Genomic DNA, 111,720 nt, shown 5'->3' with positions numbered 1-111,720 from the left:
ACATTTAATTATTTTGATTTATTTTTTAGCGAACTTTTTTAATATTTTAAAATAAACTGAGTTTATCAGAATTATCTGATCAATTTAATGAATATTTAATCAAATAAAAGCCAAAGATAGACAATTTATTATTAATCTGATTTTTTTAATCTTAAAATATTTTAGAATTTTTAATATTAAGAAATTGAGTTAAATACAAATAAATTACAAACAAAAAAATTTTTTAATTTACATTTTTTTATTTAGTTTTATTTTTAATATAAATATTTTAATTTTAGATATTTAAGTATACTCATTTGTATTAATTAACAATACAATTTTAATAATAATATTAGTACTTGAGATACCATAAAAAGATTCTACCTCCTTAAAATTAAACTTTTTAAATGAAGTAAATAATTACGTTAAATTTTTGGTTTTATGGTTATTAATATGGGTTGACCGGCAATAATTCCCCTTATCTATTATATGACGAGCAAATGTTAAACAATTTTTTGCTATAAAAATTACTAAAATTGCATAATAAAATATATTGCAAATGTTCCTTGTATCAATTTTAGTTATCATACTCTTCTTTTTTTATATTATTTTATATAATTTAAGCTATATTTAATTACTATGGTTATTAAGTATATAATTCCTTTTCTTAAACCAATTTATTTAACTTTTATTCTAACATCGCCACCTCTGCCTTTTTTTATGCTATATCTCTTTTTGTTAATATTTACTAAAGTTCATTATTTTGCATGTATAATAAATAAAGCGCTTATTGAACTTAGTTTTTTTCGTCTATATTTAATTTTATTTCACTTTTTAAACTTAATTAGCTATCTAAATTATATTCAAAATTAATATTGCCTTATTACTAAAGTTATTGCTATTTTAACTCTGGTTTTAGTTATTATTTAGGCATATTTGCTATTACGTCTACTTACAAGTTTTGTAAAGAAAGCTATTTAAAGCGGTCTGACTCATCTTTGTTTATTTTATTGTCTTTTATTTTTTAAGGTTGTTCAATGTATTCAAATTCTTCTTAATTTTAATTTTCTTTTAATGATTTTTATAATACTTATTGGTTTAGTTTTTATTATATTTAAGAGGGTGGCATATATGGTTCTGATTCATATATATCTGATTGATCTTCATCTATCATGCTATTTGAATCTTCATTATTCTAATAATTTTATTTTGATTTGCTATAAACTTCATCTATGGTTTTTTATTTGTAGTTTCCATTTTCTAGATCTCTATTATATATGTGTACTAAAATGATATCTATAAATTTTTAGACTTCTTAGTTAAGTTGCTTTTAGCTTTTACTAAAAACTCTGACCACTCTAATTCCAAGCTTTTTATCAAATTTAAAAAATCCATCAAGATAAACCAGAGAACCTATGTTATAAACTTTTCCTTTATCGCACCTATAATATCTAGACCCACTCATATTAATAATAATTCTATCTAATGATGAATTAACTTGTCTTTTTACCGCATAACAAACTCCTGATTGATATATCACTTATTTTGGAAAATCATCATACATCTTTAGTTTTTTACTCTATATCAAATCATAAATGCGGCTATAAACATCCAAATAATATTTTTCTTTATTTTCTAGACTATTAAAATATTTTTCACTAAATTCTAAATGAAAATAGTCTTATTATTCTTCTATTGGATCTACTTATTCTTTCTTAATTATGATATTGTTATTCATTTTAGAATATAGCTAGCTAATTAAGATTCTTTATTATTTTTTTCTACTTTTAACTAATTAATTAATTTAAAAAATCAAAAAATTATAAATTATTTTGAAATTTAATATTTTGTATTAAAAATATAACAAGCAAGATATTCATTCGCAACATCAAAATATAAAGACACTTTTTACATGAAAATTAATAATATTTTCTTTAATTAAATGCATAGAAAATTTAGAAGATTAAGCAGATTAATAACAAAATTAAATTTCATAATAGCCTTTGATAGAATTAAAATTAAAAGAAGTAATCTTAAAATTTTTTAATAAATAAAATTTGCATCTCTTAAATATTTATAGAAAAAATAAAATTCATTATAACTCATATTTAAGAAAGATAAAATGATATCATAAAATAATTTATTAAATACTTTTAAAATAATATGCAAAATATTTAATTTTGCTAGATTGAATGAAGCAAATAAAAAAATAAGATTTAGTTTTATTAAATAATTAAAACAGTTTAAAAAAATATAGTTTAATAATTAAAAGATATTCTTTTTAATTTATTTGATTTGGATGTTTCGTTAAGTTTTCAATTCCTTATCTTAATTGCATTAATTTTTATTCTTAATCTAGTAATTATTTCTTCGTTTACTCAATTTATTTTTACAATAATTATTACTTGATTTCATTATTCTAGATAATCAATTGATATGTAATGATTTAATCATTATTTACTTTGTTTGGCTTCTTTTCAATTTTTATATTTAAATTAGAGCTGTTAGTCTTAAATTAATTATGTTTAGTCATATTCTCTTATTTTTACTTTAATATTATTTATAATTAGTAGGATTAATTTTGCTATTGCTTTTCTTAAATTGATTCTCCAATAAAATTTTACTAATTTTTTTATTTTAAAAATGAATTTAGAAGCTTTTCATAGACACTTTTTTCATTTTTATAAATTGCTTTTGCTGACTTGTAATCCTCTTAAAATTTAAATTATTCTGCTGATTGAAAACATTTATTTTGACAGGTTGCTCATTTTAAATAATGTATTCTTACTAAGGTATAATGTATACAGAGTCCTCTTTATCTTCATATTCCATCATTTAGTATACCTTTTTATTTAATTAGTTTTTTATGTAATATCTCTCTTATATGTGAGTTAGCATATATTTAAAATATTGTGAACATTCATTTTCCTAGTAATACTTTTAATTTTTAAATTTTACAACTCTGATTCCTAATTTCTTATCAGACTTTAAACGGTCATCGAGATACACTAATTCGCCTATTTGACAAACTTTCCTTTGTACGCTGTCGCTCCATTCATACCATATATAATATTACTTAGGATAGAGATTGATGGTCTTTTAAAATTAAGCGCATATCCTCTTCATTATAATCTTTATTAGGATACTTATACACTAAGAATCCGATCTTAAATTTATAGTTAATTCAACTAACTTCCTGTTCTACATTATATTACTTTATTTATTTTAATGAAGGATGATGTAAACAAAAATTTTTATCTGAATCATATAACTAAACTTATATGTAGTTTACTCTTTAAAATCATAAATTTAAGATTTATCACTAAAACATGCTTCAAAAACTTGTGCTTATGATAACAATCGATTAAAGTAATATCTAAACACTTAAGAAATGTTAACTTCCTTTAGTCTGTTTCTTACATACTAAGTTCTATACTCTAATCCCTAAACAATATACAGATTCAAAATAGCGATCTAGATATGCTAATAGACCTTTGTAAGAAACTTATTTCTTATTAATTATTCTTTTATTAATATGATATAAACCTTACAAGCTTTATGATTATCGATAACTCAACACAGGGTTCACTTTTAATTACGAAGCATATCACTGCTTCATATTTATCTTTTTTAGAAATCCATCATACATGGTAAATACCCGATTAATTAGTAGTTGATAAATCTTATGAAATATCATCATGTTGTAAGCTTCTATATCTTTGTTTATATAAAAAATTGTTTTTGTAAATTATAAATATAAATATTCTTATTATGATTTTCTTTGCTGTGCTCTTATTCTACACTAAATTTTATTTTCATTTCTACTTTTTTGTTTAATTTCTAGCTAATCAATTTTTTTTTGTTTTAATTACTTTTTGATATGTTTAAGAATTCTTATAAAATAAAATCCTTGCTATAATAATAGGGATAACATTTTAGCTTAGTTATGAAAGTATCTTTATACTATCAGGCATATTAAGTTAAATTTTATCAAAAATCAAATTAGTTAGTTAGCTTTACATCAGAAATTAGCTAAATAATAATATTTTAAATTACAATTAATTACAATATTTTAAGATAATATTTTCAAAAATAAACAACATGATTAAATATTATAATTCCATTTAAAAAATATTGTTTTTTATATAAATTGAAGAATAAAAATTAATTATTCATTTAAAAATAAACAACAGACATAAATTTAATATATTAACAACAAAAAAGATTAATAATATCTCAAATATTTAGTTTTAACTAGCAATAAAGATGTAAAACATCAGCTAAATTAAATTTTTTGTTCACTAGATAACATTTAATATAAGTTAAGCAACTTTGGAGACCTGATATATTCTTCTTTTTCCTCTACTAGCTTTTATAATTTTGCTTCTAGCTCGATCAATTCTCCCTTTTTTTGTGAGATTTCTTTTTCTATTAATTTTTATTAAAGATCATTGTTTTATATGAATAGTTAAAATAACATCTATTAAATTTAGTTATTTTCTCCCAAATATTAATTATATTCCCTATTCATGCATAAACTATTTTCTTGTTTTTGTTAAATATTTGTAATTATCCTCTCATTTTATTATTTAACGATGATCTTCTATGAAGGAAATTCAAAATTCTATTTCTATTATTCTATTGTTGACTATTTTTTTACTATCTTGATCTAATTACTTTTTAAAATAATTTTTCGTCTTTATTCTTATCCATATTTACTCTGTATTTATGTTTCATCATTTAATTTTAATTAAATATCTCTCCCATCAAAGTACATTTAGCTCTATGATTTAACTAATTATCTCGCATTATTGTTTAATTTTTCATATTTTATCAAACGTGGATTAAACGTTTTCTCTTCAGAATCAGAAGACTCTTTTTCCATATATCCATTATAATCATAGTTTTATAGTGATTAAACCTTCCTTGAACAATTATTTGCATCTTTAAATGCACTTTATTTTAATTGATTTTCATCAGATATATCTCTAACAAATATATGAATTAGAACAAAGTCTATGTATTTGAGTATATCCTCGTTTAGTTATAATTGATTTTTGCTAGCAAATCTGACTACTCTAATCCCTAAGGTCTTATTGTATCTGAAATAACCATCAAGATAAGCTAATTGGCCTATATAGCATACTAAACCTTTCTAGCAATTATAATATTTAGAGGCATTCATACCGTTAATTATTCTTCCTAAACTAGAGTTAGATGGCCTTTTGAGTACAAAACACATACCAGATTAGTATTCATTTACTTTAGGTAAATTAAAATGAATTTTAAGTTTATAATTAATAATTTATTAATAGATTTATTAGTATAGCTCCATATAAAATTGTTCTTTATCCTTTACATCATTAAACTATTTTTCATTGAAGTTAAATAGAAAATAATTTTATTATGTTTGTATATGCTCATCATATTCTTACTTAACTTAAATATCCATTTTATATTAAAAATATTTTGCTTTTTTAGTGAAATATTTAAGAGAAAATTTATCAAATTTATTAATTATAAAAAAATAATAAAAAATATTTAGAAATAGGAAAATTAACTTTCTAAAAACTTAAGGAAAAATAAAAAGAATATTTTTCAATTAATTAGAATTTAAAAAATCTTTTGAATTAATTTTTTAGATAAAAATCAATTTTAAAAATTCAAAAAAATACAAAAAATATTGCTCATCATTTTTCTTTCAAAATAATTTTATTTTCATTTATTCACTCTCACTAAATCCTAATCACTTTTTAAGAATCATTTAGCTCATTGTAAATTTTTTCTTTTTTCGCTATTTAAACTTTATTCCTAATTATAATTTCTTTTGATTTTTATTAGAAATCATCGTAAAATCCTTCTTATAATTTATCTCTCACTAAAAATTTTTAAAAAATATAAATTATTTTGTAATTAACACACATATATATATATATTCATTTATTAAGTACTTTTATATTTGATATTTTACTAAATATATATACTTGCTAAATCAAATGTATTTAAATGAAATGGACAGTTGTTATAATTAAAAGTGCCTAGAACTTAAAACCAATTATTTTAATTAGTTTTTATTTATTTAAAAATGATTTCTTTCTATATTTTCAGTCTTTTTTTAGTAAATAAAAAATGCCTGCGGAGGGGATCGAACCCTCGGCCTCGAGATTATGAGACTCGCGCTCTAACCAACTGAGCTACACGGGCTAATTATGAGAATCTAAATTGCAATATGCTAGGTTAACTAATACAATATGTTTATTTTTAAAAGTAAAACTTTTTTTGTTTATTATCAATCTAATGATATTTTAAATAAATTGCAATTATATTTCATATATTCGATTCTCAATTTTAGTAAAATAAAAAATGCCTGCGGAGGGGATCGAACCCTCGGCCTCGAGATTATGAGACTCGCGCTCTAACCAACTGAGCTACACGGGCTAATTATGAGAATCTAAAGCAGAATTCTCTAGGATAACTTTTAAAATTTGAGTAAAAAAGTCATTTTTTGAAATAGTATTTAATATTATAAGTTAAAAATATGTTTTTCAATTTTCTATCTTCGTTTATAATAAAATAAAAAAATGCCTGCGGAGGGGATCGAACCCTCGGCCTCGAGATTATGAGACTCGCGCTCTAACCAACTGAGCTACACGGGCTAATTATGATATTCTAAAATGGAATACACTAGGTCAACTAATAGAATTTGTTTATTGAAAAAAATAAAACTTTTCTTTTGTTCACAAGCAATCTTACGAAATTAAATAAATTTTGAAATATTTTTCGCTATGTTTGATTTTCACCTTGGAATAAAATAAAAAATGCCTGCGGAGGGGATCGAACCCTCGGCCTCGAGATTATGAGACTCGCGCTCTAACCAACTGAGCTACACGGGCTAATTATGAGAATCTAAAACAGAATTCTCTAGGTCAACAAATAGAATTTTTATAGATTGGATAGCAAAAGGAATAAATATTAAAGTAAATATTTTTTAAAGTAAAATATAAAAATAAAAGCAAACAGTAAACAAAATAAACAAAAAGCTCATTTTTAAAAGCCTCAAAAAAAATGTATTTAATTTAAGAAATAACTTCTTAAAAATAATAAATATTCTTTTGAATAAAAAGGAAATATATAAATGTTATATATAATAATTTTAAAGCTTTTAAATATTTTTTAAGATGCAAAGAAGTGTTTTGATTTGAAGTTGAAAAGGAAAATGAATGAATATATTTAAAAATGAAAAGATATCTCATATGAAAATATAATTCAATATTAAAAAATTTATTTATTTATTTATTATTATTTTATGGTATTGATAAAATCTTGTAAAACTGTCCTTTTAGTTGTTTATTTCTTATAAATAATTCAAAAAATTAATGTAAATTAGTATGTGCTCTATACTTTTCTATATAAATGATCAATTGTTCATTATTTATTATTGATAGAAACTTTAAAAAATATTTAATTATTAAATTAACAAAAATTCAAAGAAAAACAAGAGGGAAATCTTTCATAGAAGCTTTTATTGATAATTTAAATATAAAAGTCCCTTTAAACAACGCCTTAGAGTAAAAAAGATTATAAAGCCCCATCTTATTCATAAGTTCATTCTTTTTAAAGTAAAATAATATTTTTTAGCTAATAATCCATCATTTTTTAGTTGTTTTTGGCAAAATATTTAAAAGTGATATTAGCGTAAAATAAATAATAAATAGCATAAAAATAAATTATGTTAAAGAACAATAACAAATAATCCATTTTTTAAAATATTTAGTTTTTCCAAGTTATTTGAATAAAATTTGAATGAGTGATAACGAAAATAATCATCAACAAGATGATAATAATTAAGAATAAGTGGACTAAAATTAGTCTTAAAATGGTATGGAAACCAATACAAATGGTAATTAGGTAAATGGCAACCATGCAAACGGAGAAGAAAATGAAGGCAATAAAGAATAATACGAAGATGTAGAAGAAGAAGTAGAAGAAAATATTCCTGCAGAAGAGCTTGAAGAGTTGAGAAAAGAAGCTGAAAAGAATGGAAAAGACCCTTCTGAAGTTCCTTCTGTAAGAGTAGTTACAAAAATGGTAAAGAGATAAGTAGTTAAATAATAATCTCAAGATAGCAGCCAGCAAGACCAACAAAACAAAAGAGGAGTTTAATAAATTTCTTAAGAAACAAGTAAGATTTTTATATTTTTATATTATAGGTTTATTTTCATTCAAGTTAAGAAGGTTGTACTATGTTTCTTTTAGTACATTTTTCTTATTTGCGATACATAAAAGTAATGAAACTAATCAACCGAATATCTTTTAGTCTTATTAGTTGAGCATTATTTAAATTTTTATGCAAGCTGGCCAAATATTTGCTTGTTTTAATACAACACATAACCCATACAAATTGAATGAAAGATAATTGTATTTAATGGTCTTTTAATTGTATTGCTTTATAAATAAAATTAATACAAAGTATCAGTAAAAGTACAACTTATATTTGAAAAAATTATAAAACCACTTAATTTTTAATTTACTTTTTAATATCAATGAAAATAATTATTTCTTAATTCACAATCTTAAATATTATCAAATAATTAAAGAAATTCAATCAGTTTAACTTTCAAATAAAAAATTATTAAAAATAATTTTAGAATCCATTTAAAAATTTAACTTTCATTATTTTTTTGATCATTTAAATAGTAAAATATTAAAATATATTTTTTAAATAGGGGAGAAAATAACCTGGGTAATGGAGTAATTGGAAAAAGGTTTAAATGCATTTGATGAGAAGCTATGGAATGAAGAACTTGACTACCAAATCAGCTAATTTTTTGGAGATTAATAACACAAGTAATTAATAAATTAATAAAATTTAATAAAAATAAAAAATAAATTTGTAAATTAGGAATATTTATTTCTGGGTAGAAAAAGATGGACTCAAGTATAACTTTGTAGATCCTCCTATTTTAACTGAAGAATCTTATGATCCTGATTTTTATTTCTTCACTAAATACCAAAATGAACATATTGTCAATTTTGAAGTTGGTAATATTGATGATTTTATCACTCATGGGTCAGTTTAATAAAATCACATCTAGAGTCTTCTTAAATTGATGGATGATGTCTACAATCCTTAAATCTACACTGACACTGCTTGGCCAGAAAATGTCAAGAAGGAGTTCATTGCCTAACTTCACAAAGTAATTAAATTTACTTTTTTTACAACAATTTATTTATTTTATTTATATTTTTCTATTAGTTTATGGCTACTCTCACCGAGGCTTCCTAATAAAATGAAGGCTACACAAAACTTTATATTCCTAAAGAAGATCTCAGTGATACTTAGGCTACCTCTTTAGATAAAGATTTAATTTAAAGATTAGAAACTACTTTGATTTATTGGTACAGATAAATTAAAGAAATTGTTAACAATTAAGACTCCTAACAAGATAATGAAAATGCAGGACCTCAAGATGAAATTATTTACTGGAGAAGAAGAAAAAATAATTTATAAAATATTTAAAGACAATTGGTTAATCCTGATTTACAACGCATCATACAAATATTAAAAATAGTTGATAGTTCTTATGTACCTTCCTTTGAAGAATTAACTAAAAACATAAACTCAGGATCAGTTGAAGCAGAAAACAACTTAGATTTCTTGAATTCTCTTTTTGATTCATGCCGTTAACTTGAAAAGGCTACTCCTCGTGAAATTCCATCTATTCTACCCTCTCTATTGAACAGAGTTCGTATGATTTGGGAACATTCTGATTATTACAATTCATAGGAGCGTATTTCAGGTTTATTGCACAAAATTTCTAACGAAATCATTAAACGTTGCAAGTCTTAGATCAACATATCTGATATGCTAGACGGAGATGTAGAGAAGTGCATTTAAGATCTAAAAGACTCTATTGAGTGTGGTAAAAAATGGAAAAAAATTTATGAACGCACATCTGCCTTGATAAACAAGAAAAGAAAGGAAAATGCTTCTAAGAGAGCTTGGGATTTCAATCACAATTCAATTTTCGCTCAAATGGAAGCCTTTGTTTAAAGATGCTCTGAACTTACTGAAATTTGTGAAGGTTAATTATAATTCGCTGCAAAAGGATCTAACAGCTAAATTCCTTAATTTGGTGGTATCAAATAAATTAACTTATTATATAAATAATATTTTAAAATTTATTATAATTTTCTAAAGGTTCAATTGGTCCAGAAATTGAAAATATTTTAGAAGAAATCAAAGAAAGCTTTAAGAAGCACATAGATAAAATTAGAGCAACAGACAAAGACAAAATTTTAGATGTTAAAGCATCTAACTGGCATGACTTATTCAATATGTTCAAGAATGGCATGAAAGATCTTGATATTATGTATTAAAATATTATCAATACTGGTTTTGAACAAGTCTCCACTGTTTAGCAAGGTGTTGAAATGCTTGAAGCATTTGATTACTTAGCTAAAAGAGAAAGTATTAAAATGGCTGTCAAAAAGAAAGCCACTGAAGTCATCAACATGTTCCTATCCGAACTTGATAAAGCTAAATTAGAATATGATAATATGAAGAAAAATATGCCTCTTTTAAACTTCCCCTTTCACCATGGTAAGTACTCTGGCTAAGCAATTTGGGTCAGAGCTTAAATTCACAGAATCCAAAAGATGAAAGACTCTATTGACAGACTCTTTTTCATTGATGAAGGAACAAAGAGAATTGCATAAGAAAAATATGAAGCCATTCATCTTACTTTTAAATAATTTATCATTAATGTTAAGTTCAAAGAGTGGAAAGAAGAAAACAAAGTAATTTCTTTTTTAAAAATCATTTTTCTTTTGATAATTACTAACAATAATATTTATACTTTTAATTTAATTTTTTAGGAACTTGAAGAAAAGTCTTTGGGACATGAATTCTTGGATAAGCCAGTCCTTTACATGCCTGAACCTGACTATCCAGAACTTAAATATAAGGAGAATTTGAGAAGTAAAGAAGGTCACCTTGAGTCTAAATTTAACAGATAGCTCGAGAAGTTAATGAGCGAAGTAGTGGCTTGGAAGAAATTGATTAACTTTGGTATTGTTGTTCCTTCCTACGCAGATGAATTCACTACTTTACATAGAGAAAACCTCAGAATTCTAAAAGAATACGTCATGCTTGTTGTTAGAGATTAAAATAAAATTATTGATTACATGGATCCTATGGAAAAGAATCTCTTTAAAGATCACTACTCTTAAACTGAGAAGGTTATCAAGCCAGGTACCAGCAAGTTGAAATGGAGTTCTAAGGGTATTTTAGAAAATTTTGTGCGTGATTGTAGAAAGAGCTGTAACGAAATTTACAATAAGTTAAAAATGTTCAAGAGCAACACTGAGAAGATTGAGTAAAAATGTGTAGAAATCGCCACAAGAATTCTAATTAAAATTGATAAAAAGCGTACAGTTGAAATTAAATAATTTGAAGAAGATCAAGAAAAGCACAGAAGAGATATGCAAATTAAAATCAAGGTAAATTAATTAACTCCTTATATTATCTTAATATTTATTTTTCTTTTAATTAGATTGCTTTAGATGAAATAAAAAGAATTTTAAGTGAAACATATGAGTTCTTCTTGAAAGATGGACCTGAAATTTAAAAAGTCTGGTTCAATTATGTAGCTATGATTGATAAAAAGATAGAAGAAGCATTGAAGAAAGCAAATAAGAGCAGTTTATTAGAATTGTACAGAGTTATTGGTGATGATAAAAACCCAGCTACTGCTATTTTCAGATTATCTCAAGAAATAGAAAACGGTTCTCCTGAAAATGGAAAGACTCAACCTGTTTTAGTTTTTAAACCCTCATAAAATTACTTAAGATAGATGATATAGATAACTATAACCTTAATGACTCAAATAATTCAAGACTTTAAGAGAATGACTGTCATTATGAACTAGGAAAGAAAAGATAAGCTAGAAGAACAACGTATATTAAAAGAAAAGGAAATGAAAAACAATCCTATGATGGCTCAGCGCAAAGGACCTGAATAGGGAATCACCTTTGAAGAATAAAATCAGAGAGAAGACTATTTCTCTGCAATTGCCAGTGATTTAGAAATTAAAAAATATACTGAAAGTATTCTCAGCAATTTGGATAAAACCATCCAAAAATTGACATCAGGTGAATTGTATGATCCTTGGAAACAAAAAGAATTCTTCTGGTAAGGAGATGCTAGCATGAAACACAAATACTCCAAATCCATTTTAGACCATGATGATGAAATTTCAAATATCAGAGATCACATTGAAAAATTCGAAATATCTGCCAGTGATATTCAAGCTCAAAAAACAACTGATAAATTAGATTGCATAGTTATTGATAACACAAATATTAAGAGCACAATAGGTAATTTCTTTTAACATACTTTAAATTTAAAAAATACTTGAAAAAATAAAATAATATTTTATGAATAAAAATAAATTAAAATTTACTATTTTTAAAACAGTTGAAGTTCTAATTCAATGGTAGAGTGCTTTGTTGAATGCAGTCTAAGAAAAGGCTATTAGTGATTTAAATTCTTTGCATGCTTTGTTCCAAAATAGTGAGGCTCACTTAGAACCCACTCCTTTAGATATTCACTAACTTAAGAAGAATATGGAATCACTTGCAAAATTAAAGAAAGACAAACCTGATATTGGTGATAAATTATAGCCTCTTGAAGAAAAATTCAAGTTGCTTGAAGATTACCAAATCAACTTAAAGGAAGATGAAATTTACAGAAAGAACACTCTTCGTGATGCTTGGATCAAGTTCGGAGATATGCTTGAAAGAATGGAAATTCGTAACTAAAAGGTTTATAATGATCTTTATCAAGACACCATGAAAAACCTTGATGATTTCATGAAGGAAGTTTCAGATAATAAAGTATATTTTTTTTTGGTGTAATTGTTTGAAATTTTAAAGTGTATTTTTAAACTTAATAGATTACATTTATGGCAAATGCTCCCTTCTAAGTAGGTAATTTAACAAATGAAAAGGCATTCCAAATGCTTAACGAGTATAAAGAAAACGTAAGAGCCTTGAGAGAAAGAGAAAAAGAAATGAGATTCGGTTTTGAACTCTTTAATATCAATTATGCTCCTAGCTCTGAGCTAGAAAGCGTTGAAAAAGAAATAGCTAACTTGCAAGATGTCTGGAAAACTAAAGATGACTGGGATAAAGAATGGGAAAAGAACAAACATATTAAGTTCCGCGAATTTAATAACGAAGAACTTGATGATTTGGCTGATGATTACTAAACCAAAATCAATTCATATCCTAAGGAAATGAAAAAGTGGGAAGTTGTTAACTCTTTACGTAACAACGTAGAATAATTCAGATAAACTCTTCCTTTAATCAAGATGTTAGGCGAAAAGTTCATGCGTTAAAGACATTGGGATAAGCTTTAAAAATATTTACAAACTATATTAGATTATGAAAGTGATTCCTTCACTTTATAAGAAATCTTTAAAATTAATTTATTAACATATGCTGATTCAGTTCGTGAAGGTAATAAAAAATTTATTTTTAAAAATGTTATAAAATATTCAAATTTATTAATTATTTAATAGTTTGCGAAGTTGCAAGAGAAGAATATAAAATTGAGTCTGCTTTAGAAAATATCAAAAACAGATGGTCTCGTCTTGAATTAGTCATGGATGAACACAAGAAAGGATACTATAAAGTCAAGAAGGCTGATGATATATTCTCAGCTTTAGAAGATGATATGGGTGTGCTTTCAGCATAAAAAACAACCCTGTTCTATGAATCATTCAAAACTGATATTGAACAATGGGAAACTTGTCTTTAAAATATTTTAGAAACCCTCGAAGCTTTACTACAAGTACAACGTCAATGGATTTATCTTGAGAGTATTTTTGCTTCTCAACAAAATGAACAAGATAAATAATTGGTTGGTGATATTGCTAAATTCGGTAAAATTGAAAAGCAACTTTAAAAATATATGGCAGATATTTATGCAACCAAGAATGCAAAACAAGCGTAATATTCAAATCTATTTATCTATTTAATTCATCTAATTTAAAATTTTTTTTATTCAAATAGCTTGAGTTAAGAAGGTTTCTTAAACGAATTGTTAGAAATGAGCAAAAAGCTTGATGAGAGTCAAAAGATTCTTTTCTAATTGCTTGAAAGAAACAGAAAGGAATTCCCTAGATTCTATTTCTTGTCTAACGATGATTTGTTTGAAATTTTAGGTAACTCTAAAGATCCTAGCAAGGTCAACAAACATATCAAAAAGTGCTTTGAAGGTATTAAAAAGTTGTAAATCAATACTGTTATGGGTTAAAATGTTAAGGTAAAATTATCATCTAAAATACTTTATTAAGATAAATTAATTTAATATTTTATGAAAATATCAGGGAAGACCTTAAGAGAATCATGAAGTCATAACCATGGTATCTCCAGATGGTGAAAAGGTTAATTTAAGTAGCAAGGTAACATGTGAATTTGGTGTTGAGAAATGGTTAAAAACAGTTGAGTAGCGCATGTTTGAAACATTAAAGAAAGAATTAACCAAAACTCATGCTGGTATTAAAAAGAAAGAAGGTTATAGATGGGTTGAAAAATGGATTCCAAGCTGGCCTGGTTAGTTGCTGATTGTTGCGTCTTAACTCCATTGGACTCAGGAATGTGGTGCAGTTTTGCATAATATCAGTAACTCAGAAAAATCTGATAAGCACAAGGCTTGGAAGCCAGTTAAGGATGATAAAAATCATTTCCTTGCTGAATTAACTAAGTTAGTTAGAAAGCCCTCGACCGAAACAGATAGATTAAAACTTATTGGTAAAAATTACATATTTAAATTTTTAATAATAATACTCAATAAAAAATTAATTAAATAAAGCTTTGATTACAATTGAAGTTCACGCTAAAGATATTATTGAATCTTTATAAAAAACTTGTTTCAGTGACACAGCTTTCGATTGGTTAAAACAATTAAGATTCTACTAAAACATTTAAGGTGACTGTATGGAAGTTGAAATCAAATAAACTAATACGAAATTCCCTTACGGTTATGAATACCAAGGCAATAATGGTAGATTAGTCATTACTGCTTTGACAGATAGATGTTACATGACTTTAACTACTGCTATGAAACTTAATAAGGGTGGTGCTCCATAAGGACCAGCTGGTACTGGTAAAACTGAAACCGTTAAAGATCTTGGTAAAGGTATGGGTAAATTCGTACTTGTCTTTAACTGTTCAGAAGGTCTTGATTACAAGTCAATAGGCAGAATGTTTTCAGGTCTTATTCAAACAGGTAAAAATTATTAAACTTATTTTTTATTCTCATTTGTATTTACTGAACAATTGAGGCTGGTTTAACATAAAAATATATTTTTTGTTTGTCTTTTAACTTCTTAAAATTAACTAATATTCATTATATAATTTTAGGTGGTTGGGGTTGCTTTGATGAGTTTAATAGAATTGAAGTAGAAGTACTTTCTGTCGTTGCTCAATAAATGCACTCTATCATGAATGCCTTAAGAAAATTAGGAGAAGACCGCGAACAAAATACTTTTGAATTCGAAGAAGAAGTTATTTCAATTAATGATTAATGCGCTATTTTTATTACTATGAATCCTGGTTATGCTGGTAGATCTGAACTTCCTGATAACTTGAAATCATTGTTCCGTCCTATTTCTATGATGGTTCCAGAAACAACCATTATTTGTGAAATTATGCTTCAATCAGAAGGTTTTAAGAATGGTAGACCTTTGTCAATTAAGATGGTTACATTATATAATTTGATGACTCAACAATTATCTAAATAAGATCACTACGACTTTGGTCTCAGAGCTATTAAGTCAGTCTTGAACTGCGCTGGTGCAATTCGTAGAAATGATAGCAACTCTGATTAAGCAGGAAACAGAGACAGAGAACGTGAAAAGGAAGCTGAAAGTGAAGAAAACATGAAAGAATAAAAGATTCTTATGAGAGCTATTTATGACATGAACATGCCAAAATTCGTTCAAGAAGATATTTTCCTCTTTAACGCTCTTTTTAATGATCTTTTCCCCAATACTGATCTCCCTGAATCAGAGAACACTAAGCTTTATGAGGCTATTGAGGCTGAAATGAGAAACGAAAAACTTATACCTAAAGTCGAAATGATCAATAAGTGCATTTAACTTTATGATTCCAAAAACACTCGTCATGGTAATATGCTTGTCGGTAAATCTTTATCTGGTAAGACTACAACCTGGAAGATGTTACAAAAAGCAATGAAGTAAATAATAAACAATTTTCTCTAACAATTTATATTTTTTTATCAATCAAGTTAAAATTTAAAAATATTGACAAAAGTATGAAACTATTTTTAAAATTTTCTTTTATTTTTTAGTATTGTTTAAATTTAAGCAAAAATTTTATAAAATAGTTCTTTAAACAAATAAATGACTTAAGGAGATAAATAAGGCTAAGTTCCTTTCCCTGCTGTAAGAACTGAAGTTTTGAATCCTAAGACTGTTACTCTTAATGAACTTTTTGGTTTTGTTGACCACTCAACTTTGGAATGGAATGAAGGTGTTTTATCAAGCATGATGGCTCGTTTGTGTAAAGATGAATCTCTTGATTAGAGATGGATGATCTTGGATGGACCTGTAGATACTCTTTGGATTGAATCTATGAATACTGTCTTGGATGATAATAAAGTTTTAACTTTATTGAATGGTGATCGTATCAGTTTACCTTAATAAGTAGGTTTAGTTTTCGAAGTAGAAGATCTCTCTGTTGCTTCTCCTGCTACTGTTTCTCGTGCTGGTATGATTTATATTGATCCTAATGATTTAGGTTGGAGACCATACATAGAAGCATGGATTGGCAGAATGAAAGATCCAGATGTTTAAGATTTCTTCTATGATCTTGTTGATAAGGTAATTTCTTCACTTACATTATTTGCAATATTCAAAACAAAATATTTAATATTATTAAGTGGATTATGAGATTATTCAAAACTCGTTCGATGTGCAAGGAATTGGTACCTTGTTCTGATATAAATATCGTTATTGCACTTTGCAGGCTTATGGATTCTTTCATCAAGATGGAAAGTCAAACTATTGGTCTTGAAATCCCTACCAAAAACGAAATCTATTACGCCCTACTTGAAAAGTGGTTTACTTTCGCTTTGATTTGGTCATTTGGTGCTTCAGTAGATGAAGATGGTCGCAAGCTAATTGACTATCATATGAGAGATATCGAAAGTATCTTCCCTCACTCTAACACTGTATATGATTATTACATTAATGTTGACAAAAATGAATGGGCTTCATGGTAATTATTTTTCATAACTTGTTTTAATTTAATATTGATAAAATTTAATTCAAATTTTAAAATTAATTAATTTAGGGAAGATAAGATCAATGCCAGTGTATGGAAACCAGGCCCTAATATGCCATATCATAAAATGTTAGTCCCAACAGTTGACAGTGCAAGAAATAGATTTGTAATTTAGACATTGTTAAAAAATAAAATAAATATTCTTGTTGTTGGTAATACTGGTACTGGTAAGACTGCTGTTATTAATGGAATTCTTTCAGAATTGGACGATTCTTACACTTCCATGAATATTGTTTTCTCTTCCTAGACAAATTCTTTGAAAACTCAAGATATGATTGAGTCCAAGCTTGTTAGAAGAACTAAATATAAAATGATTCCTGATGGTAAGAAGATGGTTATATTTGTTGATGATCTCAACATGCCCAGAAAAGACACTTTTGGTAGTCAACCTCCTCTTGAACTCTTTAGATAATGGATGGACTACGAAGGCTGGTTCGACAGACAATCTAGAGATCTCTTTAAATAGATTCTTGATATCTAATTCATAGCAGCTATGGGTCCTCCAGGTGGTGGTAGAGCTCAAATTTCAAAAAGAACTCAAGGAAAATTCAATCTAATTAACTTCACATTCCCTACTGATAACTAAGTGAGAAGAATCTTCTAGTCTATTCTTAACCACAAGTTCCATGAATTTGAAGAAGAAATTAAACCTTTAGCAGGTAATTTTCATTTTATTCAGCAATATTTTAGTTAAAGAAAATAATAATTTTAACTAAAATTTATTTTTGGTGATACTATTATCTCAATAATTTTTTAAATTCTCATATACAAATTTATTTTTAAATAATAAATCAGAACCTGTTGCTTAGGCAACTTTGAACTTGTTTAGAACTGTTTCTGAAAACTTCCTTCCTACTCCTAAGAAATCTCACTATGTCTTTAACTTAAGAGATATTTCCAAGGTTATCTAAGGTGTCTATATGCTTGATAGATTCTATTGTGATTCTAAAATGACAATTTTCAGACTTTGGGTGCACGAATGCTTAAGAGTTTTCCATGATAGACTTATTTCATTCGAAGACAGATTCTAATTAAAGAAATTGATTTCTGATTAACTTGAATAAACCCTTGGATCTAATATGAGAGAATGCACTAATGAAGAAGAGTTGGACACTATCTTTGTTGATTTTATGGAAGAATCTGGTGGTAAACCTATTTATATTGAAATAGGCTACAAAGATCGTGCTTAATTAAAGCAAACTGTTGAATAAAAGTTAGATGATTTCAATAAGAATTAAAGATCTCCTATGCCTATTGTTCTTTTCGAAGAAGCTATTTCTTATGTTTGCAAAATCCACAGAATTGTAAAATTAGGAAAAGGTCATGGTATGCTTGTTGGTGAAGGTGGTTCAGGTAGACACTCTCTCACTCGTTTAGCTGCTTTCATCGCTGGCTACTCTCTTTGGTAAATTGAAATATCTAGAAATTACAGAGTTAAAGAATTTAGAGATGATATTAAGCGTTGGGCTGAAGAAGCAGGTTACAAAGGAAAAGTATGAATTTTATTCATTTATTTATTTTCTTATTTTAATTTTTTTTAAAAAATATAGAGCGGTGTTTTCTTGTTTAGTGATAACTAGATTATTAATGAAGGTTTCATTGAAGATATCAACAACATTCTAACTGTAGGAGAAATTCCTAATTTGTTCAGTCAAAAGGATGACTATCCCCAAATTAAAGAAAAAATGAGAAAAGAATATATTAAGCATCACAATTTAGAAAAAGACGCTCGTATTTTTGATGAAGATTTGATTGATTTCTTCTTCACTCGTGTCCAAAATAACTTCCATCTTATGTTATGTATGAGTAAAACAGGTGATTCACTCCGTAACTACACAAGAATGTATCCTGGTTTAGTAAACAATACTACTATCATTTGGTACATGCCTTGGCCTGAAGAGGCTCTTCTTGAAGTCGCTAATAAATATCTTAAGACTTTAACACTTCAAGACAAAATCAAGGAAGTTCCTCTTAAGCAAGAGCCTGTAATATTTCTTTCAATTAATTTACATTATTTTTTTTTAAATTAATATTTTGTATTTAAAATTGATAATTTAAAAATTTTTTTCTGTTTAAATCTAATTTATTTAAAAATATATTTGTAATGAAATAGACTCCTGTTCCAGTACCTGAAAAGAAAGATGCTAAACCTGATCCAAAGAAGATTGCAGAAGAAGAAGCCAAATTAGCTGAAGAGAAAATAGAAGAAGAACGTAGAGAAGTTCTTAGAAAGGCAATTGCTACATTCTTTAGTTAAGCCCATACTAAAGTTTTATAAATGGCTGATGATATGTATGCTACCTTAAAGAGAATGTATTATGTAACTCCTACAAATTATATCGAGTTAGTCAAGGGTTATGTAGAATTGCTTGAATAGAAGTAGAAGGAATATGGTAATGAAATTACTAAGCTTAGACTTGGTCTCCATAAGCTTGATGAAGCTGGTGAGAGCTCAGAACTGTTGAAACAATAATTACAAATATCATAAATATAATTATAAAAGAGTTAAAAGGAAGTAGAAGATCTTATGATTAAGATTGAAGGTGAATCACGTGATGTTAATGAAAAGCAAAAGTATGTTGAACAAAAAACTGTTCTTGTCGAAAAGGAAAAGGCTGAAATTCTTCGTATTTCCGCTGATGCTGAATAAGATCTTCAAGCTGCTATGCCAGCTCTTCGTATGGCCGAAGAAGGTCTTGCAAATCTCAATAAAAATAAATTGGCAGAAGTAAAATCATTCACTTCACCTCCTGCAGGTATTGATGTTGTCATGCAAGCTATTATGATTTTGTTATGTAAGCGATTATTATTTTTAACTTCAAATCATTAAATTGAATAAATATTAAAAAAAATTAGTGAAGGATCCCTCTTGGGCTAGTGCAAAGAAAGAACTTGCTGCTCCTGATTTCTTATCTAAGTTATAAAATATAGAAAAAGATAAAATCTCTTAAAAAACTTTACTTAAGATTGAAAAGTTGACTCATGACCCTAAGATGAGTATTGAAAAGATTCAATAAATTTCCGAAGCCGGTGCGTCTATGTGGCGTTGGGTTTTGGCTATGGAAATGTATGCAAAAGCATTCAAGGATATTGAACCAAAGAGAATTAAAGTCAACTAATTGAAAGAAAGATTAGCTAAATCAGAAGAAGAATTACAAAATTTGTAAGATAACTTATCGAAATTACAAGAAAAGATTATGATTTTGTAGAAATAACTTGAATAAGCTAAGACTGATAAACAAAATTTGGAAGAATAAAATAAGATTCTTTAAGACAAGTAAGAAAGAGCTGAAAAGCTTATCTCAGGTTTAGAGGGCACCAAGGAAGGTTGGAAAGATAGAAAGATTATCTTTGAATAAAAGTTTGAATATCTAATTGGTGATTCTCTTATGTCAGCAGCATTTATGTCTTATGCTGGTCCTTTCCCCTCTGAGTATAGAAGAATCTTCATGAAGGATGCTTTATTAGCTTAAGTTAGAAACCTTAAAATTTAGCACAGCAGAGATTATAATTTCCCAGACTTCTTAGTCAAACCCATTACATTCTTAAATTGGACATTTAAGGGTCTTCCTGATGATTAGTTCTCTAAAGAAAACGCAGTACTTGTTACAAAAAGTGAAGATTTAATTTTATAAATGTGTTTATTTATTAAAATTTATTTGAATGATATTTTTAGGTAGTAGATTCCCACTTATGATTGACCCACAATAATAAGCTAACACTTGGATTAAAAACACAGAAAGAGATTAAGATAGAGAAAAATTGTAGATTATTGATCCTTAAACAGAAAACTACATAACCTTGTTGGAGAGAGCTATTTCATGGGGTCAAGTAGTTATTCTTTAAAACCTTGATGAAGAAATAGATCCTGCTCTTGAACCCATCTTGAATAAATCTTTGAAGAAAGTTACTGGTGGTATTTTACTTTGTATAGGTGCAGATAAGGAAATTAAGTATAATCCAGACTTCAGATTCTATATGACAACTAAATTGGCTAATCCTAAATACAAAGCTGAAGTAAGTACAAGAGTTACTTTAGTCAACTTTGCTGTCAAAGAAGAAGGTCTCCAAGATCAATTAATTTCAGTTGTTATCTAAAAAATGGAAGCAAACCTTGAAAAGTAAAAGAATGACCTAGTTCGTAAGAAAGCAGACAATGAATCAAAGCTAAAGGATCTTGATGATAAGATTCTTCGTATGCTCTAAGAAACTAAAGGTTAACTTATTGATGATTTAGATCTTATCAAGGCACTCTAAGTCGCCAAAGAAACAGAAGAAGGTAAATATTACTTAAAAGTGGTTTCTTTTTTTGTATAAGAAATTTTTTTTTTCTGCTTGAAATTAAAAAATAATTAATAAAAAACTCTTGTGTTTTAATAAATTTTATATTTTAATTAATATATCATTTGATTTTTTAAAAATTAGATGTTAGACATTAAATTGAAACTGGTGCTGCTTAAATGACTAAGACCATGAATTTAAGAAAGAACTACGTAAGTTTGGCAACAACAGCATCAAAGCTCTTCTTCGTTATAAATGAGTTTGGTCTTATTAATAATATGTATTAGTTCTCTCTTGAGTCATACATTCAATTGTTCTAGAGAACTATTGATAATTACATTAACAAAGGTGCAGCTGTTAACGATTCCTTAAATGATAAACTTAACAGTATATCAGAAAAGCACAAAGAAGAAATTTATAAATATGCTTGCAGAGGTTTGTTTGAAAGTGACAAGCTTCTTCTTTCAATCTAAATGGCTGTAAGATTATCAACTGATGTTAATCTTGAAGAATTCAATTTCTTCTTGAGAGGTAGTGACACAGGATAAGATAGAAAGACTCAACCTCCTAATCCCAATCCAGACTGGATTACTCAATAATCTTGGGATACCATTTGCGATCTCGATAAGATGGCTAACTTTACAGGTAGATAGAAAATATTTTTGATTTAATTTAATAAATTTCCTCTTTTAATAAAGGTATTATTGGTGCTTTCACTCATAACTCTAAGGAATGGAAACGTTGGTACATGTCATCCACTCCTGAAAGTGATGCCTTACCTGGTGAATGGGACACCAAGTGTGATCACTTGCGTAAGCTAATTATTGTAAAGACTATTCGTCCTGATAGAGTTATTTTCAGTGCTTCTCAATTTGTTGAAAATAAAATTGGTCCCTAATATATCACTGCTCCCTCTTTCACATTTGAAACTGTTTATGCTGATTCAACTAAGACCTCACCTGTTATCTTCATTCTTTCTCCTGGTGTTGATCCTTATAACTAATTGTAACAATTCGCTGATCAAAAGAACATTTAGCTTGTTCCTGTATCTCTCGGTTAAGGTCAAGCTCGTAAAGCTCGTGAAAAAGTTGCTGAAGGTTGCAAGAATGGTTACTGGCTCTATCTTGCTAACTGTCACTTATCACTTAGTTTCCTTAAAGATCTTGAAAAGATTATTGAAAATCTTGAATAGAATAGAAGCGATATTCATGATAATTTCAGACTTTGGTTATCATCTTCTCCTCATCCTAAGTTCCCTATTTCCATTCTTCAAAAATGTGTAAAAGTAACTACTGAGCCATCTAAAGGTGTTAAATCTAACATGCTTCGTCTTTTTAATAACATGCCCTCTGACAAATATTAAGCTGTTAGACTTAACAATAAATCATACTACAAAAAATTAGTCTTCTCTCTCTGCTGGTTCCACAGTGTAATTATTAATATTTCATTTTTTTTTTTTTTTTCATAAAAACAAAACTCTACAATATTAATTATTGTTTTAGGAAACAATTTTATCATCTATAAAATAACCTTTATTGAAAATTACATTTAAAATATTAAATAGATTATTGTTGAGAGAAAACGTTTCAAATAACTTGGTTGGAATGTTATTTATGACTTTAATGACTCAGATTGGGAAACATCTGATAATATTTTGTAGATGTACATTGATTAGTAAGTTCACACTGATAAGTCTGCTCAATAACAAAGCACTTAACCTGGCTCTGGTGAACAGTAAGTTTAGAACAAATCTCCTCCTTGGGATGCCATTAAGTAAATAACAAATTTTTAATTTAATTCATAAATTTGAAAAATTGTATTCTTAATCAAATAGATTCTTAATTTCTGATGTAACCTATGGTGGTAGAGTTACCGATGATTGGGATAGAAGACTGTTGAACGTCTACGCTAATCAATTCTTTAATGATAAAGTTATTTTCGATGAAAAATATAAACTCGGTGACCCTTCTTAACAATTCTATTTTGTCCCTGAAGAATTAAACATTAAGGACTTAAAGAACTTAGAAAAGACTGGCTCAGAACTTACTTATTATCGTGGTAAGATTGATGAATTCCCACCAATTGAGCGTCCAGAAACTTTCGGTTAGCATATTAATGCAGAAATTTCTTCATAAATTATATAATCTAATTCTTTGATTGAATCTATTATCTCACTCTCACCACAAATAGCTTCTTCTGCTGGTGTTTCTAAAGAAAGCAAAGTTGCTAATATTATCAAAGAACTCATGGAAAAATTACCTGAACTTATAGATGTTGATGAAGTTAAAAGACAAACTAGTGCATATGATGAAGGAAATCCTTTGAGAGTTGTCCTAAATCAAGAAATAGATCGTTACAATAAATTGCTAGTTTTCGTCAAACAGTCTCTTATCAATTTGGATAAAGGTATTCAAGGTATTTAACTCATTTCAGAAGATCTTGAAATCGTTCTTGATAGTCTATTTGATGGCAGAGTTCCATCCAGCTGGAAATACTGCTATTATTCTCTCAAACCTCTTCAGTCATGGATTGAAGATCTTATCAAACGTATTGACCAACTAAGAGTTTGGGGAGAAAAGAATTAACAACCAAATGTATTTTGGATTTCTGGTTTATCATTCCCTACAGGTTTCACTACAGCTCTTCTCTAACAATCAGCAAGAAAGTTAAGAGTTCCTATTGATCAATTTGGCTGGGACTTTAGGTAAAATTAAAAATAATTTATTAATTCATTTAAAAATTGCTTAAAATTAACTGATTTTTTAATAAAATATAGTTTCCTTCCTTATGATACTCATGTTAGCACTCCTGCTAAAGAAGGTGCATATATTTCTGGTTTATACCTTGAAGGTGCCAAATGGGATGGAGACAAAAATTACATTGTTGATGCAGAACCTATGAAACTTCACTATTAAATGCCTGTAATTCTCTTTAAGCCAGTCTACTTTGAAGGAAAGTAAAAGCAAAAGAAGGGTGAATCTAAATATGCATGCCCTACTTATATTTATCCTAACAGAACAGGTGTCAGAGAAAAACCTTCTTATATGTTTACTGTTATGCTTCCAATTAAACCTAACCCATCTGCTCAAGGTAGCTCAGATTAAGATTTCTGGGTTAAGAGAGGTACAGCTCTTCTTATGTCCTTAGCAGACTGATTTTACTTAAATAAATACCAAAAATCAATAAATAAAAATAAATATTTTTGCAAATTCACAATACATATTTTATTTTGGAATTAATTCCATAAGATTACTTTTATTAGATATATTTAGAGTTTTTATGAAAACCTTTATAATTAATAAAATTATTTATTTTTATGAGGAATTACTTTGATTTATTTTTAATTTAAGAACATCCAAATTTTGAAAAAAATATTCTAATATTATGCAAAACCTTTTTCTAAATGTTTTTTCATTTCTTATAAATTTTATTTTACTAAAAAATATTTTATTAATATTACTAATCATATATTTACTACTCACAAAATAATATTTTGAGAATAGCAATACTACTTGTATATGTGTTTTGTAAAAATTTTTATAAAAACTAGAGTTTGAAATTTACAACCTATAAATTATAAAATAAAATTAAAAGAATTTGATTTTTGAGATAATTTTAAAATATTCATTCCTTTTCTATTTTTCTCTAAATTTATTTTATTTGAATACTTTACTGATTCGATAGCATGTTGAAGATAATTTTTTAAATTAATATATTAAACAAAGTTAGGAATTTAAGAATAATATTACAAATTTTTAGTTAAGATATTGAATAATTTAAAAATACATTTAAAGAAGATTTAATAAAAAAAATAAAATGATATCTAAAGCTATAACATTTAAACAATTATAAGAAGTATGTAAATTTTTATATATAATATAAAATATTTTTATTTTTAAATAAAAGTTTGTAGACTCAAACGATTAAATTGATACCTAGCTAGAACTAAAATTAGAGTAATTACTATTTCAAAAAATACTTTAGATTAAAAAAAAAATATAGCAAATTTTAGCTGACTTATAAGATTTTAAAAAAGAAATTAGAAACTAGATGATGCATGTATATAAACGCTATGTAATAAATTGTATTACCTTACAAATTTAACTAGATTAAGTCTAAATTTAAGGTATAGTTATTATTTTAATAGATTTTTTTAATTAAATTTATACAATCAATTAATAAAATCAAAATTTGATAGTCAATACAAAACAAATTATAAAAATATTCCTTCTATAAATTTCATTTATTTACTTTCTATTTAAATAATTGTTAACCTTAATAATTTTAATTACAAAAGAATGCAATAAATTTCTTGTTTATTTTATTTATAATAAATATTTAAATATTCATTAAATTAAAAAGGGATAATAAGATTGGTAAAAAAGGATCATCTGTTTTGGGTGTAACATTAAAAAATTTGAAAAATCTTGAATTTCTTTCTCTAATACTCTAGTAAATAAAATAAAATTCAATTTTAATTATAAATATAAATTTTTTAATATAAGATAAAATGAAATAAATGATTAAGGAATATCAGATATAGCTACTGGAATAAAAAACTGCAAAAAACTTTCAGTTTTAGACTTAGATCTAAAGTATTTAATAAATTTAAATTATTTGGAAAAAATAATATGTGAGTATTAAAATTGAAATTAAAATTTGCTATAAAAATTAAAAAATATATCTTTTTTTCACAATTTTAATAAATGCTGAGCATAAAATCTATTAGCAGTTATTAGAGCTTTATTTTTTAATATTTTTTGATAAATAATTAGAGCAAACTATGTAAATCAAAAAGGCGCTACTGCTTTAGGTACTAAAATAGGTAGTTGCCCAAATCTCTAGAGTTTGAAATTAAATCTTTCGTACTTCTTTTAATTATTCTATTCTATTTTTAGACTATTAATATTGATCACCTTATTTTTTAATTAATTTTTTATTTAAAACAGATGGAATAATATCTCACTTAAAGGCGGAAAGGATTTGCTAGCTGGGCTTGGAAAAAATGCTTCACTTAAAAAGTTAATATTTGATTATTCTTAAAAGTAATATGTTTTTTAATATAAAAAATTTAATAAATGAATTTTTAGCAAGTTTTTATTAATATTTATTTTTTAAATATTAATTACAATAAAAATTAAAAAATAGATCATTAAAATGTTGATCTTATTAAAATTGATTATTTATTTATTTTTGTTTGTTTAAAAATTTTATTTTCTATTTCTTTAAAAAAAATAATCCTTTTATTAATTACAAAGTAAAATACAATATATATATAAATATATTTTATTTTATTAACTTATTTAGATTGAATTAATTTGAAGATTAAAATTATGTCATAAAATAATTATTTATATTTTCTTTTATTTAAAAGGGGAATTTAATAATATGGTTCTGATGTAACTGGAATAGGTTAAGGATTAAGTTCATGTATTAATCTTATAACCTTCTAACTTAATCTTCCGTAAAATTATATAGATCAATTATATGATTTTATCTTTTTTAAAAACACCTTTCAACAGTTAAAAAAATTTTAAATAACAGACTTAATAACATTTCTGATTATCATGCAATAAACTTAGGTCTAGGATTGAGTTAATGTATAAATTTAGAAAAATTGATCATTAAATTATAGTAATTAATATAAAAAATTATTGATATTAATCAGATATTTTTGTTTAGTTTAGAAATCTTTTAAAGATTTTTTTACTACAATTTAATTAAAATATTTTTTAATTTTAAAGCTAAAATCAAATAAAGGGGTAAGGAATGAATGATCTAGTTAAAGGAATAGCAAAGTGTACATAACTCAAAGATCTTTAACTATATATGAGGTATTAAAGTTGTTTTTTAATTCAACCTAGAACTTTAGTTTTAATTAAAATTTTTTTTTTCTTATTTTTAATAGTAAAATATTTTATTAATAGTTTTAATAGTATTGGTGAATTAGGAGTAGATGGTTTAGTTAATGAATTGAGTGCTTTTAAATTTTTATTAAATTTGAAGCTTGATTTTATGTAAAAAAATAAAATTTTATTTCATTTAGATTTTCAAATTAAACTATTTTCTACATCAAATAAAAAAAATAAGTTACTTTTAAAACTTCAATAACAAAATAAATCCAAAAGTGAAAAAATTTAAAAAAATTAATTATCTTCAACTAATAAAGTAATATTAATTAAATCTTTAAGAATTAATTAACTTTCAACTTTTATGGATTCTGTTAATTTTTATTAATCATATAAACAGTATATTTTTTTTAAATAAAAGAATGAATGGCATTAATCATGTAAGTAAAGCTAAATTAAAAAGTAAAATCTATAAAATGTAAAGATTGGTCTCATCATAGATATGTTGTTGATTCATCTATTATTGAGTATATACCTGAATATAAAAAATTTAAATAATCTAAATAATTTAATAATGTTATTTACATTTAGTTTTATTCTTTTACAAATGAAACAACATAATTAAACAATCTGTTGTTACATCTATATTATTTATTTTGATCAATCCTTTTGAATAAATACAAAACATGCTTACAATTAAAATAATTTATATACTTGAAAGAACATCATTATTTTCTTAATAATTAGAAAAGATATATTCAAAATCATTTAATAATTAAAATTAAAATTTTGAAATATCATTTATAAATATAACCAAATTAATGTATTATTAAATTCCATTATTTATAATAAGTCTATATATAAATTATTTAAATTCTTTTATTAGTTAAAAAGAGTTTATTTTAAATTTAATTTACTATTTTACTAATCAAGCAAGATGGTAAAACCATCAATTTTTATTTCTTTTTAAAAATTCTTAAAAATTAAAAAAAAAATCTATTTCTAAAGAATACACTAATATATACTAAATTATTTAATGATTTAAATAATAGTAGTATACTATCAATTATAGCCTTAATGTTAATTTAATGGGAAAGTCAAAAAAAATAGTAAAATTAAATATTTTTCTGAAAGAATATTAACAAGTATGTATTAACATAAATTATATGAACTATATTATTTATCTATTTATTATTATAAAATATTATTTATTACTTACAATTAATTCAATTTATTGATTTTTCGTTAATCATATTAACGATTCCTGAAAAAAGGGAATGCTTGTCTTAAAGTAGAATTTAAGGGTTGTTAAATTCTTGCACTTTTCCGTGATCTAGTACTAAGATTTTATCGCAATCCATAATAGTTTTTATTTTATGAGCAATTGTAATCATCATGCATTCTTTGAAATATTCATTTAAAATTTTGGTTATATGATCTTCCATATGCAAATCTATATGACTAGTAGGCTCATCTACAATGATAATTTTCGATTTTTTGAGGATAATTCTTCCAATGCTGATTAATTGTTTTTCTCCTTCAGATAGATTATCACCAAGTAAAGTTATCTAAATTAATTAAAAAATTTGATAAAAATATATATAATTTTATATTTATACCTATGTGTCTAGTCCTTTTTAAAAAGAATAGCAATTAGAAAAACCACAGCTTTCATATACCCTATTTATTTCTTCTATAGAGTATGTTCCATAAGGATCAAGATTCTGTTTAAGACTTCCTTCAAAAATATAAGGTTCTTAGCTAACAACACTTATAGTATCCCTAAGTTCTTTTAGTGAGTAATTCTAAATAGGTTTTCCATTTATTAAAAGATTTCCTTAAACTAAGTCTATAATTTTTGTTAGAGCAAGAGTTATTGATGTTTTTCCTGCACCAGTTCTTCCAACAACTCCTATTTTTTAACTACCTTAAAAAGTAAGATCAATATTGACTAAACAGTTTGGAAGATTTTCTCTATATTAAAATGATGCATTTTCAAAAACAATTGATTGTTAATAATTCAGCTACTACCTAGAAGCATAGCTTGCTTATTCAATATCATCATTTAATTGATAAATACTTGAATTGTTTAATTAAATATTTTTTTTATCATGATTTTCTTCTTCAGTCTCATAGTTTTCCAAAAGAACATTCCTATGAAATATAATCAATAATTTACTAAAAATTAAAAGAAAATATAAATTTACTATTTTAGTCTAAAGCATCTTTCAAAGTTTACTAAATGGGTTTCGTAAGAAATGTAGAAATTGGAAAATTAAATAAAAGTACTGCATAACGTTGATATTTATGATACAACTATAAAGCAAGAGTTGGCATCCATGTTCATGTCAAAATACTGTATTTACAAATATGATAATTATATTAAAATCAGAAAATTATAATTTATTTATTACAACTAAAAATGAGGCAGATAACAAAGGTATGACACACAGTACTGCAGTAATTTACTCATACCAGTTTTAAATACCATTTAAAGCCACTTGATTTCTTAAATCAACATCAACATAATCTTTATAATTATCTTTTATATTAGCATACTTCACACAATTACGTAGATAGAAAATACCTCTAATTATTTCAGAAAAGTACTATAAAATTGGACTTTTTGATGTGGCCTCTATTTTTAAAATTTATTTTTAAGAAATTTGATTTTGGTATTGGTAAAATCTATTCAAAAATTTGTTTCTTAAATCAATTTATTTTTAGTTATCAATATTTGAAATCCATAAATACAATTTTATTGAAATAAAACTAAAAGTTAAAATTTACCTATTCTAGTGACTTATCTTTTAGCTGTTACAAAGTAGTAAGTAAGGAGAGCAGAAATAAAAAGATATACTATACAAATCGAAATGGTTTTTATATTGCACAAGGTCATTGTGGTTATTGTACAAACAACAATTGTTCCAACTAAGCTAATAAATGTTTAAATATCTTTAGAAATCAGCATGTCTATTTCATAAATATCTTTAGAAAGTCTATTCATTAGACGTCCAGTTGTGATTAAGTTATAAAATTTAGTGAATGAAGCTCTAAGGAGTGAAAAAACTATTGAGTTGTGCAAGTATCTAGAAAGAGAAACCATCCTAAAAACTATGAATATTTCGTAAATAAAGATAGAAGTAATTTTGACTGCATTATAAAGACAATAGAGCATCATAATTTTAAATTGTTATTCCTATGTAGAATCACTTTTAACTTCTTGCACAATAATTTAAGAATAATAGCTAATTAATATATAACCGGCTATCACTATAATTAATAAAAAACATATTTATTTTATAATTTAATTAATTTATTTTACATATTAAAATTCCAAAAATAAAAAAGAATCCTCCAAGATTTTTAATAAATTCAACAAAAACTTCTAATTTAAAATAGCCTTAAGAAATATCCTCAGTTTAAATAAGTTTTTTTGTGTGATTTTAGCTTTATATTTAGAAATTTTTTAGCTTTTTGGAACTTTGTAGAATATTGACTGACTACCTCCTTTCTTACTCAATCTCTTTTTTTTCTTCTTCCCCATCATAAATTTTATTTTATTCTTAAGCAATAATTTTCCTTATTTGATTATACGTTCCTTCTTGAGTGATCTCTCCCTCTTTAACTAAAAAAATTCTATCTGCTTATTCCATTCCAACCAAATTATTTGTAAAGACTAGTCTTGTTTTATCTTTTAGTATTCCTCTTATGCATTCTTTTGAAATAAAACTTGCCACTCCAATATCAAGAGCACACAGAGGGTCATCCAAAATATAAATATCAGCTTCTCTATAAATTGATCTGGCTAAATTTACCCTTTTCCTTTGACCACCAGATAAAGTTTCTCTTTAAAATCATATAAACATTTTTTAATTTTATTCTTATAATTTTAAGTAAATAAAAAAGGAAAAATGAAATTAAAAAAAGAAAAATGAAATTGAAAAAGGAAAAATTCAGTAAGTATTACCCCTTTTCTCCAATATTTGTTGAATCTCCATCGACAAAGTAAGAAATATCTTCATCTAGACAGCTGACTTTTAGAACTTATTCATATCTACTTTAATCGTATTGTTATCCAAATAAAATGTTTTCTTTAACAGTGTCTTAAATTACCCAGGGTTCTTATGTGCAGAGACTGATAGAGCCATTTATTTTTACCATTTTCTAAAATGATTCTTATCCTCCATAAACTTCCATCTCTCCAAGCATTGCTTACAAAACAGAGCTCTTACCACTGCCCAAGCTAAAAAATTAATAATACAATAAATTTAATTTACATAAAGTTTAGAATAAATTACTCTCCATAAAATACAAAAAACACTCCTTTCTTAATTTTCAAATTTAAATTTCTAATTTAAAAGGTATTTTCTTCAACAGATGATAAAGATAATCTCTCTCTTTTAGAAAGCTTTACAGAACTTTAAATTTTGTCAACATCAATTTAATTTTTCCAAGTAAACTATCCATTATTTATTTCTATAGAGAAATCATCGCTTGAGATATTCTCATTATTATCAGAGTCTGAAATTTAATACTAATACACAAAAGATTCACTCAAATAATTATCAACTCTCTTCATGGAGTTGAAACCAACTACAATACCTTGTATCTAAGAAGGAACAAACACTAAATATGCCAAGAGAATCTAGTAAGTATTATTAATCATAATTAGTTACCCAAGAGAGTTTATACCAAATAAAAATGTGATGAGCAAAATTGTTATGACAGAGGATATGTTTGAAGTAAAAGAATTTATGCTTACAAGAAAATTTTAAATTCTGATTTGTTTTAATTCTTTTTCTCTTTTTTATTGAATCTTAAAAATTATTAAAATAATAAATAACTTTTTTTTAACAAAAAAAATAAAATAATTTTAAATAATTACTCTCTAATCAAAAAAGGTTTCTAAGCTATTGTATTTGATAGTTTTTATTCCCCTCATCATCTCTTCAAGAGATCTCATTCTAAGATCTTTTAAGTGCATGAATTTCTTTTGAACGGAACCATAAAACTTGCCTAATATCAGACACAACACAAATGTTACAAAACAACAAAGAGACATCACTAAAACTACAATAAACTCTTTTATTTAATCATAGCACAAATAGATTGAAAATCCAATAAAAGGAAAGACTAGTGCAAATTAAAATAAACTCTGAATGTATTACACAATCTATAATTAAAAAAAACTAAGTTTTAAAGTAAAAAATATATTTATTACCTGCAATATATCAACTTGGACCATATTCAATATATCTCCTATCTTATAAAATTAATTTCTTTGCATAGGAAAGCAATATGTTTTTTAGAATATCTTCATGCTTATTGCCCCAGTGATTCTGACAGAAAGTAAACTCTAAGATTAAAAATAGTAATTAATACAATATAACTAAGTTTAAAATGTACATAGTAAAAGTTAAAGTTTGATTTAGAGATAGATTAGAGAACACTAACTCCAATAAAGTACAAAACAGGATATAATATTAAAAGGAAAGACTCTCCACGTTATGGACTGATAAAACTTTCAAGTAATTTTTAAAAAACTAGATTTAAAAGTATATAACTTGACTAGTTGATGAAGTAAAGGATAATACAAATAGCAATTTCCTCTTTTTTATTTAAAAAAATGATTATTTTTACTTTGAATTTTAATAAAATTAATTTTTACTTTTATAAATTCTGAAAAAAGTAGCTCTCATTTTATTTTTAATTTTTTCATCTTTCAAAATATCTTCATAAGCCTTGTCAAATTTTTCAAAGTTATACTGGCTTTTATCTTTTGTTTATAATTAGTAGATATCATCTTGATTTAATGCTTTTTTATGCGATTTCTTTTGAGATAAAAAGTTTATTTAATCCAGCTTTAAAAAAATATATTTTACAATTAGCAGTCGATTAACCCATAGGAAAAACACTCTTGAAAATATATTTATATTTTCTAGAGGGCTATTCAGCATTTCCTTAGGATTTTCATCTTTTTAGCTGATAAGTTTCTCATTTATTTCTTTAAATTGATTTTCGATGTCGTTTATTCTATTACTCATAAAGTAATTGTTTTTTTTATTTTTATTGATATAATTAATTTTTATTACAAAATTAATCATATCTACTTATATTCAGGATAATTATTTATTTTTCTGATATTTGCATTATATAATTAGATTATCAAGCATCAAAAAAAATTTGTTTTATTGATCAGGTATATATTGTTTTCTGACTAATTTCAAACACTTTTGAATGGAGATCTCCTTTTGTTATTTTTTGTAAATATTAATAATTCTGATAAATTCTTAATTAAAGTGATACTTTTGTATATTAAAGATAAAGATAATGCAAAATAGATTAATTGCTGAATTTATTTTTTCCCATAAAGTTTCTAAATAATTATTAATCGATCTTTATTTCAAACTATTATCATAAATAGGGTTAAGAATTTTATTAAATGTGATATGAGTAATCCCTAATTTAATTTTTAAATATTTTTAGCATATAACCCAAAAAAAATAGTTTATTATTGCCCTCTACAATTAAAAAGTAGTAAAATTTGAGATTTTAAAATTTAAAAACAATAAAATAATTAATTTAATAAGTTTAGTAAAATAATTTACAATATTGTTATGCAAATAAAATAAATAAATAAAAATAAAACTATAAAATGAAATTAAAAAAATTAAGAGAAGATGAAATTTAATAAAAGTGATTTTACGAATATGAAATTTCAATAATATAGAAATATAATAAAAATAAAGAGATATGATTATTTAACTCCTTTTTTTAATAAATAAATCAATTAATTGTATTATTCTTTATCATATTTAATATTCCAGAAAAATGTGAATTTTTATTTTATAAAAGAGTGTTTGGGTTATCAAATTCCTGTACTTCACCATGATCTAACACAAGTATCTTGTCACTGCCCATTATAGTTTTTATTTTGTGTGCAATAGTGATCATCAAACAATTTTTGAAGTTCTCATTCAAAATTCTTGTTACATGTTCTTCCATTTATACATCTATATGGCTAGTTGGTTCATCAACTATAATTATTTCTGACTTTTTGAGTATAATTCTACCTATGCTGATTAATTATTTCTCACCTTCTGATAAATTATCACCTAACTAACTTATCTTTATTTTTAAAATTATAATTTAGAAACATTCTTTTAAAAATAATTTACTTCTGTATCTAATCCTTTTTGAAAAGAATAGCAGTTACTGAATCCACACTAGTTGTATGTTTAAAGAATTTCATTGTCTGAGTACTGCCTATATGGATCTAAATTTAGCTTGAGACTACCTTCAAAAATATATGGCTCTTAGCTAACAACACTAATAGTTTCTCTGAGTTGTTTAAGACTATAAGTCTAAATGCTCTTTCCATTAATTAAAACATCGCCTTAAACTAAGTCTATTATTTTTGTTAAAGCTAAAGTAATAGATGTTTTTCCTGCTCCTGTTCTTCCAACAATCCCTATTTTCTCATTTCTCATAAACTTAATATTAATGTTTTTCAAGCATGCAGGAATATCTTTTCTATATTAGAATGAGGCATTCTTAAAAATAATAGATTGTCGATAATCTACATTTGCACTTTGAGGTTTACAATCAGATATCGAATCAAAGTTTTGGTCAAGGAGAGGTGGAGCTTCTTCTTCTACTTCAAAAATAATTTAAGAAGAAGATTTTATTTATTAATTTGTATCTAGAGCAGCTTAGTCTTCATAGTTTTCAGAAATGATATTCCTTTTATTTAATTAAATTTTAAAACTTATATCAAATCAAAAAATGTTACTATTTTAATTTTAGACACCTCTCAAAGTTAACAAAATGAGTCTCAAATGAAATCCATCCTTAAGAGAAGATAATAAATCCAACTGACAAGTTAGTAACTTAAACTGCAATCATGATAGCTGTATTTGGAGAAACATCAGTTTCATAGTACTTTTGTTTGAATAAAAATTTTTAAGCTGATGAATAACTTTTAAAAAAGAATTGATTACAACAATTATTAAAGTTACTAGAATTGGAAACATAAATAAAAAGTTAGAAATGCATTCAAACCAATACTAAACACCATTAAGAGCAATTTGGTTCCTTAAATCAATATCAACATATTCCTAAAATTTGTTTTTTATATTTTGGTATTCAACACAGTTACGGACATACTATAACCCCCTTATTATTTCTGAAAAGTATTGCAGAATTGGACTTTTAGATGTAGCCTCTTTTAATTAAAGGTAAAATATTTTTTAATGATTAAGAAGTAGGTGACATTTTCAAATATATAGCAATATGCTAAAGAAAAATTTAGTGGTTTAAATTACACTAAAAGCTTAATTGGTATATTTTAAATAATAATTTAGGAATTATAAAAAAAAAATATTTATTGATTTAAAATTAATAATATTATTAATTTTAATTTGAAATTGAAAATAATTTACCTAATAATATGTAAATTTATTTAGCTTTTTTTTATTAATTTTTGAAGTGAAAATTTCAAAATTGGGGGCTAAATTATTTATTTATAATTAATTTATTATATTTTCTCATGAATTTGAAAAATTATTTAATAAATAATTTAAAAAATAACTTTTTAAATCAATCCTGGTAATTATCCTTAAATAATTTGAGATATTTTTAATATCAATTTAAAATAAAAAAAAATAAATTACCTATTCTAACTATCTATCTTTTGGCTGTTATAAAATAATATGCTATAAAAATGGCTAAAAATATATAAAATATTGCAATAGCCATGGTTTTTATATTACATAACATTATAACAGTTACTCCAGAAACAATTATAGTAGCAAAATTATTTAATACAGTAGCAAAATCTTTAGGGATTTACATATCGATTTCATATATATCTTTTGAAAGACGATTTATAAGACGGCCAGTTGTAATTAAATTATAAAATTTAGTAAAAGAGGCTCTTAGTAACTTATACACAATAGATTTATGTAAGAGTCTTGAAAGAGATACCATTCGAAAAATAATAAATTATTCATAGAATAGTATTGAAACTAATCTAAGAGAGTCATATAAGCAATACAACATCATTATGTTATATTAAGTGTTTGAGTCTTCATCGTTTTTAACATCTAATATGACTAGTCTAGAATACATATTACTTAATATGAAACCTGCTAAAACTTTATAAATAAATATTAATTAATAACTATCTAACTAGCATAGAAACATAAAATTAAAAAAATGAATTTACGTATTAATAAAGTAGATATAAAGAAGAATCCTCCAAGATCTTGAACAAATTCTTTAAATACTTCAAATTTGATGTATCCTTACTAAATATCTTCAATTTAAATAAGCTATTTAGTATAATTGTTATTAAATATTTCTTAGTTAAGCTTTTTATGGTTTTAAAGAATAGCGTTTGACTACTCTCTTTCTTTTTCTTCCTCAATTTTATCTTACTCTTCATTGAAATCCTTATTCAAATTAGATTGTATTATTCTTTTGACATAGGCGTAATTTCCCTCATCAACTATCTCTCCATTTTTTACAACAAAAATTCTATCTGAATTGCTCATTCCAACTAGATTGTTTGTAAAAATAACTCTTGTTTTATTTTTAAGCATTCCTTCAAAGCATTCTTTAGATATCTAAGAAGCAACACCTATATCTAGGGCTGCTAAAGGATCATCCATCACGTAGATATCAGCTTATTTGTAAATAGATCTTGCTAAATTCACTCTTTTTCTCTAACCACCAGATAAAGTATCCCTTTTTAAAATGAATAATTTATAAATATTAGTAAAAAAATCGAGATCATAAATGGTAATAAATATCATAAATTATTTTAACTATTTCAATTAAAAAAAAAATCATGAAACTATAAAAAAAAATAGATATGGTATTTAACAATATTTTAAAATTAAATAATTTTATTTAATTTATTTAAGATAGTTAATTGAATTAAATTAAAAAAAATAATATACCCTTTCTCTCCTATATTAGTTTGATCTCCATCTACAAAGTAAGCAATATCTTCTTCTAAGCAGCAAACTTTTAATACTGTTTTGTATCTTAGTTGATCCTTTGATTATCCAAATAAAATATTTTCTTAGACAGTGTCTTATATTATCCAAGGTTCTTGAGTGCATAAGCTGATACTTCCATTAACTTTAACTTTGTTTTAAAAAGCTTTCTCACCTCCTTGTACTTCCATCTCACCTAAAATAGCTTATAGAATTGAACTTTTACCACTACCTAAGCTATATTTAAAAAAAATTTTTAATTTTTTATAATAATATAAATAAACTTTTTACTCTCCATAGAATACTACATATTCTCCTTTCTTAATCTTCAAGTTTAAGTTTTTAATCTTAAATGCATTTATTTGATTGTTTTAAGAGAAAGATAGTCTTTCTCTTTTATTGAGTTTCACTGAGCTTTAGATATTAGAAATGTCAATTTAGTTTTCCCAAGAAAAGTTACCATCTTTGATTTCAATAACTAATTCAGATTATTCTATATCTTCTTTTTAATAATCTATACTTTGCTGATAAATAAAAGACTCAGTAAGATAATTGTCTATTCTTTTCATAGAATTTGAACCTACCACAATACCTTGTATGGCATTAGGAATAACAGATAAATATCCCAAAACACTTCCATATGTACTATTTATCGTTAGAAACTCATTTAAAGAGGTAATTCCAAATATAATAGTTATCAAAAGAACATTCACATCAGTTGATATGTTTGATATAAAATTAGTAAAACTAACGAGTAAATTTTATAGTCTCAATTATTTGATTTCTTTTTCTCTTTTCTATTTAATCTAATTAATAAAAGAATAATTAATTATAAAGCTGAATTTTAATAAGTAAATTATTTACTCTATTATCAAAAAAGTCTTCAAGATTGTTGTATTTGATTGTTTTTATTCCTCTCATCATTTCTTCAAGAGATCTCATACGCAAATCCTTCTCATGCATAAATTTTTTTTAGATAGATCCATACCATCTACCAAAAACTAAATTAATAATAAAAGTTACAATACAAACAGCAATCATGATCAAAAGTATTAGAAAGTTCTATATCTAATCATAGCAGAGATAAAATTAGAAGATAACAAAAGGAAATACAAAAAGGAAAGTAAAGAGGTTCTATATGTAAGTTACAATCTATTAAATTTAAATTTATTATAATAAATAATATTAATAAATTTTGAAACAAGCAAGCAAAAAAATTAAATATTACTTATAAGATATCTACTTAGACCATATTTAGAATATCTCCAATCTTATAAAATTGATTTCTTTACATAGGAAATTAATAAGTTTTTTGAAATATCTTTAGACTTAGAGCTCCTGTCATTCTAACTGTAAGTTAGCTCTAATACAATATAAAATTAAATTAAAATAAAAATTTTTCATATAATTAGTTAATTTACATAGTAGAAGTTATAGTTAGATTTTATGATCGATTAAAAGATGTATACACCAGACTATAAAAAAATGCCTGGCAATAAGGGAGCAAGTGAACTTCCACGGTCTGGACTAGCGTAACTAAGAAGAATCATCTTAACAGATAAAGTGTTCAAAATCTAGCTCATTAAACTAAAAAAGTATAGTATTACTACTATAAATATTTCCTCTTTATTTTAAAAATATAAATTGTAATTTCAGGCATTAAATTAGAGGATATTAATTACTCTTAAAAATTCGGAAGAAAATTGTCTTGATTTTATTCTTCACTTTAGGATCATTCTTTACTTCTTCATAAACATGTTCAAATTTTTCAAAATTATATTGACTTTGGTCTTTTTTATACAATTAGAAGATGTCTTCCTGCGATAAAGATTATTTGTGCGATTTCTATTTTAAAATTTTTTTTAATTTAGCAATAAGCCTAATAATATTTAATATTTTACTTTAAGAAGTGGGTTTATCCAAAAGAATAATAATCTTGAGAAGATATTTATTTTTTTGAAAGGATTATTAGTATCTTCTAAATCTGTTTTCTTTTATTTTTAAATGAAAGACTGATTTAAGTTGTTTTCTTCGTCTTTAGATTTTTGATTTTGATGTGACATTTAAAACAAATTTATTTATTATTGGTTTTTTTGTTTTATATTTTGTTTTAAATTCTTATTTTTTTGTAAATTTATATTTATTATAATTATTATATTTTAAACAACCAATTTTCCTGTAATTTCAAAGCAAATAATTATTCGTTGGATATTCTTTTTTATTATTGAAAAAAAACAACCATCGCTTTTTAATTATTAACTCAAGTATGTAATCAATTTAATATAAAATATAATTTTAATTTTAAAATAATCTAAAAGTTAAAAGTCTTATTCTTATCACATATATACCATCTTTATAATTTAGTTTCTAAATTCTTTCTTTGTCCTGAATTTGAGATTATCGCCCTTCTTGACATCTTTCTTGATTTTTTTCTGATCAAAATTAATTTTGATTTAGATATTAATTAATTCTGACTAGATAGCTCATTTTTGGTTATGTTTTAAAGATATGTTTAGTAAAAATCATTCTAAAGCCTGATAAATTCTTAATTAAAATTGAAATCTTTTAATTAAAATAAATGATATCTATATAAATTACAAATAATATCTCAACTTACCTTACGTTTCCACTTTAATAAAAGATTATTATTTTTTTTTTGTGTTTTCAGCTTTTAATTATTGCTTCAAAAAAAATCATACAATAAGTAAAGAGTTTTATTGATTAGATTTGAATTTTACAATTTTCCAGAAATTTAAACTATTCAAAAATAACTGAATTACAGTTTTTAAAAATGTTGGATTTTAAACTAAAATAATGTTAAACGTCTTTTAAAATTAAGTAAATTTTAAACTTAATAAATTTAATAATAATTATTGATTCTATAATAACAAATTCTTAATTTTAATAGATATGACAATAAAGTTTATTGGTTATTTTTATTTATTATTTTAATGGAAATATCAAAACAATAGTAATTAAAATATTCAACTGCTATCATAAATATAATGTGAAGAAACTTCCAAATTATTAATCTATGTTTTTGTTATGTTTAACATTTTTTACAATCAACAATCTAATTTTTTATTACTTAAACATTTTAAATTAATTAAGTTATTGAGTCTAAATTTCTTCTATTATTTAATTCCTAATTCTGTTTATTATAATTTTATTTCAGAGTCAAATGGTTGAATTTTTTTTATCAAGAACCTTATTGTTATTTTAAAACTAAAACTTTTCATTCAATTATCAATTTAATCTTTAAATTTACCTTCTATTAAAGTATTATTTATTTCAAAATAAATAATTAATTTGAAAAATTTAATCCATTTTAATTTTTATAAATAATTCAATTTTTCATGAATTATGAACAGACTAATAAGGTAAAGTTATTAAATTTTAAAAAAGTGATTTTATTTGATGATTTTTTTAGTTTAAAAATTCTGAAAATTAAATCAAATTATGAAAATATGGTGCAATTTTTTATTATTTTAATCAAAATTTGTAAATATTTTGATGGCTCGCTATTTTTTATTTAATGTCAGAAAATGAATTATTATTTTATTCATATCTTTTATTTAATTATGTTCAGTTCTTAGTATTATTTAAATAATCGCTAATAAATTAGTGGTGATTATTTTTTGCAGAATGCTAAAGTAGTTTTATCTAGAATATAAATCAAAGCAATTTTTTTATAATATTAATTGAAAATCTATTGAAAAAACATTCATTTAATAGTTTAGTATTTAAATTATTAAAGAATGACTTTAAGATCTAAATAATATTTAGCTAAAATTAATTTTGCATAAATAAATTTATTTTTATAGTTAAACATAATTAAAATAGAATTACTTATAGAAAGAAATATGAAATAACAATTCAATTAATTTTGTGCTTTGTGATAATTTTGATTATTTCTGAAAACTAAGAGTTTTTATTTTTTAATAAATTTTAAGGAGAATCATATTCTTATATTTTTCCATGATTTAATACCAAAATTTTATCACTGCTCATAATAGTTTTAATTTTATGAGCAATAGTAATCACCAAGCAGTTTGTGAAATTTTCATAAAGAATATTAGTAATAAACTCTTCCATATTAGCATCAATATGACTAGTAGGCTCATCAACAATTAAGATTTTAGATTTTTTTAAAATGACACGAGCTATACTGATAAGCTATTTTTCACCTTCGGAAAGGTTATCACCTAATTAGCTTATCTAAAATTAAAAAGAATAAATTAAATATTCTAAACTATTAATAAATGGAAAAACAAACTGACAAATAAAAAATAAATTTACTTCAGTATTAAGACCTTTTTAAAATGAACTAAAGCTATTAAATCTACATTATTAGAAGACATTATTGATTTATTTATCTGTGTACTGATTGTAAGGATCTAAATTGAGCTTTAAAGTTCCTTCATAAATATAAGGTTCTTAGCTAACAACACTGATTATATTTCTTAATTCTTATAGTGAATAATCTTTAATAGACTTTCCATTTATTATTACATCTCCAGAAATCAAATCAATTACTTTTGTTAGAGCTAAAGTTACAGATGTTTTTCCTGCTCCAGTTCTACCAACTACGCCAATCTTTTAATTTCCTGTGAAACTTAAGTTCAAATTAGATAAACAATTTGGTAGATCTGCTCTATATTAAAAAGAAGCATTCTAAAAAATAATTGATTGCTCTTAGTTAAAGCTATGAGATAATTAAGAATTCTAATTTCCAACTTAAGAAATTTTATTTTCATTTTCTGAATTATCATTATTTTAAATAGAAATTTAGAGAGAATTTTCAATATTTCCGTTCTCATTTGAGTAATCTTCTAAGACAATGTTTCTGTTAATATTTTTATGTCATTTTTAAATAAAATAAGCAAAATCTTAATTCAATTTACTATTTCAATTTGAGGCATCTTTCATAATTAACAAGACGCGTTTCACACTCAAGCCATGTCTAAGATAATTTAATCATACTGATAGATAAATTTGATACTTATAGTGCCATTAACATAGCAGTTTAGGATGAAATTGAATTATCAAAATACTATTTTTAATTAAAAAATAAATTTAATTTATTTTAAATTAATTAATCTTACTCCTAATGCTGATGAAATTAATATAGGAAACATACTCAAAAAAGAAGCTATTGATTCAAACCAGTATTAAATTCCATTCAGAGCTATTTAATTTCTTAAGTCTACATTAACATATTATTAGAATGTATCTCTGATCAATTCTTCTTTTACACAACTACGTAAGTATGTAAGACCTCTAAGAATTTCTGAGAAATATTACAGGATAGGACTTTTTGAAGTAGCCTCTATTATGATAAATTTATTTTAATTATCTTATTGGTAAAATAATGAATTAATTAATTAATTACCTATTCTGACTATTTATCTTTTAGCAGTAAGAAAGAAGTAAGAAATTAATAGAGCAATAAAGAAATAGACAATAGCAATTGAAGCTATTTTGAATTAACATATTATAATAGTAGAAGCTCCTGAAACGACAACCATCCCAACTTAATTTATAAGTTAGTTAAAATCATAAGGTATAATTGTGTCTACTTCATAAATATCTTTAGAAAGACGATTCATTAAGCGTCCAGTTGTGATCAAATTATAAAATTTTGTAAAAGAAGCTCTCAATAAGTTAAAAACTATAGACTTATGTAAAAATCTAGATAGTGAAAGCATTCTTAAGACTACAAAAGTTTCATATATGAAGATAGATATTACTCTCAAAGTGTCAAAAAGACAATAAAGCATCATAACTTTAAATTATTTATCCTTAGGAGCATCATCATCTACATCTTGCATAATCAATTTAGTTAGTAAAAAAAAAGTTACGAGTCCTATAAACACTTTTGTAATAAAAATATCAAAATATTATTAATTATAATCTTTATAAAATCTATTATTACTTAAGAATAAAACCAAACTAAATAATAATCCTCCTAAATCTTTAGCAAATTGTTTAAAGACAAGCAATTTTATGTACCCGTGCTAGATATCTTCTGTTTGAATCATCTTTTTAGTATAGTTTTACTCTTCAAATTTTGGTTTTTAGTTGCTTTTTAAAAGAACTTTGGATTAACTTCTCTCTAACTCTTCCAGATCTTCATCATTTTCAGCTTCCTTGTTTCCCTCTTTAGCGATTATTTTTTTAATTTAGTTATAATTTCCTTCACTAACAATTTCACCATTTTTAATAAGAATAATCTTATCAGCTTTATTCATACCGACTAGATTACTAGTAAAAATAACCCTTGTTTTCCCTTTAAGCATTCCCAAAAAGCATTCTTAAGCAATAGAAGTTGCGACTCCAACATCAAGCGCACTTAAAGGGTCATCCAAAAGATAAATATCTGAATCTTTATAAATTGATCTTGCCAGATTAACCCTCTTTCTTTAACCACCTGATAGTGTATCTCTAAAAAATTATTCAAAATTAAAATACAAAATCTTGTTAAATGTAAATTAATTTAAATTTTTTACCCTTTTTCTCCAATGTTAGTTTGGTCTCCATCAACGAAGTAGGCAATGTCTTCTTCTAAGCTGCAAACTTAAAGAACTTATTTGTATCTAATAGAGTCATAGGATTATCCAAAGATTATGTTTTCTTTTACAGTGTCTTAAAGTATCCATGGATCTTGTGTGCATAAACTTATACTCCCATTTATTTAGACCATTTTTTAAAAAGAGTTTTCACCTCCCTATACTTCCATTTCTCCTAAGAGAGCCTAAAGGATAGAGCTTTTACCACTTCCCAATCTAATGATTGATTAAACAAATAAATTTAATTTAATTGTAAAAATAAATTTTACTCTCCATAGATAACTACAAATTCTCCCTACTTTACATTAAGATTTAAATTTTTTAATTAAAATACACTGCTCGATTATTTTTAAGATATAGACTCTCTTTCTCTTTTTGTTAGTTTTACAGAATTCTATATTTAGTTGATATTCAGTTAATTATTCCATGAAAAATTACCATTTTAAATAAAAATAGAGGAACCACTCTATTTAACCTAATTATTTTCCTCTGTAGTGTCAGAATTTAATTTATAGATGAAGGATTCAGTTAAATAATTATCTAATCTTTTCATAGAATTAGATCCGATGACTATTCCTTAAACTGACAAAGGAACATTTTAGACAAACTATTAGATAAGCTAAAACGAAGAAAAAATAGCTAAGAATTCACTAAATGAACTTATGCCAAAAGCAAAGGTTATTGTAAAAATTGTAAAAGTGCATGAAAAATTCTATAAAAATTCATTGCAGTTGGCTAAAATCCTTTATTTCTTTAACTGTTTTAACTCTTTTTCTCTAAGCTTTTTAATCTTTAATTTAAAATTAAAATTAAATTAATTTAATTTTGAAGAATAAATTTACTCTTTCATCAAAAAATGTTTCAAGACCATTATATTTTATAGTCTTAATACCCCTGATCATTTCTTCTAAAGATCTCATACGAAGATCCTTCTCATGCATAAATTTCTTTTGCATAGAGCCATACCATTTACCAAAGATTAATGAAAAACTAAAAGAAACCAAAACACAAGCAAAAAGTGTTAATGCAATACCAAAGTCATTTAAGGTAGCATAGCATAAGTAAAATGATAAGATAAGAAATATAAAAGAAAATATTAGTGTGAAGAGACTCTATATGTAAGAAACTATCTATAAAAGTAATTAAAAAAAAAAAAATTTTGATATTTAGTTGCTTAAAATTTGATTATTTTTTAATGCATTTTTAAATTTCTAATTGAGATGTTAATTTTACTTGAAGAATATCAACTTAGATCATGTTCAATATATCTCCAATTTTGTAGAATTAATTTCTTTGCATAGGAAATAATAATGTTTTTTAGAATATTTTCATGCTCAAAGCTCCAGTCATTCTTACTGTAAGAACGCTCTTTTCAATAAATTTTATTAATTTATGATTTATTTTTATAAAAAAGTTTATTTACATAATAAAAATTATAGTTTGACTGAATAATAGACTATGTAAAATAAACTAAAGCCATAACTGATAATCCAATAGCGAGAGGCCCAACTTTTCCTCTATCATCTGATTTAAATGCTTATAGCAATATTTAAATTGCTAGCATATTAACAACACTAGAGAGTAAATACAAAAAGTAAAGTCCTACAGAGATGAAGATCTCCTCTTTTAAGAAAGTATAATTTATAATAGTTTTATAATATAATATTTAAATTACTTTTATAAGTTCTAAAAAAAGCAGTTCTTAGCTTATTAACAACTTTTGGATCAACTTTAACATTTTCATAAATAGTGTTGAATTTATTAAAGTTAAACTCACTAGTATCTTTATCTTTTAATTTGAAGACATCTTCTTATTGTAAACTTCTTTTTTATGATATCTTTTTTGAAATATGATAAAAAATTAATTGTAATCTAATACTAAAGATATGTTTACCTTAAGCAAAGGATAAACCCAGAAAAAGAATGCTCTTGAAAATATATTCGCTTTTTCAAATGGATTTTCAGGTATGTTCACTTTCACATTATTTAAAAGCTACTATGTGAATTATTTTTCAATATCATTTTATTATTAATTATTTTTCATATCAATCGGATATCTTTTTAAGTCTGTCTTTTATTTTTTAAGTTAGAACTTTATTTTTAATTAATTATATTTATTTCTTCAATAGAAATTTCATTTTTATATGAAGCAACTAATTTAATAATTTATCATATTTGAACAGAAGTTAAAAAGATGCTTTCTGTATATTCATGTAAAATTTAAATTATTTATTTTTTAATTATCTAAAGTCTATTGTATTTGTTAATCTGAGAAATTAAGTCTTATTTTAAAATAAATTTTAAATAATAATATTCAATTTAAAACAATTTTATGAAAACTTAAATTACTTAGCATCTTATTTTATTGTGAAAATAACAAAGAAAATTCAAGTTACATTCGTATATTTAAACGAATAATAATTTAAATATAATTTTTTGGTCAGGTTTTATCAATTGCTGATCTTTAATTTTTAATTGGATATTGATTTATAAGTAAAAAAAGATATATTTTCTGATCATTTCTTAATTAAATTTAATTTCTTTATTAACAATATAAATATTCTTATATATAAATAAATATATTAACATATTCACAGAATATATCGCAGATAGCATTATCATTACAGCAATTTAAAATTGAAAATTAAATACTCATTACTCTGAATTTTTTGTAAGCAGAGAAATAAATATCGATATTTGGTACTTGTCTTCATATTTTTTGTTGATATTAATGAGAACTTTCTCTAAATTTTAGTGAGTATCTTTTGCTTTTAGAATATGTTTGACTCTTAGTCATGTTAATAATAATACTAAAAGGATAAAACTACATTAAGTAAATTTAATTAAAAAAGTAGTTGAGTAATTAAATTTTATAAAATTACTGATCAGGTGCTTTTAAAAAAATTTAAGCTTTTATATAAAATATGTATTTAAAGTTGTATTTTATAGTGGGTTGTCTTAATCTAAATTATTTTTTAAGTGCTAATTTTTAGAATATAATCTAAAAATTTTAGTTATTATATTGATCTTTGGTTATTAAATTAAGATAAAAAAAATATTTTATTAGTTTAATATAAGCTATTTATAGCATAAATTTCATGTTATATGAAAGAAAAAAGTATTGTCTAACCTAAATAAAAACTTTAGTTTGAACTTATCATATAATTTTTTACAATCAAATTTAGTAAGGAAGGATTAATGAATTAAATATAAGATAATTTATTACAAATATAAAAAAAATATTTTTAAACAAATGAAATTAATATATACTTTAGATTCTCAAAAATTAGCACCTTTATATATTAACAACCATTTTTTGAAAATATTTAGTTGAACAGCTATATTTTAAAGTAAAAGAATTTGTTTAAAAAAGAAGGAAGATTAGATAAAATACAATGTACAAAAATTATATTATAAATAAATTTTATTATTTTAGAGTGTACTCAATATGTATTTATTTACTTTATATTAAATACAAAAAATAAAATATTATGTTAGACAGATTGATTTCTACTTTTCTCCTAAATTTTTAAAAATTAAGTTCCAAAATATCAATCAATTGATTCCATTTTAATTAATCTTATTCAGTATTCCAGAAAATAAAGATTATTTATTTTAAAGCAGAGTTTAAGGACTATCAAATTCTTTTACTTAACCATGGTCTAAAACAAGTATTTTGTCGCTATTCATAATGGTTTTTATTTTGTGGGCTATCGTAATCATTAAGCAATCTTAAAAACAGTCATTTAGAACTTTTGTGACATGATCTTCCATAGATGCGTCGATATGACTAGTTGGTTCGTCGACAATTATTATCTTAGATTTTTTCAAGATTATGCGGCATATGCTGATTAACTGCTTTTCACCTTCTGATAAGTTATCACCCAGTTAACTAATCTGTTTTTGAAAAAGTTATACTAAATAATAAATATGATAAATATTTACTTAGGTTTTAAGTCCATCTTTAAAAGAACGAAAAGTACTAAATCCACATTTCTTAAATGCATCTATAATCTAGTTTTCTGTGTATTAATTATACGGATCAAGGTTTTATTTAAGACTTCCTTCATAAATATAAGGTTCTTAACTTACAACACTTATTATACTTTTTCTTAGATTTTTTAGAGGATACTCAGAAATGCTTTTTCCATTAATTAGTACATCTCCTTCAACAAGATCTAGTACTTTAGTTAGAGCTAGAGTTATTGATGTTTTTCCTGCTCCTGTTCTTCCTACTACACCAATTTTTTCATTACCCGAAAATTTTATACTGAGATTCTATAAACAATTAGGGAGGTCTTCCCTATATTAAAAAGAAGCATTTTTGAAAACTATTTATTGCTAATAAAAGCAGTCATATTCAGATTCAAACTAGCTATTGTAACTTCTTTAGTTTGATTCTATATCAGGTTGTTTATAGTTAGAATTATTAGATTAATTATTTTATTAAATTTAAGAATTTATTGTTTAAATTTATAACTCGTAATCTTCAGGAATAATACTCCTTTTTAAATACCAAAAATAAATATTTTTTATATAATTCAACATTTTTAAAAATATTTACTCTTTTAATTTAAGGCATCTTTCATAATTTACTAAATGAGTTTCATAAGATATCCATGATTTAGTAAAATAAACTAAGCTGATAGCTATTCCTGATACTTACACAGCCATTAACACAGCGTTATTTGCTGAAACAGACATGTCATAATACTAATAAAATAATACTTTAAAAATGAAATTGACAAAAATTAATTTCTTACCACAATTGCTACACTTATTAAAACTGGGAACATGTTTAAAAAATTTGAAATACATTCAAACCAAAATTCAACTCCATTAAGAGCTATTTGATTTCTCAAATCTATATCAACATATTCTTGGAAAGTATTTTTCATTTTTTAGTAGCAAACGCAATAGCGAACATAAAATATACCTCTTATTATTTCTGAAAAGTATTGCAAAATTGGACTTTTAGAAGTAGCCTCTGAATAAATAAATAAATAAATTTTAGTTATGAATTTCTGAATGTAAAATGAACATTACCTATTCTAGCTAACTATCTTTTTGCTTTTAAGAATATAAATGCAATAAAAACAGCTAGGAAGATGTAGCAAATACCAATGGGAATGGTAGATATATTACAAATGATAAATGTTGTAATTATAGAAAAAAATAAACCTCCAATATTGTAATAATTACTAGACATATCCTAAGTAACCTACATATCTACTTGATAAATATCCTTAGAAAGGCGATTCATAATTCTTCCTGATGTAATCAAGTTATAAAATTTTGTAAAGGAAGCTCTGAGCAATTCAAAAACGATGGATTTATGTAATTACTTTGAGAGATTTGCCATTTTAATTACAATATAAAGCTCAAAAGCCATTACCAATAAAAGGCATAAAGCGTTCAAAGCACAGTACCCCATCATGACTTTAAATTATTAATCTTTAGGAGCATCTTTAGACACATCTAATTATATTAATTTAGAAAACACACCTGCAACTGTGTAAGCAGCTATTACTGATAAAATTATTGAAAGTAAGTAAAAATATTATTTCTGAAAAATTATACATATGATGCTAATTATTATAAATGGAGTTCCTCCAACACTTTTAAAAAACTCTTTAAGGATTTCTAATTTAAAATTTCCCTGTTATATATCTTCTGATTAAATTAATTTTTTTGTGTAATTATTCTCATTATTTTATTCTTTTCTTTGGCTTTTAAGAATTTTTATAGATTATGCTCTCTCCTTTTCCTCATCATGCATGTCTTACTCAAGATCATACTAACTATTATTATTTGCTTAGGCAATTATTTTTTTAATTTAATTGTAATTTCCTTCGTTCACAATCTAGCCATTTTTTACTACAAATATCCTATCTGCTTTATTCATTCCAGTTAAGCTGTTTGTAAAAATTACTCTTGTCTTATCTTTTAACATTCCCTCAAAGCACTCTTTAGCTATCTAAGTAGATACTCCAATATCAAGAGCACTAAGAGGATCATCTAAAAAGTAAATATCTGCTTCCTTATAGATTGATCTTGCTAAATTTACTCTTTTCCTTTATCCTCCAGAAAGTGTATCTCTAAAAAATAAATAAATAAATAAATAAATAAAATAAAAACAAAATTTCACTTCAATTTTAATATTTTTTTTTATTTTGTATTTGAGTAGTAGATTTTTAAAAATTGTATCCTCAAAACATATGATATAAAAAATTTATAAAATATACAAAAAGCTATTACCCTTTTTCTCCTATGTTTGTTTGATCTCCATCAATAAAATAAGAAATATCTTCCTCTAAACTGCATACTTTTAAAACTTGTTTATATCTGTCTTTGTCAAAAATTTAACCAAAGACAATGTTTTCTTTTACAGTATCTTAAATTATCCAAGGTTCTTATGAACAGATACTGATTTATCCATTAATTTAAACCATTTATTCATACATAATTTATCCTCCATTTACTTCCATTTCTCCTAATATGCCTTGAAGGATAGAAGTCTTTCCACTTCCTAAACTAAAGTAAAAAAAATTAGTTTAAAAGATAAAATAAAAAAATAAATAGATTACTCCCCATAAAAAACAACATATTCTCCTTTCTTTATGGTTAAACTTAAATTTTTTATTTCAAATAAATTAGATTAGGATTACTAACTAAATGATTATCTTTCTCTTTTGGATAATTAAACAGACTCTTCAATTTAATTGATATCAAGAGAGTTCTTCCAAGAAAAATTTGAATTAATTAAAGAAATTGCATTTTGTTAATCATTGCTATTTATACATTATTAATAAACAAAACTCTCTGTTAAGAAAATATCAATTCTCTTCATAGAATTAGAGCCTACAACAATACCCTGTATAGAACTAGGAACAGAGATAAGAAAATTTAATATGATGTTATATGAGCTATTGATCATTAAAAATTATGACAAAGAACTTATACCAAATATAAGTGTAACAATAAATATTGCAACTGTACATGAAAAATTAGAGATAAATTCATTTAAACTACTTAGAACATTTTACAGCTTTAGTTCTTTGATTTCTTTTTCTCTTTTATGCATGATCTAAAAAAGATTTAGTTAAACTATTAAATCTAATTTGAAAATAATTTACTCTTTCATCAAAAAAGGATTCTAGACAGTTATACTTAATGGTTTTAATTCCTCTCATCATTTCTTCAAGAGATCTCATACGAAGATCTTTTTAGTGCATGAATTTTTTTTAGATATTTCCATACCATTTACCGAAAACTAAAGAAATAGTAGAGGCAATTAAAACACATACAGCCATCACAAGTATGATTTTAACATTATTTAATTATTTATAGCATAAATAGAAAGACACTAATATGAGCAAAAAAGAGAAGGCTAAAGTAAAAACGCTTTAAACATAAGAAACTATCTTTAAAAAAAATATATAAATTTTATATTTTTGAAAATAATATTTTATTTTAAATATTTAAAATTACTTGTAAAATATCAACTTAAATCATATTTAAGATATCTCCAACTTTATACAATTAGTTTCTTTACATAGCAAAACAAAAAGTTTTTTTAAAGATCTTTATACTAAGAGCACCTGTCATTCTTACAGTCAACTAACTCTTTGTTGAATATTGAATAAAATTTAAATATTATTGAAAGAATTAAATATTTTATGTTACATAATAGAATTTATAGTTAGAATAAATTATAGATTATAAAATAAATGAACTAGCAAGCAAGACCATTCCAAAAATCATTGGAGAAAAACTTTTACCACGTAAAGGATCATCAAATGCATCTAAGATCAATTAAAAGGACATCATTTTAAACACATTACTCATCAGATACAAGAAATACAAGATAGCTGAAATAATAATTTCCTCTTTTTAATTCAATATAAATATTTTAAATTTTACTTTGCTTGATTTAATAAAAGTAGAAGTATTTAATAATAATAAAAATTACTTTTATAAATTCGGTAAAAAGTAGTCTTTATTTTGTTTTTAACTTTAGGATTGTTAATAAGCTCTTCATAAATTTTATCAAATTTCTCAAAATTATATTAGCTTTAATCTTTTTTATTCAGCTAGAATATATCTTCTTGTTCTAAGCTCCTTTTTTGAGCATTCTTTTTGAATAAATATAATTAAATATCCTATTAATAAATTATACAATTTACTTTTATCAATGAAAACACCCAAAAGAACAATATTCTTGAAAAGAAATTTATTTTTGAGAAAGGGTCTTTTGGATTTTACTTAGCTTCCTTGCTCTCTAAAAGCGTCTTTGAAGACAAATTTTGAGATTAATCCATTTTATAGGTCAATTCTTTATTTAAGATAATTTGCTAGCTTTCTATTTTTTTTTAAGTGTTTTTTATTTATTAAAACTTAATCAATATTATTAGCAGGCAATATATTTAACATATATAAATCAAAATATTTCAGCAAGCTTCTTCTAATTATTTTAACACTCTTCAATATTTTTGTATTTCTTCTCAAATTTTGCATACATTTAAATGTAAGTTATCTTTATTGGTAGTCTTAGAACATTTGTATTACATTGAATAAGTTAATAAATATATATGAAAATACAAAATATTATTTAATTATTCCTCAAATTAATGAATTTAGCTAGAAAATTAAGGTATTTTAATTTCAATAGTATACGATGATAAATAAAATATTTAAATTTTAAAATGTAAAATTTGTATTTGTTTAAAAAAGTAAATAAAAGAAATATTGTTAAATTTTTATTTTTCTTCCTTTTCATTTTTCATTAAACTATGATGAATTCTGAAAATCAAAGAAAAGATAGATCAAAATCACTTTGCAGATACAAAGAAAATACTAAAACCTGCTTTAAATTCTGTTCATTTCTTAATTAAACTCTTAAATAATAAGCACTAATGCTTTTCAGGCGATTTTTAAATTTTATAATTTATTATTACTTAAATTTTGACTATATAAAAATTAATTAGTACTAAAAATATATCTCTTTTATTTACTCCATATAAAATTATTTAATTTTTGCTTTTAAATTATTTTCAAAATAATCATTGTTCTATTTAATAAATAAATTTAATATTGTGTAATAAATAATATATAATTCAAATATTTTTTATCATTACCTTTCTAGTAGAAAAAATTCATTCTATTTTTAGACTAAAATATAGCGAACATCAATTAAAAAATTTGAGGATATAAAAATGATGTAAATTTGAAAATATAATTTTTATTTTAATAGTTTTTTTTTTTGTAAATAAAAATATTTTTTAAATAAATCAAAATAAGTAGTTACTTGTAATTTAAAAAAAATAAAACAACTATTAATTGAGGGTAAAAAATTGAAATCTATTGATAGTAAATGTTATTTTCACTTTTTTTAAAAAAATTTTCATGAAAAAATGAATGAATTTTTACTACGAAACACACCCAGCTCATCCCTCTTTTTGATTACACTGTTTATTTATATTTATTTAAAACCTTTTTTATTAAACATACAATTAATTTACAAGTAAACCTAAACAAATATGCTTTATTAATTTTCGATTTATCAATTAAATTATTATACTCTTGATTAATCAATACTAAAATAAAAAAATATTTGGTTTATAGACTATTTCTTCATTTTTAAAACAATTAATTGATTATTTTTTAATAATAATGAGAATATCTAACTAAAATCCAAATTAAAACACATTTTTGTCATTTATTATAAATAAAACTTTAAAAAATCAATTTTTTTGAGGTTGTTCACATTTATCCGCATTTGTTAAAATGAATTTTTTATTTCGCCCAAAAATTTTGTTCGCATACCTAATGTGCTCAATTCCTGCTTTTGGCCTATTCAAATATATCGTTATTAGAGGTGTTATTAATTCTTTTAGTATTTATTAAAATCGTTTAAATAAATTATTTAATTTTTAAGAGCTCTTTGAATTTTATACTATACGATAAGGATTACTATTTTTTCTTCTTGAGTGATTATATCCTTTCTTTTAATATAATCAGTTTTTTTAATCAAAGTTTTATTGTTATCAGCTTATATATTTTAAAATAAATTTATTGATTTGCAGTAATGATTTTGGTGAACTTATAAATTAGATTTAAGTTATTTAAATACAAAATTATTAATATAAATATTATTCTTTAAAATAGCTATTACTTTTTAAAAATGAAACCTTTTATCTTATTTTACCTTGATATCTATTTTATAAATTTATGAAAGATCTGACTCAATTATACTTCTAATATGAAGAATATTTTTTTTAAATGATATATGCACTTATTAATAGTTTTTATTATTTTCTTGCCACTTAGTTTTATTATTTAATGAATTCATATTAATGTTTAAATAACAAATTATAAATTATAAATAATTATAATTTAAAAAAAACCATTTTTAAACAAATTTATATTAGTAATTATTGGTATTATTCAAATAAAATAAAGTGATAAAGCATTTCATAATATTGATTTTTAAAACAATTAATTACCAACTTCGTAAGGTCTAAGTATAACTAGATACTTTAAATATTTAAATCATGAATATTGCATTCAACAAGTCTACCTTTTGTTTTAATTTCAACATATGAAAAGCACGAATAATTCGAATCTTTTAACAGAACAAAAAATTACTTTTAAAATTTAATTATCTTTCAGCAGCATAGAAATAGCAATTAATGTAGATTTATCAAAAAATTATCCTAATTCACAAAAACAAAACTTATTTTTATAATAAAATAAAAAATTACTTATTTAAGTAACTATTGATCATAACTTTTACTTTCCCTTTTTTATTTATTACTATTTATTGTTCATAAAGTTGGTAAAGATAGGTTATAAAAAAGTATGTAAATTTTATGGTAAATAGGATTATAATATTTTATTTTGAAATATAATTCTAGCTATTTCTGATATATAATTTAAAGAACGATTTAAGAGAGTGATACATATTGGTAAAAGGTAGAAATAAATGAAAATTCATATTGATTAAATTAATTTAATTCATAAAAATAATAATTTCTTTTAGAATCTTCAAACAAAATTAAATAACTAAAAAAAATAATACAAAATATATATGGCGAGATAATGAAATTAAAAAACCTAAAAAGGTAAAATATTTGATTATAAAGAAAAGGGTTGATGGGGGGGGGGGGAGAGATTACTATACGGGATTTGATAATAAATAAAAGAAATGTTTTATTTTAGTCATATTAATTAAATTGTATTAAAAATAAAAATATTTTGATACTCCCTTTATAATCTTATTCTTTTTACTCAGTATTATTTAAATAATTAGTTATCAAATTGACTAATATTTAAAAATTACCTTTTCTTAATTTTTGATTGTTTCAATTAAACAAAAATTTATTTTTGATTAGTTTCATTTAAAAAATAATGAAAACTTTTTAAATAATTATTAACCTGAATTTTTTTCTATTTATTTTTTCAATATAAATTATATTTATCAATGATCAATGCGTTTTTACTTTAAATTTATTTGATAAAACTGAAAATAGTCAAATAAATATGATAATAAAATTTTTAAAAATATTTTCTAGTTTTACACAACTGTATATAATTTGTTAAGCTTATATGTTAAAATTGCATAATATACAACTAAACTCAAAATATTAATACTCATTTATATTCATTCGGATTTCATTGAAATCTAGTATCATAAAAAAATTTTTAAAGTTTGTTTTAAAAAAACATATTTTCTTAACTGATTTTGCTTTCATATATTTTTATTTAATTAATATTTACCTTTTTCAATTTACGAAGAACCTTTGAAGTTAGTAAATATTAATTTATTTAATCCTTTTTCTATAATTAAGAGATAAATATAAATTAGATGTCTAACATATAAATACATTTTAAACTAAATATTTAGTCTGTAATATGCGTTAATTAGGGTATTAGATTTTGATATGATAAACAACATTCAATTGAAGACTAAGAAAAAAAGTGATCTAATTAAATTTTGTAAATCTGATAAATTATATTAATTAAAAGCAAATTTAAAATTTATGATAATTCAAGCTTAAAATGTAAAATAACTGAAATTAAATACTCTTTTGATAAATAACTCATTTTATTTGATTTCTATCAATTTACTTTATTTAAAATTATAAATCTAAAAAATGCAATATTTATTCCTTTTGACAAACAAAACCCATTTATTTTTAGTTAATTATATTACAAACATATGAAGTTTTATATATCAAAACTATACTTCATCCTCTATTCATAACATGTTATTTCTCAAAATATTAAATTCAGGTAATTTTTTAATTAGTTTATATGAAAGATAAAAATAATAGTTTTTAATTTTTTTTCTTGTTTCATAATACTTTAAAGTTAAAAAATAATTTTTAGAGTATTTTAGTAATTTCTATTTATTCTAAATTTTTAATTTACATTTTTAGATAATATTTTAAAGATCTTAAATTTATTTAATACTCAATAAACTTACTCATTACCTTTTTATGGATTATACAATTATTGATTAAGCTAGTAATAAATATTCGTTTTTTTATCAATATTGATTTTTATTTGATTTCTTTACTTTCAAAAGTTTTATTCTAAACAAACGATAATTCAAATAAAAGAAAGTTCCTCAGTTTTAAATAAATTTCAAATATATTTATTCCAACTTTAATCAATAACTTTAATAATTAAATAATCAGTAAAAAATTACTAATACTTCAAAAAATGAATTATAAAATAGCCACATTAATCTTTATTTTGCTATAATTAGCTTTTACATAGTAATGTCGTAACAGCTGTGCAACTTGTAATGGAAATGTTTGCCTCTCTTGCAGCGCCTAAAATTCTTAAGTTGATCCTAATCAAAGAACATGCGTTTGTTAAGATGGATATTATGCTTCTTCTTTGAACCCATTAACTTGTAATAAATTAATCTCAGGTAGTTCAGAAAGTTAGTGCAATATTGATCTAGCTTTAAATATGGCTAATTTTATTGTTAACACAGATTGTTATTACTACACTGAAAATGCTGGCTAAAACGGTTAAGAAGCAAATTATGTAAGATCTGATGTTACAATTGATACAATTCATTCATAATTCAGTAATGCAAGTTGCAGAGGCAGTCTTGTTACTCATATATAGTATTAACCTTCAACAAACAATTTCCCTAAAGAAGATTAAAATTACATTGACTTACCAACTCCATCTTCAGGAGGTTCATATGTAAATAACTTACCTGGTGGAGATGTTGGAGACTAAAGAATCTAAATTCCTCTTATTGATGTTTATAATTTAGCTCATAGTTCAAATGTAAGCTAAGATGGTAGCCAAATTGTGTAGATTTTGAATTTTAGAATTTTACTTGGTTTCTCTGGAACTTGGCTTAGATCACATAGATGGTAATCAACTGTTTTTACAAATAGAAACTAAGTTTAAATCTTTACTGTTAATGTGGATATTTAAAGAACTTAGGGTTGTTAATCAGGTTAGGAATGTATTATTATTGCTGATTTAGATATAACTGGTGGATAATATAAATCAGATTGGAAAACTCTATATACCTCTTCTAGTTCTAATAAAAATTCTGTATCTAAAGACTCCCTTAATACAGGTGCTCCTCCATCATACACTGTTGGTGATACTATGTATTTGAGAGTTTGGTTTTAGGATCCTACTTATACCTAAACACTTTCATTAACAAATGTTCAATATATGACCGGAAGTGGACAAGTTTATGATTAAACTAATCTTATAGCTCCTTCTGCTACAGGATGGAGTTCAACAGATAATTCTTTACATGTTTAATTACCTTTGGTTTTACCCTCCTAAAGCGCAACAGTTTAATTAACTATGTAAATTTAACTACCTCCTTCAAAAAGAAATTTGTAAGGCTTATCATCACCTACAAAAAAGGTCTCTTAGTAATTTACTTTTACAGTTGCCAGTGCTTCATCGACTAATTAAGGAAACAGTACAACATATTCACTTACATTATTACTTGGAGTTATTAATTTATTGAGTATTTTTATATTAATATGAATAATAAAATTTATATAAGTATTAAAGCATTTATAAAAGCAAATAGTTTTCATTTAAAATTTAGATATTAATATACTTTTACATTTTAAATTAATTTTTTTCAGAGTTGAGATAAATTGTAATCTGTTTAAAAAATATTATTAAATACTATTCAAAACAAATAATTCTTTAAATAACTGAATTTTTTTTTAATTTAAAAAGAAAAAGCTACCAATCATTAACTTCATTTTTTATTTTTATCTTCAAAAAATAAATAAATTTATTTTTTTTTTAATTTTGAAAACTAATTAAATTCTAAATGAAAAATAATTTTAAAAGTGTAATATATGAAACATAACACGAAAATAAAATATAAATTATCATCATATTAACTTAGGCGATAAAAGTAAATTAAAATTTTCAATTTATCTGCTTGAAGTCATAATCCTCTCATTATCTACACTCGAATCCTTAGTAAGCTATGGAGCTAATTAGAATTTATCAATATGTGCATAATTTTTAGAACCTTTTTTATTAAAAATTAATTAATTAAATATTATATTTTATTAAGAATTATGATACTGAGTTCATTTTGTTTAGATTTTCTTGTGTAGTAATTCCATTTATCTTTGAGATTTGATAAATACTTTATACTTTTTGCTTTTTTCTTAAAAAGCCTACTTTAATTTGAATCAATACCTTAAAATTTGTTAAGTTAAGTTAGAGGAGAACCTTAAGAGATAATTTGAGATTTTTATAAATAAAAGACAGATTAGAATGATTCTTATTAGTAAAATTAATTATTCTTTAAATAAATAGCAAGCTTTTAAATTTTGTTTCTTACTTTTTTCAACTTAATTATAGACTATAACCTTTATTTTCTTACAATTTGTATATTTTCAAACATTTCTGGGTATTTTTATTTAAAATAATAGAGACATTTTTAGATGATATTTCTTTTTTCTTCTTCACTAGATATTTTTACTTAAACTATGTTTAAAAAAAGTTGTATGATAAACAAGAGATTTGGTAATATAAGTATTAAAGCTATGAGACTGTTTAGTTGATTTAATTATATTGAAGATACATTTAAAGACAAAGCACTTAAAAATACTGATTTCTATTAGTAGTAATTAAAATTTGTTCTCGTAAATGGTTAGAACTTTAAAAGCAAGTAGTATTTTACTAAAATCGTAATATTTATTAGACTAAGCTAATATTTAAAAAAAATTATAAAATAAATTAGTTAGGTGTTATATTAATAATTAAATAAATATACCTTTAATATCAAATCTTGCTAAAATACTATTGAAGTTAAAATAAATATTGTTTTATAAATAAGTTTTCCAAACTCCCAGTAGAAGAAACCTTACTTATAACCGGCAAAAATAAATGAATATTTAATTTCTAAAAATATAGACCACTTTCTCTTTTTACCATTTTTTATTTTTAAAAATAAAAGTAGAGGAATAAATAGTGCCCACAAAATTAATAATGGTAAGCTAAAATAGAAGATATACGGCTTATGCTTAGTTGAATCATAGCAATCAATAGAAACATCAATGTCTAAGTAATTTTTGTTTCCAATCTTTAAGCAATTTATTGATCTGATTAAGGTTGTTATCACCATAGGGAAAAAATAAAAATACATAAAGATAGTAGCTGTATTTAAATATTTTAGAGCAGATTTATTTTTTTTAAATACTTACATTAAAACTCCAAATATTAAGTAAGTTATGAATAAAGTAGCTGGTAAAGAAAAAGACCATATTGTTTGATAAAACCATAAGGGCTGTAAATTTGGAAACTATGAAAATATGCAATCAAAAGATTTACTTGTAACTCTAAGAGGGTTTCCAGATAATCCAATAGATGCTTTAAAAAATGAAGGGATACTAATTTAAATGGTATTAAGTAAAGATAACATTTAGAGATGATCTGTTAGAATCTTAGAAACTATTTATGATTTATCTTTATCAGTTACTTTTTAAATTTATTAAATTATTAAAAAGTTAAATATTTAAAAGTACTTACATGTCGTGCCCAAGTAAATTATATCTGCTTTATTGATAAAATATCCTGCAAGTTTTGCTTATAATGAAGAGATAATTTTTTTTAAAATTCCAAATATGTAGCAAGAGGCAAATAAAAATATGGCAAGATTTTAAAGTACTATATATAAAACATTTTAACTGCATCTGTAGCAATTTCCTTCATCAAATAATTAAGAATATCTATATTCCCAAACATCTCCATAAATGTCACAAGATTTGCAAATAGGACCTTTATAACCTTAAATGCAGTTCATCTTTTTTTTAATTTTTTATCAAATAAATTATGAAATTGTAGTATAAATTTTAAAAGATAATAAATATAACATAAGATATTTAAGAGTTTGAAAAAGATTTATATAGATTTTATGATTTGTGATTCAAGGGGGGGGTATTTTATCAATTTATGATAAATTATTATTAAAATTTTTAATTTCAAATAAAAATATTTATTTTAATTTTTCATTATGTTTTTAAAAAATAATAACCTGTACATTTACTACTGATTATTAAATTAAATATCATATAAGATTAATTATTTACTTTTGATAGATTTGATTCAGCTTAACATGAATTTGGATTAAAATCACAATAAACAATATTGTCTGTGTATTCATTTTCTCTCCAATACCCATTTCTTAAGTAAATATTAGAACCAATACATTTAACAGCCGAATCTGGGCATTGTTGGCAAGTTGTATCATTAAGATTTAATGAATATTTACCGTCAGGGCATTATTCACAGATAAGTGACTTCTCTTAATGTGTTAATATATCTCCAACAGAACATCCTAAAAATTATATTTTGATTTCTAATTCAAGTTTTCCTTATTTAAAATAAACCTACTACTTAGAATCTTAAAGCTCTGAAATTGTATTAGAAACTAGTTTTAAAACTGTACTACCTAATGGTTTATACATTACTTAAAAACTCAATTAGAAATGATCATTTATAAATTAATTTGTTTAAAGCTGACCGATACATTAAATTTAATCATTACTTTAATCCCATTCAACTGAAATACCAACTTCTTAAATTAATGCTTAAACGCTGCTACAATATTTAGTTAAATATGGCTCATTTGAATTTGGAATAATAACAGGGTTATTTTCTTCATCAAGGATTTAAATTCTTTAAAATGATATTTAATTACCACTTTTCAATTATATTACTTCTTCTAAGCTATTATTTTTTATAATTAAGCTTTGATTGTTTACTTTTATGTCATCTAAACTTATCTTTATTTTTCTTAATGCCGATCCAAAATTTTTTCCAAAAATGGTAGCTTTATTATTTATAATTTTATTATTATAAACTATTCCTTTTTAGAAGTCTAAAATAAAATCTGGAATAATCTATTAATAAAAAACTCCTCCTCCAATAGCAGCTTCATTAGAAAAAATAGAAGTATTATACATTTTCAAATTTGAGTTTTCCAAATGAATAGCTCCACCAGTTGAATAAATGGCCGTATTAAAGTTAAATAAACTATTTTTTATAATAACTTATGCTTAAAACACACTATTACTAATAAACAATGCTCCTCCATTTAAAGACAAGCATTTATTTTAACTAAATTGAGAATTTTCTATTTCAATAAACTAATTATCTATAGCTTGGATTGAACCTCCTTTTCCTTTTTAATTACTATTACTAATAAATGAGCTCTTAGAAATATTTATTTAATTGCAAGAATCTATTACTAAGATAGAGGAATATGTGTTTTATTGTATTGTAATATTTCTAAAAGTAAGTTAATTTAATTAAACTGCTAAAATTTTTTCTAGACTTATGAATGGAATGTCATTTTATATGTTGATATCCATAAATATAGAAGAATCTAAAAGAACCTATCCTGCAGAAACTTATTAACTCATATAAAGTAAGGGAATCTGATTATTAATACAATTAGCATTTTTAATTATAGAATTTTAAAAATTCACTATCTCTATCAATTTAGGAATATTTTAAGATGTCCCTACTCTAGATTTAGTTATAAAAATTGTATCTATGGTAGATTGTGTTGAAAAAATAGTCATAAAGCTTTAAGATAAAGTAAGCTAATTAATTTTCATATTAAATATTGTTGTATTGTTTGCTTATAAATAGATTTGTACATCTATTGAATCTTAAATGTTAATATATTTAGCATCATATTAATTGCATAAAAGCTGTAAATTATTCTTTAATAATGGTTAGACTTTCGCAAAATAAATAGTTTAACTTTGACTAATGTTAAATTTTTCAATACTAGAGATGAAAGTCCCCTATATATTAAGTATAATTGAAGATTAAATATTGTTAATGTAAAAATTTGTAGCATTCAAAACATTAGATATCTAAATTTCAAAAAGTGATACATTATTTGATTATTAAAAGAATATGTCTGATATCAATACTTCATTATTATTAACAAGTGAGAATAAGTTTGTTTAAGTTATATTTATTATTTAAATTTATTTAATGAAAACTCTTGTATTATTAGATATATTAAACATAACATTTTGAAAATTAAAATTGCTTATAAAAATATTTTCTATCACAACTAGTTTACAGTTTGAGATAACTATCTAGTTTTATTATTCACTTAATATTGTATTATTAATTGTTATGTTTTGGATTAAAACCTATTCAAAATTAGACAAAATCAAAGAATTATTTAAATACAAATTTATGTTTACCATTTAAAAGTTATCCATAGAACTATTTTTATTCAAGCTAATTTAATTAAAAATAGATAAGTTCATTTGTTTTAATTAAACATTTTGTATGTAATTCTAAAAATCATTAACCTAATTCCAGAAAATACTATTTTATTCAGAGTCTGATTAAATTATTAAAGTATTTGTATAATTTGAATCATTTTTCAAAGTTTATAATAAGCTTAAATCAATATCTTAAATGTATTATTAATTTTAGTACTAAATACTTATGACAGATGGTATGTAATTAGTATATTAATTTGAGTTAAAAGCTTAATTTAATGCTAATTTTGTATTAATGTTTTCTTAGGTTCTATTTTATTATTGAATCATAATGCTACAAATTTTAGTTTGTGATAAAGGAATAATTGAATGATAAATATTTTAATAGGAAGATAATATCAACTCAAGATAGATAAGCCCATTTAAATCTTATTGAATTTACATATTTTATAACTTTTAATACTACTAATTTATTTCTTGAATCAATTCATAATTTGAATTGTAATTCATTTTTATGATGGAAACTTTACTTTTTTGTAACACTAAAAAATAATTATTATAATTTAATTTTACGAAATTAGTGACTTCAGAAAGTCCTGAATTTATTGTTGGAAACTAAGGTTAAAAGCTTAGAGCATTATAAATTATTACATCATTTGGGCAAATAGAATAAATAAAATCCGTATCATAGGAAATTATTGCTTATTTTAAGCAAGCATTTTAAATAGTAGACAACATTTTTAAAGAGTAGCTAAATATTTGCGTGGTTCCAATATTATTAATGACATATATTAACTATCTAAAGGGATCATTAACAACATTAGTAATTTTTATAAATTCTAGTTTAATTGAGTAATCTACTTACAAGGATTCAAGATTAAAAAGTTGTATTTCAAAATAATTTTCTTAAAATACTATTAGACAAAGTTGTTTAGATTCATTCGTGATAGGATCGTTACTATTGTATTTTTCTTCATACTCAAAAGGTATGTCCCAAAAATTATTTTATTCTTCTTAAAACTTTTTTTTCTAAAGCTTTAATGCAAATTTAATAGTTGAATTTTTAGAATAAGTCAATTAGTAATTAGATTACTTAATAAAATTAAAAATTTAAATCATATCAGGTTAAATTAAAATAATGAAATCACTAAAAATAAGTGTCTAAATTATATTATCTATAGTAAAGTTAGTTTGATAGACTTCAGTCAGAATATTTTTAGTTAAATCTATTTTGTATAAAGAAGAGATTCTTTCATAAAAGAGAAATATTTGATTTTACTGATTATCGTAAAAGTAGTGGTCAGTAAAATCTTATAATGTTATGTTTTAAATTAAATTTAATTATTCTTTCAATAAATCAGGTTAAATAATACTCAGCTTGTTATATGTTATGTAAATGAATTGATTTTTTTAAATTTATATGAGCTATGTAAAATATGGATATATATTAAATGGTACTGGATCAAATAATAAAGTATCCATTAACTAAGAGTTTTTAAATAGATTCAAAGAGAGATTAACAGTACTGTAATATACGATATATTTTTCTCCATAAATTATTGTTTGAATATTCTGATATTGAAAGAGGTTTGTTTCACTAGCATAAAGAATTTCATTTAAATCAAAAGAAACTATTGAATCTTAAGTTTATGCTATGAGTATTGATTGCTTAAAATTTAGAAATAATGAATTTATTGGATTTATACTGAAATCTTTTACAGAAATGGTTTCCATAAATTGCATACTTGGAAACTAAAAGGCTGAGATAAAATAATCTTAATATATAAATAAAACACTTTTAAACTCATCCATGATTATTCCTTGAATGTTAATTATATTTATTTTAAAAGTTGTAATACTTTTAGTCAAGTAATTTAAAAGGTATATTATAGGAGAGTTATCAATTATTATTAAGCTGTTTTAATTTTTATAATAGTAAGAAGCACCTTTATTAAATTGGCTAGAAGTTTCGTATGTAAAACGTTGTAAAGTACCAGTAGCATTAACAATATTTATTTGATTTATTTCACCAACAAGTCCAATTAATATATTATTATCTAAGTCATAATAAATATTAGTGGAATTTTACTTATATTCAAAAATATACTCTTATGTAAAATAGTTTTTATGGAAAAAATAAAAGTAATCTGGACTATAAAAATATACCACCAAATAACCATCTATATCAACTATAGGTATGTTATATAAGATGTTTTCTAACTAAAATAACTAATCCTATTTTATAATATTTTTAATTAATATATTATTACTTCTTTCATTCTCTTAATAAGAGGTTAATAAATAAATTTTATAAGCTAAAAAAATAAAGACCCTATATTTTTTTTATTCAACAATTCACAGTATTTTAAAAATCTTTTAGGGTAATTATATTTATCAATTTTTAAGTAGATAGTTCTTAATATGGGGATGTATGTATAAGCAACTGGAAAAATTAAGAAAAATTATTACTATATTTCAAATATAAAATTGATAGAATTTAAACAAAAATAATTATTATTTTACATTAAGAAACTCTGCAATAGGCTAGCCTGTTCTCAAATCAAAAACTTAAAGCATAGGATAGTAAACGACAATTAAGTTTTAATCACACTTTAAATAAAATTAGTCTTAAACGTTTTATTAATCATAAGTTGATACTTGAATAATGTCAGAAATTGTTCCATCATTCATCTACAAATAATTAAAAAAAAATAAACTTTAAATCAATTAAATTTTTTAATTACATTTATGATTTAAAAATTAGAATTTTATGTCAAATATACAATTCTGTTTTGCAATTAGCAATATTAATATTGCTATATAGTCTATTAGGCTTAATAGATTAATGACATTTATGTTTTATTTCTAGAGTCATATAAATAAAATGCGTTATTTATTACACAAATAAAGCTAACTAATTCCCAATCTATGATTTTAATCTAAAGATTAACTTGGAAATCAATATCTATCACTTAAACTTACTAACTTCCTTTGAGAAAGTTATAAATGTATAACTATCTTGTGATTTAGTCGTAAATAGCTATCTAGCTATTTTCAATTTGTTAATCTTATATCGTTTAGTATTATGTTATATTTAAAACATCAAATGGTTAATTAAGCAAATTAAAATACCAATAAGCACCTTGTTTGGATTAAAAGCAATGGATTGAAGTTTTATCATCAAATAAAATTTTTCCAAGATAATAATCTTATTCATATGATGCTTTGACTACAATCATATTTTTTGTATCTATTATGTCTTAAGATTTTTTAATGTATTGAGTATTTTCTATATAATAAAAGCTAAATTGGGATTTAAAATATAAGCTGAGACTTGTTTTCGATGAAATTGATTCGAATTATCTTAATTCCATATCAAACTTATGAAAACTATTTTATTCATAGAAATAAACATACTTATCATCATACACTAAATCCTAAGATGTGATTAACAAATATTTTTTAGGATATTAAATACCTAAATTTAGAGTCGATAAGCTTTAAAGATCAGGTGAATAAATATATATTTTAGATTACTAAAAAATGAATATTTCGTTTGTTTTTTTACAGACTAGAGAAGGAAGATAAATAGGATTTATCTAAATAATTACTTAGTTGTATAGTTTCAATTAACTTAATGAAAAAATGTAGCAATTATTGTTATTATCTATCAAATATATTAAATCATTTTCAGATATTAAAGGATAAATTACATTATTTATCTTCCAAAATTCTAAGTAACTTTAACCAAAATTATAAATCTATATTATTTAGTGTGTCTGTAAATCAATTAAGTAAAGAAGTAATTAATGTTATTCATCATAAGTTAAATACGCTATTTAAATATCATTTATTATAATAAAATTACTCAGAGAAAAATAATTTTCAGAAGGATTGTCAACAATATTTTGTTATGTTTTTAAATTATAAATTTAAGGAACATCGATTATTATTAAAATTTCAAGCTTTGAAATATAAAAATATTTACTCAATAATTCATCATAACCTCTTTGATACTTATAAGATAATATCTACTTCTACTCATTTAAATTATATATGTATTCATATACAACGGTGTCAATAACTTAGCTTACTAGAAAATATTTTTCATTAATATTTGCTACTCTATCAAATTAGGTAATATTATCCAACAGATAAAAATAAATAAATTATGTGTTTATTCCTGGATTCTTTTACAAATTAGTGAGAGGATATTATATTTTTATATTACCAATTAATTGATTTAAGTAAATCTAATTTCCGTCATATAAATTAAAAGAATTTGAAGTTAAATTACTGATAATGATCATTTAATTTTAATCCAGCTAATCTTTTTTATCATAATAAAGTTTTACTTATAATAGCGGATTTATAAATTAAATTTTATATTAAAAAGTAATAGTGGAATATTATATTCTTATTTATTAGTAAAATGAATCTGCTATATTTGAAATCTAAGTTAAAAATATACTTATATTCAGTGTTGGAACGAAGGCTAAAAAATTTGACTTCGCGAAGAAAAAAAAATCTTGCCTCTAAAAAAGCTTCGCCCCTTCGCGAATTTTCTTCGCCTTGCCAAACTTCGTTCCAACACTGCTTATATTATTATTTTCCTCAAAAATAATATTTGATATGGTTGTTTAATTATTTATTTGTGATGATTTTATTTACTTCAGTAAATTTTCAGTTAAAATAAATTAATCTGTTTATCTATATTTTTCTAAATATTGCGTTATATTGAGAAAGTATAATGAATCATTGATAAAGAAAATGAAGGAGGAATTAGAAAAAGTAGTTTCCTAAAAGCTAAATTAGTCATTTATTTATAAGTTTATTGGAATTATTTCTGTGATTTAATCAGATGAATCATTTAGGATAGCTATTTCTAAATTTTAATTATCATGATTATATTATAATATGCAATTTAATTATTTGCTATAATATACACTTCTAGAATATGAATTGTTTAGGAGTTCAACAGATTAAATTTGAAGATTAAAATCATTATCAAATTAAATCTTTTATACTTGCGCAATACCATAAATTTAACTAATTTAGATTAAAAAATCATTTTTTTATTATACTTAAAGTGAGGATGCAGATGAGTAATTTAGTGTTTTATTTAAAATGGCTAATGACCTGTCTTCTTATAACTCCATTATCTTTAATTAAACAAAAATATAAATTATGTTATTTAAAATTAAAAAAGCATAATTAATACCATAGAATTTACAAAATCTATTTATACTAAATAGTTTGTCTTTGTGATGTTTTCAAATTAAATAAAACTTATCAGAAAGTTATAGGGGAGAGTTTGTTTATTTAGTTTTTAATTTAATGAGTCATACCAAAATATGTCATAAATTTCATTGAACCCTAGAAAAACTATTTAGTTTGCTTAATCAATATATTAAACATTTTGATCGTAAGCTAAGTTAGTTTGATTGAACACAACATTCATAGTCTCAAAATCAAATACTACTAAACTGTTATTAGCTGAACATCCCCCAAAAGAGCCAACTATGAAGCTTTTTTACAGAATTTCATCACCAAAAAACATATACTTTGAATAAAAATTTGGCATATTTTATAAGACTTAGACTGAAATTATATTTAAATTACTATCCATTAATAAGAATGTGCAATGAGTTGCTCTAACTAAATATTGATTCTTGTTTATTTATTCTATCTATTTTATCCTTTTATCAAAATATGACATGGTATAATCATCTACTTAAATGCATTATATAATCTTTTCACAAATTTTAGTTGTTTCATTTTAATAATAAGAAGAAGGACAACTCATAACGCACTCGTCTAAGTTATATGGGGCTAAAATATATGACATTTTATTTTAGCAAGTGTCTTATTTAAGCTAGCACTGATTTTAAGCTTAATTAAGAGTCAAATTCACATCACATTCAAGGCATATTTAATGTATATTACATTTTACACACCCAGGTACTTTACATTTAACACATTGTTAGTTTTCATCATTTATTTCGCCTTTTTAGCAGCTTTATTAGCAAGTAGAACTATTTTATGAACTCATAAAAAAGTTTTCATTGCAAGTAACACAAGAATCCTAATAGATATTGTAACAGCTTAAACATTTACTTGAACATTCAACACACTGCTATGCTATGACATCATATATTTAATTACCTTTGCATTTTTATGCAATTACTATTAAATTTAAATTTAAAAGAAGAAAATAAGCAATTCTCTACATCTATCTAAGAGTTTTCAATTAAAGTTTCTATTTTATTAGATTAAGAATTTAGTTTTCTTATTTTTTAAAGCAACTTTTGATAGTTTTCTTTTTATAACAATTTTTTAATGCTGACGTGATCTTTTTATAAAGACTTATTTCTTCTTATGCAGTAGGTTAATTTAAAAACTAAAAATAGAATTAAAAATACATATTTTTTTTAAATTATAAATAAAATTGAATATAATTTTTTTTTAATTAGATTGTTAAAAGTAAATATTTTCATTAACTTTTAATTAGATTTTATTTTTAAAATATTTAATATCAGAAATTCAAAATTATCTTTGGACTTTGAAGTTTCCTAATAGAATTTGTAACAACTAAAACATCTGCTTGAAGATTATAGTGACTATTAAGAAATAACATAATAAGTTTAATTTCAATTACATTTTAACAATCACTACATTTAAAATCAAAGCAATAAACAATTTTTATTATCTAATGGATAATAATTTTTTTCTTTTTTAATTTGATTATGAAATTAGCTTACTAATTTTTTAAAGGAATTTTAATACATTTTTTGAAAATAATAATAAATTTCTAATACTCATTTAACTTCTTTTGCAGTTAATTAAAAAACTAAAAATAGACTTAATGAATCAACTTTTGAAAAATTTAAGTAAAATAAAAATAAAATAATAATATATCTCACTAAACTGAAATATAAAATTATTTTTACAATATTTAACATAATTCCTCAAAGTGCAGCTCAGTTCTTAGACTTAAGGCAAATAATATAGGATGAAAAATAATTTAAAAGTAAAATATTTAAAATCAAATTAAATAAAATTTATCATAAATTTTATTAAGGTAAATAATATAATATAACATAAATTTTTCATATTATTTAGTTGAATTCATAGTCCTTTCTTTTTTCTACAGCTGACTCCTTAGTAAGTTATGGAGTTAATCAGAATTTATCAATAAAACTATCATTTTTAAAACCTTTTTATTAAAAAATAAGATAAATATTTTATTTATTTAAATCTATGGTACTGGGTTCATTTAATTTAGATATTCTTGGGAAGTACTTCTATTTCTTACTGATATTAGAGTTAATATTTTATTGTTTTTTCTTAAAAAAGCTACTTTCATTTGAATCAAAACTTTTAAATTTGCTAAATTAAAATAATGGAGAACCTTAAGAAGTAATTTGAGATTTTTACTTATTTATTACAGTTTAGAATGATTGTTATTAATAAAATTAATTATTCTTTAAATAAATAGCAAGCTTTTAAATTTTTATTCTTACTTTTTTCAACTTTATTATAGATTAAAACCTTTGTTCTCTTACAATTTGTATATTTTCAAATATTTCTGGGTATTTTTATTTTAAATAAAACAAACAATTTTGGAAGATATTTCTATTTTATTTTTCACTAGGTATATTAACTTATATCATGTTAAATAATAATTGGATGATAAACATGATATTAGGTAATATTAAAATAAAAATTATGAGGTTATTTAATTCATCTAATTAAATCGATGATATATTTAAAGAAAAAGCACTTAAAAATACAGATTTCTATTAGTAATAATTAAATCTCATTCTTACAAATGGTTAAAACTTTAAAAGCAAGTAGTATTTTAGTAAAATCGTAAGATTTATGAGACAAAGCTATAATATTTAAAAAAAATTATTTTATTATTATATAAATAAATAAATAATATACCTTTAACATCATATTTTGCTAAAATAATATTGAAAATAAAATTAATAATGATTTGTAAATCAATTTTCCAAACTCCCAGTAGAAGAAACCTTACTTATAACCAGCAAATATAAATGAATATTTAATTTCTAAGAATATAGACCACTTTCTTTTTTTACCATTTTTTATTTTTAAAAATAAAAGTAAAGGAATAAATATTGTCCAAAAAACTAATAATGGCAAGCTAAAATAGAAAATGTAGGGCTTATGCTTAGTTGAATCATAACAATCAATAGAAAAATCAATGTCTAAGTATTTTTTATTTCCAATCTTTAAGCAATTTATGGATCTGATTAAGTTTGTTATCACCATAGGGAAAAAATAAAAATACATAAAGATAGCAGCTGTATTTAAATATTTTAGAGCAGAATTGTTTTTTTTTTATAAATTTAGATAAATACTAATCATTAAGTAAGTTAAGAATAAAGTAACCGGTAAGGAAAAAGACCATATTGTTTGATAAAACCATAAGGGTTATAAATTTGGAAATTATGAAAATATGCAATCAATAGATTTACTTGTAACACTAAGAGGGTTTCCAGATAATCCAATAGTTATTTTAAAAATTGAAGGGAAACTCATTTAAAATATATTAAGTAAAGATAACAATTAGAGATGATCTGTTAAAATCTTGGAAACTATTTATGATTTGTCTTAATGAATTACTTTTTAAATTTAGTAAATTATTAAAAATTTTAATATTTGAAAAATTTATTACATGTTGTGCCTAAGAAAATTAAATCTGCCTTATTAATAAAATATCCTGCAAGTTTTGCTTATAATTATGAGATAATTCTTTTTAAAATTGCAAATATATAGCAAGAAACAAAGAAAAGTATGGTGAGATTTTATAATACTATATTTGAAATCTATTAGCTACACCTATAGCAATTTCCTCCATCAAATAGGTAAAAATACCTATATTCCCAAACATCACCATAAGTGTCACAAGACTTGCAAATAGGACCTTTGTAACCTTAAATGCAATTCTACTTTTTATTTAAATATAGATTGAATAAATATTGAAATTATAGTATGCATTTTAAAAGATAAAATAATACAACATTTAAGATTTTGAAAAATATTAATCTTGATTTATGTTAGGGATTAAATGGAGGTTTCTTTGTTAATTTATGATAAATTATTGCTAAAATTAAACTTTTTAAAGTAAATAATTTCTCATAATTTTTAAAAAAATGATATCTGATACCCTGTATATTTACCACTTTATAATTAAATTAAAGATTTAAAAAATTATTTACTTTTGATAGATTTAATTCAGATTAACATAAATTTGGATTAAAATCACAGTAAACAATATAATCTGTGTTTTAATTTTCTCTCCAATACCCATTTCTTAAGTATATATTAGAACCAATACATTTAATAGCCGAATCTGGGCATTATCGGCAAGCTGTATCATTAAGGTTTAATGAATATTTGCCATCAGGACATTATTCACATATAAGTGATTTCTCTTAATTTGTTAAAATTTCTCCTACTGAGCATTCTAAAAATTATACTTTGATTTCTAGTTGAAGCTTTCCTTATTTAAAATAAACCTATTACTTAGAATCTTAAAGTTCTGAAATTGTATTTGAAACTAGTTTTAAAACTGCGCTGCCTAACGGTTTGTTCATTACTTAAAAACTCAATTAAAAATAACCATTTATAAATTAATTTGTTTAAAGTTGACCAATACATTTAATTTAATCATTACTTTAATCCCATTCAACTGAAATATCTATTTATTCAATTATTGCTTAAACACTACTACAATATTTATTTAAATTAGAGTCTTTTGAATTTGGGATATAGACTGGGTTATTTTCTTCATCAAGGATTTAAATTCTCTCAAATGATATTTAATTACCACTTTTCAATTATATTACTTCTTCTAAGCTATTATTTTTTATACTTAAGCTTTAATTGTTTACTTTTATGTCCTCTTACTTTACCTTTATAGTTCTTAATATTGATCCAAAATTCTTGCCAAAAATTTTAGCATTATTATTTACAATTTTATTATTTTAAATTATTCCTTTTTAGAACTCCAACACAATATCTGGAATAATCTATTAATAAAAAATTCCTCCTCCAATAGCAGCTTCATTAGAAAAAATAGAAGTATTAAACATTTTTAAATTTGAGTTTTCCAAATGAATAGCTCCACCAGTTGAATATATGGCAGTATTTTTGTGAAATATACTATTTTTTATCATAATTTCTGCTTGAAACATGCTATTACTAATGAATAAAGCTCCTCCATTTAATGAAAAACATTCATTTTAAATAAATTGAGAATTTTCAATTTCAACAAACTAATTATCTATAGCTTGGATTGAACCTCCTTTCCCGTTTTAATTACTATTCCTAATAAATAAACTCTCAGAAATGTTAACTTAATTACAAGAATTTATTAATAAGATAGATGAATAAATATTTTCTTGTATTGTAACATTTCTAAAAGTTAGTTAATTTAATTAAACTGTTGAAATTTTTTCTAGATTTATTAATGGGATATCATTTTGTATTTTTATATCTATAAATTTACAAGAAGTTATAAGAACATTTCCTGTAGAAACCAGTTAACTCATAAATAGTATGGGAATTTAATTATTACTACAATTAATATTTTAAAAAATAGAATTTTAAAACTATACTACTTCAATTAATTTAGGAATATTTTAAGAAGTCCCTAAATTAGATTTAGTTATAAAAATTGTATCTATAGTTAAATATGTTGAATAAATAGTCATAAAACTTTAAGAAATAGTAAGCTAATTAATTATCATATTAAATATAGTTATCGTGTTTGCTTATAAATAGATTTGCACATCTATTGAATCTTAAATGTTAATATATTTTGCATCATAATAATTGCATAAAAGTTGCAAATTATTCTATAATAATGGCTAGACTTTAGCAAAAAAAATAGAATGACTTTGACTAACATTAAATTATTCCATTCTTGTTAAGAAAGTCCCATAAATATCAAGTATAATCAAAGATTAAACATTTTTAATGAAAAAATTTGTAGCATTCAAAACATTTGATGTCTGAATTTCAAATAGTAATACATTATTAGATTATTATAAGAATATGTCTGATATCAATACTTCATTATTATTAACAAGTGAGAATAAGTTTGTTTAAATTATATTTATTATTTAAATTTATTTAATGGTTACTCTTGTATTATTAGATATTTCAAACATAACATTTTGAAAATTAAAATTGCTTATAAAAATATTTTCTATCACAACAAGTTTAGAGTTTGTGATAACTATCTAGTTTTATTATTCACTTAATATTGTATTATTAATTGTTATGTTTTGGATTAAAACCTATTCAAAATTAGATAAAATCAAAGAATTATTTAAATTCAAATTTATATTCACCATTTAAAAGTTATCCATACTACTATTTTTATTCAAGTTAATCTAATTAAAAACAGATAAGTTCATTTGTTTTAATTAAACATTTTGTATGTAATTCTAAAAATCATTAATCTAATTCCAGAAAATGCTATTTTATTCAGAGTCTGATTAAATTATTAAAGTATTTGTATAATTTGAATCGTTTTTCAAAGTTTATAATAAGCTTAAATCAATATCTTAAATGTATTATTAATTTTAGTATTGAATGTTTATGACGGATGGTATGTATTTACTATTTTACATTTAATTAAAAACTTAATCTAGTGCTATTTTTGTATAGACATTTTCTTAGGTTCTATTTTATTATTGAATCATAATGTTACAAGTTTTAATCTATGATAAAGGAATAATTGAATGATAAATATTTTAATAAGAAGATAATGTCAACTCAAGATAAATGAGCCCATTTTAATCTTACTAAATTAACATATTTTATAACTTTTAATCCTACTAATTTATTTCTTGAATCAATTCATAACTTGAATTGTAATTCATTTTTATGATGGAAACTTTACTTTTTTGTAGCACTAAAAAATAATTATTATAATTTAATTTTACGAAATTAGTGATTTCAGAAAGTCCTGAATTTATTGTTGGAAACTAAGGTTAAAAGCTTAGAGCATTATAAATGATAATATCATTTGGGCAAATAGAATAAATAAAATCCATATCATAGGAAATTATTGCTTATTTTAAGCAAGCATTTTAAATAGTAGATAACAATTTTAAAGAATAGCTAAATATTTGGGTGGTTCCAATATTATTAATGACATATATTAACTATCTAAAGGGATCATTAACAACATTAGTAATTTTGATAAACTTTAGTTTTGTTGAATAATCTACTTATTTAGATTCAAGATTAAGAATTTATATTTCAAAATAATTTTCTTAATTTAGTATTATACAAAGTAGTTTAGATTCGTTTATGCTAGGATCGTTATTATTGTATTTTTCTTCATACTCAAAAGGTGTATTCCACAAATAATTTTCTTAATCTTAAAATTTTTTTTTCTAAAGCTTTAATGCAAATTTAATAGTTGAATTGTTAGAATAAGTTAATTAGGAATTAGATAACTTAATAAAATTAAAAATTTAAATCCCATCAGGTGAAATTAAAATAATGTAATCGCTAAATATAAGTGTTTAAACTATATTATTTATAGTAAAGTTAGTTTGATAGATTTCAGTCAGAAGATTTTTAGTTAGATCTATTTTATATAAAGAAGATATTCTTTCATAAAATAGAAATATTTGATTTTACTGATTATCATAAAAGTAGTGGTCAGTAAAATCTTATAATGTTATGTTTTAAATTAAATTTAATTATTCTTTATATAAATCAGGTTAAATAATACTCAGCTTGTTATATGTTATGTAAATGAATTGATTTTTTTAAATTTATATGAGCTATGTAAAATATGGATATATATTAAATGGCACTGGATCAACTAATAAAGTATCCATTAACTAAGAGTTTTTAAATAGATTCAAAGAAAGATTAACACTACTATAGAATACCATATATTTTTCTGCATAAATTATTGTTTGAATATTCTGATACTGAAAGAGATTTGTTTCACTAGCATAAAGAATTTCAGTTAAATCAAAAGAAACTATTGAATCTTGAGTTTATGCTATGAGTATTGATTGCTTAAAATTTAGAAATAATGAATTTATTGGGTTTATACTATAATCTTTTACAGAAATCGTTTCCATAAATTGCATACTTGGAAATTAAAAGGCAGAGATAAAATAGTCTTAGTAGATAAATATAACATTTTTATATTCATCCATGATTATTCCTTAAATATTAATTATATTTATTTTAAAAGTTGCAATACTTTTACTCAAATAATTTAAAAGATAAATTATAGGTGAGTTATCAATTATAATTAAGTTGTTTTAATTTTTATAATAGTAGGAAGCACCTTTATTAAATTGGCTAGAAGTTTCGTATGTAAAAAGTTGTAAAGTTCCAGTAACATTAACAATATTTATTTGATTAATTTCACCAACAAGTCCAATTAAAATGTTATTATCTAAATCATAATAAATATTAGTGGAATTTTACTTATATTCAAAAATATATTCAAATATAAAATAATTTTTGTGCTAAAAATAAAATTAATTTGGATTGTAAAAATATATCACCAAATAACCTTCTATATCAATTATAGGAATGTTATATAACATATTCTCTAGCACAATTAAATTATCCTATTTTAGCATTTTTTAAATTTACAAATTAATATATATTTTTATTTCTCTTAAAAATTAGATTATATAAAAAAGTTTATAAACTAAATAATAATAAATATTTAATGAATTTATAATGTGCCATACTTCGATTATAAATTTTATTCTCAAAGAATGTAAAAAATTTTTTTATTAAGATTTAGAAAAAAAAATTCATAATCAAAATAATAATTATTTGAAATGCTGAAAAAGCTATATAAAATTGATAGAATAAAAAGAAAAATAATTATTATTTTTACATTTTGAAACCCTGCAATAGGTTTGCCTGTTGTCAAATCAAAAATTTAAAGCACAGGATAGTAAACGACAATTAAGCTTTAATCACACTTTAAATAAAATTAGTCTTAAATGTTTTAATAACCATCAGCTGATCTTTGAAAAATGTCAGAAATGGTTCCATCATTCATCTACATAATATTAAAAAAAAATAAACTTTAAATAATTAAAATTTTTATTACATTTATAATTTAAAAATTAGAATTTGATGTCAAAAATACAATTCTGTTTTGTAATTAGCAATATTAATATTGTTATATAGTCTATTAGGCTTAATAGATTAATGAAATTTATGTTTTGTTTTGAGAGTCATATAAATAAAATGTGTTATTTATTACATAAATAAATCTAACTAAATCCCAATCTAAGATTTTAATCTAAAGATTAGCTTACAAATCAATATCTATCACTTTAATTTACTAAATTCCTTTGAGAAAGTCATAAATATATAGCTATTTTTTGGTTTAGTCATAAATAGCTATCTAGCTATTTTGAATTTGTTCATCTTATATTGTTTAGTATTATGTTATATTTAAAACATCAAATGGTTAGTTAAGCAAATTATAATACCAATAAGCACCTTGTTTGGATTAAAAGCAGTGGATTAAAGTTTTATCATCAAATACAATTTTTCCAAGATAATTATCTTATTCATATGATGTTTTCACTACAATCATATTTTTTGTATCTATTATGTTTTAAGATTTTTTAATGTATTGAGTGCTTTCTATTTCATAAAAACTAAATTGGGATCCTAGGTATAAGTCGAGACTTGTTTTTGATGATATTGATTCGAATTATCTTAACTCCATATCAAACTTATGAAAGCTATTTTATTCATAGAAATAAACATACTTATCATCATACACTAAATCCTAATAAATGTTAGATAAATATTTCTAAGGATATTAAATACCTAAATTTAGAATCTATATGCTTTAAAAATCAGGTGAATAAATATATATTTTAGATTAGTAAAAAATGAATATTTCGTTTGTTATTTTACAGACCAGAGAAGGAAGATAAATTGGATATATCTAAAGAATTACTTAATTGTATAGTTTCAATTAACTTAATGAAAAAATGTAGCAATTATTGTCTGAATGATCTACTAGATATATTAAATTATTTTAAGATATTAAAGGATAAATTCCATTATTTATCGTCCAAAATGATAAATAGCTATAACCAAAATTATAAATCTATATTATTTAGTGTGTCTGTAAATCAATTAAGTAAAGAAGTAATTAGTATTATTCATCGTAAGTTAAATACGCAATTTAAATATCATTTATTATTATAAAATTACTCAGAGAAAAATAATTTTCAGAAGAATCGTCAACAATACTTTGTTAAGTTTTTAAATTATAAATTTAAGGAATTTTAGTTATTATTAAAGTTTCAAGTCTTTGAATGTAATAATACTAACTCAAGAAATCACCATAAATACCACTTTGATACTTATAAGATAATATCTACTTCTATTCATTTAAATCGACTATGTATTCATAAACCATAGTGTCAATTATTTTGCTTACTAAAAAATATTTGTCATTAATATTTGCTACCCTGTCAAACTAGGTAATATTGTCCAACAGATAAAAATAAATAAATTATGTATTTATACCAGGATTTTTTTACAAATTAGTGAGAGGATATTATATTTTTATATCACCAATTTATTAATTTAAGTAAATCTAATTTCCATCATACAATTTAAAAGAATTTGAAGTTTAATTATTGATAATGATCATTTGATTTTAGTTCAGTTAATCTTTGTTATCATAATAAAGTTTTACTTATTATATCGGATTTATAAATTAAATTTTAAATTAAAAAGTAATAGGGGAATATTATACTCTTATTTATTACTAAAATGAATCTGCTATATTTAAAATCTAAGTTAAATATATATTAATATTATTATTTTCCTCAAAAATAATATTTGATATGATTGTTTAATTATTTATATGTGATGATTTTATTTATTTCAGTAAATTTTCAGTTAAAATTAATTAATATCTTTATCTATATTTTTCTAAATATTGTGTGATATTAAGAAAGTATAACGAATCGTTGATAAAGAAAATGAAGGAGGAATTTGAAAAATTATTTTCATAAAAGCTAAATTAGTCTTTTATTTATAAGTTTATTGGAATTGTTTCTATGATTTAATCAGATGAATCATTTAGAGTAGCTATTTCTAAATTTTAATTATCATTATTATATTTTAATATGCAATTTAATTATTTGCTATAATATATAGTTCCAAAATACGAGTTATTTAGATGTTCAACAGATTTAATTTGAAGATTAAAATCATTATCAAATTAAATCTTTTATACTTGCATAGCATTATAACTTTAATCAATTTAGATTAAAAAATCATATTTTTAATAAAATTTTAGTTACTATTTAGATGAATAATTTACTGTTTTATTTAAAATGATTAATGACCTGTCTTCTTATAACTCCATTATCTTTGATTAGATAAAAATATAAATTATGTTATTAATAATCTAAAAAAGCATAATTAGTTAATTTACCATAGAAGAAGAAAAAAGGTCTATTTATATAATATAGTTTGTCTTTGTGGTGTTTTACCATTAAATAAAATTTATCAAAAAGTTATAAGGTAGAGTTTATTTATTTAAATTATAATTGAGTGCATCATACCAAAATATGTCATAAATTTAATTTACCCCTAGAAAAACTATTTAGTTTGCTTAATCTATATATAAAACATTTTGATCGTAAGCTAAATTAGTTTAATTAAATACAACATTCATAGTCTCAAAATCAAACACAACTAAACTATTATCAGCTGTACAACCTCCAAAAGAGCCAACTATGAAACTTTTTTAGGGCATTTCATTGCCAAAAAACATATACTCTGAATAAAAAGTTGGCATATTTTGTAAGATTTAGACTGAAATTATATTTAAATTATTATCCATTAATAAGAATGTGCAATGAGTTGCTCTAACCAAATATTGATCCTTGTTTATTTATTCTATCTATTTTATCCTTTTGTCAAAATAGGGCATCGAATATTCATCTACTTAAATGCATTATATAGACTTTTCACAAATTTTAGTTGTTTCATTCTAATAATAAAATGAAGGACAACTCATAACACATTCTTCTAAACTATATGGGGCTAAAATATATGACATGTTATTTTAGCAAGTGTCTTATTTAAGCTAGCATTTATTTTAAGCTTAATTAAGAGTCAAATTCACATCACACTCAAGGCATATTTAATGTATATTACATTTTGCACACCCATGTACTTAACATTTAACACATTATTAATTTTCATCATTTATTTCGCCTTTTTAGCAGCTTTATTAGCAAGTAGAACTATTTTATGAACTCATGAAGAAATTTTTATTGCAAGTAACACAAGAATCCTAATAGATATTGTAACAGCTTAAACATTTACTTGAACATTCAACGCACTGCTATGCTATGACATCATATATTTAATTAGCTTTGCATTTTTATGCAATTACTACTAAATTTAAATTTAAAAGAAGTAAATAAGCAATTCTCTACATCTAAGGGTTTTCAATTAAAGTTTCTATCTTATTTGATTAAGAATTTTGATTTCTAATTTTTTAAATGAACTCTTGATTAATTTCTTAAAAAAAAAACAATTTTTTAATAATGTATTGATCATTTAAAAAGGTTTTATTTTTTATGCAATTCAATTACTGAATTTTATTCTAAAATTTTTTCACTTAACTAAGGTATTTGATAAATATTAAGATATTAAACCATAGAAGCATTATACATCCAATTAATCTCTAGGCTCTTAATTATAAACAAAATAAGTACCAAATAAGACTAATCTGTTATAACTAACAGATTAACCGCTAATGAAATAAATAGTTATAAATTTAAATCACTAAATTTGAGCATTCAATTAACTCACTAAATTAACTAAGGAATACACACTAAATTAATAATGAAAAATAACAATTACTAACTTAATAATAAACTAAATAGTAATAAAATTAATATTAATAATAATAATTAACTACACCTAATATTTGAGCTATTATTAAATAGAATAGTTCTTTTGATTAAATTAAAAAGATTAAGAATTATAGTAAGATGATATAAGAAGGACTAAATTATATTATCAACAATATCCACTACTACCCAAATAAAATATATTTTCAAGAAAAAAACTAGAATATTAATCTTAATAATAATTATTACCCTTTAACGAAAGATGGGATATTGAATTATATAAATTATATTATACCCTTTTATTACCTTTTAAAGTGTAATTTAGTGCAAAATAATGGTTCAAAATATTCAAAGGTTACTAAAAATAAATTAGAAAATTGGCCATTATGACTATATTGAAAGAATAAAAATTTATTTGTATTCAACTCTAGCTATGAAATTGTATACATATATATATATTAAATTAGTATTTTAACATCAAATAAAAAAAATTTATCAAATGGAATTGGATAAGAAACTCCTTTAAATAACATCAACTTTTAAGTATATTTAATTGTTAATTAATTAATAATTTCAAATAAAAATAATAATATTTATTTGTTTTTCCAAAAACAATCTATTTATTTTTTTATTAAATTTATTATTTCAATTATATTCAATATTTTAATTGATATTTTCATTAGTTGCGTTTATTGAACAAATCTCATCTTCTTAGGTATATTTTAATTTTGCTGAAGTTAGTTCCATTCCCTAATTAGACTCATTTTAAATTTTGCCTATATTTTTTTAGAAATTAATAAAACTTTTAAGAATATAAAAATAATAAATACATAAAGGGCTTTATCTAGTTTTTCTACTGTAGTAAGACCACTTATTTCTCATCTTATTTAATGAGTTAATCTTTAAAAAAAATGGATTTTTGGTGTTATCTTATGAATTAGTTTGCTAATCTAATTATAATTTTGTGTTTTGTATAATTTGAGAAGTTTATTATTATGGTGAGCATCTTTGTAAATTAAAATGAGATTGTAAGGTTTACTAGCTATAAAAATCATAGCTTTTTAAATATTAAATAAGTTTTTATATCTTATTTTTTACTTATTTAAATTTAATTAAATATTTTATTTTTTTCTTATTTTAAATTTAAATGTTTTCAAATTAAGTTGGAAAATTACACTTTAAAGAAAATAAAATATTTTGAAATAAGTTTCTATCATTTTTATCGCTTGAGATACTAATAAAAACTATACCTAGCAATATCTAATGAATAAATAAAAGGTTTGGTATAATTAATAATCCAATCATTACTATTTGATAAATTAAATTTTCATTAATAACCTATTAATAAATAGTAGATAGATTCAAAGTATATGAGCACAGCAAAGTTGATTTCTACAGTGAATTGTTAAAGCTTTATATCTAATATGGCTTAGCTTTGAAGATTAAATAAAATTAAAAAAATATTAAACCGTTCAACAAGCATACCTTTTATAAAATAAAAGTTATTTTTAAATATTTGTTTATTATAACTTTAAAAAATTTACTTTTAGAAATGGCTTTTATTAGAGTAAGATCCCAATAAAAATTAGCAAAGATTTATAAATTAATTTACCAAACTCCCAATAATAAAACTTTTCTTTGTATCCTGCAAATATAAATGAATATTTACATACACTAAATATAGAGGACTTTTATTAATTTTTAAAATCTCTAATTTTTATCAATAAGCAAAGAGGAATTACTAATAACCAAATTGTTAACATTGGTATTGAGTAATAATATATAAACGGTTTATGCCAGTTATCATCAAAGCATTAAATATTTATATCGATATCTAAATATGCTTTATTTGCTATTTAGATGCAGTTAATAGACCTGCTTAAAAGTGTTATAACCATAGGTAAAAAGTAAAAATAAATAAAAAGAAAAGCTGTAGTTTTATACTTTAGCATAATTTTATTTTTTTTGAATAGGCTATATGATATTCCAACAGTAAAATAAGCAATTAATAAGCTAAGAGGCAAAGCAAATGACCATAAAGATTAATAAAACCACAGTGGCTGTAAGTGTTTATTCTTAGAAAAAACGCAATCAATAGATTTACTAGCATATTATAGAGAGTTTCCTAAGAATTAAACTGGCAATTAAAACGATATCGGTATATTAACTTAAAAGGATATTAATAACGATAAGATTTAAAGATGGTCTGTCATAATTTTAGATACGATTTGTGGTCTATCTAATTTACTTACTAATATGATAAAAATTAAAAAATATAAATATAAAATTTAATGTTTACATGTTGATCCTAAATAAATTATATCTAACCTCTAAATGTAATAGCCAGCTAGCTTTGATTAAAGTTTTGAAATTATATTTTTTAAAATATAGAAAATATATGTAGAAATTAGCAAAAATATTATTAAATTTTGGACAAAGATAAGTAATGCATTTTCTTCACATATATAGCATTTCCCTGGTTTAAATATTTCAGAGTATCGTTATTTCCAAACTACTCCATATATATCACAAGATTAGCAAAGAGTACCTACGTAACCTTCAATACAACCATACTTTATATTATTTATATTTTTAAAAATTAATTTGAAAAAGTAAATGAAAACGATAAAACATTTTTTAATTATATTTAAATTTAATAGTTTTCATATTTATTAATATTTTATAATTTAATTGATGAATTATTATTTTTATGTTACCTTTGAGTTTTTCGATTAAGACTAGCACGATATTGGATTATACTAGCAATAAGCTATTTGGTCTGTCATCTCACTTTCCCTCCAGTAACCATTCTTTAAATTAATCACTGAACCATAGCATGAAATTGCAACTATCGGGCATTACTAGCAATCTGTATCTGCTGTATTTAAAGAGTATTTTCCATCAGGACATTAATCACACACAATAGAATTACCTTAATCCTTTTGAATTTCTCCAGTAGAACAACTTACAAAGTCAATAGTTATATTTTGCAAAAACTATCCACCTTAAATTACAATATTTCCCTTTGGATCTTAAAGTTATTGAAATGTGTTTGAAACAATTTAGAGAACCATATTTTTTTATGGTTAATACATAATTTATGCATTCAAATTGAATCCACCATTTATAAATTCTTATGATTAAAGTTATCCTTAGAGCTATATTTAATAATTTTATTGATCCCATCTCAAAGAAATAATAATTTATTTAATTAGAGATTATATATCTTAAGTTAATTTATTGAAATCTGATTCTCCAATTTTAGGAATAAAAATAGGATTATCTTCTTCATCTAGTAATTAGATTTTATTAAATGAAATTATCTATCCACTCTTGAATAGACTTATTTTAATATTATCCATTTCTTATTCAATAGCACTTTCTTTTGGAATTTAAATACTCTTAATGTTAATACTAATTTTTCTTAAAGAAGACCCAAAATTATTACCATATATGTGAGCTTAATTATTTTATATTGTATTATTATTATTATTATTATCGTTGTTTTTTAACACCTATTTAAGGTCTAAAATAAATTATGGTATAACTTATTCATAATAAACGCCTCCACCTATAGAAGCTCTATTCTATGAAATTTCTGTATTTTTCATAATAATATTTGTATTTTAAACACTTATTGCTCCTCCAGTTGAAACAAGAGCTTAATTTTATAAAAATATTGAATCATAAATATTTAGTTAGCTCTAAAAGTTAGAACTAGAAATAAATAAAGCTCCACCTTAAAAATATAAGCACTTATTCTAAATAAAAATACTATTTTTTATAGTTATATTTACGCTTTCAAAAACATAAATTGAACCCCCAGCTCCCATCATATTAGTATTATTTTTTACTTAAAAATTAGTGAGAGTTATTGTTTAGGATTCCATTATAAGTAAAGCAGATGATCGATCAGTACTATTAAATAAATTATCTTTTATTTAAATTTAATCTAAAAATATGTTATCTAAACTTATTAAATAGATTAAATAATCATTCTATTATAGATTACAGTTAATAAATTTAGAGTTTAATATATAAGCAAATCCACCTTAATTCTAATTCATCAAATAAATAAATTGTAAATCATTACTAAAGCTGTAAATATTTTATATTTTGCAATTATTAAACATAAAAATTTATATAAAACCTGGCGAGTTTGATTAGGAATTTTTGACTGTAATATTATCCATAATTAAATCATCTGTTCTTAAAGAAATACAATAATTTAAGGTATAATTTAATTAAATAAATTAAAGATCATAAATACTAGATGCTCCACAATCAATTTATAAAAAAACATCTGTTGAATTAAATATTTTTAAATTTCTAATTTCATTTTATATTTGTAAAAATTTTTGGTTTTGTATGTAAAATGAGTTAATTTCTATTAATTTTATTAAATTGCTTTCATTTACTTGGATTTTTTATATATTTACATCAACAGTACCAAGAATTTATAATATTCTTGAATTTTAACCATTACTGATTTAAATATTATTAATATTCAAACTATTTCCTAGGATAACTTAAAATATATTAAGATAATTTGATTATTCTATGAATATGTCTTCTATTTCAACCATATAGTTGTTTTATAAATAAAATATATTATTTTAATTTGAGTTTTCAACGTAAACCTATCTTAAAATAACATGAATGTTATTATTTAAAGTAAATAACATATTTTAGCTCTGAAGATTATCTATTTACAGGTTTTCTATTACTACAAGTTAGCAATTTTCTATTATTATTGAATTATTACCTTAACTTTTGTAAAATTGTATATTTTGTAATAATACACTTTCAAAATTTGATAAATATAATTAGTTCCCAATATACAGAGTCACATTTACCATCTGAAAATGTTTAATTTCTTTATTTTAATTTAATTATATTTTATCAATAATAAATAGACTCATTTATCTAATAATTAAATTAATTATGTATTAAAATGGGTTTCCTATACTATTATACCAAAAAATATTGTTTTGTTCTTAATTTGATTATAAAATTATGTTTAAATCATGATCATAATTAAATGATGCTTTTTCTAACTAGCTAAGATATACTTCTTCGATATATTGTTAATCTTAATAGTCGATTTAAATTTAGGAGAGTATTTAATTACTATTTATAAGCACTTAATTTATTTAATTTAAAGAGATTTATGTATAAATATACTCTAGTTCTCTGTTTTTCTATTAAATGTTAATAAAGCAATATTTTTTATCATTTGAATTAGAATATAAGGGTATTGTAGAATGAATTATACCTCCATATGAGGAAAGAGTTAAATTCAAATAAACAAAATTTTAGAATTATGCTGTTTGTACTTTTGAGACAATAGAATATTTTTATTCTATTTCTTAAATTAGCTCATAATTATTCTTATAATCTACTTTTATAATAGAAACTAACTCTTTTTAAACCACTATAAAATAACTAGTATTTTAAACATTAATAAATTTTGTTATCTCTCTAAAACCTTAATTAATTGTAGGAAATTGTTGTATAAAGTTTAATCCGTTATATATAATCACATCATTAGGGCAGATAGAATAGATAAAATTAAAATCGTAAGAAATTATAGCTTATTTTAGGCATGGGTTTATTAGAGTTCCTATCTAATTCAGTGAATAATTGAATATCTAAGTAGTTCCAACATTATTAATAACATATAGCAACTGTCTAAAAGGATCATTAACAATGTTGCTTATTTTATAATATTATAAAGTTTAACTTTAAGTTACTTTAACTTATAAAACATCTATAATTTATATCAAATATTGATTTTATTCATTAGTAATAACTATGCATATCATTGGCTATTCTTATTCATAAAAATCATTTGTATTATATCTTTCTTCATATTCAAAAGGAATATTCCACCAAGAATTTTAATAATCTTCAAATTATTTTTTTAAGAGCTTGAATGTAAACTAAATTTATTAATAATTTAATAGAGTGATTTATGTATGCTATTATAAAATATAATTGTAAATTTATAATTTATTAGAAGCTGGGAGCAATATGAAATCATTACAAATTAGAGACAGTGAAATATCTCCTTATTAGAAATTAGTTTAGTAATTTTCTACTGGTGCATCAACTTTAAAATCAATTTAGTTAAGCAAATAGTTTTATTCATAAAGTAAAAATATTTAATTCCTTATATTATCATAAAAATAGTTACCAGGAACATTTATCAGAAGTATTTTAAATTTTATAATCAATTTTTAATTTTCTAAGTCAAAATATATTACATTAATACTTTTTTATTAAATGTAAATAAATTAACTCTATTTTACCAAAATAGGCTAAGTAAAATAAGGATAAATATTTTGATTTGGTGGATCTAATAACAAAGTATCTACTAATTTCGAATTTAAATAAAGATTTAAAGAATAATTTAAAATGCTAGAATAAACCTAATATTCAGGACTAAGAAAAACATATTATACATTTTGATACTAAAGTAAATTCATCTCAGTTGCATAAAGAATTTCTGTTAAATCATAGGCTATAATAAAGTCTTTCGTTAGTACGTAAAGGATAGATTATTTTTATTACAAAAATATTTTTTGAATAGAAGAACTTCCATATTATTATAAAGAAATAGTCTCTTGAAATTAAAATGATGGGAATGAATAAGTTGAAATAAAAACATCAGAGTAAATAAATATCATTTTTTTATTTTGATCAATTAACATTCCTTAAATATTGTTTATTTCTATCTTTTGAATTTAAATAGCACTAGATTAATAATTATATAAGTATAAAATAGGAGTTTAATCTACAATAATTAAACTTTTTTATTCTTAATAGTAGAATATCATTTCTTTTGCAAATTAGCTTACAGTTTCATAAGTTACTAATTAATTAATATCAGCGATATTAATAATATTTAATTATTTTATAGTTCCAGTTAATCCTATTAATATTTTTTCATCTACATCCCAAAATAATACTGTACTATTTAATCTGTAATCGAAAATAAAATTGTTACTTTATGTTTTATTAAATTAAAAATAGTTGTTATATGGTTGATAAAAATAAACTATCAATTAATTATTTTTATCTATTAATGGTATACTCTAAAGATCATTAGAAATTAATCCAAAATTGTCTTGCTTTTTTTTAATAAATAATATTTACAAAATTAAAAATAAATTACTCATTAAACTATATTATCAAATAAATTGGGACAAGTCATCTTTATTAGACACCATGTCCTTAATATTTTTATTGGACACTAGTTTTTAAAAATCTTTATTGGGCACCCAATTGTAGTTGGCTTTATTTAAAATTAAAAAAAAAATTTTTTTGGCCAAAATTTATGAAGACTTACAGTCTTATTTTTTTTAAAGTATTATTTAAACTAAAGTTTATCAATTTTTGACAAATTACTTTTATTAAAAATGGGTGTTAATATATGAGTAAACGTTTTTTATTCATTTAAACATTTTAAAATATAAATACTAATAATAATCATTAGATTTTATCAAGTAATTAATTAGAGACAAATAAAATGAAATCAATTAAATTTACATCAGTGAAGTCATTTGATAGTTTTCCTGTAAGTAAATCATATATTTACAATGAAGGAAAGTAAATTACTACTAGATTTTAATCACACATTAGATAAAAAAGAATGTCTTAATATTCTAAAGGGTAAAAATAGGAGATTTGAAATTTCTAGTTATTTTAGATCTATTTATTTTTAAAATTATGTTAATTAATTTAAAACTAAAATGAAAAATATTTACTTTTATAATGTAAATATTTAATTTTTAAGTTTTAGCAACAATTACTTACTAACTAAAGCAATATTTATAATCAATAATTTATGAATCTAATAGAGAGATCACTTTTGATGTTTAATTATTTAGTTGATCTTCTAGATATAAAGTCATATTTTTAATCCAAAAAAATGTACCTATATTCCAATCTACAATTTTTATTGATAAATTAAACTCTTGATTAAATTTTATAGATAAATTTTCTTGAGGTTGCTTTAAAATATCAAATATCATTAAATAGTTTGTGTTAAAATCATAAATAGCAATTTTATTATTTATCTCAAGAAAACTATCTTATATTACTTAATGTACAGAAATGTTATAAACGTTGAATGGCTCATTAAACAAATTTAAATGCCAATATATTCCATTTTAAGATGAAAAGCAATGAACAGATGTACCATCGCCAGCAATTGTATTTCCTAAATAATTATTAATTTCTTATTAAGTCTTAATTATTATCATATTTTCTGTGTCTATTATAACTTTTGATTATTTTATATATTTAGCGCTGTCTATAATAATGAAGCTATTTTTCAAAATACTAGTTTAATTTAAATTTATTCCAATATTTATCATATTTAATTACTTAGATTCCATATCAAATTTTATGAAATAATTGTGGTCATAGTAAAAAATATATCTTTCGTTATAAATTAAATTTAAACTTTGATCACCAAGCATAGGATATTATATTCCAAAATTAATCTGGTTTTTTTACTATAAATTAAACTAAAATATGTAGATAGTTGAGAGATAAAATAAAAAAATCTCACTTGTTTTTTGATATACCAAAGAAGGGGTTGTAATTAAAATGTTCGATAGCTTTGTTTTTTGATATAATAATTATTTATTACTCAGAGAAAATGGCTAGCAATAAATCTTTTTTGATACTAAATAAATAATATCATTTTAAACTAATAAAGGATAAATAGAATTATTAATTGTCCAAAAGCTTATAAAATTTTTTTTACCAAAATTATAGAGCTATGAAAATTCCATCGATTAAAAATCTAGTAACATTAGAATTACTTCCTTTTATATATTTTATGTTTAATAAACTAATTAATCATCATTTATTATTACAAAATTATCTAAAGAAAAATAATATTTTGAAGGATTGCTTATAATATCAGATTAACTGATTAAAGAATATATCTTAGATATATTTTAAAGGATTAGCAATTTCCTTTTCTCAATAAAGTAATATTAGCTTAAATAATAATCATAGCTATAGGTATAAAAAATAATATTTTATTAAATAGAAAGATCGATTATTTATTCTTCAACAATTTATTCTGAATTTATTTTGCTTAACAATAAGTATTAACCATTTACTAAATCTAGTCTATCGTAAGCTTAAGCATCATCTTATAATTGTAAAAAAAATAACCTTGTTAAAATTTTATGAGTATTTTATAAATTAGTTAATCTTAAATTTACCTATTAAACTCCTAAACCCTAAAAAAATTGCATTTAAAGCTAATTGTAAATATAAAATTGGCCTTATTGAGATGTAGCGTTTAAGTTAAACATCATTAATTATGGTTAAAGATCGTTATCTATATAATAAAGTTATTGATATTTGTAAGGATCTAGGTATTTTATTTAATATTCTTCACTTTAAAGATTATATCTAAGTCTTATTTGCTAATAATTTTGTTCATTATTTTATATAATTTAGCTTAAAAAAATATCAATCATTTAATTTTGCAGAAAAAGCACATTTGTTATTGTAGATTGATTTGTTATAAATGGAGAATCAATTGTTTAGATTATATTTTAAACTTGACTTCCTTAAGTAAAGTTTAGGCATTTATTTATATTCAGAATTTATAAATTATTAGCAATAAAAATAGCTATTGTTAAGTTTTATTCTTCGCTTTCATAGACTTAAAATTAAATTAATGAATTTACTGTTATATTCATACTTTAACTAACTTGATTGCTTTACCCTCCTAAAGAAAGTAATTCTATTTAATAATCTACTGAATTGTATTAGATAATTAAATTAAAAATTTTACTAAAGTATATTTCGTATTAAAACAAATCTAATTTTTCTAACTATATTATTTGAAGATCAAATTAGCTTGAAAAAACTAACTTATTTATATAATGATATTCTAAAGATTCACTATACGTTATTAAATAATCTTGAATTTAATAGGTATATTATATTAATTAAATAGGCGATAGCTATATTTTGGTATCCTATAGTCTTAAAGATCTATCATCCTCAAGAAAACCTAACTTTTTATGAAATAAAATTTTACAATTAATTTAATATTGTTGAATTTATTAGTTAGAAATATAAAAATAATTATGATCCTATTTATCCTTTAAAAATTTTAAGGGAGTAGGCAAAAAATTAAAATATTAATACAGTTTTTCAAACAACATATTTAAATCTTTTAAAAATTATTTTATTTTTATTAGCCCATTTAATTGTTGCCCCTCCCTTATATCAACTCTTTTTGTAAAAAATATGATTGAATTTTACCTAGATTTGAGCATAACTTATTTAAAAATTATAAATTATTTTTCCGTTCTATTGCATTTTGAAAATAGCTAATACACTATAATCAAACTTTATTTTTTAGAATTTTAATGTGACAACATCAAACCATTATATGTCCTTATATTAATTAGACTTCAAGAAAACTATTTGATTTTCTTAGTCAACAAATAAGATAAAATAATCTTAATCCATATCTGCCTATTAAAATAAGATTTATAAATTAGTAAAGTTCATAAGGATCAGAGTATTTCCTGCAGTACAACCTCCATATTATCTAATAATAAAGCTCTTTTGAAACTATTCTTAGCCATTTATCATATATTAACCTTTGTAATCTTACATATTTTATAAAATTTACAAATTGATTATGTTCCAATCTTGATTTACTAGAGCAAAATTGCATTAGTTAGCTCTAACTAAATATTAGTTATTGCTTATATACTCTATCTATAATACCCTATCATCAAGTGACCTCAAACTATTATCGATTTAAATGCATTAAAGCATTTTTTCACATATTTAGGTTTAGAAATTTTGGTAATAGGATGAAGGACAACTCTAGAAGCACTCATTTTTAGTGAATGGAGCTTAAATGAATTATTATTCTTTACAAATGTTATTTTTAAGAATGCATTAATTTAACGAAATGTCTAAGCTTAAGTTTGCCTCACATTTAAGACATATTTAATTTTGATCACATAATGTACAACCTTAAACATTACACTGCACGCATTATTTATTTTCTAAAAAAATTTCACCATTTTAGCAATTTTACACACAAGTAGAACTATTTAGTGAGCTTTTGAAATAGGGTTGTTAGCAATCGATGCATGAATTTTCACTCTAGTTAAAGCAACTTTAACAATAAGCTGAACATTAAAGGCACTCTTAATTAATAGTATTAAATATTTAGTTACTATTGCATTACGATAATACAGCTTTAAGTAAACTAAAAATAATTGTAATTTTAATTAAAAAGACCATTTTAAAATAAAAACAATTTGATTTTTTTGTTTATTTTTATTAAATTAAAAATAATTAACTATTTTTATAAAGAGAGAATTTAAAATAAATAAAAAAATTACTAACAAACAACTTTTATAAGTAAAGAAATAAAATTCAATTTCTCGCTCTCTTTATTTTTTTTTTCCTTTCAGAATAAGATTAATAATATCAACAAACATTTTTAAAAATTTTAGAAAAGACTTAATTTAAATTAATATATCATTCATACTTAACCTTTCTAACAAAACTAATATAAATTTAAATTATAATATAAAATTATATTTTATTATAGTTTTTATGGATTAAAAAATTTTTTTTATTTCATTCATCTAATTATCTTAATCTAATCTATATAATAATATTTTTTGGTTATAATAAAAATATTAAATTTTATAAGCTTTAATCAATAAATTTTTCTTTTTAATAATATTCTTACTTCTAGCTATATTTGTATAGAATATTCAAAATTAAAAGGCTTCATTTACAAAGAAATATAAAATTTTTATTTATAAATTCAAGTTTTAAATTTAAATTATCAGAAAATTATTTTAAAATTTAAAATTAGTAAGCCATAAATAAGAAAAAATAAAATTAAACTGTAAATAATGTTTTTAAGAGGAAATTTATCATTTACTTATTTTATTAAAAAATATTTTATGTAAAAGGATAAAGAATATTATTATTATTTACAGCTAGATGCCTTTCTAAAACCTAGTGATGAGGCATCAATATTTTTTAGCAAGTTATTTTCTAAATTTAAATTGAAAATGGAGTTCAACTGATTATTCTATACATGTTTAATTACCTTTAGTTATACACCCCCCAAGCCCAACAGTTTAATTAACTATGTAAATTTAAGCACCTCATTCAAGAAGAAATTTGTAAGGCTTAGCATCACCTACAAAAAGATATCTTAGTAATTTTCTTTTTCAGTTGCCAATGCTTCCTTGACTAATTAAGGAAACACCACCATATATTCACTTACACTATTACTTGGATTTATTAATTCATCGATTATTTTTATATTAATATGAATTATAAAATTTATATAAGTATTAAAATATTTATAAAAACAAATAGTTTTTATTTAAAATTTACAATTTAGATATCTATATATTTTTAAAATTTAAATTTATTTTTTTCACAGCGACTATAAATATTATTCTGTTTAAAATATATTTTTAAATACTTTTCAAAACAAATAACTCTTTAAATAAATGAAGTTTTATTAAATTTAAAAAGAAATACCTACTTATCATTTATTAAGCATCATTTTTAATTTTTGCCTCAAATAAAAAAATTGATTTTTTAAATTTTGAAAATTGAAAAATAATTAATTAAAAAAGTAAAATGTTAAACTTAAAAACAAAATAAAATATAAATTTTCTTCACATTCACTTAGGTGAAAAAAGTATATTTAAATTTTCATTTTATCTGCTTGAATTCATCATTCTCTCGTTATCTTTGCTTGATTCATTAGTAAGCTCTGTAGTTAATTAGAATTTACCAATATGTTCATAATTTTTAGAACCTATTTATTTTATTAAAAATTAATTAATTAAACAAATATTATATTTTATTTAGGATGTGATACTTAGTTCATTTTATTTAGATTCTCTTGTATAGTAATTCCATTTATCTTTAAGATTCAATGAATAGTTAATATTTTTTCCTTTTTTCTTAAAAAGCCTACTTTAATTTGAATCAATACCTTAAAATCTGCTAAATTAACTTAGAGGAGAACCTTAAGGAGTAATTTGAGATTTTTTCAATTAAAAGACAGATTAGAATGATTCTTATGAGTAAAGTTTATTATTCTTTAAATAAATAGCAAGCTTTTAAATTTTATTTCTTACTTTTTTCAACTTAATTATAGACTAGAACCTTTATTTTCTTACAATTTGTATATTTTCAAACCTTTATGGGTATTTTTATTTAAAATAATAAAGACATTTTTAGAAGAAGTTTCTTTTTTCTTCTTCACTAGATATATTTACTTAAACTATATTTAAAAAAAGTTGTATGATAAACAAGAGATTGGGTAATATTAGTATCAAAGCTGTTAAACCATTTAATTGATTAAATTATATTGAAGATACATTTAAAGACAAAGCGCTTAAAAATACAGACTTCTATTAGTAGTAATTAAAACTTGTTCTTGTAAATGGTTAGAACTTTAAAAGCAAGTAGTATTTTACTAAAATAGTAACATTTATTAGACTAAGCTACATTTTAAAAAATTTATAAAATAAATTAGTTAAGTGTTATATTAATAATTAAATAAATATACCTTTAATATCAAATCTTGCTAAAATACTATTGAAATTAAAATGAATAATGCTTTATAAATGAGTTTTCCAAACTCCCAGTAGAAGAAGCTTTACTTATAACCAGCAAAAATAAAAGAATACCTAATTTCTAAAAATATAGACCACTTTCTCTTTTTACCGTTTTTTATTTTTAAAAATAAAAGTAGAGGAATAAATAGTGCCCATAAAATTAATAGTGGTAAGCTAAAATAGAAGATATACGGCTTATGTTAAGTTGAATCATAGCAATCAATAGAAACATCAATGTCTAAGTACTTTTTGTTTCCAATCTATAAGCAATTTATTGATCTGATTAAGGTTGTTATCACCATAGGGAAAAAATAAAAATACATAAAGATAGTAGCTGTATTTAAATATTTTAGAGCAGATTTATTTTTTTAAAATGCATACATTAAAACTCCAATTATTAAGTAAATTATAAATAAAGTAGCTGGTAAAGAAAAAGACCATATTGTTTGATAAAACCATAAGGGTTGTAAATTTGGAAACTAAGAAAATATGCAATCAAAAGATTTACTTGTAACTCTAAGAGGGTTTCCAGATAATCCAATAGATGTACTAAAATATGAAGGGATACTAATTTAAAGAGTTTTAAGTAAAGATAACATTTAGAGATGATCTGTTAGAATCTTGGAAACTATTTATGATTTATCTTTATCAGTTACTTTTTAAATTTATTAAATTATTAAAAATTAAATATTTAAAAGTACTTACTTGTCGTACCCAAGTAAATAATATCTGCTTTATTGATAAAATACCCTGCAAGTTTTGCTTATAATGAAGAGATAATTTTTTTTAATATTCCAAATACATAGAAAGAGGCAAATAAATATATGGTCAGATTTTAAATTACTATATATAAAATGTTTTAACTACATCTGTAGCAATTTCCTTCATCAAATAATTAAGAATATCTATAATCCCATACATCACCATAAGTATCACAAGATTTGCAAATAGGACCTTTATAACCTTAAATGCAGTTCATCTTTTTTTAATTTTTTATCAAATAAATAATGAAATTGTAGTATATATTTTAAAAGATAATAAATATCACATGATATTTAGGATTTTGAAAAAGATTTATTTAGATTTTATTATTTATGATTCAAGTGGGGGGAGGGGGGTTTATTAATTTATGATAAATTATGATTAAAATTTTTAATTAAAAAAAATGTTTTTTAACAAAATCAAAATATTTTATTTTGAAAAAATAATCCCCTCTATTTATTTTATTAAATAAAGATCATATAAAATTAATTATTTACTTTTGATAGATTTGATTCAGCTTAGCATGAATTTGGATTAAAATCACAATAAACAATATTATCTGTCTATTCATTTTCTCTCCAATATCCATTTTTTAAATATATGTTAGAACCAATACATTTAATAGCCGAATCTGGACATTATTGGCAAGCTGTATCATTAAGATTTAATGAATATTTACCGTCAGGGCATTACTCACAGATAATTGACTTCTCTTAATGCATTAATACATCTCCAATAGAGCATCCTAAAAATTATACATTGATTTCTTATTCAAGTTTTCCTTATTTAATATAAACCTGCTACTTAGAATCTTAAAGCTCTGAAATTGTATTAGATACAAGTTTTAAAACTGTACTGCCTAATGGTTTGTACATTACTTAAAAATACAATTAGAAACCATTGTTTATAAATTAATTTGTTTAAAGCTGACCAATACATTAAATTTAAGTGTCATTTTAATCCCATTCAACTGAAATACTAACTTCTTAAATTAATGCTTAAACGCTGCTACAATATTTATTTAAATATGAGTCTTTTGAATTTGGAATAATGACAGGGTTATTTTCTTCATCAAGGATTTAAATTCTTTAAAATGATATTTAATTACCACTTTTCAATTATATTACTTCTAGTAAGCTATTATTTTTAGTAATTAAGCTTTGATTGTTTACTTTTATGTTATCTAAATTTACCTTTATGGTTCTTAATGTTGAACCAAAATTTTTTCCAAAAAATTTAGCTTTATTATTTATAATTTTATTACTTTAAACTATTCCTTTTTAGAAATCTAATATAAAATCCGGAATAATCTATTAATAAAAAACTCCTCCTCCAATAGCAGCTTCATTAGAAAAAATAGAAGTATTAAACATTTTCAAATTTGAGTTTTCCAAATGAATAGCTCCACCAGTTGAATATATGGCAGTATTTTAGTCAAATATACTATTTTATATCATAACTTCTGCTTGAAACACACTATTACTTATGAACAAAGCTCCTCCATTTAATGACAAACATTTATTTTAAATAAATAGAGAATTTTCAATATCTACAAACTAATTATCTATAGCTTGGATTGAACCTCCTTTTCCTTTTTAATTACTATTGCTGATAAATAAGCTCTCAGAAATTTTTACTTAATTGCAAGAATATATTACTAAAATAGAGGATTATAAGTTTTATTATATAGTAATATTTTTAAAATTAAGTTAATTTAATTAAACTATTAAAATGTTTTCTAGACTTATTAATGGAATATCATTTTGCAGGTTGATATCCATAAATTTAGAAGAATCTAAAAGAACATATCCTGCAGAAACTTATTAACTCATATATAGTAAGGGAATTTTATTAGTAGTACAACTAATATTTTTAATTATAGAATTTTAAAAATTCACTATTTCTATCAATTTAGGAGTATTTTAAGATGACTTTACACTAGATTTAGTTATAGAAATTGTATCTATAGTTGATTGTGTTGAAAAAATAGTCATAAAGCTTTAAGACAAAGTAAGCTCATTAATTTTCATATTAAATATTGTTGTATTGTTTACTTATAAATAGATTTACACATCTATGGAATCTTGAATGTTAATATATTTAGCATCATGCTAATTGCATAAAAGTTGTAAATTATTCTTTGATAACGGTTAGACTTTAACAAAATAAATAGTTTAACTTTGACTAACATTAAATTATTAAATACTAGAAAAGAAAGTCCCCTATATATTCAGTATAATTGAAGATTAAACACTGTTAATGTAAAAATTTGAAGCATTCAAAACATTAGATATCTGAATTTCAAAAAGTGATACATTATTAGACTATTATAAGAATATGTCTGATATCAATACATCATTATTATTAACAAGTGAAAATAAGTTTGTTTAAGTAATATTTATTATTTAAATTTATTTAATGATTACTTTTGTATTATTAGATATATTAAACATAACATTTTGAAAATTAAAATTGCTTATAAAAATATTTTCTATCACAACAAGTTTAGAGTTTGTGATAGCTATCTAATTTTATTATTCATTTAATATTGTATTATTAATTGTTATGTTTTGAATTACAACCTTTTCAAAATTAGATAAAATCAAAGAATTATTTAAATTTAAATTTATGTTTACCATTTAAAAGTTGTCCATAAAACTGTTTTTATTCAAGATAATTTAGTTATAAATAGATAAATTCATTTGTTTTAATTAAAGATTTTGTATATTATTCTAAAAATCATTAATCTAATTCCAGAAAATACTATTTTATTCAGAGTCTGATTAAATTATTAAAGTATTTGTATAATTTGAATCGTTTTTCAAAGTTTATAATAAGCTTAAGTCAATATCTTAAATGTATTATTAATTATAATACTGAATGCTTATGAGAGATGGTATGTATTAACTGAATTAATTTGAGTTAAAAGCTTAATTTAGTGCTATTTTTGTATAAATATTTTCTTAGATTCTATTTTATTATTGAATTATAATGCTACAAATTTTACTCTATGATAAAGGAATAATTGAATGATAAATATTTTAATAGGAAGATAATATCAACTCAAGATAAACAAGTCCATTTTAATCTTATTGAATTTACATATTTTACAATTTCTAATCATTTTAATTTATTTCTTGAATCAATTCATAACTTTTATTGTAATTCATTTTTATGATGCTAACTTTACTTTTTTGTAAGACTATAAAATAATTATTGTAATTTAATTTTACGAAATTAGTGATTTCTGAAAATCCCGAATTTATTGTTGGAAATTAGGGTTAAAAGCTTAGAGCATTATAAATGATTACATCATTTGGGCAAATAGAATAAATAAAATCCATATCATAGGAAATTATTGCTTATTTTATACAAGCATTTTAAATAGTAGACAACATTTTTAAAGAATAGTTAAATATTTGAGTGGTTCCAATATTATTAATGACATATATCAACTATCTAAAGGGATCATTAACAATATTAGTAATTTTGATAAATTCTTGTTTTATTGAGTAATCTACTTTCTAGGATTCAAGATTAAGAAGTTGTATTTCAAAATAATTTTCTTAATATAGTATTATACAAAGTTGTTTAGATTCATTTGTACTAGGATCGTTACTATTTTATTTCTCTTCATACTCAAAAGGTATGTTCCACAAATTATTTTAGTAATCTTAAAACTTCTTTTTCTAAAGTTTTAATGCAAATTTTACAGTTGAATTGTTAGAATAAGTTAATTAGTAATTAGATTACTTAATAAAATTAAAAATTTAAATCATTTTAGGTGAAATTAAAATAATGTAATCGCTAAATATAAGTGTCTAAATTATATTATTTATAGAAAAGTTAGTTTGATAGATTTCAGTCAGAAGATTTTTAGTTAGATCTATTTTATATAAAGAAGAGATTCTATCATAAAATAGAAATATTTGATTTTATTGATTATCGTAAAAGTAGTGGTCAGTAAAATCTTATAATGTTATGTTTTAAATTAAATTTAATTATTCTTTTAACAAATCAGGTTAAATAATACTCAGCTTGTTATATGTTAGATAAATGAATTGATTTTTTGGAATTTATATGAGTTATGTAAAATATGGATATATATTAGATGGTACTGGATCAAATAATAAAGTATCCATTAACTAAGAGTTTTTAAAAAGATTCAAAGAAAGATTAACAGTACTATAATATACCAAATATTTTTCTTCATAAATTATTGTTTGAATATTCTGATATTGAAAGAGGTTTATTTCACTAGCATAAATAATCTCATTTAAATCAAAAGAAATTATTGAATCTTGAGTTTCTGCTATGAGTATTGATTGCTTAAAATTTATAAATATTGAATTTATTGGATTTATACTGAAATCTTTTACAGAAATTGTTTCCATAAATTACATACTAGGAAACTAAAAGGCTGATATAAAATAATCCTAGTATATGAATATAACACTTTTAAACTCATCCATGATTATTCCTTGAATATTTCTTATATTTATTCTAAAAGTTGTAATACTTTTAGTCAAATAATTTAAAAGGTATATTATAGGAGAGTTATCAATTATAATTAAGCTGTTTTAATTTTTATAATAGTAAGAAGCACCTTTACTAAATTGGCTAGAAGTTTCGTATGTAAAACATTGTAAAGTACCAGTGGCATTAACAATATTTATTTGGTTTATTTCACCAACAAGTCCAATTAATATGTTATTATCTAAATCATAATAAATATTTGTGGAATTTTACTTAAATTCAAAAATATATTTTTATGTAAAATAGTTTTTGTGGCTAAAATAAAATGAATTTGGACTATAAAAATATACGATCAAATAACCATCTATATCAACTATAGGGATGCTCTTTAAGGCATTATTTAACGAAAGTAAGTTATCCTATTTTAAAATATTTTAAATTAATATATTTTACTTCTAACATTCTCTTAAAAATTAGGTTAATAAATAAAGTTAAGAAGCTAAATCTAAAAAAATATTATTTAATTTTCTATTATTATTTGAATTTATAAAATGCCATCCCTCGATTACACTTTATTTAATCTCTTTTTTGAGTAGATGGGTTCTTACTTAATACAGGGGGATGTATAAGTAACTGGAAAAATTAAGAAAAATTAATACTATAATTCAAATATAAAATTGATAGAATTTAAACAAAAATAATTATTATTTTACATTTAAAAAATCTGCAATAGGCTAGCCTGTTCCCAAGTCAAAAATTTAAAGCACAGGATAGTAAACGACAAATAAGCTTTAATCACAGTTTAAATAAAATTAGTCTTAAACGTTTTAATAATCAAAACTTGATACTTGAATGATGTCAGAAATTGTTCCATCATTCACCTACATAATATTAAAAAAAAAATAAACTTTAAATAAATTAAAATTTTTAATTACATTTATGATTTAAAAATTAGAATTTTATGTCAAAAATACAATTAGATTTTGTAATTAGCAATATTAATATTGCTATATATTGTATTAGGCTTAATAGATTAATGAAATTTATGTTTTGTTTTGAGAGTCATATAAATAAAATGTGTTATTTATTACATAAATAAATCTTAATAAATCCCAATCTAAGATTTTAATCTAAAGATTCACTTGCAAATCTATATCTATCACTTAAATTTACTAAATTCCTTTGAGAAAGTTATAAATATATAACTATTTTGTGCTTTAATCATAAATAGCTATATAATTATTTTCAATTTGTTAATCTTATATCGTTTAGTATTATGTTATATTTAAAACATCAAATGGTTAATTAAGCAAATTATAATACCAATAAGCACCTTATTTGGATTAAAAACAGTGGATTGAAGTATTATCATCAAATACAATTTTTCCAAGATAATTATCTTATTCATATGATGTTTTCACTACAATCATATTTTTTGTATCTATTATGTCTTAAGATTTTTTAATATATTGAGTGCTTTCTATAAAATAAAAACTAAATTGGGATTATAGGTATAAGTTGAGACTTGTTTTTGATGGTATTGATTCAAATTATCTTAATTCCATATCAAACTTATGAAAATTATTTTATTCATAGAAATAAACATACTTATCATCATACACTAAATCCTTATATGTGATTAACAAATATTAGTTAGGATATTAAATACCTAAATTTAGAATTAATAAGCTTTAAAGATCAGGTGAATAAATATATATATCAGACTACTTAAAAATGAATATTTCGTTTGTTTTTTTACAGACCAGAGAAGGAAGATTAATAGGATATATCTAAAGAATTACTTAATTGTATACTTCCAATTAACTTAATGAAAAAATATAGCAATTATTGTTATAATCTATCAAATATATTAAATTATTTTAAGATATTAAAGGATAAATTCCATTATTTATCGTCCAAAATGATAAATAGCTATAACCAAAATTATAAATCTATATTATTTAGTGTGTCTATAAATCAATTAAGTAAAGAAGTAATGAGTATTCTTCATCGTAAGTTAAATACGCAATTTAAATATCATTTATTATTATAAAATTACTCAGAGAAAAATAATTTTCAGATGGATTGTCAACAATATTTTGTTATGTTTTTAAATTATAAATTTAAGGAACATCGATTATTATTAAAATTTCAATCTTTGAAATATAAAAATATTTACTCATTAATTAACCATAACCTCTTTCATACTAATAAGATAATATCTACTTCTACTCATTTAAATTATATATGTATTCATATACAATTGTGTCAATAACTTAGCTTACTAAAAAATATTTTTCATTAATATTTACAACTCTATCAAATTAGGTAATATTGTCTGAGAGATAAAAATAAATAAATTATGTATTTATTCCTGGGTTCTTTTACAAATTAGTGAGAGGATATTATATATTTATATTACCAATTTATTAATTTAAGTAAATCTAATTTCCGTCATATAGATTAAAAGAATTTGAAGTTAAATTACTGAAAATAATCATTTAATTTTAGTTCGGTTAATCTGTTTTATCATAATAAAGTTTTACTTGTTGTAGGGGATTTATAAATTAGATTTTGTATTAAAAAGTAATAGGGGAATATTATACTCTTATTTATTAGTAAAATGAATCATCTGTATTTAAAATCTAAGTTAAAAATATACTAATATTATTATTTTCCTCAAAAATAATATTTGATATAGTTGTTTAATTATTTATTTAAGATGATTTAATTTACTTCAGTAAATTTTCAGTTAAAATTAGTTAATCTGTGTATCTATATTTTTCTAAATATTGTGTGATATTAAGAAAGTATAACGAATCATTGATAAAGAAAATGAAGGAGGAATTAGAAAAAGTATTTTCCTAAAAGCTAAATTAGTCTTTTATATATAAGTTTATTGGAATTGTTTCCGTGATTTAATCAGATTAATCATTTAGGATAGCTATTTCTAAATTTTAGTTATCATTATTATATTATAATAAGCAATTTAATTACTTACTATAATATACAATTCTAGAATATGAATTGTTTAGGAGTTCAACAGATTAAATTTGAAGATTAAAATCATTATCAAATTAAATCTTTTATACTTGCGCAAGACCATGAATTTAACCAATTTAGATTAAAAAATCTTATTTTTATTATACTTAAAGTGAGGATATAGATGAGTAATTTAGTGTTTTATTTAAAATGGCTAATGACCTGTCTTCTTATAACTCCATTATCTTTAATTAAATAAAAATATAAAATATGTTATTTAAAATTAAAAATGTATAATTAATTTACCATAGAATTTACAAAATCTATTTGTATAATATAGTTTGTCTTTGTCTTCTTTTCAATTTAAATAAATTTTATCAGAAAGTTATAGGGTAGAGTTTATTTATTTAGATTATAATTTAGTGCATCATACCAAAATATGTCATAAATTTCATTGAAACCTAGAAAAACTATTTAGTTTGCTTAATCTATATATTAAACATTTTGATCGTAAGCTAAATTAGTTTAATTGAATACAACATTCATAGTCTCAAAATCAAACACAACTAAACTGTTATCAGCTGTACAACCTCCAAAAGAGCCAACTATGAAACTTTTTTAGAGCATTTCCTCGCCAAAAAACATATACTCTGAATAAAAATTTGGCATATTTTATAAGATTTAGACTGAAATTATATTTAAATTATTATCCATTAATAAGAATGTGCAATGAGTTGCTCTAACCAAATATTGATTCTTGTTTATTTATTCTATCTATTTTATCCTTTTATCAGAATAGGGCATGAAATAATCATTTGCTTAAATGCATTAAATAGTCTTTTCACAAATTTTAGTTGTTTCATTCTAATAATAAGATGGAGGACAACTAATAACGCATTAGTCTTAACTATATGGGGCTAGAATATATGACATGTTATTCTAGCAAATGTTTTATTATAGCTAGCACTAATTTTAAGCTGAATTAAGAGTCAAATTCACATCGCACTAAAGACATATTTAATGGATATCACATTTAACGCACCCAGGTACTTAGCATTTAACGCATTGTTAGTTTTCATCATTTATTTCGCCTTTTTAGCAGCTTTATTAGCAAGTAGAACTATCTTATGAACTCATAAAAAAGTTCTCATTGCAATTAACACAAGAATCCTAATAGATATTGTAACAGCTTAAACATCTGCTTGAACATTCAACGCACTGCTATGCTATGGCATCATATATTTAATTACCTTTGCATTTTAACGCAATTACTAAATTTAAATTAAAAAGTAGTAAATAAGCAATTCTCTACATCTACCTAAGGGTTTTCAATTAAAGTTTCTATTTTATTTGATTAAGAAATTTGTTTTCTAATTTTTTAAAAGGAACTTTTGATAATTTTATTATAACAATTATTTAAATGGAAAGGTGATCTTTTTATATAGGCTAATTTCATATGAAGATAGTGTATTTAAAAACTAAAAATAGAGTTAAAGTTAAGAATAATAAAAGTTATTTTAAAATTTATAAATAAAATTGAGTTTCATATTTTTAATTAGATTTTTTTTACAGTAAATATTTTTGTTAGTTATTAATTAGATTTTATTTTTAAAATATTTAATATCAGAAATTCAAATTTAGATATGCACTTTCTAGTATCCTAATAGAATTATAACAATTATTTAAATGGAAAGGTGGTCTTTTTATATAGGCTAAATTCTTATGAAGTTAGTTAATTTAAAAACTAAAAATAGAGTTAAGTATAATAAATGTTATTTTAAAATTTATAAATAAAATTGAGTTTTATATATTTTTAATTCGATTATTTTCAGTAAATATTTTCATTAATTATTAATTAGATTTTATTCTTAAAATATTTAATATCAGAAATTAAAACTTAGTTATGTATGTTTATTTCCTATACATTAATAGTTATTACATTTAAAATCAAAGCAATAAGCAATTTTCGTTATAGAAGAATAAATAATCTTTCTCTTACTTAATTTGATTAAGAAATTTGCTTCCTATTTTTTAAAAGGAATTTTTATCAGCTTTTTTTATAATAATAATAAATTTCTAATGCTCATTTTATTTCTTTTGCAGTTAATTAAAAAACTAATAATAGACTTAATGTATCTATTTTTGGAAAATTTAAATATAATGAAAATAACTATTCATAAAATCCAAGGTTATTTATATTTTAATTGTAAAAAGGATATAGATAATATAGCTCACTAAACAGAGAAATAATAATATTAAAGTGAGGATACAGAGTAATGTAGTGTTTTATTTAAAATGGCTAATGACCTGTCTTCTTATAACTCCATTATCATTAATTAAATAAAAATATAAATTATGTTATTAAAAATTAAAAAAGAATAATTAATTTATAAATTAATTTCTAAAAATAGAGTTAAGTATAATAAACGTTATTTTAAAATTTATAAAAAAAATGAGTTTCACATATTTTTAATTCTGTTATTTACAGTAAATATTTTCATTAATTATTAATTAATTAGATTTTATTTTTAAAATATTTAATATCAGAAATTCAAACTTATATATGTGCTTTCTATTATCCTAATAAAATTTATAAGCCATTATGCAATAAGATCATATGATTAATTTCCTATACATTTTAATAGTTACTACATTTAAAATCAAAGCAATAAGCAATTTTTTTATAAAAGGATAAATAATTTTTCTCTTATTTAATTTGATTAAGAAATTTGCTTCTTATTTTTAAAAGTAACTTTGATTAGTTTTTTTTTTAAATAATAATAAATTTCTAATGCTCATTTTATTTCTTTTGCAGTTAATTAAAAAACTAAAATTGACTTAATCAATCTATTTTTGGAAAATTTAAATATAATGAAAATAACTATTCATAAAATCCAAGGTTATTTATATTTTAATTGTAAAAAGGATATAGATAATATAGCTCACTAAACAGAGAAAGTAAAATATAATATAATTAAAATGAGGATACATATGAGTAATGTAGTGTTTTATTTAAAATGGCTAATGACCTATCTTCTTATAACTCCATTATCATTAATTAAATAAAAATATAAATTATGTTATTTAAAATAAAAAAGTGTTATTAATTAATAAATTAATTTACCATAGAATATAAAAGTTATTTGTATAATATAGTTTGTCTTTGTTGTCTATTCAAATTAAATAAATTTTATCAGAAAGTTGTTGGGTAGAATTTATTTATTTAGATTTTAATTTAGTGCATCATACCACCCTTGAAAAACTATTTATTTTGCATAATCTATATATTAAACATTTTGATCGTAAGCTAAATTAGTTTGATTGAAAAAAACATTCATATTCTCAAAATCAAACACAACAAAACTTTTATTAGTCGTAAAACCTCCAAAAGAGTCAATTCTTCACCATATACTATATACATTGAATAAAAATTTGGTAAATTTTGTAAGATTTAGAATGAAATTATATTTAAATTACTGTCCATTAATAAGAATGTGCAATGAATTGCTCTAATTAAATATTGTTTCTTGTTTATTTATTCTATGTACTATATCCTTTAACCAAAATAGGAAATAGAATAATCATGTATTTAAATGCATTAAACAGTCTTTTCACAAATTCTAGTTGTTTCATTCTAATAATAAGATGAAGGACAACTAATAACGCTTTGGCCTTAATTATATGGGGCTAAAATATATGATATGTTATTCTAGCAAGTGTTTTGTTATAGCTAGCACTTATTTTAAGCTAAATTAAGAGTCAATCTCACATTGTACTAAAGACATATTTAAAAATATCACATTAAACACATATTTCTTTCACTTATTTAGCAGCTTTATTAGAAAGTAGAACTATTTTATGAACTGATAAAGTAATTTTCATTATAATTAATACAAGAATCCTAATAAATATTGTAACAGCTTAAGCATCTGCTTGAAATAAACTCTAAAACCTGAAAAAAAAATTTTTAATTAAATTAATTAAAAGAAGATCTGTTGCTGAAATAAGCTTGAGCCTCTTAGGTTGACAAGATCAGATATTTAATTAATTAAAATTAACTATAACTAAAATATGTCAAAAGACATCAGACAAAATGAATTAACTTAATAAAATTTTATATATTATTTTCAACATTTAAAAATATAAATTTATCTAATTGAATTGGACAAGAAACTCATATAAAAAACACAAATTTATTTTTACTTATATTTAATAGTTAGTTAATTAAACATAAATAATTTCTATTAAAAGTAATCTACTTATTTTTTTATTAACTTTATTATTTCAATTATATTCAATTTTTTAATGGATAATTTCATTAGTTGCGCTTACTGAACAGATCTCATCTTCTTAGGTATATTTTAATTTTTCTGAAGTTAGTTCCATTCCCTAACTAGACTCATTCTAAATTCTATCTACATATTTTAAAGATATTAGTAATATATTTTAAGAATATAAAAATAATAAATACTTAAAGGACTTAATCTAGTTTTTCTACTGTAGTAAGACCACTTATCTCTCATCTTATTTAATGAGTTAATCTTTAAAAAAAATGGATTTTTGGTGCTATCTTATGAATTAGTTTGCTTATCTAATTATAATTTTATGTTTTGTGTAGTTTATTATTAAGGTGAGTTTCTTTGTATATTAAAATGAGATTGCAAAGTTTATTAACTATAAAAATCATATCTTTTTAAATATTAAATAAGTTTTTAAATTTTTTTTTTTACTTATTTAAATTTAATTAAATATTTTATTTTTTTCTTATTTTCAATTTGAATGTTTTCAAATTGAGTTGGAAAATTACTTTTTAAAGAAAATAAAATTTTTTGAAATATATTTCTATCATCTTTATCGCTTGAGATACTAATAAAAACTATACCTAGCAATATCTAGTGAATAAATAAAAGGTTTGGTATAATTAATAAGCCAATCATTACTATTTAATAAATTAAATTTTCGTTATTAACCTATTAATAAATAGTAGATAGATTTAAAGTATATGAGCACAGCAAAGTTGATTTCTACAGTGAATTGTTAAAGCTTTATATCTAATATGGCTTAGCATTGAAGATTAAGTAAAATGAAAAAAATATTAAACCATTCAACAAGCATACCTTTGATATTTTAAAAGTTATTATAAAATATTTCTAATAATTTTTTAAATTTTACTTTTAGAAATGGCTGTTATTAGAGTATAATCCCAATAAAAATTAACAGAGATTTATAGATTAGTTTACCGAACTCCCAATAATAAAATTTTTCTTTGTATCCTGCAAATATAAATGAATATTTACATACACTAAATATAGAGGACTTTTATTAATTTTTAAAGTCTCTAATTTTTATTAATAAGTAAAGAGGAATTACTAGTAACCAAATCGTTAACATTGGTATTGAGTAATAATAGATAAAAGGTTTATGCCACTTATCATCAAAGCATTAAATATTTATATCAATATCTAAATATTCTTTATTTGCTATTTAGATGCAGTTAATAGACCTGCTTAAAAGTGTGATAACCATAGGTAAAAAGTAAAAATAAATAAATAGAAAAGCTGTAGTTCTATAGTTTAGCATAATTTTATTTTTTTTAAATATGCTATATAATATTCCAACAGTAATATAAACAATTAATAAGATAAGAGGTAAAGCAAATGACCATAAAGATTAATAAAACCACAGTGGCTGTAAGTGTTTTTTCTTAGAAAAAACGCAATTTATAGATTTACTAGCATATTATAGAGAATTTCCTAAAAACTAAACAGGTAATTAAAACGAAATAGGTATATTAACCTAAAAGGATATTAATAATGATAAGATTTAAATATGGTCTGTCATAATTTTAGATACTATTTATGGCCTATCTAATTTACTTACTAATATGATAAAAATTTAAAAAAATGTAAATATAATATTTATTATTTACATGTTGATCCTAAATAAATTATATCTAACCTCTAAATGTAATAGCCAGCTAGCTTTGATTAAAGTTTTGAAATTATATTTTTTAAAATATAGAAATTATATGTAGAAATTAGCAAAAATATTATTAAATTTTGGGCAAAGATAAGTTATGCATTTTCTTCGCATATAGAGCATTGGCCTGGTTTTAATATTTCAGAGTATCTTTATTTCCAAACTTCTCCATATATATCACAAGATTAGCAAAGAGTACCTACGTAACCTTCAACACAACCATACTTTATATTATTTATAGTTATTTAACAAGTTAACTTAATATTTAAAACTTAAACGTAAAATAATAAAAGATTTTTTAATTATTTTATAATTAAATTTTTGAATTATTATTTTTATATTACCTTTGAGTTTTTGGATTAAGACTAGCATGACATTGGATTATACTAACAATAAGCTATTTGATCTGTCATCTCGCTTTCCCTCCAGTAACCACTCTTTAACTTTATTACTGAGCCATAGCATGAAGTTGCCGCTATAGGGCATTACTAGCAATCAGTATCTGTAGTATTTAAAGAATATTTTCCATCAGGACATTAATTACACACAATAGAATGGCCTTAATCTTTTTGAATTTCTCCTATAGAACAACTTGCAAAGTCAATAGTTATATTTTGTTTTAACTATCCATCTTAAATTACAATATTTCCATATGAATCTTATAGTTGTTGAATTGAATTTGAAACAATTTAGAGAACCATACTTTTGTATGGTTAATAAACAACTTGCGCATTCAAATTAAATCCACCATTTACAAATTCTTATTATTAAAGTTATCCTTAGAGCTATATTTAATCATTTTATTGATCCCATTTCAAAGAAATAATAATTTATTTAATTTGAGATTATATATCTTAGGTTAATTTGTTGAAATCTGATTCGCCAATATTAGGAATAAACATAGGGTTATCTTCTTCATCTAGTAATTAGATTTTATTTAATAAAATTACCTATCCACTCTTGAATAGACTTATTTTAACATTATCCATTTCTTATTCAATAAAGCTTCCTTTTGGAATTTAAATGTTCTTAATGTTAATACTAATTTTTCTTAAAGTAGATCCCAAATTTTTACCATATATTAGAGCTTAATTATTCTTAATTGTATTATTATTGTTTAACCCCTATTTAAGGTCTAGAATAAAAGATGGTATCATTTGTTGATAATAAACGCCTCCACCTAGAGCAGCTCTATTCTATGAAATTGATGTATTTACCATAATAATATCTGTATTTTAAACACTAATTGCTCCTCCAGTTGAAAAAAGAGCTTAATTTTATAAAAATATTGAATCGTAAATGTTTAATAAGGTCCAATACTAAATATTTTAAATAAATAAAGCTCCACCTTAAAAATATAAGCACTTATTCTAAACAAAAATACCATTTTGTATAGTTATATTTACGCTTTCAATAACATAAATTGAACCTCCCGATCCCAGTATATTCGTATTATTTTTTACTTAAAAATTAGTGAGAGTTATTGTTTAGGATTCCATTATAAGTAAAGCAGATGATCGATCAGTACTATTAAATAAATTATCTTTTATTTAAATTTAATCTAAAAGTATGTTATCTATAGCCATTAAATAGATTAAATTATCATTCAATTATAGATTACAGTTAATAAATTTAGAGTTTAATATATAGGCTAGTCCACCCTAAAACTAACTGTTCAAAGAAATAAAATGTAAATCATTACTAAAGCAATAAATATTTTATATTTTAAAATTATTAAACTAAAATATTTAAATAAAACTATAGTAGTTTGATATGGAATTTTTGACTGTAATATCATCCATAATTACATCGTTTGCTTTTATAACAATGCAACTATGTTAAATATAATTCAATTTAAGAAATTCAAGATCGTAAATACTAGATGCCCCACTATCAATTTATAAAAAAATATCTGTTGAATTAAATATTTTTAAATTTCTTATTTCATTTTACATTTGTAAAATTTTTTGATTTTGTATTTAAGCTGAGCTAATTTTTATTAATTTTATTTAATTGCTTTCATTTACTTCTATTTTTTATATTTTTAAGTCAACAGTACCAAGAATTTATAATAGACTTGTATTTTAACCTTAATTTATTTAAATATTATTTACGTTCAAACTATTTCCTAAATTAATTTAAAACATATTTAGGTAATTTGATTGCTATATGGATATGTCTTCTATCTCAACCATCTAGTTGTTAAATAAATAAAATATATTATTTTAATTTGAGTTTTAAATGTAAATCTGTCTTAAAATAACATGACTGTTATTATTTAAAGTAAACAACATATTTTTGCTTTAAATACTATCTATTTATATATTTTCTATCACTACAAATTAGCAGTTTTCTATTATTATTGAGTTATTACCTTAACTTTGGTAAAATTGTATATTTTGTAATAATACACTTTCAAAATTTGTTAAATTTAATTAGTTTCCAACATCGAGAGTCACATTTGTCATCTGTAAATGTTTAATTTATTTATTTTAATTTAATTATATACTATCAATTATAAATAGACTCATTTATCTAATAATTAAATTAAATGTATATTAATATGAATTTCCTATATTATTATTAAACCAAAAAATATTGCTTTGTTCTTAATTTGATTATAAAACTATGTTTAAGTCATGATTATAATTAACTTATGATTTTTCTAATTAGATAAAATTTAATTCTTCTATATACTGTTAATCATAATAGTCAATTTAAATTTAGGAGAGCATTTAATTACTGTTTATAAGCTATTTAGTTATTTAATTTAAAGAGATTTCTGTATAAATATATTCTAGTTCTCTATTTTTCTATTAAATGTTAATAAAGCAATTTTATTTATTATTAGAATTAGAATATAAGGGTATTGTTGAGTGAATTATGCCCCTGTATGAGGATAGAGTTAAATTCAAATAAACAAAATTTTAGGATTATGCTGTTTGTACTTTTTAGACAATAGAATATTTTTATTCAATTTCTTGAATTAGCTCATAATTGCTTTAAATATCTACTTTTATAATAGAAACTAATTCTTTTTAAACCACTATAAAATAACTAGTATTTTTGATATTAATAAAGTTTATT

General features: G+C 22.5%; 21 protein-coding genes across 21 annotated transcripts in view; 5 read left to right on the top strand and 16 right to left on the bottom strand. All coding sequences in view use genetic code 6, as the record gives it.

Annotated features, from left to right (window-relative positions):
* Positions 1–550: 550 nt before the first annotated feature.
* On the bottom strand, positions 551–1,765 carry TTHERM_00912350 (hypothetical protein; the record flags this gene model as incomplete). The annotated part of the gene is made up of 1 exon (XM_001020200.3): positions 551–1,765. The coding sequence occupies exon 1, from the start codon at positions 1,715–1,717 to the stop codon at positions 551–553; it is 1,167 nt and encodes a 388-aa protein (XP_001020200.3). The 5' UTR covers positions 1,718–1,765.
* A 743-nt stretch (positions 1,766–2,508) lies between these two features.
* TTHERM_000912349 (hypothetical protein) lies at positions 2,509–3,246 on the bottom strand (the record flags this gene model as incomplete). Its single annotated transcript, XM_012798617.1, has 1 exon — positions 2,509–3,246. One exon carries the CDS (start codon positions 3,244–3,246, stop codon positions 2,509–2,511), a length of 738 nt encoding a protein of 245 aa, XP_012654071.1.
* A 1,009-nt stretch (positions 3,247–4,255) lies between these two features.
* TTHERM_00912340 (hypothetical protein) lies at positions 4,256–5,431 on the bottom strand (the record flags this gene model as incomplete). The annotated part of the gene is made up of 2 exons (XM_001020199.2): positions 4,256–4,407; positions 4,699–5,431. 2 exons carry the CDS (start codon positions 5,429–5,431, stop codon positions 4,256–4,258), a joined length of 885 nt encoding a protein of 294 aa, XP_001020199.2.
* A 2,351-nt stretch (positions 5,432–7,782) lies between these two features.
* On the top strand, positions 7,783–24,788 carry TTHERM_00912290 (dynein heavy chain 2, putative; the record flags this gene model as incomplete). The annotated part of the gene is made up of 27 exons (XM_001020198.3): positions 7,783–8,161; positions 8,706–8,826; positions 8,882–9,176; positions 9,236–10,118; positions 10,181–10,779; positions 10,858–11,481; positions 11,535–12,357; positions 12,458–12,876; positions 12,936–13,500; positions 13,563–13,992; positions 14,056–14,308; positions 14,373–14,796; positions 14,858–15,274; positions 15,409–16,243; positions 16,394–16,889; positions 16,949–17,286; positions 17,362–18,011; positions 18,148–18,845; positions 18,903–19,337; positions 19,466–20,147; positions 20,209–20,967; positions 21,029–21,631; positions 21,778–22,278; positions 22,332–23,062; positions 23,198–23,406; positions 23,468–24,337; positions 24,410–24,788. The coding sequence occupies 27 exons, from the start codon at positions 7,783–7,785 to the stop codon at positions 24,786–24,788; spliced, it is 14,418 nt and encodes a 4,805-aa protein (XP_001020198.2).
* A 661-nt stretch (positions 24,789–25,449) lies between these two features.
* TTHERM_00912280 (kinase domain protein) lies at positions 25,450–27,994 on the top strand (the record flags this gene model as incomplete). Its single annotated transcript, XM_001020197.2, has 12 exons — positions 25,450–25,488; positions 25,540–25,589; positions 25,670–25,759; positions 25,996–26,085; positions 26,139–26,228; positions 26,409–26,498; positions 26,583–26,678; positions 27,008–27,097; positions 27,178–27,267; positions 27,378–27,467; positions 27,561–27,650; positions 27,904–27,994. 12 exons carry the CDS (start codon positions 25,450–25,452, stop codon positions 27,992–27,994), a joined length of 996 nt encoding a protein of 331 aa, XP_001020197.2.
* A 714-nt stretch (positions 27,995–28,708) lies between these two features.
* TTHERM_00912270 (ABC transporter family protein) lies at positions 28,709–33,529 on the bottom strand (the record flags this gene model as incomplete). Its single annotated transcript, XM_001020196.2, has 13 exons — positions 28,709–29,050; positions 29,102–29,636; positions 29,690–29,838; positions 29,897–30,120; positions 30,273–30,755; positions 30,808–31,331; positions 31,453–31,728; positions 31,784–32,301; positions 32,371–32,658; positions 32,707–32,841; positions 32,892–33,094; positions 33,154–33,316; positions 33,368–33,529. 13 exons carry the CDS (start codon positions 33,527–33,529, stop codon positions 28,709–28,711), a joined length of 4,002 nt encoding a protein of 1,333 aa, XP_001020196.2.
* A 742-nt stretch (positions 33,530–34,271) lies between these two features.
* TTHERM_00912260 (ABC transporter C family protein) lies at positions 34,272–39,549 on the bottom strand (the record flags this gene model as incomplete). The annotated part of the gene is made up of 13 exons (XM_001020195.2): positions 34,272–34,613; positions 34,664–35,228; positions 35,296–35,426; positions 35,486–35,709; positions 36,158–36,640; positions 36,712–37,232; positions 37,448–37,723; positions 37,778–38,292; positions 38,351–38,638; positions 38,715–38,849; positions 38,908–39,110; positions 39,169–39,331; positions 39,388–39,549. The coding sequence occupies 13 exons, from the start codon at positions 39,547–39,549 to the stop codon at positions 34,272–34,274; spliced, it is 4,008 nt and encodes a 1,335-aa protein (XP_001020195.2).
* A 1,813-nt stretch (positions 39,550–41,362) lies between these two features.
* Positions 41,363–46,099, bottom strand: TTHERM_00912250 (ABC transporter family protein; the record flags this gene model as incomplete). Its single annotated transcript, XM_001020194.2, has 13 exons — positions 41,363–41,704; positions 41,786–42,332; positions 42,391–42,539; positions 42,592–42,815; positions 42,879–43,361; positions 43,422–43,930; positions 43,996–44,271; positions 44,325–44,845; positions 44,898–45,185; positions 45,289–45,423; positions 45,479–45,678; positions 45,731–45,893; positions 45,950–46,099. The coding sequence occupies 13 exons, from the start codon at positions 46,097–46,099 to the stop codon at positions 41,363–41,365; spliced, it is 3,987 nt and encodes a 1,328-aa protein (XP_001020194.2).
* A 1,511-nt stretch (positions 46,100–47,610) lies between these two features.
* TTHERM_00912240 (ABC transporter C family protein) lies at positions 47,611–52,376 on the bottom strand (the record flags this gene model as incomplete). The annotated part of the gene is made up of 13 exons (XM_001020193.2): positions 47,611–47,952; positions 48,001–48,559; positions 48,620–48,768; positions 48,819–49,042; positions 49,102–49,584; positions 49,636–50,153; positions 50,314–50,589; positions 50,643–51,142; positions 51,192–51,479; positions 51,547–51,681; positions 51,742–51,944; positions 52,028–52,190; positions 52,242–52,376. 13 exons carry the CDS (start codon positions 52,374–52,376, stop codon positions 47,611–47,613), a joined length of 3,975 nt encoding a protein of 1,324 aa, XP_001020193.2.
* A 4,405-nt stretch (positions 52,377–56,781) lies between these two features.
* Positions 56,782–58,095, top strand: TTHERM_00912230 (hypothetical protein; the record flags this gene model as incomplete). Its single annotated transcript, XM_001020192.1, has 1 exon — positions 56,782–58,095. One exon carries the CDS (start codon positions 56,782–56,784, stop codon positions 58,093–58,095), a length of 1,314 nt encoding a protein of 437 aa, XP_001020192.1.
* A 1,538-nt stretch (positions 58,096–59,633) lies between these two features.
* On the bottom strand, positions 59,634–62,003 carry TTHERM_00912220 (transmembrane protein, putative; the record flags this gene model as incomplete). The annotated part of the gene is made up of 5 exons (XM_001020191.2): positions 59,634–59,736; positions 59,784–60,057; positions 60,109–60,382; positions 60,669–61,030; positions 61,127–62,003. The coding sequence occupies 5 exons, from the start codon at positions 62,001–62,003 to the stop codon at positions 59,634–59,636; spliced, it is 1,890 nt and encodes a 629-aa protein (XP_001020191.2).
* Positions 62,004–65,178: 3,175 nt separating this feature from the next.
* Positions 65,179–65,683, bottom strand: TTHERM_000912203 (hypothetical protein; the record flags this gene model as incomplete). Its single annotated transcript, XM_012798616.1, has 3 exons — positions 65,179–65,274; positions 65,355–65,522; positions 65,615–65,683. 3 exons carry the CDS (start codon positions 65,681–65,683, stop codon positions 65,179–65,181), a joined length of 333 nt encoding a protein of 110 aa, XP_012654070.1.
* Positions 65,684–70,012: 4,329 nt separating this feature from the next.
* On the bottom strand, positions 70,013–70,531 carry TTHERM_000912201 (transmembrane protein, putative; the record flags this gene model as incomplete). Its single annotated transcript, XM_012798615.1, has 2 exons — positions 70,013–70,047; positions 70,099–70,531. The coding sequence occupies 2 exons, from the start codon at positions 70,529–70,531 to the stop codon at positions 70,013–70,015; spliced, it is 468 nt and encodes a 155-aa protein (XP_012654069.1).
* An 864-nt stretch (positions 70,532–71,395) lies between these two features.
* On the bottom strand, positions 71,396–73,150 carry TTHERM_00912200 (transmembrane protein; the record flags this gene model as incomplete). The annotated part of the gene is made up of 4 exons (XM_001020189.2): positions 72,080–73,150; positions 71,675–71,809; positions 71,536–71,592; positions 71,396–71,482 (listed from the first exon to the last, which is right to left on the bottom strand). The coding sequence occupies exons 1-4, from the start codon at positions 73,055–73,057 to the stop codon at positions 71,396–71,398; spliced, it is 1,257 nt and encodes a 418-aa protein (XP_001020189.2). The 5' UTR covers positions 73,058–73,150.
* Positions 73,151–79,642: 6,492 nt separating this feature from the next.
* TTHERM_000912172 (hypothetical protein) lies at positions 79,643–80,401 on the top strand (the record flags this gene model as incomplete). The annotated part of the gene is made up of 2 exons (XM_012798614.1): positions 79,643–79,759; positions 79,835–80,401. 2 exons carry the CDS (start codon positions 79,643–79,645, stop codon positions 80,399–80,401), a joined length of 684 nt encoding a protein of 227 aa, XP_012654068.1.
* A 984-nt stretch (positions 80,402–81,385) lies between these two features.
* On the bottom strand, positions 81,386–85,603 carry TTHERM_00912170 (transmembrane protein, putative). The gene is made up of 5 exons (XM_001020186.3): positions 83,488–85,603; positions 83,070–83,343; positions 82,315–83,021; positions 81,601–82,255; positions 81,386–81,546 (listed from the first exon to the last, which is right to left on the bottom strand). The coding sequence occupies exons 1-5, from the start codon at positions 85,453–85,455 to the stop codon at positions 81,416–81,418; spliced, it is 3,735 nt and encodes a 1,244-aa protein (XP_001020186.3). The 5' UTR covers positions 85,456–85,603; the 3' UTR covers positions 81,386–81,415.
* A 5,433-nt stretch (positions 85,604–91,036) lies between these two features.
* TTHERM_00912160 (zinc finger protein) lies at positions 91,037–91,930 on the bottom strand (the record flags this gene model as incomplete). The annotated part of the gene is made up of 1 exon (XM_001020185.2): positions 91,037–91,930. The coding sequence occupies exon 1, from the start codon at positions 91,595–91,597 to the stop codon at positions 91,037–91,039; it is 561 nt and encodes a 186-aa protein (XP_001020185.2). The 5' UTR covers positions 91,598–91,930.
* Positions 91,931–93,489: 1,559 nt separating this feature from the next.
* TTHERM_00912150 (transmembrane protein, putative) lies at positions 93,490–97,226 on the bottom strand (the record flags this gene model as incomplete). The annotated part of the gene is made up of 4 exons (XM_001020184.2): positions 93,490–93,626; positions 94,943–95,089; positions 95,140–95,413; positions 95,694–97,226. 4 exons carry the CDS (start codon positions 97,224–97,226, stop codon positions 93,490–93,492), a joined length of 2,091 nt encoding a protein of 696 aa, XP_001020184.2.
* A 5,377-nt stretch (positions 97,227–102,603) lies between these two features.
* TTHERM_00912130 (hypothetical protein) lies at positions 102,604–103,791 on the bottom strand (the record flags this gene model as incomplete). The annotated part of the gene is made up of 3 exons (XM_001020182.2): positions 102,604–102,622; positions 102,670–102,899; positions 102,961–103,791. The coding sequence occupies 3 exons, from the start codon at positions 103,789–103,791 to the stop codon at positions 102,604–102,606; spliced, it is 1,080 nt and encodes a 359-aa protein (XP_001020182.2).
* A 3,147-nt stretch (positions 103,792–106,938) lies between these two features.
* TTHERM_00912120 (transmembrane protein) lies at positions 106,939–109,853 on the bottom strand (the record flags this gene model as incomplete). The annotated part of the gene is made up of 4 exons (XM_001020181.2): positions 106,939–107,069; positions 107,126–107,343; positions 108,613–108,857; positions 108,978–109,853. The coding sequence occupies 4 exons, from the start codon at positions 109,851–109,853 to the stop codon at positions 106,939–106,941; spliced, it is 1,470 nt and encodes a 489-aa protein (XP_001020181.2).
* A 1,663-nt stretch (positions 109,854–111,516) lies between these two features.
* The window catches only part of TTHERM_000911120 (transmembrane protein, putative), a gene marked incomplete at both ends in the record, with an annotated part of 458 nt that continues 254 nt past the window's right edge, over positions 111,517–111,720 (top strand). Inside the window, 2 exons of the mRNA XM_012798613.1 lie at positions 111,517–111,577; positions 111,715–111,720. The exon at positions 111,715–111,720 is cut by the window's right edge and continues 119 nt beyond it. Coding sequence (XP_012654067.1) covers positions 111,517–111,577; positions 111,715–111,720 — 67 coding nt within the window. The remainder of the gene's footprint in view (positions 111,578–111,714) is intronic.

This window comes from Tetrahymena thermophila (assembly GCF_000189635.1).
Source record: "Tetrahymena thermophila SB210 genomic scaffold scf_8254576, whole genome shotgun sequence".
In the NCBI taxonomy this organism is placed as follows: Eukaryota; Ciliophora; class Oligohymenophorea; order Hymenostomatida; family Tetrahymenidae; genus Tetrahymena; species Tetrahymena thermophila.
This window is presented reverse-complemented; position numbering and strand designations above follow the sequence as displayed.